We start from the raw sequence: 121896 nt of genomic DNA on the forward strand, positions 1-121896 counted from the left end.
ACATTAAACTTCAGCACAAGGTGTGCCATTGACCAACGTTACCGCTAGAGACCTGGCATCTTTCCTGGGAGTTTGTATTTCTGAGTCAGCACAGGTGTCTCTAATGAATCCAGCCTGCAGCCAGAGACGTGGGCAGTCACTGAGACCTGCATCCCTGCGATGGGCAGCAGAATCTGGTCTGAGGAGCCAAGCGCCCAGATCAAGATTTAGATAAGAAGGTGTCTACAGCAGCAAGAGGCAAAGCAGGGCAGCCTCCTGTCTCTCCCCCTGCCCTGCCCCAGCACCGATATCCAGGTCAGCTGAGCTCCGTAGTGCAGACCCCTCTGCCTTCCCCACAACCCCGTCTCCCCTGCAAAACAGCCTTTGGCGCCCCACTCCTTGTGTGAAGCACATGGCAGCTGCTCCTGGAATAGCATAATTTACTGCTATTACTATGGCTATTTTATGTGTTTTTCCTTTGTACAGGGTTTGTACCAGGCCAGGGCCCCAGGCACTATACAAACACAGAGCACACTGAACTCCCTCCCCAAAGAACTCAGAGCCCAAAATCATTCATAATACAAAGTAACAAACTCCGGTAGCTGTGAGGTGATGCAGGTGGCCTGGCCCAGCCTGAATCACATCTGACATTCTCTGTACACTTAAGCCTTACTGGACAGAATGCATCTCTCTCTCGCAATAACTAAGATCAGCTAATTACAGCTCCTTACCTTAAAAGGGTGTTTGGATAGTCTGAGTATTGATTTTGAAACTGCATTTTCGCTTTGTATATTAAAGAAATAAAGAGACTCCCAATGGCTGGGAAAGTTCCCAACTCTTTAAAACCATTTCAGTTTGAATCGCACTCCATGGTGCATTTGAAGAAAAAAAAATTCACATCTTTGTGCATCCTGGTGTCTCTCTGGGCCTTGGCAAGAAGGATTATGCAAAGGATCTTTCTCAGCAAACTGGAGTATTTATACTGCAGGAAACTCATTAAAACATATTTCCAATATCAAAGGGCCATTCTTAATCACTCTGTGGCAACCTGCTGCTTCAAACAGCTTCTCCAGCTATCTCAGCAGCTCCCTTTGCTCCTGGGAGGGCAGCCTTTCCCCTCCCTTCTCCTGGGGCACTGTATCATTTACATCCTGATTTAAAAAAACAATGTCAGACCTTGATGTTCATTAACAGGCTATTTATCAGTGAAACAGAACCGGGGCGGGGGTCTGGGTGCTGCTGTTACACACGCTGGCTGGAGTAGAACAGCTATATGATTTGCGGATCAGACTCCTGCACTGTTAGTTCCAATTTTCAGTACAAACCATTGGCGCTTGGATGTTTATATGCCTTTAACTAACTCTCCTCTTTGCCCATTTGGAATGATAAATGGGACTTAGATCTCGCCAGCCGAGCCGAGATCAGTCAATGGTACTCGCCTCTGTGCCCCTGTTAGAAGCAAGAAGCAAGAAGATTTGGGGCTCCCCAGGTGCAGAAGCCAGAGATAGTGTCACCTGAATCTCACCCTGTGTGGAGACGAGATCAAATGTAACGTGATCCTGCACACACAAACCAGCAGTCCTGTGACAAAATGTAAAGGGGACCTATCCCCTGGCTCATCTGCAAGGAGCTAGACAAGGAAAGGGAAAGCTGGCATCGAGGAGGGTGTGATAGGAGACAGCTGTGTCCATACAGGGCTGCTGGTAGTTTGAGTTAATTTGTTCTGGTTTGGAGTTGGTGTTTTTAGAAATGAAGCCAGCCCTAAACAAAGGGATGGGAAGTGACCAGTAGCTGGGAGCTTGTTTCCTAATCCTGCCTGGGTGTGAGGGAATGCATTATATGACCCCTCAAGGTCCCTTCTCCTTGCCTGGATGGTGAGTCTGTCCACTAGCTCACAAATCCTTGTGTACCTTGTGACAAAGCTCTGTCCTTGCCTCCGTAGGTCCCGTGTTTCCTGGCGGATTTCACTAGCCTCAGAGGCTCACCGTGACCCTGCATGTAACCCTTCTCTCTCTAGAGACAAGGGTCACAGTCTACTGAGCCATTTTCATCATAAGCCAGTGAGGGTGGTGAGGAGAAGTTATCCTTCCTTGCACAGTCTCTGTTGTCTCCCAGTCTCAGTGATTAATCAGGGGGCAAAGGTGTTGGGGGGGGGGGAGCCCGGGCCCACCCTCTACTCCAGGCTCCAGCCCAGAGACCCTAATAGTATCAGCTGTGGTAGCTGACCTTTTAGAAATATGATATGTACAATTCCCTGGGCTACTTCCCCCACAGCAGCCCTCACTTCCTCAAGCTCCACTTCACCCTTACCTCAGGGCCTCCTTCCTTGTGCCTGATATGGTGTGTACTACTCAGCCTCTCCAACAGCGCAACTTCCTCCCACAGCTCCTGACATGCGCACCCATCTGACTGACTGGGAGGCTTTTAACTAGTTTCAGCCAGCCCCTGATTGGCTTCAGGTGTCCCAATCAACCTAGCCTTCTCCCTGCCTTCTGGAAAGTTCTTAATTGGCCCCAGGTGTCTTAATTGACCTGGAGCAGCTTCCATTTCACTTAACCTGGTACCAGGGATTTGTTTAGCCTGGAGCTAATATATCTATCTCCCACTGCTTTTCTATAGCCATCTGGCCTTGCCCCGTCACAACCTGCACATGCTAGAGCTCGGAGATGGCTCCCAGCTGGAGACCCAAACCCACGAGAATGCATGTGCTTTTGTATCCATGTATCACCCACATTTCTAAAGCAATGTGCCTATGGCCCAAGACACGGGGAAGGCGGGCTTCAGGAAAAGCCCATAACTCCCCACCAGTCCCCTGGATGCTCTCCAGACGTGACTATAAACCAGCCCTCCACCAATTGTAGGCAATAGGAACTCTGAAATGGATCCATTTATTGGAAAGTTTCTTCTTTTCCAGGCCCACGATAACGGTGACATTCCAGTGAGCAGCAGGGCATCACACTGCTCCTGCCTTTGTCCCAGCTGGAGCTGGGACCCTGCACACAGCACTGTAGGAGAAGGCTGGCTTGGACACGTGACTGCTCTGTCCAGCTGTCTCTCTCTCTGTTGCTGTGGGATTCTGCCTTGGCCTACAAACCCTGTCCCACTTGAGTGTGAGACTCGTTGTGCAGGGGAAGCACAACCTAATCCCAACCAGAACGTTTCTGAGTTTGGGGTGATTGAAATCCTGGCCCAAGCCATGTAGTTTCACTCCATTCCTCCTGCACGTGGCCAGGAAGAGACAATGGCAAAGGGGGATTTTTGGAGGCAACGATCACTTCCAGGAGAACCTGAATCACATTTCTGGAGCTGCTGTAATTAGCATTAGGAGATTAAAAGAGAAAACCCATCAAAGGAAAATTTAACCCAAGAAGGTGAACCAAGCCTACAGACCATGACATTAGATATTGCAGCTGCCTTTGGATTGCTTCCTACCCAGAACGAAAGAGAACAGCCTGCAGTGTCAGTGCAATTGTAACAAAGCTCTGAACACTTGTGGAGCAAGAGGTTTACCCGGGATGGATGCTGGTAGCTTCCCCCGAGCAGGAGTCCTGCGGTATTTCACCTGCCATCACGGGGAGGGGATGGGGGACTCCTGAGCTTCAGTGAAATCACGTCAACCTCAGCAGGGCTTTCTGCTGTGTTTATACATCAATTGATTGGCCTGGATGAGGAATCAGACTGCCAGAAATAGGAACAGAGAGTGTTTAATAGACATGAATGTGAGAGTACTGCAGCCTTGCTGAACCATGCCAGATTGGCAGCCTGGAAAACTGGCGCTCTTTCCTTCCTCCATTGTAATGCAGAATATTATTCAACTCCCAAGGGAGCTAGCATATAATGGCAGGGCTACCAATGAGCCGAATTTGGAGGCACGCATTAGGCATTGGATTCTGAACTCAGACCAAACTTGTTTGCAGTTGCCACACTCCCTGGAGGGCTGTATCTGTTCATGAACTCAGGTTTGAATTCAGTTTGGAACATGTGACTTGGATCTGCAGCCACGAGTACGGACCGGAGTTTGCTTTAGCATCTGTTTCAGGACTTCCCAAACTGTTTGGACATCAAGGACTTTTTTAGTTTGTCATTGATTTACTTCTCCCATGACTCCGATACTGAGACCTCAAAAAGACACCCCCACTTCTAATAACAGTGTCTGAACTACTTGTTGCTTCAAGAAATGCCTTCGTTACTCTAAATGAGCTTTTGGAAGAGGCTGTTGTTATTTATAGATTTTTATCCACCCATCAAGATGCTTATTGGCTCCCCCTCACTGTAGTACCTGCATGCCTGACTGGACTTTACACAGAGTGACAGATATGATGGAAGTGTCGCAGGGCTGATACTTTGCCCCGAAAGCTAGATAGAAATGGAAATCACTATACGTCACTGACCACCAAACTGCAGCTACTTCTGGGGTGGGTTATTATTGCACTTTGATTTTCATAGTTACTGACCACCAGACTAAAATGAAGACAATAATTAATTCAGTCAGTTTGAGGGAATTAATTAGCATGGCAGTGATTATGCTGGCAATGACTAACTGCTCATATCTGCTGGGATGACATGGAAAGATGTTTCTTCCGGTTCCCTTTGGAGGTTAGGCCTAAATACCTAACTCAGGTGCCTGGTGTTGGTCCCCTGCGGCTCCCACTGACTTCCGAGGGCAGCTGTGCCGCTGAGTCCCAGAACTGGCCTTGGTATTTAAAACACCGAGACCGCTGCTGAGCACTACAGGGTATGAGGTTATGGAGATGGCAAGGTCACCCTGGCACCTCCCCGGCCCTATCAGCAAGGTTTTGCCCAAGTTCATCAGCAGCCGGCTGTATTTCATCCAGGTGCTGCTGGGTGTTGGGGCTGTTTGAGATGCAGAGCTGGGTGTCATCCACTTATTGCCCCATGATTGCCCCATGATTGTCCCTGCTGGCTCGCTGTGAATGCTGACTAGGACAAGGGAGAGGATGGAGCCTGTGGCAGCCTGGATTTCTGTTTGGGGTTCCTGGACTTGGGTTGCGTGAATGGGCTGAGTTTTGGGATGTAGGAGAGGGTGCCATGTGTTTGGAGCTGTTTCTCGCCTGAGGTGGTTTATCCGCCCCATGAAATAGGCTGTTAGTTACTCCTGGTGCTGGGTGTCGGGCTGGGCAGGGGCAGGCCAGGTTTGTAAAGTGATTTGCTGTTTTAAGGATTCTGGAGGGACAGGACTTGGTGATTGTTTGCTGTGGCCTTTCTTGGCATGTGCATGGCTGGAATTCCTCATCTGTATCACATAGCAAACTTCCCACTGGAAATCTTGCCAGTACCTAGCAGTGCCAACATGTGACCAGGAGCCACGTGTGTTCAGTGGTGATTTTCCCATTCGCCTGGGCAGTCAGTGCAGGCCACAGGTTTGGGTGGGGTTTGATTTGCCTGTGTTGATTGTCTCTGTCGATCAGAGAGGTACAAGCAGTTATAAGGTTAATTGCAGATGATTGACTCCACCATATTGTGATGTTTGATTTCATTTGGCTTTCAAATGATTTCCACTTATTGATTTTCAATACTCTGCTTTTAGCACTGCAGCCAAATGTCATTTAAAGAAAGGGTCAGCACGGCTGGAAATATTCACCGCAGACACAAGGATTCCCATCCATAGCGATCACGAGTCTCCTGGACAAAGCCTGACGTAGCTCCAACGCAGCCAGGAAACACATACACCCTTGTGCCACTGCAGTGTGTTAGACGCTGACCTTGGGTGAAATTCCCCCCTGTGCACAGGGCCAGACCAAGGCTGAGGCTGCCCACTTAACCCCAAAATGTGGCTGACATGGGACTCAATGGTGCACAGACCCCTCCAAGGGAAGGACTAGCTACCATGTCCCAGCGAGTTCTTCTGCTGAGCGACCAGCTGAGTTCTGCTTCTCCTGCTGAGCGACCAGCGGGGATGGTCCCATTGGTGTTATTGGTGGTGATGTTACTGTTTGTGTCTGAAATTAAAACTTCTTGATAAAAATCAAACTGTGAAATTGTTGGATGCGAAGAGACGTTTAACCCGCCAGTTTCCCCTCCTGGCTGCAGATTATCCCCTCTCCCAGGGCAGGCTCCGCAGGCCTGTGGCATAAACAGAATAATAAGGTTGTATTTGCATCCGCTGGAAGAGGCTGAGGATTTGGAGACTGCAGGAAAATTGCACTTGTGTGATTTCATAGGGAGCTTCCTCCGAAAAAATGTCAATGAGGTATTAACGTCCTTCCTTGCCAAGGGCTGCTACGCGCACACGCTCCCAGCCCGAGGAGGGTTCCAAGAGCACAGAGAATGGCTCCAGATAAAGAAGGCAGGGGGGTGAAATAATAATAATAAATACACCCTCGTGCTCCTACCGCACTCTCTGGCCCTGGGTCAAAGCCCCTGAGTCCAGGGAAAGATTTCCATTCACTCAAAGGGCTCTGGATCAGGCCCTGCATCTTCAGAGTCTTGCACAAACAGTCACAAATTAGCTGCACCCTGCATTTGCTTATCCGTTTTATTAGATTTTAGTCACAAGTTTCCCCAGATGCCACCAGCTTGCTGACCTCTCCCCCTGCAGCAGGAGCCCCACCTTCCCCTTTAACGGACTCCTCCCCATGTGGCAGGAGCCCCGCCCTCCCCTCTAACTGACCACCTTGTCCTGGGGCACAGGACTCACAGCCCCATCCTCCTGTTGTGGATTGACATGGCTCTGAGAGCTGGCTGGAGAGGAGATGGAGAATGGAGAGCTGCCTCTGCAGGCCCAGACAGCAAGGAGAAGATCCCTGGTTGGACTGGGCCTGGACTGCAGTGAAGCAGGACCACGAGGGTAGGTGACCTTCACCTCTTGCCCCTAGACAGCTGGGCCCAGCAATGTTACAGAAAAGGCAAGGCTAAAATATTCAAGCAGCAGTTTGTTCCAGCATTGCTGCGCTGTCTGTTCCTTGCCCATTTCCCAGCCAGTCCCCGGGGCAGAGGGAGTTACCAAAACACATCCATTTCCTAACATAATTCTAGACTCAAAGGCAGGAAGTACCCATTACATCACCCGTCCTTCTCCCAGGGGACAAGGGCAGAACTGCCTCTACTGGGGGTTACTGGTGTTCTGGCCAGTCTAACTTTGAAAGTCCCAAGCGATAGAGCTTCCAGAAGGGAAGACTATTCCATATATAATAGTGTGGCATTTCCTGTGTCATCAGGGAGGAGCTGTGTCTTCATGAAGAGACACTCTCCTCTGTGACCCTCTGTGGTGGGGACAGGACAGATGGACTAGACCTCTGGCAGTCTTGAAAGGGTAAGGGAAAAGTTGGATCTCCAGGGTTCTTCATTGCCTTGTTGAGTGGAATATGGTGCCCTTTATACCCCTAAAGGCCAGGCTGTTAAAACAATATAATACTGACATTTAAGCACTTGGAAGTGAGCATTTCTCATTGTAGATTGTTCTATGTGTTTAAATGTGGAGAGAAAAAAAATCACCAAGAATTTGCCCCTCCCCCTCCCTGCCTGCTTTACATTGATACACAGGGAATACGCACAGCACCAAGAGTAGCTTGGATGAACGTTTCTGCAGGGAGATGAGTACAAAAGCACATCAGCTGTGAGGGAGTGGGCGTGACAGAGGCGCAGAGCAGCTGGAATACAGGCAAGGCGCTGGTTTCTCTTTTCATGGCTCCTGTCTGCTCCCACCTCTTTTTCTCTTATTTTTCAGGAACTATTTTTGCCTTCACATTGTGGTCCTGTGCTGAATACTGATGAGATACAATGTACACAGGCCAAAGCAGGCCTGTTCTGGTAATACATACACACACACACACACTTTTATGTATGTTACAAAAAAATCAAACCAAGCTTACATCTGGTTTGCCTGGAGTATTTTGTAACCAGACTTGGGTACCAGGATGGGAATGCCAGTCGCAACTCCCTACTTAACATGCATGGTGCTACATATCTCTCCAGCTTGTGAAGTCCTGGATACCCGATGTTGGGAAGTACCTTAACTTTTGCAGAGTGCACAACATCAATGAGAAACTACCTGTTGGTGTCTGCTTAATATTACACAGTCATTTTGGGAATGGAAGGTCTTCAAACTTACCAGATTGTGTCCATAAAAGTTTCAGCTGCTTTTTCTGATGTATCCTAACCAGACCCTGAGTCAGTCTCTGTACAGGGAATTTGTCTAGGATGAAGTTCTGGAGTATGAAAATTTATGATCTGATTACATATATGTCTTTTGGCTTCTTGCTTGGACATACAGAGAGAAAGTGGTATTTCTATCCATAAATCCAGAGAATTTCCGTTAGGCAGGGTGTTCTCTTTGGAGAGAATATGGTTGACCACATTTATAGCAACTAGAGTTATTTGAATTCTATTTATCATATGCATTATCTGATTATTTTTTCCACATTTTGTTGAATAATTTATTTACTAGACTATTTCCAATAGCAAATCACTGTTGCATTCTTATGAGCAATTATTTATCTTTCTTGGTTATGTTCAATTACATGCCTGTAGCAGCTGGTGATGACATTCCGGTCTTTGAAACAATATTCTAAGACCATTCAAGAATGTTCTAGGATGTCTGCAGGCAAACCAGATTACATGAGGACAGGTGCATTATTCTGAAACCTCACCTGAAATTGTTTGCACATATTTTCATACCAAGGGAGTCTGCACAAATCCATAAAGGTCAAAGCTGTTAACCAAATGCCTTGAGTGAGCAAAGCTGCAGATCTCCCGACATTTATAACTGTCCAGATAGATACGGCCACAGTCCTTCCTGCCCTTGTTTCAACATGTATTTCCCCTCTCTAGTGACTTCAATTTAAGCACCTATAAAATATAACAAGACGTTTGTGTGGACAGAAGCACATTCTGAGCCATCTGAAGCCATCCAATCCAGTCCCGATGAACACCCCACTATGTTGTATTGTCTCCTTGTTTCCTTGTACTCTCAGTCTGTATCCATCTGCTCTCTTTTCGGGACAGGGATCATCTTTTTGTTCTGTGTTTGCACAGTGCCTGGCACCATGGGGTCTTGGTCCATGACAGGGCTCCTAGGCACTGTGGTAACACAAATAGTAAATGAAAAAGAGCAATAATTTGCAGTTGACTTGAGACTCTCTGGATGCCAAGTTATGCTGATCTGCATCATGTAGCAGCCCTTTCAAGTCAAAACCAATTGGACAGTGGAGGCAGATGCTGTCCATTGGGAAGAGATGTGTTGGTGGCAGTGGGGGGTTGTGAACTCTTTTGCCTACATGTACGATACCTCGTTTGCTGTTCTAACTGCTCCCTATCGACGGGTAACCCACTGCAGCCAAGAGGGAGTGCTGAACATTCAGCAACAAGCATATTCTTGTGATGCAGCACACAGAACTGGAAAGAGTAACATGCATCTCAAGACATCTCAGAGCACTAAAACAACAGAAATCTCTCAACATGTCAATTATATTGTTATCAGGAAGGGGACTGTGAAGATGCATCATTAATAGATCTTGTATTGGCTGCTCTCGGATAATGCATATGGGAAATGACACATCTTCCTTCAAGAGAACTCAGCACTGTTAGTAATTTATTCTTCCGAGGCATTTTACCTTCCTCTTGACTGCTCTGAATTTCACCGGGAGCAGACCTTTCACCTGGCTTCATTAGGAGCCTCTGAACTTCCGCAGTCTTCTCTCGTCTTGACTAATGTAAATAATTTTGTGTCATCTGCACATTTTGCCACTAGCCCGTTCTCCCAGCTTTTCCTGGTCATCCATGTGTATATTAAACAACAGCTGTTCCCACAGGGAGACTTGTGGGAACCTCACTAATAACCTTTTGTCATGTTAAAAATGGATCAGTTGTTTCTACTGTTTGTTTTCTACCTCTCCGTTTGTGATGCAGCCTAGAACTGTAAGAGCTGCATGCAATGACTAATACACTCCCCTGCCTGTGGCATTTCTGAGATGTTGTGACCTAAACCAAATCTCCACCTAAACCAAAGCGGATCCAGACTGCTGGCACTTAACATTAAAAACGTTGCACAGCAGTATTTAAACTAAGAGATGGGGCAATTGCTGCAAAGGCGCACGTGGATTGGACAGACACTTCTCTTAGAGGAGAGTCTATTGTTAGAAATTTTCTAGGTTTTAGTCAGGAGGAGAGGATGGAAGAGGATAAAGTATGGGCCAGATCAGACAAGAAACATTCATATAAAAAAGAATCTGACACATCAGAAAAGGGCAGACACATAAACAATGACAAGTTTTTAAAGTGCTTGTACACAAATGCTAGAAGTCTAAATAATAAGATGGGTGAACTGGAGTGCCTCGTGTTAAAGGAGGATATTGATATAATAGGCATCACAGAAACCTGGTGGACTGAGGACAATCAATGGGACACAATCATTCTGGGGTACAAAATATATCGGAAGGACAGAACAGGTCGTGTGGGCTTTCACTATATGTGAAAGAAAACGTAGAATCAAATGAAATAAAAGTCTTAAATGAACCCATATGCTCCATAGAATCTCTATGGATAGTAATTCCAAGCTCTAATAAGAATATAACAGTAGGGAATCTATTATCGACCACCTGACCAGGACAGTGATAGTGATGATGAAATGTTCAGGGAAATTAGAGAGGCTATCAAAATAAAGAACTCAATAATAGTGGGGGATTTCAATTATCCCCATATTGACTGGGTACATGTCACTTCAGGATGAAATGCAGAGACAAAATCTCTGGATACTTTAAATGACTGCTTCTTGGAGCAGCTGGTACAGGAACCCACAAGGGGAGAGGCAACTCTCGATCTAGTCCTGAGTGCAGAAACTGGTTCAAGAGGTAACTATAACAGGACCGCTTGGAAATAGTGACCATAATATAACAACATTTAACATTCCTGTGGTGGGAAGAACACCTCAACAGCCCAACACTGTGGCATTTAATTTCAGAAAGGGGAACTATGCAAAAATGAGGAGGTTAGTTAAACAGAAATTAAAAGGTACAGTGACTAGAGTAAAATCCCTGCAAGCTGCATGGACCCTTTTCAAAGACACTGTAATAGAGACTCAACTTAAATGTATAACCCAAATTAAAAAACACAATAAAAGAACTAAAAAAGAGACACCGTGGCTTAATAACCATGTAAAAGAAGCAGTGAGAGATAAAAAGACATCTTTTAAAAAGTGGAAGTCAAATCCTAGTGAGGTAAATAGAAAGGAGCATAAACACTGACAAATTAAATGTAAAAATGTAATAAGAAAAGCCAAAAAGGAGTTTGAAGAACAGCTAGCCAAAAACTCAAAAGGTAATACAAAATGTTTTTTAAGGACATCAGAAGCAGGAAGCCTGCTAAACAACCAGTGGCGCCCCTGGACAATCGAGATACAAAAGGAGCACTTAAACACGATAAAGTCATTGCAGAGAAACTAAATGAATTCTTTGCTTCAGTCTTCACAGCTGAAGGTGTTAGGGAGATTCCCAAACATGAGCCGTCTTTTGTAGGTGACAAATCTGAGGAATTGTCACAGATTGAAGTGTCACTAGAGGAGGTTTTGGAATTAATTGAGAAACTTAACAGGAACAAGTCACCGGGACCAGATGGCATTCACCCAAGAGTTCTGAAAGAACTCAAATGTGAAATTGCAGAACTATTAACTATGGTTTGTAACCTGTCCTTTAAATCAGCTACTATACCCAATGACTGGAAGATAGCTAATGTAAGGCCAATATTTAAGAAGGGCTCTAGAGGTGATCCCGGCAATTACAGACAGGTAAGTCTAACGTCAGTACCGGGCAAATTAGTTGAAACAATAGTAAAGAATAAAATTGTCAGACACATAGAGGAACATAAATTGTTGCGCAAAAGTCAACATGGTTTCTGTAAAGGGAGATCACGTCTTACTAATCTATTAGAGTTCTTTGAGGGGGTCAACAGACATGTGGACAAGGGGGATACAGTGGACATAGTGTACTTAGATTTCCAGAAAGCCTTTGACAAGGTCCCTCACCAAAGGCTCTTATGTAAATTAAGTTGTCATAGGATAAGAGGGAAGATCCTTTCATGGATTGATAACTGATTAAAAGACAGGGAACAAAGGGTAGGAATAAATGGTAAATTTTCAGAATGGAGAGGGGTAACTAGTGGTGTTCCCCAAGGGTCAGTCCTAGGACCAATCCTATTCAACTTATTCATAAATGATCTGGAGAAAGGGATAAACAGTGAGGTGGCAAAGTTTGCAGATGATACTGAACTGCTCAGTATAGTTAAGAGCAAAGCAGACTGTGAAGAACTTTAAAAAGATCTCACAAAACTAAGTGATTGGGCAACAAAATGGCAAATGAAATTTAATGTGGATAAATGTAAAGTAATGCACATTGGAAAAAATACCCCTAACTATACATACAATATGATGGGGGCTAATTTAGCTACAACTAATCAGGAGAAAGATCTTGGAGTCATCGTGGATAGTTCTCTGAAGACAGCCACAGTCAAAAAAGCAAAGGGGATGTTAGGAATCATTAAAAAAGGGATAGAGAATAAGACGGAGAATATCTTATTGCCCTTATATAAATCCATGGTACGCCCACATTTTGAATACTGCGTACAGATGTGGTCCCCTCATCTCAGAAAAGATATACTGGCATTAGAAAAGGTTCAGAAAAGGGTAACTAAAATGATTAGGGGTTTGGAACGAGTCCCATCTGCGGAGAGATTAAAGAGGCTAGGACTTTTCAGCTGGGAAAAGAGGCGATTAAGGGGGGATAGGTTAGAGGTCTATAAAATCATGAGTGGTGTGGAGAAAGTGAATAAGGAAAAGTTATTTACTTGTTCCCATAATATAAGAACTATGGGCCACCAAATGAAATTAATGGGTAGCAGGTTTAAAACAAATAAAGGGAAGTTCTTCTTCACTCAGCGCACAGTCAACCTGTGGAACTCCTTGCCTGAGGAGGTTCTGAAGGCTAGGACTATAACAGGGTTTAAAAGAGAACTGGATAAATTCATGGAGGTTAAGTCCATTAATGGCTATTATCCAGGATGGGTAAGGAATGGTATCCCTAGCCTCTGTTTGTCAGAGGGTGGAGATGGATGGCAGGAGAGAGATCACTAGATCATTACCTGTTAGGTTCACTCCCTCTGTGGCACCTGGCATTGGCCACTGTTGGCAGACAGGATACTGGGCTGGATGGACCTTTGGTCTGACCCAGTATGGCTGTTCTTTTGTTCTTATTGCCAACAGCTCCTCTGTCTGAGCCACCCCAACAGAGAAAAATCCCAAAGTGTGACAGACAGCAGACGAACAAGGCAAAGTTGGATGCTGACTTACATCTCTAAGAAGGTAACCGACTACATGAATAGCAGCTGGCATCTACTGACCAACCACCAGGCTTGGTCCAAGACCATGGACTATGTGCATAATCTTAGCACTGAGACTGATGGCTACTAAATTACTCAGAACACATCATTCTTTGAGAGACCTTTGCCCTGCCCCATAGCGGCTGTTCTTGTGCTTGTGCTGTGGTCAGACAGCACCTGGCTGCCATGTGACCACAGACAATGGTCTGCCTACTGGAATCTCAGAGGGGGACTCACCCTTGGTGAACAGTCTGGACTCCGGAGAGATTAGCTGAAGAAGCTTGAGAGACTAGAGCATCATGGCTGCCCTTCATGGATTTTAAGGCCAGAAGGGCCCGTTATGATCCTTTAGTCTGGCCTCCTGCGTAGCACAGGCCAGAGAATTTCACCAAGTGGTTCCTGTGTCCAGCCATGATTTGTGGCTGAGTTAGAGCAGATCTCTTGGAAAGATGGCTAATACTGACTTCAAGTGGTAGAGAATCCACACCATCCCTTCCTGCTCTTCCAACGCTGCCAAGTGGGAGGGCGATCCGCACTGGGCAGGAGGGCAGTCTGGGAATGGCAAAGGTTGAGAACCACAGGTGGAGTGGACTTGAAATGGTTTTGTCCACATTTGTGATCTTTTCTTCTATGTGTCTGTGAGGTGAACTTTGAAGAGCAGATAAAGTCCCACAGTGCAGTTGGTGCAGACACTCCCGTAATATGCAAATATACGTTAGAAGTAATTCTGTGCAAAAAAGTGGAGTGACATGGTGTTTGTGAAAGGGTTAATGAATGGTGGTAGGGCTCAATTTTTAAAATGTAGGTGCACGTCTTGGCACACACCTCAGTTACATATTTGTGGGTGACTTGGGTACTTGAATGCACACGTGGCACATTAGGAGTCTAATTGGCTAGCTGCATGCACAAATACACTGTTCATGGATGCTCAATAGGTAGCTGTACACATAACTTGTGCAGATGCACTTATATACATGCAATTGATTACACTTGCTTAAATCTGAAAAGTATGTTGTGTGTCTTCAGGAGAGCTCTGATCCTGGGTCATCATGTGACCTGCAATCACCGTTTCAGGAGGCCTTTCCTCCTGGGAAATCACACATGTGCAAGCTTCAAGTTTCCCAGATACATCTTTATGTGATTAATATGTAATATTCAGCATGTGGTTGCTGAAAGGGGGAAACCCCTGCAAAGGCACTGGTGACCTCTATTTCCACCCAGGGAGTCAGCAGTGGGGGTTTATGCACCATTTCTACGCTCACTGAGTGAGAGTTTTCCCTTCCTGAGCTGTTAATGGAAGTAACTAATCCTGACTATTTCTCTGCTGTGTCTAATTGGCACTTTCAACTGAAAGTAAAGTGATCTACTAATCAGTTTGATCTCAGTTCAGTTCTTTGATCTCGCTGTTGTTCTCAGGTGGATATAGTGACAGCACCATTCATTAATTGCTAGTTTATAATCATGCAGCCATAGCTTTCTCTGTTTCACTCCTGGAATTTTACTCTCTTCACAGTTCCAAGGGTGCGTGGTTAATACCAATCAATAATAACTACCAGGAATCCCATCCCCATGCACTTGACAGAGCAGTTGCCCCATGAGCCCATGGCACAGCCTAGTGACTAGTCACAGCTTCCTGCCGGGGTTCCCAATGACAGATGTATGGCTCTGCTGAGACACTAGGCGCCCCAATGCGGGGCAGCAGAGCCAGCTGTGGATCAGTATTTCCCAGAGCTATTCCATTATGAATTTCTTAAGTGCCAACTCTACGCTCTGCGCTGTACCAGGCACATGGTAAAGCTCACAGTGAAAGACAGACGCAGAGATGAGAGGCTGCTTTGGGAGAATGCTTGGTGGAAAAGCCAAGAACAGCCAGAACTAGGACTATCCTGAGTTAGAATAGTTAATGATTATGGAAGGGCCACTGAACCTCCTGTGTCAGGGCCTGAGCTGGTCTCTAGCTCTTGGTGAGCAGGACAAGACCCAGTGTGGGAGGAAGATTATCCCACATCTGCTGCTGCAGGGTCTATACACCTTCCTCCGAACCATCTGGCACTGGCCACTCTATCAGGCGCCCACACTGCTTCTGACTCTGCAGCTTGTCGATTTCAGCAAGTTTTACAAAAAAGCTCCAAAGTTCCACAGTTTAGTGTGTAAAGTGGCCTGGAGGCAAGAGGAATTTACTGCATGAAAAGTAAAGTCTTCAGTCAAGATCCAGCCCATGACAGGATGAGTGAGCAAGGTGACTGGTGAGGGAGGGGATTGGCAGTACATGGGAAGAGATAGGCCACCATATAGGAAATGACAAGGAGCTATGGGAATTAATTGCCAACGATGTGAACAGACCAGCAACCATGGAAGGAAGGGACTGCCTAGTGTCCAGAGACAAAGAACTAGTACATGCTCTGTCTTTGGAGGGCTGATGGGGCAAAGTGAGGTGGAAAGAGGAGAACACTGAGGCTTCCTTAGTAATAAAATAAGGGGCTAGCTCCCACTGAGGCTAGAGGGGAGAGTAATTGGGTTAATTGTGGTGGAGTCCTGGCACAGGAGCTAAGAGGCCTTTCTCCTAGAGCATGTCCCCAGCTGGACCAGAGTTGATCACAAGCTTGTTTCTAAGCTGGTTTGGGGAGTGTTTCCCAGTATCCCATGACACATTCAGACAGACAGAGAGGAGATGCCCACACCAAGCACTGCCTGCTCCCCTCAGCTCAATAAACAGAGCAAATGACCTAGGACAGGCCAGCGATGAAGGGTGCAACCCCAGGACCAGGGACTTAGAAAGGGTAGAGCTTTTGCAGGGCCCAGAGAAATGGCATTTCAGACTGGACCCAAATCCACTCGGTGCCAGTTCTGCTGCCTGAGCTCGCATTGCGCAGAGCGTACAGCCACACTGGCTGCAGTAGATTCAGGGTGACTGTTTGCAGGGAAAGGTGCCACCACGTGGACCTCCTATACAACACAGGCCATAGAACTTCCCCACCGTAACTCCTAGGGCAGATCTGTTAGAAGAATTCTAATCTTGATCGAAAAATCGTCAGTGATGGAGAATCCACCACAACCCTTGGTATATTGTTCCAAGGCTTAACACCCTCAAGTCAATAATTAACACCTTATTTCCAGTCTGAATTTGTCTAGCTTCAACTTGTGGCCATTGGCTCACGCTATTCCTTTCTCTGCTAGAGTGAAGAGCCTATTATTAAATATTCAGTAAATTCCCATGTAGGTACTTACAGACTGGGATCAAGTCACCCCTTAATTTTACTTTGTGAAGCTAAGTTGATTGAGCTCTGTGAGTCTGTCACTACGAGGCAGGTTTTCTAATCCTTTAATCATTCTCGTGGCTCTTCTCTGAGCCCTCTCCAATTTATCAACATCCTTCTTGATCTGTGGGCACCAGAACTGAACACAGGACTCCAGCAGCGGTTGCACCAGTGTCAGATACCGAGGTATCCTACTTGAGATTCCCCTGTTCGTGCCTCCCAGGATTGCATGGGCCCCTTAGGCCACTGCCTCACAGTGGGTGCTTTGAAGGGGCACCCAAGAATGTGGGGCTCAACGGAGCGAGTCACAATCCCTTGGACTCTATATTCCAGCATGACATCGTTGAGCGGTGACAGGCTCATTCTGTGTGAGCTGTCAGGTCTGCTTGCCTCAAGTGTCAATGGACAAAAGCTTCTTACCTAAATATGTTGCCTCACTTTGTACAAGAAAAATATTTTAGTATCGGTTTGAAGGGAATTTGCATTTTTATGGATAAATTCAAGAAAAAAGATACCACACAATCCCAATTTGCATCCCTTATTTCCATAGAAACTACAGGAGCCTTGATTGCTTTTATGTGCTTTTGATGAAAATTGAGTGGGTATCTTCATCCTGCCATAAGGTGGGAAGAAAAATTGGCATTCATAATAATTTCTAATGATTCAAAGGCGCCTGCTGCAAAATAGCTTGTCTGCATTTTATTTACTAACTCTTGTGTTTAAAAAAAACCCACAGCCACCTTTATAGAAAACTTGTTGCAAGCCTCTGTGAACCCACTGCAGATTAACATCTGTTTGTGTTGAACAAGGCCTGTTTGCTAGTACATGACTGATGCTTGTGAAATTGAGGTCACTCAGCCCCTAATCAAAGTTCAGACACTAGCAGAGGGCAATAAAGAATTTATATATCGTCATCTAGACACGTGCTTTTAAACCGCGGAAGGAGCACAGTGAATTGCGTAGTGCTGCAGCAGACAGCTTCACTGTTGGGTGCAGATACTAAGAGAATTAGGGAATTCAGTCCCTCATCACAGCTCCCGATGATTAATGTAAGAGTGTCAAAGCCAATCGTACGGATTCTGAATTCTAAGATGGCACGTGAGACAGAAGCTGGTCGAGAGGGTGATTCATTAGGGCGGATGCTGAAGTTCCCACCGCTGAATTTAGCTGCTACCGTAATTCTCAGCTGGATACACCCTGGAGATTTGCAGCGGGAGGGTAGCGCCATGCGGAGCACTCCCCCTGTGGCACGCCCCTGTGCTGCCACCGTTACAGGGAGAGAGACGGAGGGGGAGGAGATAGCTTTTACTGGACCAATGGCTGCTGGTGAGAGAGACAAGCTTTTGAACTACACACAGATCTTCTTGTGGTTTTCTCCTCTCACGCAGCTACGACAACACGGCACGCTGTTATAATGGGCAGGGTTTGCTTTGCTAATCTCTTATGCACAGGCCTCATTGTTAATAATTAAAGGCCCCTTGCTAGCATGTGAGAGCGTGCACCGTGTGTGCGAGCAGTATGTCTGTGCAGTGTGCGCCGTGTGTGTGTTAGCAGTACACCTGTGCAGTGTGCGCCGTGTGTGTGTTAGCAGTATGTCTGTGCAGCGTGCGCCGTGTGTGTGTTAGCAGTACACCTGTGCAGTGTCGGGCTGCTTAGGGAACAGCGCTCAGCTGCTACTTTTTGGTCACAGGCTCAAAGCACTGTCAAAAACATACAGGCCTGCTCGTCTTTTATGAGACAGAGATAGAAAGGAGAGAGAGAGGAAAGGGAAGAAATAATGTGGGAAGAGAAAAGGACACTGAGGTGTGTGTGTTTGTGTGTGTGTGACAAAAATCCCAGGTGGTGTTTCAGATTTAGCTGGAGCCATTGGAGGTGGTGATGTCATCTGGGTCCCTCTGTCCGGCCAGGTGTTGTCAGGACATCTCTCAGGATCAGGATGAGGACAGCCCGGGGTCCCAGGAGATGGGCGGGAGGGCGGGGGGGAACCATGAAACTTGCTCCAGTCGTCAATTTTTCTACTAAAGTCTCTTTTTAAGGACCCCAAAAACGGAGTGGCGGGTGGAATAGCCTGTCATCTCATTATGTCTGCTGCCCCAGACACCCCTCTCCTGGGACGGCTGCCCCGACCACTCCAGGCCCAGCTCTGCTGCCCTGGTCACCCCAACCAGCCCCAGCAGTGCTGATGCGGCGTGTCTCCTTGCCCAGCGGCCCCTGCGAGGGCACCAGGGCTGTGCTGTGCTTCTCTCTGGTTGTTCTCCTGCCGAGTGGCCCATCTGCGGTTTACGGTAATGTTCACAGATTCCTTGGCTGCTCCTCTCGCAGACCGTCAGAGCCAACGACTGCACTTTCTGTCTCCCTAGCATCAGCTCTGTCAGCACCAGCCTCCGCTGCTGCATGGCGCTTCACCAACCCAGATGGGCACGGGAGGCAATCTGCCTCTGGAGATGGCTCCTGGAGCGTCCTGCAGGTCCCTTCACAGGGGCGCAGCTTACTCCCTTCTGGTGCCTAGCAGGGGTGTGGGCAAAGCTGGAGTCCTGCTTCCCTGGCCCCTCTGGAGCGTGCTGGGGGGAAGGGAGTGATAGCCGCTCTGCTCCTAGAGCGCAGGAGCTGCTGTTTTGCCTGGGCTTGAATGTACAAGGGAAGGAGGGTTCCCACAGCGCCTGGCCCCACTGCATTGCACTGCACACCCACCCACCCCGCACAGGGTGAGACAGACGCTGGCTGAGAGAGGGAGCATGCTTTTCATCCCAGGGGGTGCCCTGCAGTCCTCCAAGGAGCAGTGAGCATCTCCAGAGCCTGCCCAGCTAGTAGAGGTCTGTGCAGCTCTTAGCTACTCTGTGCAGCTCTGTGCTACTGCCCAGAGGGGAGCCATGAAAGTGCCCGGTAACCACGGCCCTCTATCCCGCTCTTGACCTCTAATAAGCAGCTTCCCTTGCCCATGAGAGCCAGTGAACACCCCAGAGCATGTGTTACATGAGTCACACAGCTCAGCCAGTCCCTAATAATCGAGCCTGGGTCCTGCCACTCTGCCCAGCAGCTGCCATTCGCTTTGCTAGCAGTGAACTCAGAAATCACGTCCTGCTATGAAGCATCGAACTGACACAGTCTCGTTATTGTCACGTTATGGTGAGCTGGTAATTCGGCCTTTCTGGGGTAAAGACAATCTCTAGCAAGTCTCCTTTACGATGCATCTGGACTAATTTTGTCCATTGTGTGTAAATACTGATTGGGCTTTAAAAACAACTTTGCGTCTTTTCTGTGCGAATGCAAAAGACACAGACCAGTAAACCTCAGGCCAGAGACTTTCAAACGCTGCAGTTAATTCAGGGCCCAGGGATGAGGAGGGCTGGTTGCTGGGGCGGTGACAATGACCCTGAGCAGTGTGTGGAGGGGAGAGGATGCAGGGGGGCTGGAATTACCTACACTTGGTTCAGTGGGCCTAGGCTGTCCTGCTGGGACCCTGCCTGGAAGGGTTCTGACGTGGGATTTCATTCAAGTGGTGAGAGGCTCCTCTGCAGCGTCTCTCTCTCTCTCGTAGCAAATTAGGGCTTGCTGTGCCTGCGCGGATCGGCGCACCGCAAGGCGGTTACATGGGATGGGGCTTGGCTGAATTATGCACACTAGCCACTGAAGAGAATTTTAGTGATCATAGAATCATTGAATCATAGAATATCAGGGTTGGAAGGGACCTCAGGAGGTCATCTAGTCCAACCCCCTGCTCAAAGCAGGACCAATCCCCAACTAAATCATCCCAGCCAGGGCTTTGTCAAGCAGGGCCTTAAAAACCTGATGGGTTTTTGTTTTCTCTCTATAGATTTCAGCCTTTGAATTTAGCCTCAATTTGTTCTTGCTGCTAACGGGGCTACAGAGAATATTCCAGTCACAGCTGCTCTGCCCAGTGGAGTTAACAAGTAAACGGTAATCGCCCACCGTCACAGCCATTCCTTGCTCTCTTCACCTGAGACCACACAGCAAAGAATGACTGCCACCACACAAGAGGAGCTGGGCAGGCACTTGTTAAGGGGCTTATTCCTTCACCCTCTCATTTCCCTGGTCCTTCTCGCATGAACAGAGAGCAATAATACCCAAAGTTCAAACGTGCAAACAATTCAATGTTTATTGGGGTGACCTTCCAGCAAGCTTAAATTCAAGTTCCTTTTTCCTTATTTTTGAATCCCAACTTACCTTTACAAACAGGCCTAAATATTGATATCCTAACAGCATTATTCAAGGGAGAATGTTCCAGGCAATGGAGACAATAATTGGCTGTGTGGGTGATTAAGGCTGGAATGAACAGCAGGCCCCAGTGTCACAAACTGTATCCCTGCTACACAGCCAGGTGGGAGAAAACCCAACAACCCGTGGGAGCGGGCAGCAGGGCTGGTTCCTCCACCTCACTGCCACCATCTACCCTGCCATTCCCTCCAGTGATGTCATACGGTGGTGGGGGCTGAGCTGCGTGAGCACAGGACAGGGGCACTGCAAGTGGATAGCTGTGTCCATCAGAGAACCGATTGCTGATGGAGGGTTGTGGCTGGCCGCCCAGTGGGACCGGCTTCCCCATGTCACAAGAGAGAGGAAACGTCTTGATTTTTCGTGGCTGAAATGTCCTCCATGGGCCAAAATCTCTGAACTCTGGTATGTCCAAAGACTAGATGAGTCTTTGGCACCTCTTACTAGTGTTATTACCGGTAACACTCGTGGGAGGTTTCCCCATCCCTGAAGCTCCCAGTTCAGGGCACCAGTCCTGTCTCCCCTAGGTGTGAACGAGTACCGTGAAATAGAATATAGGGCTCCAGCACTATTTTAGGGGAAGAGAAAATGACAGGGTCAAGCTGTCCTGTGTGGCTTAGGAGCGAGAATACCAACCTCAGGGCAGACTGTTACAAACCGGGGCATCAACCCCAAACTGGCTGTGAGTTCTATACTTAGATTTCACCAACCAACTACCAAGTGTAAACCCCTCAGGCACTAAATGGCCTTAACATGGAGTCACAGACAGTCCCCTTGGGCACTCCAGTCTGTCTCACCACCCAGGTAAGGCTAGCTTTGAGATAGCTGGGTCCTTACACTAAGAATCACAGCAATATTCAGGTTCCTGCCAGTCCCAAAGGAACAGTCACTTACCCCAGGTCAGTTGCACTTTAGATGCCACACCAAAGACAGCACTTGTAGCCAATCCTATAATAAACTATCTACAGATTTATTGTGTAGGAAAAGGAAACGAGAGTTATTTACAAGGTTAAAAAGGTAAACATAGATACACACAAACGAGTTATAGTCTTAAGTTTCAAAAGGTAATAGACGCTTCTATAATAAGCAAGCTCTAAATGTCCTTTAGGGCTAACCTAGCCGAGGCAGCTGGAGATCCCTTGTTTATGCCTCGAAACCTTGCCCTGCAGAGCCCAGGCAGCACAGAGATACAGATCCTTCTCATCAGGAGTTTTTATTCCCTTCCCCCCATGTGCCCTGAGCTGCGAACTCAGCTGAAGGGAGGAATCCACTTGCAAGACTCCTCTTCATGCGGGTGGGGTGGAAGCAGAACTACAAAGTCTTTTGTTCTCTTTAATGTTCCACAATAGTCTGTCTGAGTCGATGGGCCTCCCTTGTTGGCCAGGACATAACACCTGCGCCTGGAGACCAGCACTTTACACTAGCTAATGTCTCTCTCCGGTCTGGTGATTTACAGTCACAGAGGGTCACAGTATGAATGCTTAAATATAACCTGACAGTGTGGGATACAAATGCTGCATGTGAGATTAATGCCGGCAGCAACTCACAGGCATTCAATAAGGTCTAAGCACTAAACTTGTCCTTATATAATCCTAAGATCTGTTTTAACAATATTAACACACATGAGCCAGCCTGATTCCAGCTGTGTAGCTGTCAGTGTCCAACTGAGACTTGGGGACCCTGGCAGGAGCTGGCCCATGGCCTGTCCGTATCACAGACCATGTTCGTTAATGCACTAGCTGTGGGGTACGCAAACACTTACAGGTGTTAGCCCACCTTGCAAAGTGGCTGACATGTAGCCCCTCTAGGGAGAAGAACGACTCTCTGATCACCCCCACAATCAGCCAGCAGTAAAAAGAAAATGTCCTCATGCAACAACAGCAACCCCATCCCCTAGCAAACGGATTTATTTAGCCTGGTGGACCTGTCAGGCCAGCCCCACTCCTGAGAGTTAGTCGTGTTATTAACTAGAGGAAATTCTGGAGTGTAAGTATTAGACTTGTACTATATAGAATTTGTAAGTGGTTCATTAATTTACAGTTCTACTTTTTATTAAATTAATTTGCATTTTAATGAAAATGAGAAGTAGATCCACTTCCCTTCCTGGTGAGCCAATATCACGCAGCCCCTGTGTGAACGGATGCGGCTGGGCAGTGAGTGAGCCAGCGCTGGGCTCCAGGAGCTCTGGAGTTTGTGTCCTGGGGGAAGGGCTACGTGTAGTGCTTTCCGAGCGCAGTGAGAGAGCGTGCGCTGGGGGACCCAACCGGCCCTGTTCTGGTCTCACTTCTGTGCTCTCTCCTCAATCTGCAGGCGCGGGAACGAGGTGTGTGCAGGGACGTCACACAGCAGAGTGATCAGGCCACCTCAAAGCATCAACAGCCGAGGACTTTCCCCTTGGGGCTGGGCTTGGGAGCCTAGGAGAAAGCAGGAGAGAGCAGGAACCATTAGCACCCCACAGACAAGGGCTGCAATGCACCACCCCCCTTTGGGCGAGGAGCCTGCGAGTGCACCAAAACAACGACAATTCAACACTATGCCGCAAAGCCCCGCCCACTGGCGCACAGCCAGGCACGGCGGCCCCTTCTGCTTCCGCACACACGGACTCTGTCCACACCCTCCTGCTCCACTGTGGGGCCGCTGCCCCAAGCAGCACCCAGAAGGTATTTGCACATGCGTGTCTCAAAGAAGGTGGTTCTTTGTTCAAATAGGGAGTGGCTGGACCCTCAAAGGCCCTGCCCCCTCCAGCGTCGGCGACGCTGCGGTCTCCTGGCATCTCAGGTGGAGTCACCTCTGCATGGCATCCTGAGCTGAGCTGGGGGTTGATTTGTCATTCGCACAATCCTGAGAACAACCCAGAATGGGGCCTTTCACCTGCACAACGCTGGAAAAGGTAAATCAGTCCCTGCCAGAGTCCCATTCCAGCAGCGACGTCACCAGCTCCCATGCCAGCTGCCTCCTCCTTCTGCGTCCAACTCTTTGAACAGGCCATTTGCAGTGATGGCCTTGCCTCTTATTGTCTATTTCCAGGCAGGCTTCCACCCTGAGTGCTCTGCTGGAATTGCTCTCACCACAGTCTCTAGCTAGCTCTCCATTGCTAGGCCCTGTCCTTACACCCTTCGCCTTTCCACAGCTTTTGATATCAATGACCATTTCTTTCTGCTTTGGCTCGCATTGCCGAATGCTGTCTGGCTGCTCTTTCAGGCCGCTCTGCCTTCAGGTCTCCCAGGGACAGCACGGGGCCTGGCACAGGTTTGGCCCAACAGTGTTACGGATCCAGGCTGGGAGTCCCTGTTGCTGTCTAGGTCACGTTTTGTAAAGCACCAACCACGTGCTGGCATGTGCTGATGATAATGTTAGTTGCTGATTACAATGTGCCAAACCACTGCCGCTCTGCAGCTCACACCTACCCCAGCACTTGGTTGCCCTTTACATCCAAACTGGCCCAGGATCACAGTGGCAGCATTTCAAGGGGACAGATGGCAGATTCCAGCCATGGGACACTCTCAGCTCCCAGACTTCTCTTATCAGAGACCAGCCCGGTGAAGAAGGGGACATGAAAGTGCCCCAGTGTGCTGCTCAGCACGGTTTCTCTCCTTGTGTGTTCCCGGAGAGGGATCCTGTCACAGCGTCTCTTGCCAACAGCGACTGCTGTTTGTGTGTCAATCAGGTCTCACCATTCAGGGTTTGGATTGGAGAGCGATTGAAATAAAATGAGGAGAGAAGTCACCTGAGCTGCAGACCTGCTCAGCATTCCCTCGACTCTACGCCATTGCATCAGTAGTTCTCCAGTGTAACTGCACCAATCCTGTTACAACCCCGCTCTTTTCCTTTGCGTTAGTTGTTGTTGGTCCCACAGAGAATGCGTGGTATCCATGCTGACTAATTATGCCACACCTCAGAGAGTGAGCACCTGAGAAACCTGCCCTGCTTTGCTACTCGGGGAATATGAATGTTACAGTCATTGTCCCATTCCCCAGAATCCCCCTCTCTGTGTCCACATAGTCACCACCTGATGAGAAGAAATGCAGCAGCACCAGCTCTGTGCAAGAAACTGTTTATTTTTAACAATACTGATGGGTTGGAGACTTGGAAATTGACGCTGAGAACATAATGATTGCTACTGCTGGGAGAAAATCAATATTAACAAGTCTATTGTGAAGAAGCAGGACTTTTCTGGCTCTTGTATTGTGAAGCTGGTACAGAGGAGTCCATCCAACCACCTCACAGCCGGGAAATATCTGCTGGGAAAGCAATACAGCGGTGCACAGACAATCCAGGAAGTTTTTGGAAAGGGTAGGGGACAATTTCCTGGTGCAAGTGCTGGAGGAACCGGCTAGGGGCAGAGCTCTTCTTGACCTGCTGCTCACAAACCGGGAAGAATTAGTAGGGGAAGCTAACGTGGATGGGAACCTGGGAGGCAGTGACCATGAGATGGTCAAGTTCAGGATCCTGACACAGGGAAGAAAGGAGAGCAGCAGAATATGGACCGTGGACTTCAGAAAAGCAGACTTTGACTCCCTCAGGGAACTGATGGGCAGGATCCCCTGGGAGAATAACATGAGGGGGAAAGGAGTCCAGGAGAGCTGGCTGTATTTTAAAGAATCCTTATTGAGGTTACAGGGACAAACCATCCTGATGTGTAGCAAGAATAGTAAATATGGCAGGCGACCAGCTTGGCTTAACAGTGAAATCCTTGCTGATCTTAAACACAAAAAAGAAGCTTATAAGAAGTGGAAGATTGGACAAATGACCAGGGAAGAGTATAAAAATATTGCTCGGGCATACAGGAGTGAAATCAGGAAGGCCAAATCACACTTGAATTTGCAGCTAGCAAGAAATGTTAAGAGTAACAAGAAGGGTTTCTTCAGGTACGTCAGCAACAAGAAGAAAGTCCAGGAAAGTGTGGGCCCCTTACTGAATGACGGAGGCAACCTAGTGACAGAGGATGTGGAAAAAGCTAATGTACTCAACGCTTTTTTTGCCCCTGTCTTCACGAACAAGGTCAGCTCCCAGACTGCTGCACTGGGCAGCACAGCATGGGAAGGAGGTGACCAGCCCTCTGTGGAGAAAGAAGTGGTTCGGGACTATTTAGAAAAGCTGGACGAGCACAAGTCCATGGGGCCGGAGGCACTGCATCCGAGAGCGCTAAAGGAGTTGGCGGATGTGATTGCAGAGCCATTGGCCATTATCTCTGAAAACTCATGGCGATCCGGGGAAGTCCTGGATGACTGGAAAAAGGCTAATGTAGTGCCCATCTTTAAAAAAGGGAAGAAGGAGGATCCAGGGAACTACAGGCCAGTCAGCCTCACCTCAGTCCCTGGAAATATCATAGAGCAGGTCCTCAAGGAATCAATTCTGAAGCACTTAGAGGAGAGGAAAGTGATCAGGAACAGTCAGCATGGATTCACCAAGGGCAAGTCATGCCTGACTAATCTAATTGCTTTCTGTGACGAGATAACTGGCTCTGTGGATGAGGGGAAAGCAGTGGACGTGTTGTTCCTTGACTTTAGCAAAGCTTTTGACACGGTCTCCCACAGTATTCTTGCCAGTAAGTTAAAGAAGTATGGGCTGGATGAATGGACTATAAGGTGGATAGAAAGCTGGCTAGATTGTTGGGCTCAACGGGTTGTGATCAATGGCTCCATGTCTAGTTGGCAGCCGGTATCAAGTGGAGTGCCCCAGGGGTCGGTCCTAGGGCCGGTTTTGTTCAATATCTTCATTAATGATCTGGAGGATGGCATGGACTGCACCCTCAGCAAGTTTGCAGATGACACTAAACTGGGAGGAGAGGTAGATACGCTGGAGGGTAGGGCTAGGATAGAGAGGGCCCTAGACAAATTAGAGGTTTGGGCCAAAAGAAATCTGATGAGGTTCAACAAGGACAAGTGCAGAGTCCTGCACTTAGGACGGAAGAATCCTATGCACCGCTACAGACTAGGGACCGAATGGCTCGGCAGCAGTTCTGCAGAAAAGGACCTAGGGGTTACAGTGGACAAGAAGCTGGATATGAGTCAACAGTGTGCCCTTGTTGCCAAGAAGGCCAATGGCATTTTGGGATGTATAAATAGGGGCATTGCCAGCAGATGGAGAGACGTGAGCGTTCCCCTCTATTCGACATTGGTGAGGCCTCATCTGGAGTACTGTGTCCAGTTTTGGGCCCCACACTACAAGAAGGATGTGGAAAAATTGGAAAACGTCCAGTGGAGGGCAACAAAAATTATTAGGGGCTGGAACACATGACTTATGAGGAGAGGCTGAAGGAACTGGGATTGTTTAGTCTGCGGAAGAGAAGAATGAGGGGGGATTTGATAGCTGCTTTCAACTACCTGAAAGGGGGTTCCAAAGAGGATGGCTCTAGACTGTTCTCAGTGGTAGCAGATGACAGAACGAGGAGTAATGGTCTCAAGTTGCAGTGGGGGAGGTTTAGGTTGGATATTAGGAAAAACTTTTTCACTAGGAGGGTGGTGAAACACTGGAATGGGTTACCTAGGGAGGTGGTGGAATCTCCTTCCTTAGAAGTTTTTAAGGTCAGGCTTGACAAAGCCCTGTCTGGGATGATTTAGTTGGGGATTGGTCCTGCTTTGAGCAGGGGGTTGGACTAGATGACCTCCTGAGGTCCCTTCCAACCCTGATATTCTAGGATTCTATGATTCTATGAAATGCTACCACTCCATATCGTTTGGTTCTGTAGTCCCAAAAGGGTCCAGGCACCCCTTCTAAATCGATCTTGTAGCAATATTTCCCCTCACTTGCATTCTAAATGCTCTGCCTGGACTGCTCCTGCACTGACGCCTGTCAGCCAGTGGGCCCTTCAGAAATGCCCCGGGACAGGCAGGCATCTTCACCTAATTGGGGACTGTAGCTCTTCAGGGAAATCTGCACTATGACATTTCTTAACTGACAGGTGTCAGTTCTGGAGCCAGGCAAAGCATCTTTGTATAATGTAAACAGTAGAGATCATTCTGAAGTCAATCCTGTGGAGCTACTTGGCTAGTACTTAGGGCAGTGGTAGTCAATAGGTGGACCACGGGCCAAATCTAGACTGCCAGATGCTTTTGAATGGACCCTGAAATCTTTTTACTTACTTATTATCATTATTGTTATTATTATTATTTATTATTTTCTCTGGAGAGTGGCCCTTGACTCTACCTGGACCAAGAAATTTGGACCTTGACAAAAAATAATTGACTACCCCTGACTTAGGGAATTAAAATGGCAGCATTCTTACCTCCCGGTATCTTGTTTCTTCAGATATCGTGAAAACCAGCCTGAATAACTTGGAGGTAGCATACTCCTCCAACCAGTAAGCAACAGATCTGGCACCTCCTTACGCTCTAGTGCCATAAGGACACCTCCCTCAAGTGCTTTCTGCAGTGCAACAGAGTAATAATTTAACAACTTTATTCTTTGGAGATTTACTAATCTAAGTTGACTGAAAAGGAGATGCTTCCCCTCCCCCCGCAAACCATCCTTCCTTCCATCTCTTGTATCATTAGATTTGCAGTTAATCTCACACGCAGCAATCCCATGATTTCTCTTTTTCCTTTTACACAGGTTAATTAAACATGTCTTTTAAACTATTTTTTCCCCAGTTGCATCCAAATGTCTGCTAAGGGAGCTTAGACTCTAATACCCCCACGACATGTATCTTGGGAGGATTTCAGTATTTGTAAGCCACAAATATGGATCTTATTCTAACCTATGCACCCACTAGATGACAGCTGCTTCTAAATTCCAGGAATATACAAACTTTAGCTCCTTACAACGTTAGCTGAGGAATACCAGGGCTTTCATGTGTTTTTTTGTAAAGAAAATTGAGCAATAAACATCCAGAGAAATGAGACATTTAAACATTCAAAGTAATTGATACCAGGAAAAAAATATGATAGGATGAAATCTATTCCTGCAATAAACTGCCCATTAGCTGGGCCATCAGCATAACCCTAATCTAAAGTTATGAGGATCCATTACAGATATAATCAAATACAATTTTCTATATTCCATGAATCAAAAGCACCATATGTATTAAGAGCCTAGTTTGTCTTTTTGTTCCTGCCTTCTCCTAAAATTGTATAGATCTGATTTCTTGTGTTATATTGCTCTGATGTCTGCTAAGGGCACCATGCCCTAGGAATTCACAGCGAGTGAGCACTAGAAATGAAAAAAGTGAAATACTATCTAGACAGCTGGAAGTAAAAATATGAAAAGTGTTGCACTTACAGGAGGAAAAAAGCCTATTTTTATTACTTGAATAGACAGTTTGGTATAAAGAGAAATTCCTCATCCAAGATCACACACACAGTGGAGCTGCAGCAGACAGGCTGAAATGCTGAATCCACTCTGTGCCAGGGAACTCTATGGATCTTGACTTCAATGAGCGGCCGTGGGATTTCAATACGGAGAAGGAAGTGCTGTAGCTATAGCACGCCAATGGGACGGTGAGTTCAGTCTTGGTTTGCCCTGTTCGGCCTTATTGTCCCCTCCACCCGGATTTGCCCCTCCCCTTCTTTCTTCCACCTCGACACTCACCTGCTTTCCTGTCCTTCTCTCCCATCCCCTTGCCACCCTTGACATCACCTGGCTCCTTCAGACCCCCCTTAGTCCTGACCCCCACGCAGACCTCTGCTCAGCTTTGCAGCATGTGCTGGAGTCCATCCCTGTTCAGCAAAGCTCCTGCTTAGGTATGCTTTATTGGATCAGGACCACTGAAGAAGAATGAGGGGGGATTTGATAGCTGCTTTCAGCTACCAGAAGGGGGGTTCCAAAGAGGATGGATCTAGACTGTTCTCAGTGGTAGCTGATGACAGAACGAGGAGTAATGGTCTCAAGTTGCAGTGGGGAAGGTTTAGGTTGGATATTAGGAAAAACTTTTTCACTAGGAGGGTGGTGAAACACTGGAATGCGTTACCTAGGGAGGTGGTGGAATCTCCTTCCTTAGAAGTTTTTAAGGTCAGGCTTGACAAAGCCCTGGCTGGGATGATTTGACTGGGGATTGGTCCTGCTTTGAGCAGGGGGTTGGACTAGATGACCTCCTGAGGTCCCTTCCAACCCTGATATTCTAGGATTCTATGATTGTCAGCAACTCCACTTGTTCTGAACTCCCCAGCTCTCTGCTGCCATCCCCTGGCCATGGTTTTCTCGGCTCACTCCCACGTGTCTGCCTGAATTCCTCCAACTACATGTTTCAAAGACACAACTGCTCCACTGTGGCTACCACGAGCTTCCTCCATCCCTGTGCCACCAGGTCCCTCCTGGAGTGCTTTGCATTCCCCTTGACCCTGAACCCTCTCCTTCCTCCTCTCGCTGAGCCTGGGGCATGGCTGGCCCTGAGTAAATCATGCTCGATGCTGACAGCATGTTACCCTTGCGCTCTGTCGCTTGTCCTGGCTGCCTCTTAATCTCCAGGCAGACATTAGCAGTTTGGTTTGATCTAAAAAACCCTCAGTGACTTGGGACAGGCCTTTCTGGGAGACCTGAGCATGTTGCTGCAGTTGTGACCAGCAAAGGGCTTGAGCAAACAGCAGAGCAGGTCTGGGGCCAGGTGTTCCCCAAGGGGGCCCTCAGCGCAGAAGAGGCCCCCGGGTACAGGTGTGCAGAGCACACTGCAAGGCCACTGTCACAGCCACGGCCGAGCTCCCCTGGGACACGTACCAGACTCTGTGCTTGGACCCACATGCCAGGCCCAGGTGCTTTAAGCGCCCCGGGTCTGAGTGGGCTCCAGGTGCTGCTGCTTTCTTTGGCTGCCAGGCTGATTCCTTGGGCCCAGACTCCTCCAGCTCAGGCTTTTCCTCCAGATCATGGAGACTCCCTCTGACTCCTGCAGCCAGTCCCTTCTGCTTTGGCTGGTCCAGCAGCCAAACGGTTCCCTCTCACGCAGGGAGCAGCCCCCTTGGGTATTTCTCTTCCTCTCAGCAGCTCAGTTTTTAACACCTGGGGGTGTTTGTTCTCTTTCGGGGGGATTTCCACTTCTCCCCCTTCTCCCCTGCAGACAACCTGGAATAACTGGATTCTTCCTGCTCAGCTGCCCTCTGTGGGAGAAAACAAGTCCTCACTCCGCGTTTGTCAACAACAAATCAGAGACGCTTTATTATGAGCAATTGCAAGGGAAGACTGCGGTCGGACAGGGAGTCCCCCGTCCTTAGGCAGATCTTCGCCAGATAAACAATTAGGGCCAGCATTTATACCTTTTGTTGCATACAATAATGATCAACAGCTGCGCCTTGTTTATACGTGTTCCTTCCTGATATCTCACTTTTCTCAGCAGTTCCTGCTACAGTCTGTGTTCCATTCTTGTCTAACAAAAGGTCAAAACAGCAGCTCTTATAGTTATTCTCACTCGCTTCCCACTCGCCCAGGCCCTGCCTTAAAGTCTTGCGTTATTAGAGTTAGGGTTAGCCTGACTCTTGCTCTATTCCTAAGAAAACAAAGATGTCTGCGTCCAAATTCCCTTTATCCCTTTTTTTACTTCCACACCTCCTTAGCATACTCATTGTCCTGCCTGGCACAGTCAGTAAACGTGAACCCTTCCTTGGTTTGTTCTGCAGCTTCTCCCCGACAGGCTTGAGCGACACATGACAGGCCCTGGTCTGCCCGGGGCTGGTTTGCAACACACTGAGGGTGTGAGTTAGTGCGTTCGACGTCCCAGTGCATCGGTTGTACCCAGACCGGTCCCCGTGGATTGTGAGGACCGTTGAGAGCTGCAGGGAGGGGCTTGTGTCTCAGCTGGTTCCTTCCATATATTTTGTGGGAGGGGCTTGTCATCTTGCTTTTGGACTGGCGGCTATGTAGGCTGAAACCGTCATAGCAGGGCCTGGGGCTGATGGCAGGGGCAGTCTAATCAGTCTGCCCCAGCTGAGCCCATCACCCACCCTGACTATCCCAATTCTCTCCTCTGGGGCCTCCTCGCCCCCCTGCTCTCCAGACTCCAGCCCGGGCAGACAGGCCCTGCCCCTTTCACACACACGGCGGGGAACGTGAACACGTCAGCCTCGCCCATCTCCACTTACTGCCCATTCATCAGCACATCCTGTTTAAGGGTCGCCCTGGGAACTGCTCCCTCCTCTTCCTCGGCCTTCTCCCTCCTGCATCGCTCCCCGCTCCCTCTGTCCATCTCGCACTGGCCTCCATGCTGCTCCTTCTGGACGGAGCCAGAAGCTGTCTTTGCTGCACCTCCTGCCGTCTGGAGCAGCCTCCCTCTTTCTCCCAACCACATCGACTCCCCATCTGTTTTCAGATTTCAGCTGGAAAAAATCTCTCTCTTTCCCCAGCTTGTCCCATTGATTTATCTCTGCCTGAGTTCTTCTCCATTGGCTCCTGTCTTCAGGAGCGGATGCTTTAATTTATTTATCATACAATACTTTTATGCCTTTCTCTCTGTCATTTATACCCTGTTCTGTCTGCTGACCCGTATTATTTAACACTGTAGTGCCTTTGAGGCTGTTACTGCCAGTGCTCAGTACAGTTTGTAAGGCCCCGTGGGCGCCGCTGGGATGAAAGACTCCAGCGAAAGGCAGAACGTTAGCATTGCTCCAGGAAGAAATGTCGCAGCTTGACACAAGCCAGACGCTTGTTTTGCCATTTGTGAAGTTTCGCAGGGCTCAGGATTGCGCGTGTCCCGGAGCTTTCCCGGGGGACGAGTGCTGTTTGTGCTATGAAACGGCAGGTCCTCTCCAGCAGGGACTTTGTCATGAAACCTGAAAGAAATCAGCTGTTTTCCTGAGCAAAGCAGAGGCCTCGATGAGCCCTTAGCATCCGCATGGAGTTCGGCCTCCCCGGCCTGTTGCAGACTTGCCAATAAATCCCAGGGAGAGGAACAAAAGGTGCTAAATTACAGTACTGACACCCGTAATTTAGATACCAAGTGAGGCTCTGCAATCAGACTAAATCAGTGAATGCCCATGAGTCTGGGTGAGCACCACGCCCGCTGCAGGGTGTGAAAGTGACCGCGTGCGAGGGCCAGGCGGTGGCGGCAGAGCAAGACGGATCCTGCACCTGGCCAGTGGCTGCTCTCAGACGCTGAGGAGAGGGAGGAGAAAACATAAATTGAAGCTAAAACTGCATTTTCAAGTTTCTTGTCCTGCGAGATGGAACCAGCTGGAGAAGGAGCTGGTGACATCAGTGCGCCAGGCAGGTGCTGAGCCTCACACAGGGATCGGCTGTTTCGCTGCTCGTTCGTGATACTGACATATTAGCTCTTCGCGCTTCGGCCGTGGCCATTCAGAGCGATGGCAGCGGCACGGTCTTTGAATGCCTTGCCTGGGAGAGAGGAAGGTTCACGCCTTCATCCCTCGTGGGTCCACGCATGCAGGTGACCCCAGCAATCCCTGGTCCACGCATGCAGGTGACCCCAGCAATTCCTGCTTGTTTATGTAAGAGCAGAATAAAGGCCCTGCATCTGCTGTACTAGGGACTACCAAAATTAATTTTCTGTAGCTAAGATTCAAGCATATAACCATGTGGTCGAGGTTTAGTGAGTTAAAGCTGTGTACCTGTCTGTGCTCTGGCTCCAGGCACGTTGTTTACAATGGGGAGAGAAAAGCAACAAGTAGCTGCCGGTGTAACTGAGCATCTTCTTACATGTACAATATAATCCTAATTAATAGGCAGGCTGAGCTGGAGCTACCATGTCTGTTATCAATTTGTGGCTGTGGTTGGATTGTCTGTCTCCCAGGACAGTAATATTCCTCCAGCTTATTGCAAACTGCTCATGGCATCACTCTATTACACAGACTTAATGCTTCCAAAATAGAGATTTAATACTCCACCTTATCAACATAAGTGAGGGTCAAAGCAATTCATATCCATGATCCCACAGAGCTCCCTGACAGTGGGTTTTATGGCAAATAGAGTGCTGACTGGTGAACCTGGGGAGCCCTGGCCCTCTGCAGAGAATCTGCCCACTTTGTCAGACAACAGAAGGAATCTCATTGTTAAAGTATTTGAGACAGTCTGAGAGATCCCAAAGACCCAGGGCAGAGCAAGGGATAGTGAATGTGGGCTTCTCTTCCCATCTCTGCCAGTGCACCTCAATTCTCTTGATGTGGGGCAGCCCCATAATTCCAGTCCTCCACCTCTCCGCACAGCTCAGCCTCTCTGCACTGCAGCACCCCCTGCCCTTGTAGCTAGATGACTTTCCATTTCCAGATGAGAATGAGACCAGAGAGTATAGTTCCTCTTGTGATTGACAGCACACAAGTCTCCAGGGAGCTAGCTAGTCCCCAAGTACTTACTATTTTAAGCCCTTTTTAATAAGCTGTTTGTAAATATAGTTGCATGTGAGTTTGGATTGTTTCCTGGGAACTGTGCTTGCCATACCAGCTGCTGGGCGGAAATCCCAGGGAATAGCACATCAGATGGTTCTGTGTTTATTTGTGTCCTGAAATATACATTTGAAAAGACATCCATACCTGATGTGTGTGAGACACTGCATCCTGCTGTCTTCCCTGCAGGAAAGGCCATGGCTCCAGGGAAAATGTTTATATTACCAGGGCACGTTGCTTCAGCATTTGCTTTTGTGTGCAAGCCAGGGCATAGGTTCTACCTGCAAATCATGAGGAAATATCTGAGCACGTAAAGGAAGTGGGAGGTTTCGGTGCAGGGGGATTTATTTGCAGAAATTAAACATATGTTAGGAGAACTATCCCTTTGCTTCCCACAAAAACAACATAACAGCTATAATTCTCCAGGCATGAGCTGAGCAGACATGGATCTGTCTCCTCCCCCAAAACTGCCAGAAAGTACTAGGCTGCTAACAGTTCCACTGGCTGGATCTCATGGCTATGTGCCATGGCTTTCGCTGAGGCCCACAGGCAGGAGAACCTGCCTTAATGAAACAAAAGAGGCTGGTCTCTGTGTCTGAGGCTGCAGGTTTTATCAACCATGGCAGGGGATCCAGATGTACTGAGCCAAGTCAGACAACAACCCAGGGCCTGGGGCTAATTCCCAGCTGCGTGTGCGAGGCAGCCCTGGGAGGCACTGCCAGCTGGGAGCTCAGCAAGTGTAGCCAAGTCTAGACGCACTATCCTGAAAGCAGGGGGCAAGGCAGTGGGTGGTGCTGACTGCCCGCTGGGGCAGGGAACGTGAGGGGAGCCGAGGAGGTGGCCAGGGGGGTTGTGTTTTCCTGTTTGCTGCCTGGCAGAAACATGCAACTGGAGACATTTGCTGACTTGCTGTCAGTTTGGGTTAAACCAGTGCCCCTGAGAGAACCCCCAGCCCCGCAGGGCGAGCGGTGTTCTAACTGCAGCCTGCAGTGCCTGTTCTCACTGGGTGCTATGCTGCAGCCCCACTACAGTCAGCCACGAGAAAGGGCCTTCAACGAAAACTCAGATCCAATGGCCTGGGAACTACACACAGTAGTCCCACAAACCAGCGTGCCGGGTCTCCTGTGCTGGTCCCCCACAAACCGGCTATTTTGTGGCTGCCTCCGGCTGAGGGCTAGTTTGAACCCACGTATGGTTCAACAGGTGTTTCCCAAAGTTCAGACAGTTCCAGCTCCCACAGGGAACGGCTTGTATCTAGCACTGGGAAATGGGCAGAAACTGGGCCCTTCCTATAGGTGTGTGTCACGTCACCTGTATGGCAGATGCCAGAGCTGCTGCGCCCAGGTTGGTGGGTCTCTCACTAGGGATGAGGACAAAATATTGCTTGGCCCAGCCCAGGCTGAAGCAGCAGGTGGGTTCGGGTCCCATCGGAGAACCTGGGTGTGAGGGGCGAAGGCTCCCAGACAGTGCACTTCCAGCCGCTCCATTTAGTAAACAGGCAAATCCTGAGCTTCTAACAAACTGACATGGACAAAAGTTTATGTGGCGACTAGGGCTGGGGCTGTCCATCTGCACTGAGTTAAACCTCCCCTTCTCCCTGGAAAGAGCCCACAACGTACAGCAGCGCGCTGCAGACACTGGCTCACTACAGGGCTTGCAACCAGACCAAGATTTACCACTCTACTGCAGGTACAACACGGCGTGAACCAGTTCTTCGACCCCTGTGGAACCGTAATGACTTATCCTGCCATGAAGAGTAACACCCGCTTATTACAGTAAATGTGCCAGGCTGCAGGAATACCTGGCATTAGTGTCATTATCGCAATTAGACACATTAAAGCAGAACTCACGGTTAGTGTCTGCAAAACTGCTACAATGTTCAGCATTATCATTACAACATTATCATTACAAAAATTACAGACTGCAAAGAGGATTATTTCCTAGGTTGCAGAATTCCTGGAATGCAACTTTTGATTGCAATGAATCAGTGAAGACCTGTTTGGCTCTGCCCACATGTTGGGAAGCCTTAAAATATGCCATAATTAAGGCAGAAAGGAGTAGCAATGAAGAGTGAGCACAGTCCCCTGGTTAGGGAAACTGAGTCATTAGCAGCAGGTTACTTTAGTAAGGGTTCGGGAATTATACCCCAAGCAGTCAATGTTTCCAAGAAGGGAATCAGGGACATAGAATGCCGCCTGGTGGGAAATGATCAATTGTTAATTGAACAGGAGGATCTGACAAAAGGAACGAGCATCTCAGCCCCGGCAGTCGAGAGGGATTTGGGAAAGCGTCGTTTCTCACAGTGTGTTCCCCTAATGTCACGTCACAGAACCTCTGCTGTAATGTGCTAGCAAATTACTGCATGATACAGGTAGCAATTTATAAGAATTGATAACTGTATTTTCCTGAGGGTACATCAGTCATGCGCATACCCAGAGACAGGAGATAGAGAGATGCATTTCTCACCCTACCACGTGAGTACACACACACACACACACACACAAACGTAGACATACAAACCCAGAGCTGCACATGCTCTCCCCTCCGCAGCACCCACCCCCAGCCATTCTCTCCATTCACACAGTCCCCAGCATGAGCCATTTCCCTCCATGGCGGGTGCTCTGGATTTTCCACCCCCTGCTTAGATTCATTTTCTTTTTCTTTTCTTTTTTCGTACCTAAATCTCTGCAATTTTACCAAACGAGAGGCTGAAAAGCCTGTTGAGCTCTGGAGGCCCAGAGTATGGCCCCCTTCCCCTGCATCTATTGCTAAGTCTGTGGTGTTGTTCATAAGGGTTTTCTTGAGCAGCCAAAGATTTCTTATCCACAACAACCAAAAATCTACATGAGAAGAATGCCCAGAGAGCCTCCAGTGTTGGCTCCAGGAGAGAGCCCGTCCCTGAGAAAAATGAGAGATGGGCTGGCTGCTTTTATAAGAGTCCTTCTGAACGATAGAGAACTCAGAAACCTGCCACATTGTGCATGTCGAATCCAAACTGTAAACCCTATTTATAATGGAAACCAGGTCGAGCCAGGGGGTGCAGCCCCCCCCCCCCCCCCAGCACCCCTAGTTCCAGCACCGATGTCCACAGAGCTGTGACCAGTTGTGATTGGTTCCCATCTCCAGTGAGGCTGAGCCAGCCCCTCACTCAGCACGGCTTGTGTCCTTATGTAGCCTTCCCAGGGCACAGCAAATTGTTCACCAGGGGAACCAGCTGGGGCCAGAGGGAAACAGAAGGTTTGTAGCAGGAAGTGAGAGTGACCCAGGAGAGCTAATGGACAGGATGCCGGGCAGATGGGGCATCACGGCTGGGCAGGTGCCAACTCAGAGGGGGGGCAGGCGGCAGAATACTGCTTGAAACCCATGTGCTCACTCCAGCTTTCCAGCTGTGCTAAGGAGAGCAGATTTTGCCCTTTGTGTTTGTTAGTTGCAATGTCTGTTGGGAACTGTTCTGTAGGTAGCTATGGACTCTGGTAAATTCTCTGGTAAAACCCCTCCTGAAGCAGTTCACTATACCGAAGAATTCATTTTGCACAACTTACCATAGGTTTTAAAATGTGCCTAGTTCCCAGAACTTACTTGATGAGGTTTCTTTGTAAAACTTCTGTAGAGACTGGAACAAACATTGCCTTCCAGTAGACCTTTGTGTAGGACCAATTACCACAAATTAACTATGGTAAAAGGTCCATCTGTATGGAGCTCATCCACCACAGAACCCTTTCACTGGGGCGGGGGGACAGCAAGCCATTTTACAATGGGGTAGGTACCTAGATATAAAGTGGAACCGGGGGCTAGAGCCTTAAACATGTACACCCCAAGTTAGCACCATCCCCTACTTGTGTGTAGGTACCTGAAGGGGCTTCTGGAGGCAGCTCCTGCTGCTGGAACACGAGCTGACCCTACACGCGGAGGAACTCTGAAAAGAGCCCCCCCCGGATAATTCAGAACTACCCCACTGTCTGGCTGCTGAGCATCATTTCCCCTCGCTGAGTGTTTTCCTTTCCATTCTTTAGGCCACTGTCCTAGGCATTCTAGCCATAGTGCTGCGTCGCGTCAGGGGAAGCGCCGTGGCTAGTGACTGCGTGGCAGACAGCAAAATATACCACAACTGTGAAAGGTTAGAAAACTGCTCAGCAATATGATGAACTCACCCACGCTGACAGATCCAATGGGCAGAGAGGAGTCTGGGAGCATTAGATCAAACCCTTTTGGGGATGAAGGGAAGGTTGCAATTTGCAGCCTGGAGGATGAAGAAGCTGCAGGATCCAGGGATCAGCAATCCTGCCCTCCCCACAACCCCAGGAAAGTTCCGTGAAGTACCAGCCTGGGGTAATGCAAGCCCAAGGCTTTGGCCGGGAAAGGCCTGGCATGGAGTGTCCCACGCAGAGCAGTGTGTGCGAGCAAGGCAGAGGAGCCCCAACCACGGCCTGTTGACTCAAAGAAGCCGCCAGCTGATCGACAGCTCAACGGAGGGGTTGTGTGACTCTTGCACATACACACAGCGCTGCACACCTGTCTTAAAGGGCCAACGCTCGCTTCCTGCATGCCCAGCCGCGAACACATGGAGCAAGCTGGAGCCCGGCTTGGGTATGAAACGGGGGGTGGGGGGCGGCAGCGCTGGTACTGGCCAGCTGGATACTGGGCTGGACAGAGCCCTGATCTGAACATAGGAATGGCCCTACTGGGTCAGACCAAAGGTCCATCTAGCCCAGTATCCTGTCTTCCCACAGTGGCCAATGCCGGGTGCCCCAGAGGGAATGAACAGAACAGGGAATCATCCAGTGATCCATCCCCTGTCGCCCATTCCCAGCTTCTGACAAACAGAGGCTAGGGACACCATTCCTGCCCATCGTGGCTAATAGCCATTGATGGACCTATCCTCCATGAATTTATCTAGTTCTTTTTTAAACCCTTGGTCTTGGCCTTCACAACATCCTCTAGCAAAGAGTTCCACAGACTGACTGTGTGTTGTGTGAAGAAATACTTCCTTTTGTTTGTTTTAAACCTGCTGCCTGTTAATTTCATTTGGTGACCCCCAGTTCTTGTGTTATAAGAAGTAGTAAATAACACTTCCTTATCTTCTTTCTCTACACTGGTCATGATTTTATAGACCTCAATCATATCTCCCCTTAGCCATCTATTTTCCAAGCTGAAAAGTCCCAGTCTTATTAATCTCTCCTCATACAGAAGCCGTTCCATACCCCTTATAATTTTTGTTGCCCTTTTCTGAACCTTTTCGAATTCCAATATATCTTTTTTGAGATGGGGTGACCACATCTGCACACAGTATTCAAGATGTAGGAGTACTATGGATTTATATAGGCAACATGATATTTTCTGTCCTATTATCGATCCCTTTCTTAATGATTCCCAGCATTCTGTTTGCTTTTTTGACTGCTGCTGCAAATTGAGTGGAACTATCCACAGTGACTCCAAGATCTCTTTCTTGAGTGGTAACAGCCAAGTTAGACCCCATCATTTTATATGTAGAGTTAGGATTATGCTTTCCAATGTGCATTACTTTGCATTTATCAACATTAAATTTCATCTGCCATTTTGTTGCCCAATCACCCAGTTTTGAGAGATCCTTTTGTAGCTCTTCGCAGTCTGCCTGGGTCTTAACTATCTTGAGTAATTTTATATCATCTGCAAATTTTGCCACCTCACTATTTACCCCTTTTTCCAGATCATTTATGAATATGTTGAATAGGACTGGTCCCAGAACAGACCTGTGGGGGACACCACTCTCTATTTACCTCTCTCCATTCTGAAAACTGACCATTTATATCTACCCTTTGTTTCCTATCTTTTAACCAGTTACCATTCCATAAGAGCACCTTCCCTCTTATCCCAAGACAGCTTACTTTGCGTAAGAGCCTTTGGTGAGGGACCTTGTCAAAGGCTTTCTGAAAATCTAAGTACACTGTATCCACTGGATCTCCCTTGTCCACATGCTTGTTGACCCCCTCAAAGAATTCTAGTAGATTGGTGAGGCATGACTTCCCTTTATTAAAACCATGTTGACTCTTCCTCAGATGTTCATCTATATGTCTGACAATATTGTTCTTTATTATAGTTTCAACCATTTTGCCCTGTACTGAAGTCAGGCTTACCGGCCTCTAATTGCCAGGATCACCTCTGGAGCCCTTTTTAACAATTGGCGTCACATTAGCTATTCTCCAGTCCTCTGGTGCAGAAGCTGATTCAAATGAGAGGTTACAGTCTTATCCTGACTGGTGGCATATTTGTTGTCTGTGAATAGTGTTAACCAAATTGCAGTCACTAGAACATGTGCAGGGACTGGGTCCTGCTCACAGGAATCCTGCCATTTCTCAGGATGAAATACTGGGGGTGAATTATTTGTTCAGCTCGTCTTTCTTTACAGAGGGCCCATGGCTGCCTGTTGGTCCAGCACCTCGCCCTTCCTGCTAATGAATCTTCTGCTAATTTCAGCTGCATAGCCTCCTTCACACACTGAGGGCCTTCAGGACTCCCTTGCTGGTGTCTATGAATGGACCGCTCTCGTGTGTTCCCATGAAACTTCCACACACCGTACTGTTAGATCACTGGGCTCTAGGGTGACCAGATGTCCCGATTTTATAGGGAGAGTCCCAAATTTGGGGGCTTTTTATTATATAGGCACCTATTACCGCACACCTCCTGTCCCAATTTTTCACACTTGCTGTCTGGTCATCCTACTGGGCCCCAACGTACAGTGGCTGCTTCTCTGCAGCTGCAAAGGCTCCATTGGACATGTGCATGGACCCTCTGCCTCCCCAACTCACCGGCCTTCCATTGGCCTCTTCACTTCCTGCAGCGTGGACGTTCATGCACTCTGCTGCCTGTCTGTCTGGGTGTGATCCGTGCATGCATTCCTGCCATGGCTAATTGATAGGACTGTAATTGCAACTGGAGGGTCATCATTGCGCGGGTGTGTTTCTAATTGGGTCTCGTAGGGATTGGGTCTTGGCCCTACACTATGTAAAGTTTTTACCAATGAAAAGGAAGAAAATATAAATCCTTGCTGATAACGTGTGCAGGCAACACAAGGACGGCGGAAGTGGTAAATAATGAAGAGGACAGGTCTGAGTTGGGGAATCTGTCTGTACAATTTATGAATTCTCTGTATGTAGCTTTACCAAGCTGCAAACTCCATTTTGAATGTGCGGTCCCTTTTATCCGTTTGCCTCCATGTCAGACTGAAATCCCAGCAACAGAGGTCGTTTAACTTAAGTACTTGACTATTTAAATGTAATTGCTCTAGACAATAGCTGAAGCTCAACAAATTCGGACTAAATAAAGAGCAAATGTTTCCCAGTGATAATGATTAATCATTGGAACAACTTGCCAAGGGTGGTGCTTTCTCCATCACTTGAAATCTTTAAATCAGAATTGGAGGTTTTGGGAAAAGATCTGCTCTGGATCAGCCAGGATTCACCTCAGGGAAGTCCTGTGGCCTGCGCTAAGTAGGAGGTCAGACTAGAAGATGATCGCAATGAGCCTTGTAGCATTATAGTCCCTGACTGCGGGTCTGCCGGTCTGGGTTCTGGGCGTGCAGGGAGGCAGGATGATGGGTTTGTGATTAAAGTGCGGGGGCGTGGAGTCTGTTTGCAGCTCTGACACGGACTCGCTGCCTCACCTAACCTCTGTGCACTGGTTTCCTTTTCTGCGCAAAGCTCACCTGACAGGAGCTTGGGAGGCTGAAATCATTCATGCTTCACAAGTGCATGGAGCTCTGTGGCCAGAGGGTGCTGTAGAACTGCAAAGTATCATTAGAGTGTTACTGTTTCTTGAGACACCGGTTTGGTATGCCTTCTGCTTGGTGCACCTGGGCAGCATCTGCGCGTGCATTACTGTTACCTACCCAGGGGGGTGAACCCAGTCTCCAAGAGGTGTCAGGTCAGCCTTGTCTAAAGACTTGCATTTTATTTTAGTGCCCAAAGTAATTTTATTAGTGGCAAAATTATAGGGCTCATGCAGCCCACTTAGGCATATTTACAGCACCTTGATGTCAGCAGCCAGTTTCGAGGTCTCTGTTTATTTCTGGCTGGGAATGCAACCCTGGAAAACCCTATCCAGCTGTACAGCTTGCACACTCCAGTACTGTGTCTGTGTGTGCATTCCCCCTGCCTAATGTGCACCTTGCTGTCCCCTGCCCCTTCCTTTCTTTCTGAGGTCTGGGGGATTAGTGTATTTTACATATAACCAGCCCTGCAGCTGCTCCTTTTCTTCACTGGCTCTGGGAGCGTCCAGCACTGCCCTCACGTCCAGCCCAAATGAGACACGACTGCTTATTTGGGGAGAATAAAAGAGTTGGAGGAATCTGTGGAATTTGCAGGAGAACGTTCTTTCCTTCTCAAGTAAATAAAACATCGCCCCCAGGTCCCGGCAGCAGCTCACTCCTTTCTGCACAAATTGGGGCCACTGCAATTTCCTGCCAAGAAGCCTTCACCTCCAGCCAAGCTTCCAGGCAGGCAGCAAACCCCAGGGGTGGGCTACCTGCGCTGACATGGAAGCAGGAGCCGTGCAGGGGAAAGGAGGCACCTGCACACCTGCTGGTTTAGTGCGAGAGGTGGGGAGGAGATTGATGATGGGGGTGGATTTGGATGGTTTGGTCTAAAGAGCATCTGAGCGTGTGGACGCTCATTCTTTTCTAGGAGCGTGGGTATGTGTGTGCGTGCACTCTGTGCACGTGTGTATGTGTGTAAGTGTGCATGCATGTGCGCACACAAGCTTTCTTTATGTATAGAAACACATGCAGCCGTACTTGCGTACAGACACCTGCCTGCCTGCGTGTGTTTGTAGGTGAGTGTGCGGGGGCGTTTGGAAAGCAGAGTCCCCATGCATTAGTTCCTCAATAGCACGTTTGATTAACTGTCTGCCTCCCCTCCGGAGCCATGTAGCTCTGCTCCACACAGTAGAGATGTGTCCAATTAATCAGATGGGTAAAACCAGTTAATGCACCTTAGAGAAGCATAATTTAATTGGAAACAATTATTACATGCCGCTCCTATGTAAAATGTCTAAGAATCGGCACTAATGACCCTATTATGAACATAGCTTTTAATTGCTGTGTGGTTCTGTGTGCTAAGTGTCTCTCTGGGCATCCTTTTGTTTCCCAGGAATTAAAGGTGGGCTGCTGATTACGCTGGCACACTGGAGATGGCCCGTTTGTGAGAGCAGCCTTCTCAGAGGGAGCTGGAAGTGCTGACTTCCCAAGGGTCCTGGGGCGTAACCCAGCTCAGCTGCTGGTTTCCCTGGGAACTGTACTCGGTCTCATGGCACTTCCAAGCTCTGCCTGCAGGACTATTGCCAGAGCACTTAGTGCGAGCCCTGCTAGCCGAAGTCTGCTGAGCCGGCTCACTGGCGCAGGCTGTGTGGACAGAGCTAGGGACCCCAGAGGTGCCGCTGCACCATTGTTTCCACTGAGCACCTTTCCCAGCCAGCGCTGCAGTGTTTTGCTGGGCCGCGTATCTGAGCAGAAAGATCCTTCCGCATTTTTGGCCTCCATCCCACTGGGCACCCTCTCGGCAGGGAGAGGAACTGGGAAAGGAATCATTCCCCACTTTCGTAGGTGCCTTGGGTCTCCCTTCCCTCACCACACAGTGAGTGACCTAGGATGATTTTGCCCCAGATTTTACATATGGAGCTTGAAGGCTTTTTGTAACCTCCACCTCACTGCCCAATGCACCCCGTGGCCTGGACTCCACCTCTGTGCTAATCTCACCCAGGCCTTCCCCCCCTTGCCCGCTATGTCTCCACATGCCAGCTCGCCTGGCCTGAGTGCACATAATGCAGACAGACAATGTTCCATTCTCAGCCGTCTCCCAAGGCTCCCCATTCAGTTCAGGGTCCAGCTCAAAACTGGCCTCCTTGCTTTGAACAGGGATTTGGCCCAGCTGACCTCAGAGACCTTGCTTCTCCCTCAATCCCCCTCTCCATGCTCGTGAGTCATTAGTGTGGTCAGCTGGCCAGCTGGTCACCCCACACAAACCGGCTGCTGTTGGTGCCAGACCCTCCTCCTCTCCAGCACCTGCCATACGGATCAGCTTCCCTCAGTCCTTTCCCAATTCCATCTGACGAACATTCCTCTCTCCCTCTGGAACCCCGGGTGTGTATTCACACTAGCTCTGGCCAGCATCCTGGGACACGCTGTACACAATTAAACTGTATCACGCTGCATGTCTCCTGTATCACGTTCTCTGTTGCTCCTGCACGGGACATGGCTGTAGTGAGATTAAAGCCTAGGAAACCTGAGAGCCAGCAATGCTGTTTTCAGGACATGGTCCCCAGGCACTAGTGTGTAACTGCCCAGCCAGATGATGTGCTACCGTATCTGTGTGGCTCGTGAGGAAGGGGGCCAACTGAAGAAGGAAAACCTTCCACTCCCACTTAGCTCACAAATAAGGCCAGTAAATGGGCAGCTCTCTATGGCTTTTGTGTCCCCGCCATCTGATTCTGCTGCAAGCCCATAGCCAGCTTCTCTACGTACAAAGGAAAAGGCTCTTTTGTTCAGGCCCCGTGAATACATTTTGGCTCCTTGAAGCAGGATGGGGGTAGCCAGGTATTGCCTGCCATCAGCACAGATACATTCACGCGCACTATCCTGGGAAGCACCATTTTCAGTACAAATTGGCCCGGCTAGCTAGGGATGATAAAGCCTAATCAAAAAGAAAAATGGACTATGGAGATAGTCCTGAGCCAGGTTAACCCCTCACAGCTCGGACTGGCTGTGGTGTGCTGTGGCTCTCCAGGCAGCATCAGTGTGGCTGCAGCCAGAGAGGGGCTGGCTGATCAGTTCTGCTTGTCCAGCCTGTGGGATGGGGAGATTGCACGTGGGGGCCAGGCTGCCGGCCGCGCTGCAAGCCTGGAAGAGGGTCCATCTTTATGAATTTGCCAAGAGGCCAGTTAGATTTTAAAGTTGAAATCCAGCAAACTAGGTTTGCCAGTGGATAAGTGTTCTAGCCACTAAAGAATGGAACCTAATAGTGAGTCCAGGGAGCATTAGTGAACTAATATAGAGCTTGGTTCTTTTCAGGTCAACTTGTAACTTGAACAGGATTTCTCAGATCAGGACACTTACTTGTCTTAACCAACCACCATTTATTAATTCATCCAGAACCACATTAGTACACACTGAGCAGTATACAACCACCCCTCAAGTGCAGACGCAACCAGTGTTCCATGTGTGTACTACACACACGCTTTCTTGCACACAATGCAGTCTTGGACACATGCAAGAGCTGAGGCTCCACAGTTGCACCAAGGAACAATGCAAATTACCAAGATTTCTTATTACGTTGGCCTGTGATTGTCAACTCTGAATTCTTAAGTACCTAGCGCATTTCTCTCACTTGCAAGGATGCCCTGGACTTTACGGCACTTGACGAGTGTGGTTACTGTGGTTTGAATGGATTAGTCCAAAAGGGACAAGTTTAGAATGTCAAAAGCTACATCTTATTTTCAGTCTCTCTTGTAGGCCAATTTGCTTGGATTTATAAAGGAGTTAAAATCCAAAATATGGTTTCTTGGTATCTCACTAGAGAGTGTAGATGTACCAAGGTAGCCTGCTGTTATGGATATTAAAGAATGGAAGAAGCAATGCAGTCTTTGAATTGCAATCTCACCACTTCTTCTAATCCTTTTAACCCTGGGATGGGGGAAAGTCCTTTCCACACAGCTGGTCTGGGCATTGGTCACACTTAGGATTCTGCACCTTCTTGTTGGGTTCAGTCAACTCTTTACTTCCACGTGCTGACTTCCATTTTATATATCCTAATTTTAGGGATAGTTGGAAGGGGCTCTGATTTCTACTGGACACATGCCAAGTGAATGCTCAGATGTCAGCTCTCTCTGGATATGTATACCTGCAGCTGGCCCGTGCCAGTTGACTTGGGCTTGTGGGGCTGTTTAATTGTGGTATAGATGTTTGGGCTTGGGTTGCAGCCTGAGCTCTGGGACTCTCCCATCTTGCGGATCCTAGAGCCCAAATGTCTACACTGGCACAGGCCAGCTGCAGGTTTTTAATTGCAATATAGACAAACCCTCTGTTTCTCTATCGGTACCCAATAGATGATGTTTTTATTTAACAGGTTTCTTCAATCCTTTTCTTATCAGAGGCTTTGTATATTTGATTAATTTCAAGGATTACGTTTCATTATTAGCCCCTACTATCAGTTGGGATCCCCCCTTATAAGCAATTTCTCTTAATATTCCAGAATTATACCCTTGTTTATATCTTTCAACATTCCTTTTTCTGTCTGTCAGACAATGCCTATTATTTCTAGAATACAACGATTATGTACAAGGAAAACTAACAAAAACTTCTGTAATCTCCTAATGTAAGGCCTAAATAATGTGAAATGCTTATGTACAGTCAAAGAATGTATGGAGTATGCCTTCCAATTTTAGAAGAAGACATATTATTGACATATCAAAGAATGTAGATCTCACTCACTAGGCAAACAAATCTGCCCCTTCTAATTTGGGGTGAAAGACACATTATCCATGGCATGTTTGATTTACCAGGAAAACAATGTACAGTTATCATCTGGGATGTAAACCTGTGACTTGGATTTCTTGGGATAACAGGCGGTTTGCCCAATTTGGCTGTCAATCTTACAGCCAGTCATTTCTAGTTTGCTTAACTTGCAGATTCCTCACCCATCTCCTGAGCCACTCGCAGTGTGCAATGGGCCATTTTGCACAGGAGAACAGGGGGTCACCGTCACCCTTGCTGGTTTCTTGGGATTCTTTCTAGCTCAGTTGGGAGGGAGAAAGAGGTTTTATCCACATAGAAATTATGAGAGATTCTTGCCTAGGTGACTGACAATAATCTCCTGTAACCATTTTAGTTTCTGTTCTTGGGGAGGGGAACTCTGGGCCTTGGCTTATCTGTGGATCCTTAGACAACATGTCTCACATGAGGTGAACTATTTTCTGGCTGTCTTTGCCTCCTAGGTGGATCCTATTTGGGGATAAACAGAAGTGGAGAGCTTTTCTAATTGTTTAGGGCCAGAAGGGACAAGCAGTTATTGATCATTCAAAGCAGATGTGTTCTTTCCATTCCTTACAGCACTGCTGGGGGCGGTTCATGTTCTGCAAACAAAATGCTTCCGGGCAGCCATGGCTTCCAGAAATGCGAACCTGTAGGCTGCAGAATGGGAGCTGCGGGCTGAGCAGGCATGAGAACAGTCTGGGAGAAGCCCTGACAGCTCGCTGGGAGGGGGAGAGACTTGGGTGTGTTTATGTAAATACAGTTTGCTCCTACTTCACTTACATATTTAGCAGATACGGCAGTGTCAAAGTGATCAACTTTGGCTGGGGTTGGGTACAAATCACCTTAGTACTAAATGCAGGCGTAGTAAAATATGGTTACCGATGTTGTAATTATTATGGGAATACAGAAAAGCAGGACTGGGCTTAACCTGGTCCAAAGGAGAGAGTCACCATCACTTGAAAAATCCTCGGTAAGCCAAATGCTTGAATGTCAGAGCCCTGTGAAAGTAAGAGGGGGGGAGAAACTTTCTAGCCAGGAGGCTGCAGGTGTGCCACAAGGATTCTCTCTAAGACTGGTTCAGCCTGTTCCTCCCCATTGTTTAAAAGCTAGAGCTAAATTGCTTCATGAGGAGCCTCTCTTGTTATTTTAAATTGCTGCAACGACCTGTGGCAGGATTGTGTCTCTGCCCAGCGCTAAAATGACTGGGAGACGGACGTGTAGAGGTCACAGCAGAGAGGCGGGGGCAGCAGAAGGTGACTGACAGGCAGCTGGTGAACGAGTGGCTGGAGAGGTGCAACAAGCGGCCAGCCGGGTGGTGGCAGAGAGGCGTGATGGGCGGCCAGCCGGGTGGCTGGTGGAGAGGCCTGGTAAGGGCAGGGATCAGGGGGCTGGCAGGAGTGACTGGCGAGTGGCCCGCAGGGCGGCGGCAGAGAGGCGTGACGGGCGGCCAGCCGGGCGGTGGCAGAGAGGCGTGATGGGCAGCTAGCCGGGCGGCCGGTGGAGAGGCCTGGTAAGGGCAGGGGTCAGGGGGCTGGCAGGAGTGACTGGTGAGTGGCCAGCCGGGCGGTGGCAGAGAGGCGTGATGGGCGGCCAGCCGGGCGGTGGCAGAGAGGCGTGATGGGCAGCTAGCCGGGCGGCCGGTGGAGAGGCCTGGTAAGGGCAGGGATCAGGGGGCTGGCAGGAGTGACTGGTGAGTGGCCCGCAGGGCGGTGGCAGAGAGGTGTGATGGGCGGCCAGCCGGGCGGTGGCAGAGAGGCGTGATGGGCAGCTAGCCGGGCGGCCGGTGGAGAGGCCTGGTAAGGGCAGGGGTCAGGGGGCTGGCAGGAGTGACTGGCGAGTGGCCCGCAGGGCGGCGGCAGAGAGGCGTGACGGGCGGCCAGCCGGGCGGTGGCAGAGAGGCGTGATGGGCAGCTAGCCGGGCGGCCGGTGGAGAGGCCTGGTAAGGGCAGGGGTCAGGGGGCTGGCAGGAGTGACTGGTGAGTGGCCAGCCGGGCGGTGGCAGAGAGGCGTGATGGGCAGCTAGCCGGGCGGCCGGTGGAGAGGCCTGGTAAGGGCAGGGGTCAGGGGGCTGGCAGGAGTGACTGGTGAGTGGCCAGCAGGGCGGTGGCAGAGAGGCGTGATGGGCGGCCAGCCGGGCGGCCGGTGGAGAGGCCTGGTAAGGGCAGCGATCAGGTGGCTGGCAGGAGCGACTGGCGAGTGGCCAGCAGGGCGGCAGCAGAGAGGGGCGGTGAGCGAGTGCCCGAGCAGTGGAGCAAGTTAGGTGCCTCATCACCCCCCCTCCACCCAGGGGGAAGGTGATCTTTGCAGGTGCACCTCTGAACTCTGGGTCTGCACTGACCAAGAACAGCAACTGTGAGTGGGGTGCAGAGAAGGGTCGGGCGTGTGAAGGGGACTTTTGGGTTTCTGGGCTTAAGAATGTGAGGGGAAAAGGACACGGCCCAACCTAGTTGGGGGTGGGTCTCTTACTCATGGTTTATGTTTATGAACCCTGTTTGCGGTGTTTTCCCAAAATAATGCTGAGTTACTTCTCTCCTTTTATTAAAAGTTTCTTTTCTACTTTTAGACTCTGTGCTTGCAAGTGGGGAAGTATTGCCTCTCAGAGGCGCCCAGGGTGATGTGTAAATTTCCCAGGTTACTGGGTGGGGTCTCGAGCTGGTTCTGTGTTGTATCAATGGAAAGGAACCCCTAGATATTGAACCTGATCCTGGTTGCTGCTGGCTCCACCTGGAAGAAGGGTTACATGTACAATGGGGTAACCACATCAAATGCCTCAAGGCATTAATGCCTCACTTGGTGGGACAGCAGGGAATTCCCACCTGGCTACAGAACTGCACAAGTGCCTAGAGCTTTGCGATAGTTTTCACTTTCCCCTGAACACCAGGTGTTGCTGCTGTCAGAGGCAGGGTGCTGGGCTGGATGACTGGTATAGTCCTAGTCAGGGTGACAGAACCTATGTTCTGCATAAGCTATGACACTCTTAAAAGTGTTCAGAGACCAGTGCGGAGCACAGCATAGGTTTGTGGGCAGAAGGGTCCAGATGGACTCAGATGCTAATGACACCCTGATACAATGGCATGTAGCTGGAATGAAGTGGGAGCCATCAGTCATTTCCAGTGATGGACAGAAGCAGGCATTCCAGACTCAGCCCTGAGTCTAAAACCCTGTAGTTTCAGTTTTATAAATGTCTTGTTTCAAATAAATAAATCTTTCCTTCTGCTAGATGCAAATTATTTCAGTGCCAAGCAGGGTATCTAATTAATATATCCATAGTGCATTTAAACATATCCACAGATACAAGAGATGTTTCTATCATATTCATCTATTCTTCAAGCATCGTGCTGAGGTGAACAGGAAAATATCTTCCCCTGCAAGCGCAGATCTGATTCTAGGCAGCAATTGTTTGGAAGATGTGACATTTTGGCAGAGGAGCACAGGGAACAGGGAATAAATGAGTGAAAAGTAACATTCTGTTTTCATTTTTAAGATGTTTGTTGTTTACTATCAACAAGTGTCTGAAATCTGTAAAGTGAGGATTGAAGTGGAGAGCTATTCCCCATGGTTCTGCTCAGGTCACATTCAGTTTGCAGAGTCCCCACTTCCCCTCCTTCTTCCAACTCTGCTCTTCCCCACCCCATCTTCCCCTGCCCTGCCTCCCCTCATCTCCCTCCTCTAGCTCACCTTACCTGATCACTCTCGTTACAGTGTGTATGGTAACACCCATTGTTTCATGTTCTCTATGTATATAAATCTCCCCACTGTATTTTCCACTGAATGCATCCGATGAAGTGAGCTGTAGCTCACGAAAGCTTATGCTCAAATAAATTTGTTAGTCTCTAAGGTGCCACAAGTACTCCTTTTCTTTCTCCTCTAGTGAGAATTCCTTGTTGCCCAGATCAGTGAAGCACTGAACTGGACCTACTGGCTCTGGCCGCAAGGCAGAAGGGGGCACACAGAATCCAGCAGAGCACCCAGCGGTTCAGCCACACCACAGGGAGATACAATCGGAGTTATCCAGTAGAGGTGTAACCACCGCCAGGATGGTAGACAGTGCTCCCATGCACACCAGTCAGCACTGCCTAACTAGCGTCACCCACTCGCTGGCTGCCACTTGGCTGTTGGGATTAGACAGGATTCCTGGACCGACAGTTCTGCATGATGAAATGTGGAGATGGAGCCTGCTGCATGTGCTGCCTGCTACTACGCGGGACTCCAAGGCCAACCGTGATGGCGCCCTGAGGCCAGGCAGCTGGACTTCCTCCACCATGGGCTGCTTCATTACAAAGAACTGCAAGGGACTCCGTGACATTTGGAGCCTTGCTTTAACAACGTGACGTCTAGGCTGGGTCTTAGAGCGAGTCCCTCTCAGACCTCAGTGCCTTGGATGGGTGGTCTTTGCAGCTGAGGGTGTGCCCTGGCTTGTGTGGTTTTTAGTGAGAGCCTATGGCACATTTTGTGCAAAACTCTTGTAATGAGAAAGGAATGACCCGCTGCAGAGTTAGTCAAGACGCCTGCCCAGAGTGACTAGTGCTAGTGTTTGTTATCTAACAGCTTGTTAAGCTGGGCACAGTTTACGTTACACCAACGGCAGGGACTGGCTGTTCCTGCAGCATGCTGCTGAGGTCAGATCATTGGAGACCAAATTAACATCTGCTGCTAAAACAAACAAAGGGCAGAGCATTAGCTAGGCTGGGCACATTTTCTTTTCCCTCTGATGCTGTGAATCACTACAGGACAAATTCATCAGGCATATTGGAGTAGGGGAAGGGAAACTGCTCAGCCAGTACCATGGCAAATACTGTTCAGCTCTCTGGCTTCCCTAGATCTGAGCTGCCTTGCTCTGCCTGGCTGTCGAGTACAGAACATGTGGCCATGGCTCACCTAGAGTTCTGGGCCCTTCTCCACACCCATTACCAACATTTCACATTTTGAAATCATTCCAGGGCTCACCAGAAGTCTGCAGACCCAGCCCATCATTCACTGAACCAAAGGTCCATGCAGATGAAACTACCACTTTAAACTAACATCAGATGCAACCCCCACTGTCTCCCCCATGTACTTCGGGGAGGGATGTCCCCATCCAATAGACTAATGCTTTCAGGGTATAAGCACATGTTGTAATTCATCTTCCTGGCCTGGATTCAGTATCAACCGTCCTTTCATTTGCAATGCAGCTGAATTCTGCCGCTGGTGGTGCTCTGCAATTTGTGTTTAAAGCCAGCCTTCCTCCCTCCACATTGTCTGCTCCAGCGAGGTCATTAATATTGCTCAAGCATGCAGGAGTGAAATCAGGAATGCCAAATCACACTTGGAGTTGCAGCTAGCAAGAGATGTTAAGAGTAACAAGAAGGGTTTCTTCAGGTATGTTAGCAACAAGAAGAAAGTCCAGGAAAGTGTGGGCCCCTTACTGAATGAGGGAGGCAACCTAGTGACAGAGGATGTGGAAAAAGCTAATGTACTCAATGCTTTTTTTGCCTCTGTCTTCACAAACAAGGTCAGCTCCCAGACTACTGCACTGAGCAGCACAGCATGGGGAGGAGGTGACCAGCCCTCTGTGGAGAAAGAAGTGGTTCGGGACTATTTAGAAAAGCTGGACGAGCACAAGCGCTGCATGCGAGAGTGCTAAAGGAGTTGGCGGATGTGATTGCAGAGCCATTGGCCATTATCTTTGAAAACTCATGGCGATCGGGGGAGGTCCCGGATGACTGGAAAAAGGCTAATGTAGTGCCCATCTTTAAAAAAGGGAAGGAGGAGGATCCTGGGAACTACAGGCCAGTCAGCCTCACCTCAGTCCCTGGAAAAATCATGGAGCAGGTCCTCCAGGAATCAATTCTGAAGCACTTAGAGGAGAGGAAAGTGATCAGGAACAGTCAGCATGGATTCACCAAGGGCAAGTTGTGCCTGACAAACCTGATTGCCTTCTGTGATGAGATAACTGGCTCTGTGGATGAGGGGAAAGCAGTGGACATGTTGTTCCTTGACTTTAGCAAAGCTTTTGACACGGTCTCCCACAGTATTCTTGCCAGCAAGTTAAAGAAGTATGGGCTGGATGAATGGATGATAAGGTGGATAGAAAGCTGGCTACATTGTCGGGCTCAACGGGTTGTGATCAATGGCTCCATGTCTAGTTGGCAGCCAGTATCAAGTGGAGTGCCCTAAGGGTCAGTCCTGGGGCCAGTTTTGTTCAATATCTTCATTAATGATCTGGAGGATGGTGTGGATTGCACCCTCAGCAAGTTTGCAGATGACACTAAACTGGGAGGAGAGGTAGATACGCTGGAGGGTAGGGATAGGATATAGAGAGACCTAGACAAATTAGAGGATTGGGCCAAAAGAAATCTGATGAGGTTCAACAAGGACAAGCGCAGAGTCCTGCATTTAGGACGGAAGAATCCCATGCACCGCTACAGACTAGGGACCGAATGGCTAGGCAGCAGTTCTGCAGAAAAAGACCTTGGGGTTACAGTGGACGAGAAGCTGGCTATGAGTCAACAGTGTGCCCTTGTTGCCAAGAAGGCCAATGGCATTTTGGGATGTATAAATAGGGGCATTGCCAGCAGGTGGAGGGACGTGAGCGTTCCCCTCTATTCGACATTGGTGAGGCCTCATCTGGAGTCCTGTGTCCCGTTTTGGGCCCCACACTACAAGAAGGATGTGGAAAAATTGGAAAGCGTCCAGCGGAGGGCAACAAAAATGATTAGGGGGCTGGAACACATGACTTATGAGGAGAGGCTGAGGGAACTGGGATTGTTTAGTCTGCAGAAGAGAAGAGTGAGGGGGGATTTGATAGCTGCTTTCAACTACCTGAAAGGGGGTTCCAAAGAGGATGGATCTAGACTGTTCTCAGTGGTAGCAGATGACAGAACGAGGAGTAATGGTCTCAAGTTGCAGTGGGGGAGGTTTAGGTTGGATATTAGGAAAAACTTTTTCCCTAGGAGGATGGTGAAGCACTGGAATGGGTTACCTAGGGAGGTGGTAGAATCTCCTTCCTTAGAGGTTTTTAAGGTCAGGCTTGACAAAGCCCTGTCTGGGATGATTTAGTTGGGGATTGGTCCTGCTTTGAGCAGGGGCTTGGACTAGATACCTCCTGAGGTCCCTTCCAACCCTGATATTCTAGGATTCTGTGATTTCTGACATGACAAGCCTTTCTCTGGGGAGCACCTGTGATGCCCTAAGTCTAGGAGTCAGGGTTCTCTGGGGGATGAGCACTGGGGTCGTTGCCTTCCTTATGCACACACCAGGCTCTTAAACACACTGTGGAGACCTGCAAAGTCACAGAATGACCAGGGCCTCCCGATGCACTGTGCTTTCATCACACCATGTCATATTTGATAAATGAAGGGTGGAGGGAGCTCCCTTTTATGGACACCCAGCCAGCCAGTAGCTATCAAATCCCTCTTGGTAGTTGTTCTCTACTTGCTGTACCTGTGAAGGGTTACAAGGCTCACTGCGATGCACGGGGAAAAGGAAGGGAGTGGGCACCTGGCCAGAAGAGCCAACGGGACGGCTAGAACTTTTTAAAATTGAGGCCCTGGTGCTCTGAGCCGCCAGGCCCAGAGGCGCCGGGGCTCAGCCCTGGTACAAATTAAGCACAGCTCTGACTCCCTTTTCCCCACGAAGAGGCACTCCTGCGGCTCCCTGCTCCGCTTGTGCTCTGCTCTCTGCATTGCTGGAGCCGAGCAGATCCTCGTGCCAATCTGGTATGTGGAGCTTCGAGAGCCCCTTGCAGCATGGACTGAGTCCTACGCATATAATTGCCTGGCTGCATTGAGCGGGGATTTCACTGCAGGGTTTGGGTTTAGCTGTAACAGCTTCCATGTCTCAGCACGGGGTCCCGGGCATGGTGCACAGAGAAGATACTGCCATGCACAGTGAGGACTTCCCCTTTTCTCTCCTTGTGAGTTTTTCTCCTTGTTTCTGTCTCGTGGTGGGACAAGGAAGAGTTAAATCCATTTCCTGAACCAGAGGGTGAGAAGGGATTGCATGTCCCCGCGGGCTCGGCGTGGGGGGCAGGTTTGTCATGCCGTGACCTGCATGTGATCGGTTTTACCTATTTATCCATCTGGCTCATTTCTTTCAAACAAAACATATTCAGAAATGTGCCTGGCGGCAGCACTGTCCCAAGCAACTATTTCTGACCAACGGGGATCTCGGGGAGATTTCCACATGGGTCAGGTGGTCATCATAGAGCAACCAAGAAATGCAGATTGAAGAGCTAAACTTGGAAGTGGAAGGCCTCTGGAGGATAAATGAGTGCGAGGTGTATCTATAAAACACGATTAGCGCTATACGCAGCGAACAGGGAGGGTCATGACAGCAAGGCAGAGACACTTCGAGGAGGCAGAGGAGGGCACAGTGGGTCACTGAAGAGCAGAGGCAGCAAGAAGAGTGGAGGACTAAAGAAGCTAATCAAGTAGACGTGCTCAGGACCATCTATTTCAGAGTTTGGCCAGCTCTGGAGCGTGTTACAGGAGGTGGGAGAGGAGTGAATATTTCAGAACAAATCAGGGAGCGAAGCGAGACAGCCGGTAATAGGGGGTTTGGGGGACACAGGGGCTAATGCAGCAGGGTGCGGGGAGCACTAAAGAGGGAGGTTGGTTGATAATGTGGCTTCTCGTGGTGGTGGGGGGGAATGATGGGGTGTGAGGACAGAAGGGGACCCTGAGAACCATACACATGTAGGCTGCTGCTTTTGCCATGGGACCCTGGACCCCGTTCCCTTAAGACCCAGCACTTAAGCAGACCGATGAGATGATAAAGAAAAGCCCCCACCTATTGTGAACTGAATGTACGTGTGTCTGGGTGAGTTAGTCTCGCTCTCTCAGTGTCTCTGCATTGCCCTGTATTGCCCGGCAGCTAAGAGCTGGTGGTGGTTGTTATAAGACTTTCCTGTCGGTGTAGCTATAGAACATGGTTAGTGCACAGGGTGCCCACTGGCATGTCAATGAAATAAAGGCACCGGCTGAGAGAGAGAGGGGAGGGGGGGAAAGCTGATTTTAAGGGACAATGTTTATTGGGGGTAGTAGATAAAGCATTTGCGTCACAGGACATGATCCCCTGCCCGAATATTGCTGCAACTGGGGACCCAGTGGTCCTCTGCTGGCTTGACACAAGATATAGGATTCTGAACACTAAATACGGGACAGATGGTCACCCAGAGTAAATTGGTAAATGTATGCAGCACATTACAAGCACCCAGATGACAGCACATTCCCTGCCCCACGGAGATCCGAGCCTGCTCGCTAGAGAGAGCACGCAGAGCATGTGGGAGAAGTTTGTGACTTTGGCTCCCTGCTGGTTCCCGTGTGGGGTTAACTGGGACGCACGTTATGTACGTGGCAACTCATGGTTCTGCTCCTGTTTGTCCCCATTAGAGCTCTCCAGGTGCAGAACCAAAATGACACAGCACAACCCTTCCGAGGACTTTTAACCAAAGATACAGTCAGAGCTGTGATGGGCACCAAGGCCCCTGCTCAGGCCTCGCACACTCCTTTTCCTTTCCCGACGTGTCTGGTGTAAATGCAGACGCCCAGTGGGCAGGCTGGAGCCCAGAGGAGCTGGTTCACCAGAGCTCAGACCAGGCCAGCAGGGACTGACTTCTGCCTACACAGGCCAGAGAATTTCACTCACTTGTACTAAGCTCAGCCACTTGTGGCTAACTAAAGCACGGCTTTCAGAAAGGCAGCCAGCCAGCCTTGCTGTGAGGATGTCAGGCGGGGGGAATCCACCCCTGCCCTTGGTCGTTCTTGCCACTAGTTAATTACCTCAATGCTAAACATGTGAGCTTCATTTCTCATTTGAATTTGTCCGGCTTTAATTTCCAGCTTATGCGCAAATAAATTGGTTAGTCTTTAAGGTGCCACAAGTCCTCCTTTTCTTTTTCCAGCTATTGTTTCCTGTTCTGCCTTTCTCGGGTAGATTACAGAGGCCTTCAGCACCTGGTGTTTTCTCTGGCTTACGGTGCTGTTGCTGCCTGCTGTCTGTGTGTTAGGGGCAGAAGAGTTTGATGTTTAGCTGGAAGGGATAAAAGTAAGCGCCGTTCTGGTAAAAACTGCAGGAACTGTTTTCTGTGTGTGCCTTTCGAATGTGTAATTAGGAGCATTTTATAAATAACAGTGGAACGTGTGCAGTGAGGGGCAGGGGCTTTAGGGGCCCCTGATGGGGAGAGGGGGTCACAGGGGCTGACAGCAGGCAGAGCAGAACGTGGTGGCGGGGGGCACCAGAGCTCCCCTCATGGGGAGTGGCTCTTTCTACTTGCTCCTGTCTCACAGATTGCCCGAGATTACCCAGCCCTTTGTGCCCAAAGACTGGTGACTCTGGGTGCACTCTGCACGGGGCTCCCCTCAAAGGGCCCTCAGACGCTTCCCCCCGGCATGTGTTGTCCCTCTGCTCATAGGGACCCCCAGTTCCTCGTGGGGTGAGTGCTCTGCCCCCCTCATTCCTGCTCTGAGCTCCTTGCTGCTTTGCTGGCTGTCACTCTCTCCAGCTTGTTCATAAACAGAAACTATTAATGAAGAACAGCTAAAAATACCTCCCCGCCCAACATCCCCCTCCCACCGGCTTCAAGTCTCTGTGCCTTCACAATGCATCCTCTCGCCTGCAGGCTGGCTCTGGGCTGCAGGGCTGGCTGCTCCTGCTGCAGTCAATGGCTGGCTTTCCTGCCCACCTGGTCACAGTCCCCTGGCTGGGCACTATCAGCAGTGGCAGGAACTGTGCGGCACTGGCCCCTTCTCTGCCCTGGGCCCTCTGCGCGATGAATCTTGTCACCCATCCTGCCATGGGGCGTCAGATGTTCTGCTCACCTGGCCAGCACTGGACTCTCTCTCACTCCCTGGGCTGGCAGGGGCTGCATGGATGCCCAGGAGCTGTGCAGATTGTGTCACACCTTTTACCTCCTCAGCCTTTCACTGCCCTCACCCCGAAGACTGCATGCACCTGGGGCTTGTCCGCTCGCCTAAGGTTAGCCATGTGGGAGAGCCTTCCGGCTGGACTCGCCCTGCATGCGGAAAGCAGGACTGACATGCACGGGCAGAGGGGTGGTCAATCAGGCTGCGATGGGGGTGGGCTGACGGAGCAGGAGGAGCTGTGAGAAGGCTCCATAGCACCTGATGCAGTGTGGGTATCGCAGGCTCGTGCTGCTGTTCTCTCACTTTCATAAACTGAAATCCATTCACCACTGGAAAGGGAAAAGAAAAGCTCTCGTTTAATAGTGAACAGGCATCACTGACAGAACTGTGACACAGCTCTAGACAGGTCTGCTTAAAAAGCACTTCAACATTTAGTTTATTCAGCCTTTAGGGTCAATTCAATTCTCTCCAATAAAATCCCATTTTAACCAACGCTTTAAATTAAGCAAACTTGCCTTCCCCTGCAGGGCTGGAACCCAGCGCTGCCAAGGCTTCTATTTGTTGACGAAGGCTGGAGTTGTTCGGTGGCCATGCAACCTGCTGTTATTCAGATTCCAGGCGGTAGCTCTGAGTTTACTTGTAGGATGAACTCCGCTGTCCTACTGTGCTGTTCAAACTCAGATCCATCTTCCCAAGGAAGGCAGTTTGCTTCTACAGTGTTGAAAGTGTTTTGTGTTATCGCCTAAGTACACTCAGATGTTCCATTTTAATTGATTTCAAATTGTTAAAACAGCACGCTAGGGAGTGGAACTTGTGGATTGCTATTAGCATGATCTCCATGAGCAGCAGAACCCAAACCCATTCCCAAGCCAGAGACACTAAAGCTGAGAAGATTCTCTAGCAAGAATTGTTGTAATGGCCCAAGTCAGAAACATGTGAGTTAGGAACAAACACTGAAAAGAAGCTTAGGCTGGATGGCGAAGGGAAACAGGAGGAGGAATACAAAATACCTGAGAGGACATCCAAAACCAGGACACTTGGAGACTAATAAATGCACCAACTCCCCAGAGTGTGGGAAACCAGCAAAGGCATCTGAGGGAGGAAGCGGGAGGAACGTGCGGGCAATAAGTCTGTCTGGAGGCTTCCTTCTTTGTGCACCAGCATCCTCAGTGCAGCAAGGAAAGCCCAAAGAGCAGGCTCTTTTCTGCAATGCAGCTGCAGGCTCCGTGGTCCTTATGCAGAATACTGTGCTCTGCAGTAGGGACACACAGCGCTGCAGCACCATGATTGCGACTGGCTCGGTAAAGCGGTGAGGGCCCATGCAGAGAGGTGATTTCAGGCTGTGATGTCTCAGACCATTGCTGTCATATGTTTCATACCGGGGAGCAGGCCCATTTCTTAGATTGTAAGCTCCTAGGGGCAGGGACTGTCTTGTTCTATGTTTGTTTGGCACCTAGCACAATGGGGTCCTGGGCCATGCCTAGGGCTCCTAGTTGCTGCACTAATACTCATAATAAATAATTATAATAATAGTCAGTATTCTGGGAGCTCCCAGAGTCAGTAGCCCCTGTGACTGTTTTCAGTTCCTTGCCTGGTTTGAGGGTAACTTATCTGCTCAGACTCAGAGCTCCCTTCCCCAGGTTCTGACAGAGTTAGGGGAGCTCAGTCCTTGGCTAGCGTCCCAACAATTAATCTCTTCCTCTTTGTTTGGGACGCGGTAATGATCTCTGTATCTGCTCACACACGCCTTTAGACAATCAGTGAGGTAAGACGAGTTGGAGAGTAATTGGAGCTGAGTGCCATGAACACCTGCCTGCGTCACTCTAGGAACGCAGGAGCAGCGGGAGCGGAAGAGAGATAAGTTTGATTAGGGAATATAAATGGGATTTTTCATAACAGGGCCTGTCATAGCACAAAGGCAGAGCAATGACGTGCCTGCAATGAATATTCACATGGCTACCTGCAGACACTCTGGCCACAGGGGATGCACCAGTCTTGCTCGCTGCTCTGCCCGCACCCCCCCAGGTTGCACCTGTCTGCAGCAGTGAGCCTCAGCTCCTGAGCAGTGGCATGGGGCTGTGCGTCTAGGGCACTACACGCAGCCATGTGGCTGGGAACCCCGAGGAACCGGAAAGCCTCTCCCTCTGCTCCATGTGGTGAAGAGGCCTGTTGTCTTCAGGCTACAGAAAGGGCCTGGAGAAACCTTGAGGCAATGGGCAGGGCTCGTGGACAAGGGAGGGGAGGCACAGTGGCACATTCCCAGACTACAACAAAACACAGAGCGAGGCTCAGTGACTGGCTGCTGCAGGGCCTGGGGACAGGGCAGTGACATCCCCAGTTTTGCTCGGCTCCCCCTGTGAGGAGTGGAGATGGGGCCCCTCCCGGCCTGGCTGTCCTGTGGGAGATGAGCCGGCTCCAGGGGGGTGGAGAGAGAAGCGAGGCCCGCACTAGAACTGGGAACGGAAAGTGGGGGGAGGAGGGGGCAGGAGCAGGGGAGACCCAGGGAAAGGCGAGGGGCCAAAGAGCAGAATGTGGGAGGGAAGGGCAGGAGAGATGGACATGGGGAATGTCAGAAAAAATCATCTTCTTTCGTGTGGCAACTTGAAAAGCAACAGTAGGTCAACATCCAAGCTTGTCATCCACTCTGTGGCCGCCGGTGCCATGGAGTGAACGCAGGCTGTCTCTCCAGAGTAGGATCGTACAGGGCAGCGGGTCACTAGATGGGCCATGCTTCGCATATCGGGCTGTCCTTCATTTCTCATCTGTGTCGTAGGGAATGACAGGGCCTGGGTGAGGTTCTGCTGCAGTTCCCCAGGATCCAAAGCTTACGTGGCATGGTGAAGCCAGGCGGTTGGTCTGCAGGACGGCTGATCAGGTCTTGATTCTTGACCCTGCTGTTTTCTGTCTTTTGGTGACAGTCCCAAGGTTTTGAGCATTTTAATTGCTGACCAGAAGGGGCTTCTGAGATACTCTGAGAAATCCTCATGCCTGAGCTTGCTGTTGCAGAAGGTGACATTCAGGCACCTCTTTGCATGGTGCTTGCTCAGGTGGAATGCGGAGACAGCTGTCTCTGGACACTATGCTCTTAAAAAAAGCAGGGCGAAGGGTCGTTCCACAACCCAGGAGGTGCAGGATGAGGAGGGGAAAGACAAACAGTAGCTAAGAAGGGCGAAGGGGGAGTGGGGAGAGATTCAAATTGCTGACTTTGAGCCCTGGCCCTTCCAATAGTGTTTTCAGGAATTGCTTAGCCCTCATGAAATGACTTTATTCCAGCAGAGGAAGCTGGTAACACAGGCAGCTGTTGGGACCGATACAGCGGCTCAAATACCCAGCGGGTGGATGTGTAAGTACTCCACTGCCCCCTTCACCATCAGCCCTGGATCCGGGATGGTACCTGGGCGGAGAGGGGTTTCGCTGGTTATTTGTCTGGATCTTTTCAGAATCAGGGAATATGAGCTTTCGTCCCATGTTTTCACACACAGAGATGTCAAGACCAATCCCATGTGCGAGCAGGAGGGCCAAGTCCGGCAGCTGGAGTGAAGGCGCATGAACCTACAGAGACAGCGGAGAAAGTGCTGGGGGAAGGGAAATTCTACCAACCAGCACTGGGCAAGAGAACGGCAGACAGATAGCGAGAGATGAGCTGCATTGGGGGAAGCTACAGGAAGGCTCTAGAGATGGTCTGGGAGCTCCAGACTGCCATGTCACAGGACAGAGGCTGCTTCACCTATCAATAGGCATGCTGAAGCTAAGGGTTGGTTTTTTATCTCTTTTTTTAAAAGATTATATGACTTAAGCACTACTGCAGTGATGGAGCTAGGTATATGGAGCAAGGTAGCTAGCAGGATAGAACTGGAGAGCAAGAACTGAGCACGAATGTCTGGAGGAGTACCTCTCTTTTTGCATACACAAGCCATAGAGCATGGATGGTCTGGCACTGGAGGAGCGAGAAGATTCTTGACACAGAGACCAAGAAAATGAACTGAGGAAACTCTTGAGAAGCGGAACGCCATGGCTGTGTTGTGTCCTGACTTAGCTTCAGGACCTTTCTCTGAAATGATTATTGGAATCGCACAGGTACAGCCAGAGGGGTTTATAATGCCCGCACAAGGCCTAGTGGTGACCATGGTCAACTCTCCTGATCTGGAGCTCTCACTTTAAAGGGTTACCGTGATGTCCCAGGGGTTAGAGTGTAAGCAAAAGGTACAGTGCTTGGGGAGAGCACTGGCTTTAATTAGAAGACATGTAGCGCTATTGGAAACGGAAATCCTAAACTCATAAGAAATAGGCGTCGGCTGGTTACACTTGGACATTTTGTACAAGATTCAGGAAGCAGCTGGCAGGTAAACGTTGTGAGCAATCTGGGCTTGAAATAGAGAGAAACTCTCTGCCAGGAAGATGAGCTCTACCTAGAAAGTAAATTTAGTTTCAAAAAGGAGGGGAAAAATACTCTCCACTCCTAATGGAATCCAGGAAACTCCCTGACATAGAAATCAGCCTGAGATAGGGAATTCTCCCTCCGGAGAATCTCTCAGCTCAGTTTGCACTATTGCAGCGAAGTAAAAAGGTTGATCTGGTCGAGTACGGATCGGCATACTGTTGTGCTTATATTTTTTGAGTCACTGATCAGATCTAAAATTTCATCAGGGAATCAAAATTGGAATGGGAGGCCAGCCTGGAGCATGGCTCTAGGAATCTCATTGCACCAAGACTTTCTGGTTAGATGGGGGAGGTAAACTGAAGCTCTCTGGTATGAAGATGTGGTGGCCAGTGACCCATCGAACTAACAAGCAGAATAATTAACTTATTTATCTTACCATTTGAGCCATTACAAAGGGGAAATCTTAAAACTTCTATTTCAACTATAATTCTTACTTTCCCTTGCAAGTTCCAGTGATTTCCGCTTTGGGCCATGCCTGCAATGCTACCAAAGGAACCTTCCTGTAGTGGGGCGGGACTCACCCCTGCGGCGCCTCCTGCTGGTCATCCTGGGAATTAGCGTTTCCAGCCTCAAAGGAGGGCGCCCTCTGCAGGCCGGTGTCCCGCTTGCCACTGGGCCCCGAGTCCCTCCCGGTCCCTGGTGCCCCTTTCACGCCGGGGCAGGATCTCCACAGATCTGGGTCTCCTCACCCGGGGGAACCCCCACCCCCTATCCCCACCTTGCGTCAGTCTTTGGCTACTGCCAGTCAACATCTAGCCCCCACTCCCTGGGGCGGACTGCAGTATAATTAACACGCATCATCGGGAAGGAGAGTCTGGACCTGCTGCTTCTGCCTACCCTTGGGCTGCCCTCTGCAACCCCAGTACCCTTTTCCTAGGCCTTCATCAAGGCTTGCAGCCTGGGGGTTTCCCCGGCCGGAGCTCCCCAGCTCTCGCTGGCCTTTCCCCAGCCCTGCTCCGCTTTAGGTACCCTGCTCAGCTCCCAGCAGTCAGGCCCCTCCCTCTTAACATCTAGAGAGAGACTGTGTCCTCCTGGCCCACGGCCCTCTTCTAAAGGCCAGCGGGGCCCTGACTGGGGCATGGCCGCAGCTGTGGCTGTTTCCCCAGTCAGCCGAGGCTTGCTGCTTTCCCTAGCAGCAGCCCTCAGCTGATTTCAAGCCCTTCAGGGCAGGAGCCGGTGACCACCCCGCTACACTTCTCCTTTGTGTTGCTGTATTTTTGCTTCCTGCCTGGATTGAAATACGGAATGGATGATAAATGTGAAAATTAAACAAGCAAGCTAACGAACCATCACCACTACTGGGACTTAATTTTAGCTCCACAGGTATAACCCTTCAGGTGTTGTGCTTTTTACCAGCTATCCATGCTGATAACTTCTGAGGACACCCTACCTCTAGGGGAAAGCCACAGTCCCTTAAATCTTACTGGTGGTGGCAAAAAATTCAAATACATTTGGACTGTAGTTCTGGTTTGTATGCTGCAGCACGCAAATCCCCAGCTTACCAACCAAAACAGAGAAACTGAAAGCCCAGTCCTGGCAGCCAGCAGAGCCTGCTTTGTGCATTTATTCTGCTCGTTTCCAACAGGAGGTGGAAACACATTTCAGTCTCCAGGCTGGAGATGTGGCATCGATCTTTCTCCCATGGGACCATGTGCAAAGAGAGACAGAATGGAAGCAAGAAGTTGCCGAGCGTGTTTTCATTCTGTCCTCGCCGACACTGGGATAAAGACAGACAGGCCAGACTATCCCAGCAGAGTGGACTTTACACAGGGATGCAGTTAATTGCATCTCAGTGTTTGGCTTTTTCTCAGTAGGTGCCCAGAGACTTCTAGCCATGGTCACGCTGACAACAGAGAATTCATTTTTAAATCTGTCTCAGGAACTTGTGCAAAGGGAATTGTAAAGAAGCCTCACCCTGCGCGATGTGTGTCAGAGAGATTTGTACCACTTATCGCAGGTAAAGGGCAGCCACTTTGCAGCCTTGGAGAGGCAGCTGCAGCCTGGTTTGGAATTGATATTGGTAAACCACATTGGAGGAGAATCCTGGTGCCACATCCCCACTCTGCCCTGTTCACGCGTGATGCACAGGGCTCCTGGGGCTGCTCTCTAGAGTATACTTGCAAACTACAGTGGTTTCATAAATAGCAGCAGTGTTTCCTCAGATCACGTGCTGAGCTGGATCCAGAAATCATTTGTACTGACATCAATTTTTAATGCAGTTTATGCCAAATGTTGTTTAAAAAAAGAGCCATTAACATGACATTAATTCAATCACTGGAAATACGGTACGTGTTCCTAAATGAAAACATGTTATTAGTCAATTAGATTTACTGGATGTAACTCGCTTCCAAATGCAAAGTATTATGGTCTCTACATTGTTAATTACAGTGTGCAAATTACATGGCAATGAATGTTAGTACCGGACCCGCAATTAATATGTAAGCCCAGAAAAAACAGCTTGCAATTCATAATTTATGGTTGTTGATAAAAGTTGAAAACTTTGAAGAATGTAGAAAAAACGAGAATTCTGCAAACCTGAAAACAATCTGGCATTACAGAACACACCCACACCAAAAGTCGAATGGACACCAGGGTAGCTCCTAAAGAGACATGAGGCTGTGCTCTGGGGTCACAGATACTCTTGGTTCTTTGTAAAAGTTCACATTATTGGCTTTAAAAGGGTATTTTAATTTTAAGCAGACAAACTCTCCCTCTCGGCAGGGATCACTTCACCCACACACAAAGGATGGCTTCACTACCTACATGCCTGTTTGTGTTTTAGGATGGATCTGTGCCCACTCGCAAGGAGCTGTGCCAGACTTTGGCTCCAAAGATGCGCATTGCGCCTGACAACAGTGCAGCATGCAACAGACACTACAAGCCTGATCCCAACATATGTGCCACCATAAACATTTCTGGGGCCTGGAGGGAGGAGGAGATCAGCTCGGGATGCTGCTGATTATTTATGGTTGTATGTTGCACTCAGAAGGCTCTGAATGGGAGGGCGTGGAAACTTCCCTCGGAACATGGCCGCAGGCACCTGACGCAGGCGCGTTGCACTAACCTGACTGGGTGGTGTCGCTGAACCACCAACGCTCAGTTTGGGTTGGAAAACCTCCTGCAGGTGTGGCCGGTTACCTGAACTGTCCAAACTTCTCAAGCCCCAGGAACTGGGCACAAGATGTCACAGGGACTGACTTTGGCATTAGCTCCCAGGACTTCCTGCTTCGAGTCCGGCTGGGACTACCACGGCAGCAGGCAGCGTCACAGAGACGGCACGGCCAGAGCGATACAACCCTGAGCTCTTATCTAGTGATCGCCCCAGATCCCAAAGCACCAAGGGCAGGGGACTAGCACTGACCTCATTTAGCAAAGAAGTGAAAGGACTTGCCTGAAGTCACTCAGCGGGGGAACTCTGGGGACCCAAATGCTCCCTGGAGCTGGGCCTTGGGGAGGAGGGAGGAGGCCTGAAAACTCTGTGGTGTGTTGAAATCCTGGTGGGGAGAATGGTGGGGCCTGGGAGCTCCATGGCGCTGTGGGGGCTGGTGGGGGGGGTTGGGCCTGGGAGCTCCATGGCGCTGTGGGGGCTGGCGGGGGGGGGGGGGGGGTTGGTCATGGGAGCTCCATGGCGCTGTGGGGGCTGGTGGGGGGGCGTTGGGCATGGGAGCTCCATGGCGCTGTGGGGGCTGGCGGGGGGGGGTTGGGCCTGGGTGCTCCATGGCGCTGTGGGGGCTGGTGGGGGGGGTTGGGCCTGGGAGCTCCATGGCGCTGTGGGGGCTGACGGGGGGGCGTTGGGCATGGGAGGTCCATGGCGCTGTGGGGGCTGGCGGCGGGGGGTTGGGCCTGGGTGCTCCATGGCGCTGTGGGGGCTGGCGGGGGGGCGTTGGGCCTGGGAGCTCCATGGCGCTGTGGGGGCTGGCGGCGGGGGGTTGGGCCTGGGTGCTCCATGGCGCTGTGGGGGCTGGCAGGGGGGCGTTGGGCCTGGGAGCTCCATGGCGCTGTGGGGGCTGGCGGGGGGGCGTTGGGCCTGGGAGCTCCATGGCGCTGTGGGGGCTGGCGGCGGGGGGTTGGGCCTGGGAGCTCCATGGCGCTGTGGGGGCTGGTGGGGGGGCGTTGGGCCTGGGAGCTCCATGGCGCTGTGGGGGCTGGCGGGGGGGCGTTGGGCCTGGGAGCTCCATGGCGCTGTGGGGGCTGGCAGGGGGGCGTTGGGCCTGGGAGCTCCATGGCGCTGTGGGGGCTGGCGGGGGGGCATTGGGCCTGGGAGCTCCATGGCGCTGTGGGGGCTGGCGGCAGGGGGAGGGGGGGCTCCACACAGCTTCAGTTCCTTTTACTGACTCTAGCCAAAAAAACCTCCCAAAACCAGTGTTTAAATATCCTGTCCTTCAACGTGAGACTAGAAAGAAGTGACAACGCACTGCACTTGGCACCAGATAAATGAGTCAAAATGTCAGCAGCACTCGGGAAAAGAGTTACTGAAGTTACAGATACTGATTTAACCTTTACACTCATTCTTCAGAGCTTCTAGGCAGACGTGCAAGATCCTGCCATGAAGCGGAAGGACAGTCCTTGCACAAGGCCGGGGCAGTGTGGCTCGTGCAAGGGGGATACCATAGGTGCTAGCTCGGACAGAGGGGACACTCTGGTTTCTAGTGGGCAGTTGTTCACATCACTCGTTGGCACTACAGAGCCCTGTTACAGACCCTCTCTGCAGTGGCTAAGGACTGCAAAGCTCTCATGCGTCTTACCCTAAGAAGCAACCCCTCCTGGCCAGGCTCGGGACATTCTGGTGACATGATATGCGGGGGGATTGGGGGGGGGCAGCTACTGGCCGTGCTGCACTATACCCCCTATGTGATTAAAGTGAGGACTTCTGTCTCCAGGGCTAACAGTCTTGCTCGTTGGAGCAGGGGCCACGCATGTGGAGCTATTTGTATTTAGGGTGTGTGCAGTACCTACCTGAATGAGGCATCAATCCAGATCAGACGCTCTGGGTGCTAGAGTACTGTAAACATGAAACAAGAATCTTTCCCTATTGCAAAAATCCAATAAATAAATAGTAGAAAGTAACTTGTGGGACACTGGAAATGCGTTAGTATTTCCTTTATTGCAATCATTAGCACAGTCCATGGAAACATAGCTCTTTTCTCTGATGATATCTAGTCAATAATCTCAACAACTCAACAAACTGGCCCTATGCATCTCACAGAGATGGGGGAACAGTAGAAAAGCAAAGTGCACACAGGATACACCTTGTTCAGACGTTATTGGTTCTGCATAAAATACAGCAACCCCAGCTGAGCTCTGGCTTAGGAAGGAACTAATATACGTACATGTGTGTGAGAGACACACACACACAGATACCAACAAAGAGAGTAAGAAAGAGAAGTAAAATAAAAGGTGCAGCTGGAGTGGAACAATGAGCAACAGATCACAAGAGACAGATGCAGCCACAATATTTGCTCGAGCCGAGGAGTCGGCCCTAATTTAACGTATGTTGTTGTTTCATAAATGAAATTGTTTAGCAAACCCACGGAGGAAGAGAGCGAAGAACCAGGAGAGCCAGATAGCGAGGAGAGAGACATAATGGGCACAGTGTCTGCACCATTTGTGCCAGTGGCAGGAGAGTGGTCTTGCATCATGCTGGTGACCTACAGACAGGGATGGATAATACAAAGGGATGGGATCACACTGGAGATGGGTGAGAGAGAAACTCCCTCCCTTTTCACAAGGGCACATTTCATTTCTATGCAAATATTCATCAGCCTACATAGCTCAAACGGCCTACAATTCTAGGAGCTCAAGTGCCTTTCTACCTCCTGTCCAAGTGCAAACAACAGTGAAACACGCAACTTGGTGCTCAGATCTGACTCTCCCCTCTCCCCCTCTTTCACCCACCTCATTCCCCAGAGACACAGGGCTTGAATTCACACTGCAGTGCCACAGTGCCCAGCCACAGATATCAACCATGGTTCTTAACAATGACAGCTGTCAAATGTGTTCGCAAGGCCCCAGAGCTTCCCAGGTGCTTCCCAGCCAGGGATGATCGGCTGGACCCCTCAGGTGTGCCCTGCTGTCTCTCTGATCCCTTTGGGGTTGGGACACTCTGAGAGCAGACTCAGGAGTTTTCCACACTTTCTTGGTTTCAGTCTGGTACCTGAGATCAACATATATTTAGGAGTGTCTCTTCCTGGGCCCGGGGAGCTGCAGCGGAGAGAATAACAACATAATACAAAACAAGGCAAACTCCTCTGAGCCTCCATAAGCTTTGGGTTGTGTGTGAGTTTGGGACAGTTCCCATTACACCTGCACCAGTGCCCCTGTGCCCAGTGATGAGGAAGGCCTAGTATCCGTCTGAGGTCAGCCTGGCATTTGGAGAATCTTCCTGCACCGCCTGGAACTGCATCGGCAGCAGTTTGTTAAGTGAACGGAGGTGAGCAGTGAAATCACTTCCTGACTTAGGCAGGGTAAAGACAGTGGGGAGGAGCGAACCACCCTGCAGAGAATGGGACCAGCCTGACCCTGCACCCAGAACTCAGAGCAGGACCTTTTGGGCTTCGCCCCTCACTGTGCATTGCAGACCCAGTGGGGAGAAGGGGCTGAGGGCAGAGTAGTAACATTGCAGCCCTATATTATGCCATTTCTTCTCCTGTGGATTAAATATCTCCACACACCTCAAATTTATAACAGTTTGTAACTGATCTATGGGAACTGGCTCGTCTCACCTCAGCCAAGGCACCGCCATGCAGGGAGCCATGTCCTTCTTGAGCCCCCTCAGGGGGCTGGAGCCAGGCCTTTGCTACGGGAAGTTTAGCTGTGACAGGAGTAAGATTTGATTTGATATAGCAGTGGGCATGGTTGGGCAGGGGTGAAAGTAAGTTAGAGGACTTACCGAGTCCTGAGCAGGGGGCGTGGCCTCAACCGGAAGAGGCAGGTCCTTAAATCCCCGGGCGTTTTAAATTTTGATTTAAAGGGCCTGGGGCTCCAGCTGCGGTAGTGGCGGCTGGGAGTCCGGGGCCCTTTAAATCACCCCCGAGCTACCAGCTGCAGAGGCGATTGGGAGCTCCGGGGCTCGGCGGCGATTTAAACGGCCCAGGCTCCAGCTGCCACTATCACCCCGGCCCTTTAAATCCCCTCCGGAGCCCAGCCGCTGCTACCCCAGGGCTTCAGCTAGCAGGGCTCCGGTGGGGATTTAAAGGTCTGGGGCGGTAGCGGGGTCTGGAGCTCTGGGGCCCTTTAAATCCCTGCCAGAGCCCTGCCACCGCTACCCCAGGGCTTTAAATTGCCGTCTGGGAAAGCCGGTCCCAGTACGGCGCACCCACTCTTACCGGTATGCTGTACCGGGGCGTACTGGCTTACTTTCACTTCTGTGGTTGGGGATCTCAATTGTGCCACGCAATGTCGTATAACTTATTGGTTTCACAGGGGATGGAGAGCAATCTGAGCAACCTCTGTACTCTGCGGCCCAGACACACATCACTGCACTGTTGAGTTAACAGCAGCCACTGACGGAGAGAATGGATGGAGCCCATGGAGATATTCCTGTCTCATCTGTCTCGTGTAAATCAGGGCAAGGCTAGAAACATCCGAGGAGCCAAAATGCAAAAGCAATAAACCATTCCACCAAAGGAAAACTCTCGACTCAGATTTGAGCCAGGAGTTAGTCTGACGTGACCGCTAGCAAGTAAGAGATTTCACAGGATCGGGGAGGGATTTTGAGCTGAGGAATTGTTGATTATTTAGTGACTGCTTAAGGGGTTTGGAAAAAATCAAAGCTGCTGCTGTTCACAGGTTGATGACAGGACTGCAGCTGCCCCCATCCCCGCCCTTAGTTACCATCAGGCTTTACCTGTGTGGGGAAGAATAAGCAAAGATTTCTAACTGCTTGCTCAGAAATGAAAGGCAGCTGAGAATCAATCATTTGTTTACATTGTATAACTTGTTGAAAATCAATTGGCTCCACATGTTGCAGATCCGATTGCATTTTGTTAGCAGTCACAGGAAATGGTTTCCCCTGACATCCCTGTATTCGGCATTTGTTTAGTGCATCACTTGTATCAGGCTTTTAGAATAATTGAGACTGAGCAACCATCCCCTTTATAAATATTAATTTTGATATGCTTGGGAAACTTTGTCTCTCCTAGATGAATTTTTAACTAGCTTTTTAATCTATTGCTTCTTGACAGAAAAGCAGGATCATTTCTCTGCATCGGTTTTTGTCCCTTGCAGCCCGGGAAAGCTGGCTCTGTCAATCTGTTACTTCACTTCAGCAGGTGGGTATTGTAGTTGTAAGAAGGCTTGATAGAGATCGTGTAGGTATTTGTCTCTGTCGGAGGGGTTGGAGCAAATGCAGTTGTATCGTAGAGCTTGGCTGTAGACAATGGATCGTGTGGTGTGGTCAGGGTGAAAGCTGGAGGCATGTAGGTAGGAATAGCGGTCAGTAGGTTTCCGGTATAGGGTGAAGAAACAGATTGACAGAGCCAGAAGAGTACCCAGAAGTCACCTGCTATAGGACAGGCCCAACAAAGAAAATAACAGAACGCCACTAGCCGTCACCTCCAGCCCCTAACTAAAAACCTCTCCAACGCATCATCAAGGATCTACACCCTATCCTGAAGGACGACCCATCACTCTCACAGATCTTGGGAGACAGGCCAGTCCTTGCTTACAGACAGCCCCCCAACCTGAAGCAAATACTCACCAGCAACCACACACCACACAACAGAACCACTAACCCAGGAACCTATCCTTGCAACAAAGCCCATTGCCAACTGTGTCCACATATCTATTCAGGGGACACCATCACAGGGCCTAATCACAGCAGCCACACTATCAGAGGCTCGTTCACCTGCACATCTACCAATGTGATATATGCCATCATGTGCCAGCAATGCCCCTCTGCCATGTACATTGGCCAAACCAGACAGTCTCTACGCAAAAGAATAAATGGACACAAATCTGACATCAGGAATTATAGTATTAAAAAAACCAGTAGGAGAACACTTCAGCCTCTCTGGCCACTCAGTAAAAGATTTAAGGGTGGCAATTTTGCAACAGAAAAGCTTCAGAAACAGACTCCAATGAGAAACTGCTGAGCTTGAATTAATATGCAAACTAGATACCATTAACTTGGGTTTGAATAGAGACTGGGAGTGGCCGGGTCATTACACATATTGAATCTATCTCCCCATGTTAAGTATCCTCACACCTTCTTGTCAACTGCTGGAAATGGCCCACCTTGATTATCACAACAAAAGTTTTTTTTTTCCTCCTGCTGATAATAGCTCGTCTTAACTAGTTAGCCTCTCACAGTTTGTATGGGAACTTCCAACTTATCTGTATGTATGTAAATATCTTCTTACTATATGTTCCATTCTATGCATCCGATGAAGTGAGCTGTAGCCCACAAAAGCTTATGCTCAAATACATTCGTTAGTCTCTAAGGTGCCACAAGTCCTCCTGTTCTTTTTGTGGATACAGACTATCATGGCTGCTCCTCTGAAACCAGTCTTAGGGAAAACAATCTATATCCTCGTCAGAAGCTAGGGAGAAATAAATCTATGGTGTGTTCTTGTCTCTTGCCCAAACAGCTCTGGTGCTTCTGTGTCTCGTGCTTTCTCTTCAGAACTAATGTATGAGGCTGGAACTCAAACATCCCCTCACCTTCCAGAGGAAAATGCTTGCAGCACAGAGAGTACCAGCTTTGCCCAGAAAATGGTGAGCCCCTGTGTTAACTTCTACATGGGGGTGAAAGTCACAGTCTTCTCCAAAGGGGAAATCAATGTTCCCCCAGTGTTTGACCCCCAACAGAGAAAACTCCTGCCAACTCTTGTGCACAACGTTTCTGAAATCGTCTCCTCTCCGCCAGGGCGTGGTTATCTCACGCTTCGACGATGGCATGCTCCTTAGCACTGGCCTTCTAGGCTGTGCCAGCACCAATGCCAGCTCTAGCTGGCAGTCTGAGTCGCGGCTGCAGGCAGGGTATCCCAGGCAGGCCCTAGGGCTCTTGTGGACTGTACCCCGAGCTCTCACCCAGGGAACTGCCGAGGGGATCTGAGTAGATGGGATGCGCCTTGAACCAGCGCAGTTGGCCCCTGTAATTGACCTCTCCCACCCTTTGCAGCCAGATATTGTGTGCCACCCACACTGCACTGGGACCCGTGCCGACGGCGATGCTGGTGGAGGAGACTGTGCTAGGTCTGTTCTTTGGTGCTGGTGGAAGGGCAGGTGACAGAGATATGGCTGGGGCTCAAGTCCGGAGCTAGGTTTTCCCCTGGGCTGCTGGCAGTGCCAGACTGCCAGTCCTGTGTGCGTGGCAGGGGAGGCGCGAGCAGCCGCGCTGGCTCAGGGGTGGGTGTTGCTGCTGCCGGGCGTCCCGTTGATGCAGCCTCTCCTGGTGCATTCTGTGTGTTTGGAGTGCAGTTCTGAGAGCATGCTGGCACCCGGGATGAGAAACACACGCCCCTCTCCTGTGTCTGTGCCCCAGACTCCCAGTCACAAAGGCAGTACAAGGTGCTGAACTGAATGAGCTGACAGACGGTACGCTGGCACTGCCTTTCCCCCGGGGAAAATTCCTATGGAAAGTCTTTAATGTAGTAACAGAAAACCAAGCTCCACAACCCGTCCCTGTACTGTGGGTTTAGGCTACCTTAACCACCTTGCCGCACTGTTAAACCAGGCTGCTCCAGCGTCATGGAAATGGGAGAGGCAAAAAACCTATTGGAATCTCTAGCCCATCCCTCTCCCTGGCTGTGGTACCATTGCAGGATTTCTCCCGGCACTCAAATCTCTCCAGTGCTCTGTCCAAGCTCTGTCCAATTTAAATGGCTCCAGCTTAATTTAGGGCTCCCACCAGTTCCCGTGGTGAGCTGCTGTGTGTAAGATTCTTTACCAGTGGATGTCAGACAACTGCAGGTGTAAGTGGGGATGGAGGCGTGGAGGAATAAAGCTTGTGCAGAAAGGAGGACGATCATGAGATGAAGGAGAAGCTGCCAACCACTGTCAGCGTCTAGAGCTTTAAGACACTCCGTGGGCACAGCCACGCACTCCGAGTCATGCTCTGTTATTTGGGGAGTTCCTGCTCTGTGACAGTGAAACCTTTTCAGCCTCTGGGTGAGGCCGAGAATGGGCATTTGATGCTGCGTTTCCGCCCGGTTGGACGGTGGTAATGCTCCTTGCACCACTGCCAGCCTATTTCATTTCTGGTTGGAGAGTTTAGCTGCATGGAGAGGATTAGCGAACCCAACAGGCCCAGGTAACTTGTTAACCAGATCTGCACTCCCGCCGCCTGCGGCTGCTTCACACCCCGCTCTGCTAGAGTGCACCGTAAAGCGATGACATGCAGCAGAACGTCCCATCGCGGCCCTGTCGGTGAATGCTACCCATTCATCTGCAGCTCACAGACAGTGCTTAAAAGGAAGGAAAACAGAGATGGCTTGCTTTTTGTGTTTAAAAAATGAGGGACTTTCCTTAGCAATTTCCTATCTCATAGCAGCACTGACGCATAAAGGCAACATACGTGAATAGTGAGGATATTAAAATACCTGCACATTACCTTATTTTTCTCTCTGAGAGCTGTTTGTGAAAGGCAATGTGACTTCAAGCTTCCAGGCCCATGTGTCATGGACGACAGTCATAAAGGGATGGTGTTCACTGCTGGGATAGTTTGCACTGGAGATTTAAAACAAGACACTTTCTTCCAAATGTGGGTAAAATCTTTGTTACGAAAAGCACACGGTACATGAGAAATGTACATCAGCCAACCTTCTCTTTCCTCGATCCCCTACAGGGAGGGCTGGGCCTTTGAGGGAAGATACAGGTCCACACTGTTCCTGGTTGCCCAGAGAACAAGGCTTTCTGGGGTGGAAGTTCCATGGGCACATGAGAACCGTAGGCCTTGCAGCAAAGACAGGCAGGGCTGTAAAGCCGCTGTCTCTTGTTAGTGTGCTGAGAGATGGAGTGTTGGTGGGCTGATGAGGCTTGGAGGGAGAAAGGCTGCCACTGGGTCTCTCCAGTGAGATGATCCAAGCGGGGGGCGAGGAGTCCCCCCCCCACCCCCCCACAACCCCATACTAGATTGAAAACTCTTAAGGTCAGGCTTGACAAAGCCCTGGCTGGGATGATTTAGTTGGGGTTGGTCCTGCTTTGAGCAGGGGGTTGGACTAGATACCTCCTGAGGTCCCTCCCAACCCTGATATTCTATGAGTCTATGAATCTTCGCCTGAAACTCGACTGGGCCAGACGTCAGCAGGGTGAGAGCTGTCTGGAGTTGGCTGGCAAAGCAGCATGCAGCTATCTCCCTTGGCGGGTCACCAATCCGGAGACAGAGCAAGCTGAGAGAGAGAATAGGATAAACAGCCCGAACACTCCCTCTTCTCCAGCCTGCCTTGCCAGCGCTCAGAAACAGCCCTCCCTGGAACGAAGTTCTCGTCCAGATGCAGCCACCTCGTGTGGCTGGTGCCAGCAGGAGCTGAGTCGGGCTCCTGCTGAGCTGAGGCTGGGTGAAACTAGCCCAGTTACTTCATTTGAGTCTCAGGAGAATCTACGACTAGCGAACTTCACCGGGGCCCTGCCTCAGCGGCTGGAGAGCACCTCGTCCTCATCCCATCTGGCTGCAACCCACAGGCCCGCTTTCTGTCCTGGCCTCCTCCCACATGCAGGGAATAGTTAAGCCAGAACAGTCCGGGGCTGCCTCTCGAGTTGCAGGGAGTTCTTCACACTAGATGCAACCTACAGTTCAGTGCCTCTGAATGGGGAGTCACTCAGCCATCCGGGAGCCAGGTAAGGTACTTTCCTGTTTGTCCACTGTACTTCCTAGAGCATCAACGTGCTTGGATGTTCAGGAAGTGGCTCTGTCCCCTGGCCCAGGGCACCCCTCAGCTGAGAACCGAGCAGGTGACGAGCACGTCAGACAGATGTGATGATCTGTCATTATGAGGACAACTCTTCAGAGAATCTCCTGCTCTCTGCCGGCAGGCGACACCGGACAGCTGATTGTTTTATCAGCGCAGTTTGTTAGGTTTCTCTGGTCTCTAGTCTGGGTTTGCTGGGGAGAAGTTTTCATAGAAGCTGCACGAGCCTCCCCAGTCCAGCCTTTTGTGTGGGATACTTGGCGATGGATTCCTGCTCGCGCAGCACCGGCAGCTCCCGGCTCTTCACCGCTGTGGGGTCAAAGACGGTGCTAATGCTTCCACCACACGCCCGCAAGGTTCTTCCTCGGCTGCCCTCTTGGGAAAGGGAAGGGTTCGGAGGAATGCAGCTTTCCAGCAATGTAGCCGTGCCCTCTGCACTGGCCCAGGATTAACAAGAACTACCCAGGAAAGCAGAGCACCTGGGCTCGGGCCATCCCCCCCTTTCAGCATGTTCTGCTTCTCTTAATCTTGTTATATTGTTTTTTCTGCAGAAGAACATCGCCCTTTTGAATCATCATATGTTCCTATTTCCCGGCTGACATTAGCAGACAACTGAGCCACTGTTGCTTAGTGATCAGCTACCTTTGGAAACAGAGCTAAATGTGCAGCAAAGCATCAGTAACCCACTCGCCCGCTGGGCAGGAGTTGCCAGGCACTTAGACAGCTCGATGCCCTAAGTTCATCTGCGAATTGTGACGGAGGCCACATCCTAGCCATGACGACTTGTGCCTACAAACTGTAGATGCAACAAGGGAGGTCTGTTTTTACAGCTCTGGGGCCTGATTCTCCTCTGACAATGGTGCAAATCAGGAGTGACCCTCTGAAGTTACTGGAGTTACACTGGTATAAAAGAGGGTGTAGGTCCCTGTAGTGCCACTTCCCTCCCTCAGAGCCAGTTGCAAATTCACTAGGCCCCGTTCCTTGTCTGGATTAACCAGGCAAAGACCCTGCAACATTCATGGCTGCTTGCCACCGCTGCTAGATCCCGGCTTGCTGTTTGGGAAGCCTCTGGGGCAGGAGAGTCCTTGCACAGATCACTGGAATGGCTTACTGGCCTCAGCAATGCCACTGTGCGGTTCCCCAAGATGCTCTTTCATAGACAACACCCCGGGGCCCTGAAGTGTCCAGCTGCCACAGAGAGAGAGGATGGATGCCTGGGCCTGTCCCGCAGCTGTGTTTTATGATGAAGTACAAGCTCCTGAGAAGACTGCAGAGATGCTCCCACAAAGGAGCACACCCCCGCAGCTGACCCTGCTTTTCAGGGTTTCCCAGGCTCGGGATTGCAGACTAATTTCTGACAGCAGTGGAATGGGGAGACAGGACGTAGCCGATGTACAGGACACACCTAGCGCTGGGCACCTCATTACAAGTTTGGTAAATGGCTCCTCCTAACTGGGTACGCAAGGGAATTACCAATCCCTTGCATCACGGCTGCCCTGGAGCAGAGTCGCCTCTTCCCAGCCAGGCCTTTCTCGTCAGCAGGTGCCTGCTCTTGCCCTCTGTCTGGTTCCCACTAAGGCCCTGTCTTCGCTAGGGACATTTCCTTGAAAAGTTCCCTCCCGGCTCTACCCTGTTCAGCTGCAGCAGTGTTAGCAGCATCGGGAGCCCTAGTGTAGACGGACACCCCCCCACTTCCCCACACCCCTCACAAACACACTAGTGAGCGCTGTGCTGAGGAGCCCCAGGCTGGCAAAGGAGAGGTCACCTCACTCGCCAAGGATCAGCTCATTTCAGGTTTTAGAGGTTAAAATCAACCCCGTAGAGCCCCACCCAAAACAAAGCGAAAGCCAGTGCCAAGCCCACAGGGCAGGGGTAGCGCCCCCGGTGAGACACAGCCCTTAACAAAACAGGCTGTCACATGCTGCATCAGCTGGTTTCAAAGCCTGGGCAGCCAGAGGGATGTTTGTGTAAAAGATTTAAACAAGGAGGGATTACAATGGACTTGGACCAAGCTGTAAAAGGTTCAGGCAGTAAAAATCATCCCTGGCTACAGTCATGCTGGAGGGGGCAGAAAGACAGCCGCATTTTGATACACTTGTCAGTGCAGCCTTTTCTGTCTGAGGCATCTTCTCCTGTCTGATGCTTTCTCTGTGGGAAAGCTGTGAAGACAGGCTGACAGTGCATGAAAAAGAGACTGGTGTTTGGTGTGTCTTGGCTGGCGAGTTTTTCCCGCCTATAATGAATTTCATTGCACGGGCTCCATCTGATCTAATCGTCTCCATTTAGGTCCGTGTGCTGCCCCCGTCACTGGGGTGGCTGGGTGCCTCTGAAGTACTGAAAACCAGAAATAACAATACCAGCCCCTCTGGGGCTCTGCTGACAATATCCAGCCATGGGACGACCGGGGGGGAATTTCTTGAGCGCACAAGAGGCCTTCAGGATCTACAGTCATGGGGATCATCTAAGGAGCCTGGAAGAACAGAGGCATTGGGGGTGCAAGTGGGAGGGTCTCAGAGGCTTCACAAATGCACCTTGGGGATTCTGGCTCTTTCCCGAGCAACAGCTGTACCTGTGTAAGTCCCAATGCATTCCTACCTGGGAAATGATTCTTTCAAGCTGCTGCAGCCACACACTGCCTCTGATGCCGGAGCACCCCACGGTACTGCTCTGGCACATGGTATTAGCAGCACTGTGTGAAATACCCATTCCTGGGTGTTACCCGGGGTTCTTTCAACCCAAAGCTCTTGGTAACTTGTACTCTGTGCGAGGTGGTGCCAGGAAATAAATCAGGGGAGACACGGCCGTCCGACCGATCGATGGCTGTCACAAACAGGTTAGTAAAACACCCCCAACCCTTGATAATTACCGAAGCTGAGTGTGGCTCTCGAGTGGCACAGCGGCAGCCCGTCTGCTAGTGGGGAACACAAGATGCATCCAGAGGGAGAGTCCAGTCCTGAAGAGTCCCCCTACCTCAAACTTTTCCCTCTTATTTATACATTAGTAATAGAATGACATGTCCCTTAAAGCAAACTTGTTAAGTAAGCAGTTTCAATGGTGAAGCGAGAGGTTCCTTCTGATTATCGATTAACCAGGTGTGGGTTTTTCCAGAGTTTGCAGCCTTGAGGCCCCCAATAGACATTCCTGGGGCACATCCTGCTCTTGGAAAATGCATGTATCAGCCACTTCAACACAATTCTTATCAGGAAGGAGCGGGGTCAAGCTGCCCTCTCCATGGCACCCAAAACTCTCCCCCCCGCCAGCCTTGGTCAAACTGAGAGTGCTGAATGGCCAATTTACAGCCTGCTGTCTTGGCTGCTTTTAGCAATAAGCCATAGCGGTTTCAGGCACTTTACTGGTTTGCCAAAGTCTCCCCGTACACTGGGCACCTGTCTGTATTTCCAGGTTAAATTAATGCCTGTTTTTTTTTTAAACAAACCCACACGCTGTGAATGTTATTAAAATGTTCTGTTGATCAGATGCAACTCAGCTTAATCGGAACAGTGTGTAGGAATTTAAATACAAGAGTTGCATTTAACTTCCTTGCAGGCAGCACTGGGCAAAGAGTGTGGCTGCTCAGTGGAGAGAATCTCTAGCAATTTCCCACCGCACCATCCATTCTGCCTCTGCCTCCTGACTGCTGGGACATGCACACCTGTGTACAGACACGCTGGGTGATGGCCAATGCAGTGGCAGCTGGTAGATGCTGGCTGAAAAGCATTAGTGCTGAGTGTCCCTGACCTCTGCCCCAAAATTACCCCTTTCCCCAGCCCCTGTGATGGCTTCAGTGACAGAACAGTCCATTCTGTAGCACGCAGGGGATGATTTCAGGTAAGGCAGGGGCAGAGGGAATGAGAACGACACCCAAACACCAGCCACTGAACACGGCAGCAGAAGGGGAGCCGGTGTTTATCGGAAGGTAGCATGGCCGTGTGATGGCACCCCGCGGGCTGACATGCCCTGCCCTGTACCCTGTGTAGGGGTGAGTGGGGGCTCACGGCCCTGCCCAGGCACTCTGGGTGACTCTCCCTTGAGGAGTTGGCAGCTGGACTCCATGAGAGGGTGATGGAAATGCCTGAGACCTGCCTTGCTCGCGCCTGAGCACCATCGCTGTAGCTGGCTACGCAGTTCTGGTGGGAAGCCTGCCTCAGGAAGGATGGAAGAATTTGGCTCTATGACAGTAGGATCTGCAAAGCAGGGCTTCCCACGGAGGCAGCTGTTCTATGAACCTGACAGTGCGGTGCAGCGTGGGCCCCAAATGCTGCAGCTCGCCGGCATGATACCACCTCTCTCAGGGCAGCTTGGCTCAGAGAACGATGTGGGCAGGGTGGGTCTCTCAAAGCCCCCGGCTGAGCTCCTACAGCCACAAGTGTCCTGTCTCAAGGGTGCCCTGGGAGAGGCCCCGCTGAGCCCCACAGTGCAGTGGGGTGGTGGGGAAAGAGGCACGTCCTGTTAGGAGAAATCAGGTGTGCTGAGCTGCGTTAGCCGAGACCCTTACAAAGGGGACGGGCTGCTTTCAGTGGGGAGACAAGGGATAGAGCCAGCACAGGAACTGCCCTGCTTGTACCCGATCATGGCTCTCGCTGATACTGCTGGGGGGTGAAGGAACTGAATATTTGCAAATTGGATACAATTAACTTAGGCTTGAATAGAGACTGGGAGTGGCTAAGTCATTATGCAAGGTAACCTATTTCCCCTTGTTTTTTCCTACCCCCCCCCCCAGACGTTCTTGTTAAACCCTGGATTTGTGCTGGAAATGGCCCACCTTGATTATCATACACATTGTAAGGAGAGTGATCACTTTAGATAAGCTATTACCAGCAGGAGAGTGGGGTGGGGGGAGAGAAAACCTTTTGCAGTGACAAACACCCATTTTTTCATGGTTTGTGTGTATAAAAACAAACATCTGCTGTATTTTCCACAGTATGCATCCGATGAAGTGAGCTGTAGCTCACGAAAGCTTATGCTCAGATAAATTGGTTAGTCTCTAAGGTGCCACAAGTACTCCTTTTCTTTTTGCAAATACAGACTAACACGGCTGTTACTCTGAAACCTGAATGGAATGTGACCAGAGAGTACAATGGGGTGTGTGTGTGTGTGTGTGTGTGAGAGAGAGAGAGATGGGGTGTTCACTGCACACCCGCCCCGGAGGGGTTAAGGTGGCCCAGAGGAGGCCAGGTGACTTTTGCAGTTGCCCCTGAAGGGAGGCCCAGGGAGTTACAAATACTAAGTGCTGATGAAGCCCAGCTGGGGGGATGCTGGTCAGGAACATGGAGAGAGGAAGTTGGCAGGAGCAGTGGGGGAGTCTGCAGTCGCTCTCTAGGAGCAGAGAGGTGGTAGTAGCCCACTGGGGGCCCCAGGCAGGAATATTTTGGGGGCATCCCCCCACAACACATAATTAACAGCAAACAGGGGCCCCCTGGAGTTGCTCGGGGCCCTAAGCAATTGCCTAATCTGATTCTGCCTAGTGCAGACTCTGGGAGGAGGAGGAGGAAACCTGGCAGAGAACAAGCTCTGAGCCCTGGAAGCAGGGTCCACCCCAGAGGAGTTGGGGAAAGAAAGATGGAGAAAGATGGTAGGAAGAAGCCCAGGGAAACAACAGCAAGGAGGGGCACTGGGCAGGCCCTGGATGCTGGTTACAGGATCCCTGGGCTGGAACCCAGGGTAGTGGGAGGGCCTGGGGTCCCCTCCCAGCCACGGGGAAGTGGCATGGGCTGTTGGAGGCATCACCCAGGCAGCTGGTCTGGCAAGACTGATACCGCAAGGGGGGGCTCTACAGTGCCATCACCGGAGGGCTGAGTCGCGAAGAGGAAGAACTGTGGATTATGGGAAGAGAGACCAGCGCAGTGCCAGTGACCCACGGCAGGGGCTCCACCTGGGAAGAACGCTGCCCTGCCATGCCTGGCCAGGAGGAGGCGCTCTTGCAGTGAGTGAACCCCTGTTGCAGCGTGAGTGAGTGAATACATTAACTTGAAGCGCCAGAGAGAGCGTTTTGCCTAGGCTGGGCCTCCTGCACCGTCTCTCTCCAGCAGCCGCAGGCGGGTCAGCCTCACTGGCTGGGCCAGCGGGAGGAGGGCTATTGACTCAGAGATTGGCTTCTTCAGCTGCGTTAGCGTGTCAGATACACTGGTGGCGAGAGTGGTGCCATGCAGGAGACTCTGTACCATCTGTCTGAGCATCACTTGGCAGCCAGTCCCAGCCTCCCGACCAATTATTTCGCAGAAGCAATTAGCGAAAAGGACTTATCTTTTTCCTTTTGTGCAGAAAACTTCAGAGCTATTTTTATTCTGGGAGAAGGATGTGGAGATGAGGAGGGAAAAAGCAGTTTCTGATTAAATGAAAAATTAACAGTTTGTCTGTGCCATTTTCTAGCACAGTGCAGTCTGGGCGGGGGAGTTACTCTCTCTCTGTTGCATAAGCCAGTCTTTTCCATATTTTAACATTCAGGGAAAGCCAGTTATTTCCTGGCTATTTCAGATGGTTGCAGAATTTAGTGGAAGCGCTAAACCAAACAGACTGTAGAGTGTCACATTTTGTTAGTGCTACATGGAGAGAGGCTGTCAAGCTGGCAAACAAGACATGGGAGAAGTCTGAAATCAACACAAACACTGATGTTTCTTTCCATTGAAAGTTCTGGGTTGTGACAGGATGTCAGTGTGGGGACTACAGCACCTTTTGCTTATTGCCAAATATAATGTTAAAGGCTGGAGCAGTAACTAAAGCTGATGGAAGTGTGTTTATTTAAACTGTCAGGATAAATTAACTTTTAAAGCCACGATGAAAAAGTCTTAAAAGGCTGAGACACGAATCAGGGACATGAATATTCAGGCACATGGACTCATTGAATTAGTATGTTGCGAACACATTGGAGGCAGCTGTTCATTTAATAATCAGGGATAATCACAGAAATACACGACCAGTTACTTCATGTAATCTGCATAGTTAAAATGATGATTTTATAACGATCTCAGCAGTTAGGTTTAAAACCTAAAAAATCCAGTGAAACACAGTTCGGGGGATGCTCTTCATTTAGTGTAGGAAAGCCTAGGTCAGAACTGGGGCTGCTGTCATGTGTCAACAGCATCAGTAGCAGCTTCCTGACTCCTTATTTATTTCTGACTCAAACCCACAGCTCAGAGGTGAAGTTCTCTGAATTATGAAATCACACGAGGATCATGCAATCTAACCCCAATACTGGTTCAGTCAGGGGTTATTTTTTTGGCATTTCCTGTCTTCATTACAATATTTGCCCCAAGAATAGATTAATTTCTTTCATTCTTCTTGCCTTTACAGCATTTTGTCATGGGAACGGGTTTCACAAAGCCGTAATGTCTCATACTTGCTGTGAGTTATGTCTGTACCATATGCTGTCAAAGTTTGACTCTCAGTTCTCTACATTTTGATTCCACCCCTGCAGGCTATAAACAACCCAAATTACCTCTTTCTTTAGCTTCCAAGAGGCCTAATCCCTTGTCTAGTGCTTTATCAGTCAGTTGAGAAAGAGTTAGGCTGACCTGCCAATCCAAACAGAATATATTGAACAAATCATATTTCTACAATACAGAGCCTTGCTAGAATTCACCAAACAGTTTACCCGGTAAAATTCTAATACTGCACCTGATTCTTCTACTGTAATGAGAATAGAACTTGCTGCAACATCAATCCATTCTTTTTACAGTGTTAAGATTCTCCTAAAATACTGCACAGAACTCCAGCTCTTGGGAAATCCTGTGCAAAGTGATTAACAATTACGGAACCACCTGCCAGGATTGGGCTGGGTTTGAAGCGGCCCATCACTGAGGGGTGTGAAATCCTGCCTTTTGACGGCTCAGAAGGCTGAGCACTATCTTGCTGTGAGACGCCGAGGTGACAAGGGATTTTATTTACTCGGCTTTGTTTCCACAAATCCCCCATGCCTCCACTAATTACAGCCCGCTGACCAGAAAGCATAGTGTCTAACAGAGCAAAAATCTTAATGAATCAGACTGTACCATAGAATCTCTCTGGACAGAAATTCCACGCTTGAATAGTAAGAGTACAGCAGCAGGAATATACTACTGACCACCTGACCAGGAAGGTGATGGTGACTGTGAAATGCTCTGGGAGATTAGAGAGGCTATAAGAATAGATAACTCAATAACAATGGGGGATTTCAACTAGCCCCATATTGGCTGGGTCCGTGTCATGTCTGAACGGGATGTTGAGATAAAGTTTCTAGACACCATTAATGTCTAGAAATGTCTTCTTGGCACAGCTAATCCTGGAACCCACAAGAGGAAAGACAATTCTTGATTTAATCCTAAATGGAGCACAGATCTGGTCCAAGAGGTGAATATAGCTGAACCGCTCAGTGATGGTGACCATAATGTAATTAAATTTAACATCATTGTGGGAGGGAAAATCCCAGGGAAGCCCATCACAGTAGCATTTAACTTAAGAAAGGGGAACTACACAAAAACAAGGAAGCTTGTTAAATGGAAATTAACAGGTACAGTGACAAGAGTGAAATGCCTGCAAGGTGCATGAAAACTTCTTAAAAATACCACAATAGAGGCTCAAATTAAATGTATATCCCAAATCTAGACCAGGAAGGTCTAACATCATCCAATGGCTAGAAGCTGAAGCTAGACAATTTCAGACTGAAAATAAAGTATACATATTTCACAGTGAGGGTAATTAACCATTGGAACAACTAACCAAGGGTCGTGATGGATTCTCCATCACTGACAATTTTTCAAACAGGACTGGATGTTTTCCTAAAAACTCTGCTCTAGGAATGATTTGGAGGCAGGTCTCTGGCCTGTGCTATACAGGAAGTCAGACTTGATGATCACAAGGATCCCTTCTAGCCTTGGAATCTATGAATTATGAGTGTGCTACTTCATAGACCGGCTCAGCTTGCCCTCTTCCTGGGCTTGATTAGCTGGCAGAGAGTTGCAGGTGGCATGGCAGAGGGAGGGATATGAGGAGAACAGGCTTTGTGGATCTCTTGGGAGAAGCCATTCTATGCATAAGGTGAGGTATGGAAGAAAGTTTGAAAGTGCCAGAGGCCTCCTCCTAAATCTTCTCTCTCCTCGGCAAACCGTGTCAGATTTAATTGTGGGGGTTTTGTTTGTTTTACAAAGAAGATAATAATGATACAACACATTATTCCATTACAGGCTTAGTTTGCTGAATGCCTGTCCTCTTCCAGTGCCTCCAGACACTCCTCTTCCCATTAGATTTCCTTATTGTTAAATGAGACCAGACAATATTTCTTGGTCAACATCATGTTCAGAACGAGACCATTGTTCCAAGTCACTTTTCAGTGCTAACTCTAAGGCTACAATTTTGGCACAGAAATTTTTAGTAAATTTGAGGGAAGAGGGGTGGGGTGAAAAATGATACATCAGGGAAAGGGGGAGGAGATGGAGAGCCAGCTCACCCTGAGGCAGTGGCTCCTGTCCTCTCGGGCTGGGGCCAGCTCCCTGCTCAGGCTGTTGCGACCTGGCACGTGGGTTGCAAGCCCCTCCGGTTTGGCCTGTCCATTCCTGCATGGATTGAGACAGAGCAGCAGACTGGCTAAACCTGAGGAGTGTGGACAGGTGTGGTGGGTCGCAATGCCACTTGGTTTGGGGGTCTAATCAAATGTGTTTTTACAGCTGTTTTCAAGATTTCACAGACTTTATCCAAGTTCATGAAGTTCAGAGCCTCCGCCCTAACCGAAAATAGATGCCAGGTCCTAAAGATCTGTCTTTCTGCTGTGGCCATCCTACCCTGTGTAGTGCCCCCATATCGAGTCTTAGCCTTCTGTACCCCACTCCACATACAGGCACAGCTCCCTGTCCCCAGGCTGTTGGGTATGAGGTAGCATCCACTGCGCACACCACATCACTGCATATCCCCTTTCAGCAGACAGACCATCCCCTTGTATTCACTCCTTGCCCACGGTGGTGGTAATCTTTGTACAAAGGATGCCTTGTGAGGTATCATTTGAAAACTCATAGTTTGCTGGTCATTACTGCCCTGGTAAAATATGTGTGGCAACGCTGTGTGTAAAGTTATAAGATTCCACTTCCTAAAACATGTTCCAGGTCTGGGGAGTGACCAAACCAGTTCCTCAGAGACAAACGGAAAGCCAATGCCTCAGCCAGGTGTAAACAAGGTCAGTGGGCCCTTACCTGCTAAGTGGATATTCATTGGCAGGAAAAGGGGCCTGGGCAGAAAATCTGCATCTTAGCAAAGAAACAGTCCTACTGTTCGCACCCACACAGTCTGCCTGCTGCCATGCTCCCAGCTGGAAATGCTTTGTAACAGGAGGACAGGACTATAAAAAGAAGTGTACCCTGTGACGTTGGACCCCGTAATGCTTTATGGAAATGTGCTTATGAAAGTAAATATGACATAACTGGAATATGTTTTATGCTAGATATGCCATGTAACATATTTCTGCAAAGGTTATGATCTGCTGGATATATTCATCCTATTTGTATGTATGTATCATTTTTGTATTCGAAGTCATGAATATTTGCTGTGTACTTGTTTGAGTTTAAATAGCCTTAGTAAAGCATTTGGTCAGCTTCTTGAGAAAGGAATGTGCAAATTAAGTGCCCAGTCAAGAAACACGTAACTTACAATGGATCTTGGAAGACTCCAATCTACATAAGAAGTCTTCCTGGAGATATTCAAGATAGCATGTGGGGAATGGCTGCTGCCTGTAAAAACTGAGTCATGCATGGACATGTGACTTGCCCATGTGACTCCAAAACTCCATCTTGGAGCTGGATTTTGCATAGGAGAGAGGAGGGGGTCTCCACCCACAAGAGAAAGTCTATTTAAGCCCCTGGGAGACCCCTCCATTTTGTCTTCAGCTGGCTCAAGAGATAGCCTCTCCACCCCCAAAGGATACCTAAAAGAAACTGGAACAAAGGACAGTAACCACACGGGTGTGAGTGATTGCTGAACCCAGACTAGAAGGAGCCTAGTCTGTAAAAGAAGCTTACTGTAACATCTTTGAGGGGGAGATTTCATCTGTAATCACTTTCTTACTGTATTAGGCATAGACTTACGTGTTTTATTTTATTTTGCTTGGTAATTCACTTTGTTCTGTCTGTTATTACTTGGAACCACTTAAATCCTATTTTTGTATTTAATAAAATCACTTTTTACTTATTAATTAACCCAGAGTGTGTATTAATACCTGGGGGAAGGGCAGGCAAACAGCTGTGCATATCTCTCTATCAGTGTTATAGAGGGCAAACAATTTATGAGTTTACCCTGTATATGCTTTATACAGGGTAAAACGGATTTATTTGGAGTTTGGACCCCATTGGGAGCTGGGCATCTGAGTGTTGGAGACAGGAGCACTTCTTAATCTGTTTTCAGTTAAGCCCCCTGTTGGGGGACGTGGTTCAGACCCGGGTCTGGGTTTGTAACAGGCTAGCGTGTCTGGCTCAAACTGGCAAGGTTTTGGAGTCCCAAGTTGGCAGGGAAAACGGGTTAGAAGTTGTCTCAGCACATCAGTTGGCAGTTCCCAAGGGGGTTTCTGTGATCAAACCCATCACATACCCCTCCTCCTCTCTCTCTGTCCATCAATTCACCACACAAGAAAGAACAAAGGAAGAAGCCATTACACAGAAGAGGGGGTCCAGGCCTAAGGAGTTTGGCTAGTAAGACTGTGGTGAGAAAAACTTTACTTTGAGTTTAACATGGTTTGTTAAGTTAGGCACTAGTTGTGTTTAATCTTTATTTTTCTTGTAATCATTTCTGACTTTTATGCATCATTACTTGGACTCACTTAAAATCTCTCTTTGTAGTTTAATAAACTTGTTTTATTGTTTTATCTAAACAAGTGTGTTTGAATTGAAGGCGTTTGGGAAACTACATTTGCGATAACAAGATTGGTGCATATCACTTCTATTCATAAAGTGATGGACTTTATATGAGCTTGTGTTGCCCAGGAGAGGGCTGAGCGGTGCAAGACATACATGGCTGGGGAAAAAGCTGGGAGTGGAGTGTGCTGGGGTCACCCTGCAGTATCATTCATGCTAGTAGGAGCCACGGTTTGGCTGGCTGGCTGCAGCTCACACACAGACGTAGCTGAGAGTGACTTACATGCCGGAGGCTGCTTGTGAGCAGTCCGGACTGGAGGCCACAGCAGAAAGCAGTGTAAAGGGCACCCCAGGTTACAGGGCTGGGGTGACACAACTAATCACTGGTCTGGATTATGCCTTGGGCATGTCATAGCCACCTCGCTCCTTGAAATGCAGCTCAGTATCTATTGGACCATAACTACTGCACATGCATTCAACACAAGCCTGTTAAGTCAAAGCAAGGCGAGCTTTGTATGCGTGGCAGGCCTGATGTTCTCGTCCTGAAGGAGCGTTTTATTTTTCCACATCCTCAGATACTGTATGAAGAAAACAAACTGTCACCATGCAGCATCTGCAGCAGCCCCACTAAAATCCTGCAGTGAGTGGAGTCATTAATCACGGGAGGCCTGAAGGGTCGCTGCTCCTCAGCGTGTGTGTGTGTGTGCGTGTGGCGAGGGGATTGCAATGGGGTGGGCAGATTTCCATTCCATCTGTGACAGGAAGGGCAAGCTGCTGCCTCTGCCAGGCGACAGGGCTTCCGTTGGAGGGGAAAGCTAGAACTAATCAAGTTCTGGAAGCCCATAAAGGTGTATTCCAGCCAAGGGCTAAAAGCTCATCAGCTCCATTAAAACTGCTCCCTTCTCAGGCACCTGTGGAAGTGCAGGTTGCTTCAAGCTTTAACGCTTTATTAGAAAATGATAAGGTCAGAACATGTTCCAGAGGGGGAAGGAAATTTATTGATGTCCTGGCCTTGCAGCAAAGCAGAACTCAAATAACCCAGGTGTTGGGAGAGCGATAAATCCCCCAGTAGAAATCAAGCTGGAAAGAGGACATTAGCAACTGCAGACTTGGGCCAGTTCATATTTCTCATATCTTGGAGAGAAAGTAACAATATTAAAATGAAAACTCTGCTGAACAATGCAGCAAACCAAGGGGAAGTGTCACACTCAGGGTATGTCTACACAACATCTTAGTGTGTGCTTTCCAGCATGGGTAGACAGACGTGCACTCTCTCTGCTTGAGTCAGCCTGCTAAAAACAGCAGTACAGTTGGGGTTACCATGGGTGGTGGCTTGGGCTAGCTGCCTGCGTGCAAACCTGCCTGGACCTCCTGGGTACACACTCTTAGAGACACTCTCTCCAGCTCTCAGATGAATTCTCTGCCACAGAGGAAGATAGACACAAGCCAAATGGAGATTGCACGAGGACTCCCTTGCATGTCATGACAGTGGTCGCCCTACTGGGGTCTCTCTTCCCTTACACATCTCCTTGCTCTGATGACAGGGGATTGCTTCACCAGCTTCTCCTGGGGATTGTCACAGCACTGGATGGCATGGAGTAGATGGAGATATCTTCACTGCTGCCCCAGGGGCTCTCTTCCCTCATTAATCAATTAATCAATTTTCCGCCCTTCCATCCATTTCATCAGGGGAGATTTTTTTAAAGTTCTGAGTTTTGTTTCTTTTGGCCCCCCATGTTTGACATCATCCTGAAAGATCCTTCGTAGCTGCTCTCTGGAACACCATGACAACCATTTATGTGTTGTACACATTTCCAGGATTTATTGTCCTTCTTTCTGGATCTTTGGTAAAAATTCATCAGTTCCCGCAATCTACGGGCCAGTGGACGTGCGGGTGCTCTGGGAGGGGCCTGTGGAGCTCACCGACATCACCAAACAGCCTATAACTGCACAGGAAGCATCCCACGGCATGTAAATAGGAGCGGTTAAGAAAGCTGACATTGCAGGGGCAGAAAACACAAGCTGCTGAGGACGTGCACAGAGAGGGAGTTTGGCTTTCTGAGCTGACCTGTAAAATAACTATCCATTGACCTTACAAATTATGGCAGGTCAGGGTGTCAAAGATGGCTCCACGGGGCCCTGCTACCCTTGGCATTTCTGCCCATCCATCTGCTCAAAGGAGAATTCAGAGTGCGCTGTAGACCTCTCTGTCATTAGCCAGTTGTCCAACACTCGACTCCAATCTAATACCATGATAAGGATTTATGGTCATATGGCCCAACTGCATTATCTCGGGGGGAAATCGAGACCTTGCCAGAGGATAATCTGACCATAACTAAAATGGCCATTAATATTACCGTTTTACCACTCAGTGGCACTCAGACAAATGCTATTAATGTTACCACCACCCCGTACAGGGCTAGTGGTTCATGAAAAACAACTATACTCAGGGCCCAGAGAAACCATTCACTGTAGTAGGGTGTAGCCCATTGAAACAACTGCTGGATAACCTGAAATATTGTCACAGACCTGGATTTTTCACCCTGCCAGGATAACCCCATTGACTCCAACAGTGGCATAAAGCTGGTGCGACAGAGCTAAGGCGCAGTCCTGTGGCAGCCAGCCGTGTGACATTGCAGGTGATTCTCTGCCCTCCAGAGCTCACAGTGAAACCGGTTTCGTACAAATGAACTTTTTATTCTGCTTCTCCAAATGCACTCTATAAACCTGTTGAATAAATAGGGTCGGTTTGTGTTCTCATTCTTACAACGGGCGCTGATCTCCACACACTTAGGCTCTAGGATTTTTCCATTTAAAATGTAGATATAATTTTCTTTCCTCTTGCTCAGCTCCCTCCAAGCCAATTTGCTCAGGTATGACTGCATATTTAATCAACACCCCAATTTTTCCCAAGTACGGGACATACACTAACAAGGTTAGTGGTCAGTAGGAACACAGGGCATGTGCGAGATATTTGGAACTTCATGAAGCAGTTGGTTATCTCATAAAATCTATTTGAAAAATTAGCTGATTCTAGATTCAAAGCTACTCAATGGTGAATAAACAAAAGGGGGAAATAAACAGCAATGAATTGAGGCGGGAAACACTGTCTGTGATCAGAAGCCATTTTATCCAGCTTCTTCATTAATGACTGGGAAGGAGGAGAAGCGAATCCCACGTGACCAGTCAGCTCTCTGGCAATCACTAGCAAGTGCTCTGCAGACCAGTCTGTTGACCTCTGCTGTCCCGAGTCAGCAGGATTCCACCTGCAAATGGATGAGGAGGCCTGCAAAGATCCAGCTGTAAGGCCTGTCAGAAGGTGCTAGTGTCCTGAAGATGCCGAGTTGCCCTTTGCAAAAATACTGTAGTGCCTAGGGAGGGAGCTGGGTGTGTGCGCGGGACAGAATGCCACAGAGGCAGAGCCTTGCACAAGAGAAGACACTGCTTGAGACGACTGGAGAAAGGACTTGGTGTGAATAAGCTGACCCATGACACTAGCCAAATGACTCTCCCTGGTGCCTTTCCAGAGGGGATTCTCCCAGACCTATGGCCTTGGCTTTCTGACATGGTATGGCTGGATTCCTGAGAGTGCTGGGAGAAAGTTCTGAACCCAAACTCCTTGCCTGACAAAACAATGCACTGCTAAGGAAATCTGGCCAGTCACAGTGCTATGGCTAAGGTAAATCGTTGCCACTTTTTCCAAGTGCATACCCAGAAATGCATGACGAATCAACACGATGTTCCATTGCTGGAATTCCTCAGGGCAAACAGCAAAAGGGTCAGAGTGAGATGCTGAAATAGAATGAAAGCCACAGTTAAAATCCCACATGAATAAAATGCTTCATGCATCCCACAGGAGGGAGGAACAGAGGGAAATTATTTCAGGTTTACTACAGCTCCAAAAATGTCAAAACATTTAGTCACATAGAACGACTGGGCTGAAAAACCAGCTCAGTGGAAACGTGGTAGGATGCAGGCAGTGGCTCCACTCACAGCCAGCAAAGGAACAGGACTTTCCCAATGGGACCACAGTGGCCTGTGAGGAGCTGTGCAAAGAGCCACTCCAGGGCTCCTGGAGAAATGCTGAATAGCCCTGAGAGGGCTGGGAGAAGGCAGTGACTGAGCGCCTGGAGGGCGGGCATTTGATACATTTTCAGAGATGCTCCCCCTTCCCCTCTGGCTCGTCCTCTGCTTCAGCTGGGCTGTTTTAGTTCTGTTCTAACTTCATGGGTGTCTCCTATCTCGTGTTTGCCCCCCTCCTTCTCGTCTCCTTCCCCAGTTAGTTCAAGATTAATTTCAGAGACTTCCAGTTTGAATCTGAAGTGTCTTGAACCTGAACCTCAGCAGGGTTTAGATTCTGTCTCCAGCCCTCTTGGGAAGTGCTGCTGAGGATTCAGGCAGCCCCAGCACTGAGAGAGAGAATATCACAGAGACCGATTAATAAATTGGCCCCTGTCTGGACAGCCCTTTTCTTCTGAGATTTCTTTTCACAAAAGCCAGGGAAATGTTAAACTAACCCGGCTGCTTCCTTTCCAGGTGGAAATGTAGCTAGAAAAGCACATTTTGTAAGATGAACATTAGACAGGAGAGAAGAGACAGCATCACTCTTTCCTCTCCTGGCCTTTGCTTTGTAGACAGTCCCTGGAGATTACTGGCTTTCACACTAACAAGTAGCTCTGTTAGGCAGCAATTTGGGTTTTGATGCATTTTAATCCTTCTCACCATGAATGAATTCATAGACTATTGCAGAATTATACAAGCGTGATTCCTGCCTCGTTAAGACGGGTCCTTGGGAGTCTGGCCTCCTGAATATTGTGCAGTCGTGCTCTTACCACCCAGGCAATCATAACTGGAGTTGGGAGCCATGCTCCAGTGCTTTCCGAGCTGAGAAATTGCTCTAACGAGGATCAATAGCATAGGGCGGAGGCCGTGTTACAGAAATTAAAGGAAAAGCAGGCCAGCTGCTAGCTCTGGGAGTCTCAGGTCTGCCCCTGGTGATAGACGCAGGTTTGGATGCACAACTCTCCCACAGAGCTGGGGGCTGGCGTCCTGGTGGGAACCAGCAAAGTCACAGCCCAGATGCTGTGCGACAAGTAGAATGAATCAGCAGGCTGAGATCACATTGCATGCGATTACTTCCCCTGGCCTGCACTTCCGCCCACTCCTCCGCTGTAGGACAGGCCAGAGGTCAGTCCCTCCAGGATACCGATTTAATGTTATACAGCCTTACGCTTCTGAGACAGAGAGAAAGTTAATTTTAAAAAAGAGAATAAGTATAAACTATCTACCGGCAATATTTGCCTTGGTTGTGACTATTTCTCACAACCCCCTGTTTTGTGTTTGGTGTTCGTCACCCACACCTTCATGTGCTGCTATTGCAAAACACTGACAAAACGACCTCCCTGTACCTAGAGAGACAACGGGGGTGAGGCCGTACCTCTTACTGGACCAGCTCTGTTGGTGAGAGAGACCAGCTTTCAGACCACACCGAGCTCTTCCTCAGAAAGGAACTCTGAGCATCACAGCTAAATACGAGATCAAACAGATAGTTTAGCATAAGTAGTTAGACACTAGGTTTATGGCTTATTACAACGATCCGTAACCCGCTAGCCCCCTGTTTTTGTCCAAAGACTGTTAACGGGTCTCTCTACCTTGAATGGTCCCTTACAGCATGTGCTAACTGCCTATGAAGAAAAGGAGGACTTGTGGCACCTTAGAGACTAACCAATTTATTTGAGCATAAGCTTTCGTGAGCTACAGCTCACTTCATCGGAGCTGTAGCTCACGAAAGCTTATGCTCATATAAATTGGTTAGTCTCTAAGGTGCCACAAGTCCTCCTTTTCTTTTTGCGAATACAGACTAACACGGCTGTTACTCTGATAACTGCCTATGCTAAACACTCTGTCCAACTTTGCATTTAGCTATGATACTGGGATGTCCTTTCCCAGACCTGAAGAAGAGCTCAGTGGGGCTGGAAAGCTTCTCTCTCACCACCAGAAGCTGGTCCAATAAAAGATCATCCCTACCCCACCATCTCTTCAGCAACAACAGTCTTAAGCTCTCACACCCAGCAGTAATTCCAGTCTGTTCTCTGGTTCCAGTGACAGGGAGTGTGCCATCTGATCTACATGGAGGGGCACAGTCCCTAGCCACCCACCTCACGCCCGACACCTCTTATCCCTGCCTGCTTCAGCTGCCCAGTTCCTGCAGGCTGTTTCCAACTTCCCTTATTCATAGCCTCCTCCTCACTGAGCTCCCATTTGCTCAGCTTTCAGACAGTGACTCTGGGTGCATCCTGACAGGCGGTTTGCTTCCTATAGAGCTTCTAAATGGCTACTGAGTGGATGTTTAGTGATGCCAGACCCCAGAGTCTGGCTGCATCTAGCTCTTCCAGCAGAGTCACTCCACCCCGTGCCAGCGAGTCTGCAGGCAGAGTCCCCGAAACCGACACAGTATCCTCCAGACTGTATCTTCCCTGATTTACACCCTGAATGCTGCTGTGCAGGCGTATGGGTTATGGAGGCCCATGCCTTGTCCCTAGGGCAAGCAGCCACTCACTTGCCCAGTACAGGTTGACAGCTGGCCCTGGATCCCGGCAGAAGCCCGGAGTGCTGCTGGAGTGGTACAATACCTGCTGTGGTTGTGGCTGCTGGCCATGAGGGTCACGGTGTTTTTCTGGTTATTGGTCCAGGCCCGATGCTTAGCAGGCTTTGCACTGGGAAGGCCCAACACACCAGGTCACAGCGCCCGGGTTGGCTACGTTATTTCAGTGCCATGATGTCAATTGTCAGTGGATTTGCACCCTCCAACCCCCCCCCAAAGCTTGCAGGAGCTTGTGTGCTCCTCTGGCATCTCCATCCCACCTCCTTCCTCTTGTTGTGGTGTTTGCTCATGTTTCCTCTTTGCACTGGTAAAACGACTGTGAGACAAACACATGGTAATAAACTCATTTCCACCAGCACCTGCCCTAGAAAAGCAATTTTATCTGGGTAAAAGGAAAGGAGCCTTTCCACTTGGCACTCGGGGCAGACTCCGGTGACTCACGAGATTGAATCCTTAAACTCCAATCTACAATTTAAAATGTGATCAACCTGGCCTGCCTTTGTAAATGCACTTAGCTTGCATGCACTTGGCTTTGCAGACAGGGAATTTGCAAGGCACAATATTACACAGAGCTTTTAAAATCTTGCTGTAATTTCTGCCTGGCTAAATGAGCCGGCATAACAACCAGAGTGCAATGGCTGGGGAGAGTGACTTCCCGCGGACACCAGAGCTATGCAGCTGTGCCCCTGGAATGGCCCAGGCAGAAACCACTGGGATCAGCCAAGGCTGGGTTAATGCCATCCAGGGCCCATGTGGCTCTGCCCCTGAATTTAGCCCTGTCCACAGCGTGGCCAGTGGGAGGAGTACCACCCTCTGGTCCCAGAGAGGCACCGGCACCAGCATGGGGTCACTTTTGTCCCCAGGAGATGTAGCAGGGCCCCATCCACACAGGACTGGTGGGGAGCCATCGGGGGTCCCAGTATTTACTCCAGCAGCCAGGGCGTATCTGTCTGGGGAATGGGCTGGGCTTCCGGCACCCTTCCCCTCCTGCTGTAATTGTGAGGCGTATGTGTTAACACCACATAAGGGGTTCTGAATCCTCAACATTATGTTTAAAGTCTGTGACCCAAACAGAGAGAGAAAGAGGCTCTCCCAGACCGACTGGAACGTCACAGCTCTCTGTCCATCTACCTGTCTCCAAAGAAATCAAGTGAGGAGTGACCAAAAACAATGGAAGCTGCATTGCACAGAAATCAGCAGGAGGTGGGAGGTCCACAGGAAGAGAAGACCAGCATGAGCTCATCCTGCCCCTTGGAAACAAGGTCAATGACCTTGGAGAGGTGTGCTTTTCAAAGTGTTACTGGACTCAAAAGGGAGGGGCAGAGAGCCCCTAAGTTATCCAGCACTAGACAGACACAAGGGGACAGAGTTCTTGCAGCGTGAGAAAGGTGGGTCCTTCGACCAAGGGGGCTGAAGTGTCTGGGAACTGAGTACAGGTGAGAACCCTACTTAGGCAAGATTGTAATTCGCTGAAATGAAGTTTTAGTTTAGAAGCATATTTTTACTATTGTTTGTTTGTAATCCCACATTTATACCTTGACTTGGTGTCACTCAAACCTCGGACTTTTTGTTTAATAAATCTGTTTTACTTTTACTCTAATCCAGTTCAGTGCTTTAATAAAAACAGAGTGTGTGTTAACCCCAGGTAAGGTACTAAGCTGCTGGGAACTGTCTCTTTAAGGGAGTTTAATAACTTCTGTAAGTGCTCAGCGAGAGGGCTGGATACTCCAGGGCAGACTGTTTGGGGGAATTCAGGACTGGGAGCGTATTGGGGGTCATGCTGCGGGGCCGTGGAAGCCAGGGTGTGAGCTGCATGCTGATTTGTGAGCTGTGAGTGTCAGGGCTTTGAGCCACAGCAGCACACCATTGAACGCACCCAGAGTTGCAGGACAGGGAGTGACACCCCCCCTTCCTGGGCTGGGTTGACCCCAAAGCATTACAGACAGGGACAATATATAGACCTTTAATGGAAGTTCAACTGCAACCTGTACTGCTGACTCACATCTGCCCCTCCGTGACCACTGCACACCCACTGCATGCCCGCCCCTCCATGCCAAATGCACAGCCCTTGCATGTCCACCCATATCAACTGCACATGCACTGCATGCCTGCCCGCAGCCACGGCACATGCACTGCATGCCTGCCCACAGCCACGGCACACCCACAGCATGCCCGCCCCTCCACGACCACTGCACACCCATTGCGTGCCCGCCCGCATCCACGGCTTGCCTGCCCGCAGCTATGGGACACCCACAGCATGCCCGTGCACTGCCACTGCAAACCCACTGTAGGCCCTCCCACAGCCACTGCACACCCACTGCATGCCCGCCCCTCCATGCCAAATGCACAGCCCTTGCATGTCCACCCATATCCACTGCACACGCACTGCATGCCTGCCCCTCCATGACCACCGCACACCCACTGCGTGCCCGCCCGCATCCACGGCACATCCACTGCATGCCTGCCAATATGCACTGCACACCCACTGCATGCCCGCCCACAGCCACAGCACACCCACTGCATGCCTGCCTCTCCATGACTACTGCACACCCACTGCATGCCCACCCACAGCCATGGCACATCCACTGCCAGGATTTTTAAGCCCCATTCCACATTCAGCAGCACTCCCATGGGCTGCAGTGGGGCGACTGCAGTACTGGGCCCAAACCGTGGGACTGACTCCGTGGGAGTCAGTTTGTGAGTGTGAAGCACAGAAGATGCATTGCTCCAGAATCAAGCAGGGAACAGAATTAAAACTTACAAGCCATTTAAGAAGCTGAATCCAGGTAGCTCCAGTCTTGTTAAATCACATTTTGCATGACTTTGACTAACCTGCTTTTTCTTTAATAAGAAAGGAAGCGTGCCTGGAACTATCCTTCATAAATGCATTTTAACAACAAGAGAACAATATAAATAAATGCTCCAACACATTTCAGTGTCACTTTAATTTACATTTTCAGTGACCTGCTATTGAATGGGCTAATGTTAAAGTGCATTATGCTAAGTAATTCATAGCAAACACTGTAGTAGTCTCGGTGATATATGTAAATAGGGAGAGCCCTTATTTGTTAACTTATATTCCATTTTCCTTCATGAATTTTAAGAGAAAAATCGCATTTTCTAGCAGAGACTCTAGCAGGGTTTCCTCTCGTCTGACAGCACATGCTGGGCAGCCAGCCCCGCTCAGGACTGACTGCTGACCAGGGTAATCTGGTCACAGACGTATTAATAGATTACATATTTTATGAAGTCCGGGGCTCTGTCTGGTTTGTTACTTACCCCAACAGGGTTTCCTCCTGCCCAGCCCTGGTGCTGTAATTTCTTTCACTGAAATACACCCACTCGGAAAAGGGCTGGTCTCAGCATGATTAGTGGCCCTGCTTGCAGGGGGCCTGGCACACTGTGTACAGTGCGGGGGCTGAGAGCCATTGAACCAAACTGTAAACTCTGAATACGACGGAAACCACTTCACACCACGGGGCGCAGAGCCCCCCCCGCTCTCCTAGCTCCAGCACCTCTGCCTCTTGGAAGGAACAGAATCCCGGAGGGCCTCTGCCAAACTACAGACTCCCAGGGAGAGCGCAGGAGGCTCCCACAGTGCTCTGCTCCCAGCTCCTGGCTGCCAATCGAAGAGCATCATTGCCATGGCTTCCAAAGGCCCGTCCACACGTATCATAGGGTAACCGCACCATGGTCATTGCCCGAGAAGCTTTTCTTCTCGACAGCCACAGTGGGACATCCAGATTTTTACAGCACGCAGCGGGGATTCTCACGGGAAATATGCTGCTAATTACACATAAATCTGAATCATATGTTTGTACTCACCCCAAATTGCTCTCCCTGTGTTCATCCTAAACTGCTCGCTCACCCAGATATCACGATGAGAGACTGACGGGGTTCAGACTATTTCATCAAAGAGAACGTGAAGACGTGACTCACTCCCAGCTTACAGGATCTACACAGGGAGAGGCGCTCTCAGACCAGAAGACCAAGGTGCAGCAAGATCCAATGGCTGGAAGTTGAAGTTAGCAAAGTTCAAGCAGAAAATAAAGTGCATGCTTCTAACAGTGAAGGTAGCGAGTGACTGGAACCACTTCCAAGGGGGGTGGGGAATTCTCCACCACACAGAGTCTTTCTCAAGGCTACATTTTAGTTCAATCACAAGTTGTTGGGCTTGACGCTGGAATCTCTGGGGGCAGTTCTCTGGCCCATGGTATTAGGTCAGACTAGCTGATCCCAGCGTTCCCGTCTGTGCTGACAGTCTATGGCTGTCAGAATAGAAGAGCATCTTGTCAGTGACCATGAAAGGGTTAACACTAGAACTGGTCTAACATTTTCCATCTCAACTTTTAAAAATGAAAACTGGATTGTTCCCCAAAATGTTTAGCTTTGTTTGAAATTTTCCAATTTTTCAGTTAAAAAAAATAAATTGGTAAAATTCTTTTTTCTTTCTTTCTTTCTTTCTTTCTTGTAAAAGAAATCGATATTTTCAATAAAAACATTTTTAAGAAATGAAATTTTTTCATTTCTTTCAAAGTGTTTCTTGGAACATCCCATCTACACACTAGCTGTCTCCTTCTGGCCCACTTGTGGTATGTTGGTAAGGCAGACCTTTAACTTGCAATGTCCAGGCTTTGTAAGATCTGTATTATTTGAGAAAACTGCAGTGTTCTGAGGAGTTTTGGATCTAGTCCACTTAACTCCAGGCAACAAACACTCTTGCCTGGGAATTAGCTCAGGCATTAAAAGATGTTTAGGAATCGTGCCTGTGACAAGAGTCAGTCCAGGGCTTGGGGGTTCTGGGATACTTTGCAAGCTGTACAAGACTGGGGCAATATTCCTCCAGTACGACCTCCCACCTCCACATGGCGCATCCGCCCCTCCCTCGTATGTCTTCTTCTTACTGTCCCTCCTCCACTACTTCCAGACTGTTCTTCTGCACCCCAGGCGTTCTCCCTTTCTGTAATTTCCCTATCATGGACTGCCACGTGAGCCAGGCATTAATCAGACTGACGCACGTAACGGGTGCTGGTGTTATCAAACTGACGTGTGTATCAAGACATAATCCCTGTAAAAGTTATACATACAGTCATGCACCCTGTATTTCAAGCTGTACTTCTATGCCCTAAACATATGCGAGTGCTGCACAGTAACCAAGTTATTTGATGTGGAGATACATAGTTTGTATATGTCCATATTGTTGTATTCTCATGGTGTCACCTTTAAATGTCTCCATAATTCTTACATGCCAGTCCCCAGAAACTGCAGTATTCACTGCCACTCGCTGGGGTCTCGGAGAAGTGAGGTTGGACATCTGTGTCGTGAAACTTCTCTTAAAATTTGATTCTCACAAAGCCCAGGGAGGAGATTCTCAGCCATGGGAGCCTCTGCACCTGCTCTGGGTCTCTGTGGGTCCTACATTCTGTGCGGTGTTTAGCCAGAAAACATTGCACTCAGCCAGAGCCAGGCAAAAGGTAACTAGATCCAAGGAGGACAGTGTTTGGATTTCAGCAGCATTTTGCCAGCCCTGCAGGCCTGGTCTGCACCTGAACTGAATTCCAATGCTCCTCTGTCTGACTGCACTTTGCCCCAGGGAGGCTTTTCTCTGCAACGTGCTTTGTCTCCCTCATGCAAACACTCGGCAAGGTTAACGTGGCACCAGGATCATCTCCGCAGTTAATTGTGATGCGAGATTTCTGGATAAGAAAAATAGTCTGATAAACAAGAATGTCCTGTGTGCAGAAGCGGGGTCCGCACCATCTCATTTACTTGGATCCTGCAGCATAATCAAAATGTGCTGGCCCAGGGCACCTGCGTGATTGCTGGACTTTTTACACTGGGCTGTTGGCAGGATGCAGACCCTAAAGCCCCAGGCCTGCTAGCTGTTGCAGGTACTGCCAGTTCCTAGTAAGGAGGGACAGCTGGCAGGAGGGTGGATCCAGGCCTTTCCCCCGCCAATGCGCAGAGAAGGGTCCAGTCGGGTCACAGACAGATTTGTGGAAACTGGTAAAAAAACGAGTTTAAAGAAATCTGTTCCCAGACAGGAATATGAGGCACTGTGAAGGAGGCAGACGGATGAAATTGTTGCTAGTCCAGTTGGCAGGACCCCATAGTACTGCTTCCTCTGGAGTGTGAATCTTTGCCAGCTGCGTTCGTCTGCCTGCACTCCTCTTGGAATTCAGAACGTTCAGATTGTTCCAACTTCAATAAACCAGCTTTGTTTCCAATGTATAAGAGAAGATTTCAAACCAGGCTTGAATTGGAGCTAGAAAGTGGTTCACAACCTGGCTGCCAAAGACCTGAAGAAGAGCTCTGTGTAGCTTGAAAGCTTGTCTCTCCCCAACAGAAGTTGGCCCAATAAAAGATATCACCTCCCGCAGCCTGTCTCTCACAGATAAACCTTGCAGAGAGGGTGTGGAGGGCAGCAGTTCTCCAGTCGCTCTGTAATCTGGTCAGGGATTCACCTTTGTGTGAGCTCCAGCTGCTGAAACGCTCTTGTGTCTGGGCCTTTGTACAGCTATCCCCAGTGGGAGTTTTACAGCATGAAACCCAGAGCTGTGTGACCAGAGGAATTCGCTGGGAATTAGTTTTACCTCCCAACATCAATATCTGTGTTGGGCTGCACCGGCCATGGCCCAGGCCTGGCTCAATGTGACTGGAATAAGCTGCACAATATACTATTCTCCATGGTCATGGGTCTTTCCTTCCTGGGGTCAGCTTGTTTCTCTTTCTGAGGCATAGGATTCTGGAGTGCCCAGTGCTTTGAGCTCTCAGATTGTAGAATAAAGCTCGTGCCAATGCCCCTGGGGTTCTGGCAGCTGATTAGGTCAGAAATGCAGAGGTATAAAACATGCCCGTTGAAAGGAGAAGTAGGGTCACCTGCTGCAGCCTGTGAGAGCCCCAGCGCTGCACCCATCTCCATGGCTAATGAGAACGGAGGGCTGAAATGCTGCAGCACTGCCCCACACAAGCGAGGAATCCAACCTGCCCAGGCAGGGGCCAGACTCTGATGCACCCAGGGAAAGGCAGCATTCAGTACGGCACAGATTCTAGAGAAAGCAATTTCAGGCTCCTTTCCAAGCAGCTCTTGGACTGGGAAGCAATCTGCACGCTTCAAAACAACTAGAGGGCACAGCTGTCCACCCCTCTCCCTCCACAACCTATATCCACACCGCCTCCCCAAGAAACAGACCCAGGCCTACATTAAGGACAGGGAGCGGATGCAGCCAGAGCGGGATTGCGTGGCCTCCCCTTACTCTTCTCATGGGATACTCACAACGGGGGGCCAGGAAATGAAAGACTAAAAGCAGGTTAGGAATGAACAGAACGGGAGCTATTTCCCCTTCCCCGTCCAAGGAGCATTCGAATCGTCCGTCTGTATTTGGCACGGTAGCTCCCAGCACATGCTGGGCACTCACAAGTCTGAAGGACCCTGCCCCAGAGACCCCTGTAGTCTAAGAAGCCAGGGCAGGGGGCACAGCAGGGCTGGCCACGCCTTGGTCAGACGGGGTTTGCATAAGACGTACAGGTGCAGCAGCTGGGCCTCGTGAGCAGACACATTTCGTTCTCCCCTCTCCTAGCTGGTGAAGCCAGAGGGCCAAATCCTTGACTGGGGTAAATTGGTATCGCTCCATCTACCTCCAGATGAGGGTCCTGGCCCAACAGGTGCAAGTTACAGCTATCCATTCCTAAGTCAGCTCAGGCCAGATTGAGCCAGTAGCATCCATCATACAAGCATAGGAACTGCCAGACTGGGTCAGAACCAAGGTCCATCCAGTCCAGTGGCCAGCACCAGATACTGCGGGGGAGGGTTGGAGTGGGAGAGTCTGCCCGCATGAAGATCCTGGGCTCCACTAGTTACAGGTGGGCGTCAGCCGTGAAGCAGGAGTTTTGATGACTTTAGATTCGAAATGTGCTTCTGCAGCAGCCACGCTCTGTAGTTGACCTAGGACAGGGATTCTCAAACTTCACTGCACCGCGACCCCTTTCTGACCCCAAAAATTACTGCATGACCCCAGGAGGGGGAAACCGAAGCCTGAGCCCACCTTGGGCAGGGTGGGCCTGTAACCCTGAGCCCCACCACCAACAGCTGAAGTCCTCAGGCTTGGGCTTTGGCCCCGGGACCCAGCAAGTCTAACACCTGCCCTGACACCCCCATTAAAATGGGCTCACTATGCACTTTGGGGTCCTGACCCACAGTTTGAGAACCACTGCCCTAGGAAATTGGGGGGAAGGGCTGGATGACAATGCTGAGGCCCTGGGTCCCTGCATGCATGGCCCTTGCATTTGGCAGATCCCAAAGGCTCTCAGGAGATGTGGGGCAGAGGGGACGAGCCCCTGGTTTCATCCATGGGGTGAGGGAGGGACACAACCCCTTGGCAGCAGAATTCCAGGGAACCCTTTTGAGCTGGAACTCTGCAGAAATAGCTCCTGCCGGGAGCACCTGGGGCAGGGCCTGGCCCTGTGCGTCTGTACAGAGCCAGGGACTCCTGAGGCACCCTGTACATGGTCACTGTACCCATGGAGACACGTGAGCCGCCCCTCACACCCGGGTCCCGCATGCGCCGAGCGCTCGTGACTTGTGTCCCTGGCCCCTTCATCCAGCTCTGCTCGCAGCCAGGCAGGGGTACATGCCACAGGCGCTACCCTGCTTTCAGACTGGTGTAAACGAGAAGGGATTCGGTTTCACCACCAGAGAGCTGGATTCAGAGCCCAGCAAGTCCCAGGTGAGAAGCAGCCCCCTCCCAGCTCCTCCCAGACCTTGATCTAAATCAGAGACGCTCACCCAACCAGACCTCACCCTCCTCTAACACCAGATACAGGGAGAACGTGGGGGGCTTTACTAGCCTCACCAACTCAGTGAGGCAGGGCAATGTTATCCCACTCGGGGGGTGGGGGTAAACTGAGGCACAGAGCAATTTGTCCAAAGTAACACAGTATATCAGTGCTGGGGTGGGAGCAGATGGCAGATCTCCTGAGTCCTCACTGTGTGCTTTAGTCACCAGACCGGCTTCCTTTCAGTGAAGGGCGTTGGGATTCTCACCAGCGTTGCTGACTAGAGACCCGGGACTGGACTAGCGGAGGAGATGGCAGAGGGGACTGAGTGGGGCATTGGCAGAGCTGGGGGTGGGGGAGGGAGTGCAGGGGGGTTGGCTGCAGGTCAGGATTGAGGGGCCTCAGCACAGTGCTTGGTGGGGGCCGGGGGTGGAGTTGGAACCCAGCCCTGGTAGGGCTGGGGGAGAAAACCCAGCACTGGGATTTGTTTTTTCTTTCCTTGGCCTTTTCCAGGCCTGCGGAAGCCGTTGCTGGGGCCCAGATTACAGCCGGTCAGGGACGTGTACGCTCTTCCGGAGGGGAGGGGCTGAAACAGCCCGAGGAGACCAGCTCACACATCACTGGGATCCTCTAAGGCCTCCCCGAGTCCTTAAAAACCCGTCCCCAGCAGGGCAAATCTCAAGGCAAGCAGCTGAGGCCCATGTCCACCTCCTGGCCAGGCTGCCTGCGGGGGCCGGCGGGGGGGGGGTGGGGGGGGTCTGTGCTCCTCGTTAGGGGCTTTTACCTGGAAAGTGTTTTACAGACCAGGTCACTGGGGAGGAGTTTTCTGAGGGGCTTTGGGACCTTGGCTGTGCTGAGCAGGGATTTGCTGGCCTGATTGGGAGAGGGGTGAAGCTTGCTGCCAATTAGGTTAATTGGGAACCAGGCTGGGCTCTGTGGGAGCAGGTTCTCTTGGGATCTCAGTTTATAAAAGGGGGAGAGAGAGCTGCCTCTGGGCAGTCCCCAGGGGCTCTTAGTGCTCAGAGGCTGGGCTGGGCTGGGCTGAGGCGAGGCTGGGCTGGGCTGGGCAGGGCAGGGCAGGGCAGGGCAAACCGCTCAATAGACGAGTCAGGTCTGAGCTCGCGCAGGGCTGGTGCGCTCTAGGGTATCAGGGGCTTTGAGGTGGCAGACAGAGGGTGACAGCAGGGTGTCTGTAGAGCCATTCCCCCGCTCCAGTGAGGGGATTAATCCCTCGTCAAGAGGGGGCAGAAGGGATGGTTCAAGGGCTCCCCACTGAAATCCTGACCCTGCCTTTCGAAGGACTGGGAAGGTCACTAGCGCGTGGGGAAGTCGGCAGCGGCTGCCCAGAGGAGCAGCCCTGCAGGGGAGCTCTGGCGAAGGCTTGCCCTGAAGGGGGGCGGAGGAGGAGGGGGATGTGAACAGGAGAGGCAGGCCCAGCCCAACCTGGCTGCATTTCCCTAGGGCTAGGGGGATGCAGGGAGCGCTGGGCTGGCCTGGGCCAGTGGAACCTGGTGCGGAGCCGAGCTGACTGTGTTCCTAGCTGGCACTTTCATCTCCAGGAAATACCTGTGAGAACACAGTCAGGCCCAACAAAACCTGCTGGTGGCATGAAGGTGGGAAATGTCTGACTGGAGCCCAGCTGGCCCCAAGTAGAGTTGCCAAGCCTCCAGAATTGTCCTGGAGTCTCCAGGAATTAAAGATTACTCTTTAATTAAAGATTATGTCATGGGCTGGAACCTCCAGGAATATGTGCAACCAAAATTGGCAACCCTAGCCCCAAGGCCCCACTGCACTTTCTTTCCAAGGCCTAGCGGCTGGATTCTCCCCTCTCGGAGATTGTAACACAGGGCTAGTGCAGTCTGCGTGACCTCCCCCAGCGGCACCGCCCCTTTCCAGTCCACGTGCACTTCGTACGGAGGCTGAGGGGCGCTGCCCTTCCCCCTCCGCTCGGCGTGAACCGTGCACGGGGCCCGTCTGTCTGGCCATCACCAGTGTGAGGCGGCCACGCTGCTCACTTAACTCATTCCAAAGCAAGCCACAAATCAATAGCACGCGCAGGTGTCACCAAGTCACACTTTGCCATCCCCAAGTGAAGAGCCCATCCGTGAGAGTCAGTGGTGCTTGGGCTGCTTCGCCGAGAGGGGCAACGCTGGGAAACGGCCCCTAGAATAACGCAGCAAGTCTCTCTCGCCTCTGGCAGCGAGGGGTAGTTACCACAGGGGGACGCTTCTGGTTTTTTACCATACATGTAAATATTGCTGGTGCGGAGGCAGGGGCTTAGCCCTAATCCACGCTTAGCGGGGCTATTAAAGAGCAAGTTTAACTTGCCAGAAGTGAATGGATTACGATATTTATACCCCTTACCCCCCCCAGCCCCAAATAAAGGAAACGGAAACCCAGCAGATGCAACAACCCTTCCACAAAGGCCCCAACATGTTATAAAATGTTTCAAACTCCTTTTGAGTTTTCGAGTTCAGTTGATAATGGCATTGGCGTTCTCTCTACATCAATTTCCCTGCAAGATCAGATAGATGCCTCTGGAAACATTGATAGTGACAGGAAAAGCCTGAAGTTTTCAAGAATTGGCAACTCTGCTTTTGCTGCTACCGTGCAACCCTTCTCCTGCCAGACACGCCAAGTTTGCCTCGTATGAAAATCCTACCCCCATAACCACTACCTGAGCTCCCCACAAACCCTTGTAGGGGATCTGAGCTGCGGACTCAGGAATGGCACCAGACTAACCCTCTAGAAGCTGCAGCTCAGGAATGTGAGTCATTCACACAGCAAGGCCTGGTTTATGGAGTTCACCCCGAGCAGGAATAGCAGCTGTGACAGACTGATATCCCCCTTCCTCTTCCTTCCCCTCCTCCACGGGCAGTGCTGTGTGCCTGGGGTGCAGATGGAGTGGATGAAGGCAGTTTCATTCATCCCTCACAAGCACGGCCCAGAGAGTGATGATGGGCGATGGCTCCCCTGCCCCCGAGCCCTGCAGAGGAGCTGCACAGGGATTAATGCCCTGCCCAGACCTCCCGCAGGAGTGAGACACACCACAGGCTCCACTGACCGTCTCTGCTGATTCCCCCCGCAGCACTACCGCCCCATCAGCAGATGCCCTCAAATCCCACCCCAGACACGTCCCAGAGCCTGCCCGAGAGTGGCCGCAGGATGAAGTGTAGATGGTTCAAACCAAGCCCAGGCAAGTCTCCCGTGACGCTGACACAAAGCGAGACCCCTCCCGGAGCACCCGGGCACTCGAGTCGCTCTGCCACACCTTTCCATTGTTCAGGAGGCGCAAAGCCCCAGGTCCAAGTGCTCTGCACCGGTGCAGCCAGAAGCAGGGGTTGGGGGCTGGCCGGCCAGCCAGCGCTGCGTCCCAGCCTTGGTAACACCCACCTCTCAGATGCACTTTACGGGCAGGACTGTGGTGCCAATGGCAGGGGGTTGGGCAGTCAGACTGGAATGAAGGAGCAAAATTTTCCCAGCAAGGAGGATTAGCCATTGGAGCAGCTTCCCGAGGGAACGCAGCACGGTCTCTGTCACTCGGTCTTTAAATCAAGGCAGAGGGTGTTTCTAAAAGTTCTGCTCTTGCTCAGCCACACACTGCGCAGGAGTCAGAGGGTGGGTTCTCCGGCCCGCCTTGAACAGGGCAGGTAGATAATCCCAATGGTCCGTTCTGGCCTTGACCTCGGAGTCAGCATCATGAGTCATTGCCACAGGTTGGACTCTCACTGCTCACATGACATAGGAACGTCCACACTGGGTCAGACCAAAGGTCCATCCAGCTCGGTATCCTGTCTTCCAACAGCGGCCAATGCCAGGTGCCCCGGAGGAAATGAACAGAACAGGGAGTCATCAAGTGATCCCTCCCCTGTCGCCCATTTCCCAGCTTCTGGCAAAACAGAGGCTAGGGATACCATTCCTGCCCATCCTGGCTAATAGCCATTGATGGACCTATCCTCCATGAACTTAGCTAGTTCTTTTTTGAACCCTGTTATAATCTTGGCCTTCACAACATCCCCTGGCAAGGAGTTCCACAGGTTGACTGTGCATTGTGTGAAGAAATACTTCCTTTTTTTATTTTAAACCTGCTGCCTGTTAATTTCATTTGCTGACCCCTAGTTTTTGTGTTATGAGGAGTAGATAACACTTCCTTATTTACTTTCTCCACACCAGTTGTGATTTTATATACCTCTATCATATCCCCACCTTAGTCGTCTCTTTTCCAGGCTGAAAAGTCCCGATCTTATTAATCTCTCCTCATGTGGCAGCCATTCCATACCCCTAATAATTTGTGTCGCCATTTTCTGAACTTTTTCCAAATCCGATATATCTTTTTTGAGATGGGTGGCCACATCTGCACACTGTATTCAAGATGCAGGGGTACCATTAATTTATATAGAGGCAACATGATATTTTCTGTCTTATTATCTATCATTTTCTAATGATTCCCAACATTCTGGTCGCTTTTTTGACTGCTGCTGCACATTGAGTGGATGTTTTCAGAGAACTAACCACAATGACTCCAGATCTCTCTCTTGAGTGGTAACAGCTAATTTAGATCCCATCATTTTATATGTTTGTTTGGGATTGTTTTCCAATGTGCATTACTTTGCATTGATCAACATTGAATTTCATCTGCCATTTTCTTTCCCAGTCACCCAGTTTTGTGCAATCCCATTATAGCTCTTCACAGTCTGCTTTGGATTTAACTATCCTGAGTAGTTTTGTATCATCTCAGAATTTTGCCACCTCACTGTTTACCCCTTTTTCCAGATCATTTATTAATACATTGAGTAGTAGTAGTCCCAGTACAGACCTCTGGGGGACACCGCTATTTACCTCTCTCCATTCTGAAAACTGACCATTTATTCCTACCCTTTGTTTCCTGTCTTTTAACCAGTCATCAATCCATGAGAGGACCTTCCCTCTTATCCAGTGTCAGCTTACTTTGCTTAAGAGCCTTTGGTGAGGGACCTTGTCAAAGACTTTATGAAAATCTAAGTATGCAATATCCACTGAATCACCCTTGTCCACATGTTTGTTGACCCCCTCAAAAAATTCTCATTGATTGGTGAGGCATGATTTAACCTTTACAAAAGCCATGGTGATCCTTCCCCAACAAATCGTGTTCATTTATGTGTCTGATAATTCTGTTCTTTACAAGAGTTTCAACCAGTTTGCCCAGTACTGAAGTCAGGCTTACTGGCCTGTAATTGCTGGGATTGCCCCAGAGCCTTTTTAAAAAATTGATGTCATATTAGTTATCCTCCTGTTGTCTGGCACAGAAGCTGATTTAAGCAATAGTTTACATACCACAGTTAGTAGTTCTGCAATTTCACATTTGAGTTCCTTCAGGGCTCTTGGGTGAATATCTTCTGGTCCTGGTGACTTATTACTGGTTAATTTATCAGTTTGTTCCAAAACCTCCTGAACTGACACCTCAATCTAGGACAGTTCCTCAGATTTGTCACCTAAAAAGAATGGCTCAGGTTTTGGAATCTTCCTTACATCCTCTCCAATGAAGACCAATGCAAAGAATTAATTTAGTTTCTCCACAATGGCCTTGTCATCCATGTAATACACGCAGTAACAAGTACATGTTTTAAACGGTGCAAATGGCTGTTACAAATAAAATCCTCCTGGAGCAAAGAAGGTGACTGGGGGAGAGGGACAGCACTCAGGCAGCCCCTCAGCGGCTGCATTAACAGTGGGGGTGGGCCAGAGGCTAAGGTTGTGGGTGAATGTGGGGGTGGCCTGGTGTTCAGATGGGTGTGTGAATGGTGTGGGATGGCTTTTTATATATATATATATATATATATATATATATATATATATATATATATATATATATATATATTGAGGCTACTGACATCATAAGGCTCCCCGACTGGAGCCACCTGAGACAGACCCTGGGGAAGAGGGACTGGTATTCTTACCCGCGCACAATTCTCTGTCACTTGCACACTCTAGGGCACCCACCTTTACCTAGTTCCTAGGGCTCAAGGCATAACCTGGTTAATTTAGGCATCCCCCCATCCTTTCCCAGTTCGTAGGGCTCCAGGTGAAATGCCCCTCACTTTACCCCTCCGTGGGCTCCGGGTAAACACCCTTTCCCTGTGGACTCAGGGCTTAATCCTTTGTGGGGTCTCCTTCTTAACAGCCTGATATGACAGTGTTTTAATGTAATTTAGATGGAATGTGAGGATGTGACGTCCTGCTTCTTAGCTCATGGCTGCTGCTCTCCTAATCTGGCTGCAGACAAAGGCCTTATCCTTACAGTGTCTCCAGCAGCCCACGCTGAGGTTATTATCCAAACCCTGCCCCCCTTCCTGGGTCACTGGGAACAGAGCTCCACCAAGCAGCTACATACACTATCCCAGCTGGCCAGAGATTTGTAGCCAGTTTCCATTGGGCCCTTCCATCCTTCTCCCATTGACATCAAGGACGTTTCTGCTGTTGTCCTCAGCGGCAACCGGGTCAAAGCTCTTTGGAGTGGAGGAGAGAGCCGGGAACGATGCTGGGCTCTGTGTCCTGAGCAGAGGTACTGAGCTGGGGGTGGAGCTGGGCTTTTCCCAGGACTCTGCAGAGATCTTCATGCACTTCTTCAAGCAGGGAGATGCAGGCAAAGATGCAGACCCTAAATGGGATGAAGAAGTGATATTTCAAAGCTGCGCTGGGTGAGCCAGCACCTGTGCAGGGCTATGAGGCTGCTCTGCTGACTGAGGGTCTGAGTTAGGGGAAAAGGTGTCTGATAAAGGCACCCACGCAACATTCTGAGGTTTTGTAAATTTCCTAGTGACTGGCTGAGTCAGAAAAGCAGCGCTGAGCAGCAGTTTATATTCTGCCAGAGACATTAACTGCAGAAAAACTGAGGTCAAGGCAGAGTCATATAATTTCATGGTTGAAGGCTCTAGGTCTTAGCGAGAACCTCGCCGATCAGGTTTTCCTTGCTGAAGGGAAAATGTCCTCAGAGGAATTCTGAGTGCAGTTGGGACAAAGCTCCGAAGACTCTTATTCGTGTCCTGAGTCTTGGATTTGGTGGAGTGGGCTGGTAGCACTTTCCAATGTGCTGGGGGAGTGCTCGACCCCTGGCTCTGTCCCAGGCCCCACCCCTGCTCCGCCTCTTCCCACCCCCACCTCACCCTTTCTCCCAAGCCCCTGCCCCCACTCCACCCCCAGCCCTGCCTCTTCCCGCCCCATTCCGCCCCCTCCCCCAAGCGCCCCACGCCCTCGCTCCTCCCCCCCCGAGCCTCCTGCACGCCGTGAAACAGCTGATTGAGGCGGGCGGGAGGTGCAGGGAGAGAGGGGGAAGAGCTGATCAGTGGGGCCGCTGGTGGGCAGGAGGCACTTGGGGGAAGAGGGGAGCAGATAAGGGGGTTGCCGGTGAGTTCTCAGCACCCCCCACTTTTTCCCCATGGGTGCTTCAGCCTCGAAGTCAGTGCCTATGACAGCGGGGGTTGAACCTCCAGGTATTCCAGAGATTCAGTTTGGATGAATACCAATGTGTGTCCAAACTGTCTGTACCTGGAGGTCTGGGATCCCGGTGAGGGAAGGTTTTCCTGCCAGATACCCAGTCCCCTGCCTTCCTGTCAGGCCAGAAATGCCCCAAGAATGGCCTCTGAGGTCACTTCAACTCTTCTGCTTCCAGTCCCAGGCAGAACAAGGAGACACAGAAGAATCATGAAACCTTTTCAAACTTCTGGCATGGCCCCTTATGAGCCATGGGCCCAAGTTTGGAGGGAAGTGTCAATAGAAAAGAGCCCATTTTATGAACTTGCTGAGGTGCCAGTTAGATTTTAAAGCTGAAATCTAGATTTGCCGGTTTCATAGAATCATAGAATATCAGGGGTAGAAGGGACCTCAGGAGGTCATCTAGTCCAACCCCCTGCTCAAAGCAGGACCAACCCCAACTAAATCATCGCAGCCAGGGCTTGGTCAAGCCTGACCTTAAAAACCTCTTAAGTTTGCTAAATGCAGTAGCCAATACTGTGATGGAATTTAATGAGTATATCCGCTTTTAAATGAGTCCAGGGAGTGTTACCTTAATAACTGAACAGTAGGTTCTTCTCAGGTCAACCTTTCCTTTGGCTGGGATTTCTCAGATCGGGACACTTAGTTATTCTGAGCAATCAAAAAGTTTATTAATTCACCCAGAATGACATAAGTAAACAATCAACAGTTCATCCGTCAAGTGCAGATAGAACCCATGTTCTCTGCACGTACTGAACACAAAATACCCAGGCAGTCTTGTAAGTGATTAACCATGGCCAGTGTGGGGATCCTGCAGTTATGCCAAGGAACAATACCAATTGTCAAGATTTCTTCTTACATTTACTGATAATCATCAAGCGTGTGGTCCCTGCAACTCAAATTATTTGGTATAAGGGACAAGTTTTAAAATATCAAAAGCAATTGCTTCAAGTTATTAAGTCTTTCTTAGGTCACTTTGGTCGGGTTTACAAAGAACACACGTAGCATTAGTTAAATGCCAAAATATGGTTACTTGACGTCTCGCTAGAAAGTGTAGGCTCAACAAGATAATGTGTTATTTATATTAAAGAACAGAAAGAGAAACAGAATTTATTAAATGAAATCTCCGCACTTCTTAGTCCTATAACCCCGGGGGAGGGCTGTTCACTGGGCCAGTCTCAGGGTCCGATAGCACTTCTGGATTCTGCAGCTTCTTTGTGGGTTCAGCAACTCCTCTTCTTTGTCCTTTACCTCTGGAGGAGAGGGAAGGCTGTCCTGTCTTCAGGGCTTCACAAACTCTGGTCTCCACATGGTGGCCTCGGGTTTATGTACTCTGTCTCCGGGTCCCTTGGAGGAAGGCCATTCTCTTATTTTCTATTGGCACTGGCCAATCTGGGCACTCAAGGTTTCAGCTTAGTTTTCTTTGCTGCTTCTAATAGGATCCAGCAGATGGTGTCGGCGTATTCAGTCCTTTTCTTATCAGAGGCTTCTTATGTTTGATTCTTTCTAAGGGTTGTCCTTCTGGTTTAGACACAAAGAATTCTGCATCTTGGCAGTGGGGTAGACTAGATGACCCTTGTGGTCCCTTCTAGCCCTATGGTTCTGTGATTCTGTATTCCTATTAATTCAAATCCCCCTTTTTAAGCAATTTCTCCTGATACTCCAAAATGACACCCTGGTTGGGTGATTGTATCTTTCAATACTCAATGACCCAGGAGGTCCCTTCCAGTTCTGTGTCCCAAGTAACATTCCAACTCTTTCTGTGCCATGCGAGTCATGCGACTTCTGTAGTGCAATAATAATTTAGGAAGAAAACCAACAAAATCCAGATATAGTTTTCTAAATGTAGTGGACATAATGAAAGAATGTACAGACTATATCTAATATTTTTCATTTCACAGTTTTCAGGGTTTACCATAAGATATGAGACATTCCAGTGGAGAAGCAAGGCCAATCATTCACATGTAGATGGGTACAGATATGATTCATAAGGCAGACAAATGTGCACTTTCTTTTGAGGCCAAAGATATTTATTGCACTTCCTAGGGTATCAGGAAGTTTAACCCCCAGACCTTTCAGCTTGTTGGGTCATGTAGCTAGCCATTCTGAGCTGGTTTAAATTTACATTTTCCGTTCTCGTCCCTGGCTCTTAATTTGTATAGCCAGACAAAAATTCTCTCCACATGCAGGTCATGAGAAGTTCCTGTCTAAAGGTTTAACAGTAATTTGAAAGTGTCAAGCATCAGAGCTTTCCTTTCCCGGGAACGGTGTAGTTCAACCCTAGCTTAACTGAACCTCCTGAGACAAGATGTCCCCCTGCTGGCTTGGGCGAATTGATTCCCAATGTGTTTAGCTCGAAGAGGAGGCGGAAGTTTGGAATCTGCATGAGAGTGACAGGTGGTAACCTTGGTTATTATGGAGAGGAGAGTAGGGGGAATGATTGCTTCCTGATTAGGGAAGCAGAGGGTGCCCTGTAGTAACCTATTACCAATATACATTCTGGGCATATCTGGCACATATACCTCAAAACTCATATTCTGCCACTGGCTTATTTCCTAAAATTTGTTAAAGAGCTTGGGGGGGCGGGGGGGGGGAGTGATGGAAGGACAGACACATTGTATTAAGAAATCCAAATAAATAACCAAGTGGCATAATGCACGAGTGATCCTGGCTCCAAGGTCTGTTTGTAAAGGCAGTGTATACAGATGTAAAATCACCTCCCTTCTTGTTCCCGCTGCTCCCCTGTTTATACATCCAGGGGTCACATTAGCCCTTTGGCACAGCATTGTGCCTGTCCACTATGACCTCAAGGTCCTTCGAAGAGTCCCTGCTTCTCAGCCTACAGCCCCCCCTTCTGTAGGTACGGCCTGCATGACTTGGACCCAGCTCTGTAACTTTGCATATGTCTGTACTGAACACATTTCATTTGAATGGGCCCAGCTCACCAGGCAATCCAGATTGCTCTGTGTGACTGTTGCACTCACATTATAAACCCCTTTGCCAATCTCTGGGCCATCCATGAGTTTTATCAGGAGTAATTTGTATTTACTTCCAGAACACTACTGGAAATGGTGAATAGTATCCGGCCTACTATTGATCCCTGTGAAACCCCATTAGAAACTCCCCCGTAATGGATGATTCCCCACTGAGAACTAACCATTGAGATCCGTCATTGAGCCAGTTCTTCCTCTGTTTAACATGTGCTCTGTTGATAGTGTATAATGCTCATCTCTCATGGAATGGCGTGTGGTTGAATAGAATGTTGTCAATCAAATGCCTTACAAAAGTCTATTCTTTCTATACAGTGAACTTTTATCAATCTGACTTGTAATCTCCTCAAAGAATAAAATCAGATTTATAGGCCAAGATCTATTTTTCATAAAACCATGTGGACTGGCATTAACTTATATTCCTACCTGTCAATTCTTTATTAATTGAATCCCATATCAGCTTTTCGATTATTTTGCCCAGGTTTGCTGTCAGGCTAATTGTCATTATCTGGGTCATCCCACTTGTTCTTTCTGAATAGTGGCATGATGTGAGCACTCGTCCAGTCTTCTGGAATTTCCCTGGCATTTCAATATTTATTAAAAATAAAAATCAGTGGGCCAGGGATCCCCTCAGCCATCTCATTTAGCACTCCTATGTGCAAGCTACTGGGGCCTGCTGCTTTAAACATATTCACCACTAGTACAAGTTCTTTAACATCCTCCTCGGTAACTAATGGGCTGGAAAGTACTTCATCATCCTCATGTGAAACAAGTACATACTCCCGCTTCTTTCCAGCTACAGAACAAAAGTGTTTGTTGAACACTCCTGCCTTTTCTACATCATTATTAACCATCTCCACCTAGTCATGGGCCTACACCACTGCCAGGATTTCAGTTGTTTCTAGTACACTTAAAAAAACCTCCATCTTATTGTCCTTAGCCCTGCCAACCCCGGATTCTTCCTCTGATGTCTCTTCAGAGAATCATAGACACGTAGGGCTGCCAGGACCTTGACAGCACATCTAGTGCAGCTCCCTGCACTGAGGCAAGACCAACTGACCCTAGACCATCCCTGATGATGTTTGTCTGGCCTGTTCATAAAAACCTCCAATGATGGGATTCCCCAACCTCCCCTGGAGTCTGTTCCAGAGCTTAACTACCCCTGAGAAGTAGAAAGTGTTTCCTAATATCTAACTGAAATGTCCCTTGCTGCAGATTAAGCTGATCAGTTCTTGTCCTACCTTCACTGGCCACGGAAAACAATTGGTCACTGTCCTCTCTATAACAGCCCCTGTCAGGTTTCCATCCCCCTTCCCCCTCCGGCCCTCTTTCCTCAAGGCTAAACATGTCCAGTTTTTTCTTTAACCTTTCCCTTATTGGTCAGGTTTTCCAAGCCTTTTACATTGCTTTTTGTTGCTCTCTTCTGGACTCTTCTGGACTTCTCTTTTGTTGCTCTCTTGTGGACAAATTGTCCACATCCTTCTTAAAGTGTGGCACCCAGAACTGGACAATAGTACTCCAGTTGAGGCTTCACCAGTGCTGAGTAGAGCGGGACTGTTACCTCCTGTGTTTAATATAAAATGCTGCTGTTAATACACCCCAGAATTATATTAGCCTTTTTCACAACAGCATCACATTGTTGATTTATATTCAATTTGTGATCCACTGTAACCCCCAGATCCTTGTCAGCATCCTACCTCCGAGCCAGTTATTCCACATTTTGTAGCTGTACATTTGATTTTCCCCTTCCTAAGAAAGGTACTTTGCTCTTGTCTTTATTGAATTACATCTTGTTGATTTCAGACTAATTCTCCAACTTGTCAAGGTCATCTTGAATTCTAATCCTGTCCTCCAAAGTGCTAGCAACCTCCCTCAGGCTGGTGTTACCCACAAATTTTATAAGGATCTGCTCCACTCCATTATCCAAGTTGTTAATGAAAATACTGAATAGTGCTGGACCGAAGACAAATCCTGTTGGGGTCCCCCTAGATATGTTCCCCAGTTTCTGTAGGGTCTTCTAACCAGTTATGCCCCCACCTTATAGTAATTTCATCTAGACCACATTTCCCTGGTTTGCTTATGAGACTGTCATGTGGGACTGTGTCAAAAGCCTGACTAAAATTGAGATATATCATGTCTACAGCTTCCCCCCTCCACTAAGCCAGTAACCCTGTTATCCTCTAGATGCTTACAAACTGATTGTTTAATAATTTGTTCCAGTATCTTTCCAGGTATTGACGTTAGGCTGACCAGTCTGTAACTCCCTGGGTCCTCTTTCCCCCAGCCATTTAAAGATAGGTACTGTTTGCCCTTCTCTAGGCCTCTGGGATCTCACTCATCCTCCAGGAGTTCTCAAAGATCATTGTTAATGGCTCCAAGATTGTTTCAGCGAGTTCCTTTAGCACCCTAGGTTAGGCACTGTTGAAGCACTGGAAATGTAAAGTATTAACTAAAACTTTCATTTTAACACCATCCCTTGTTCCTTTGCCTTTAGCTGGGGAGAGGTTTTAGAAGGAACCCCTCCCCCCCCTTGTTTGACAGTCTCTTAGGTGGTCTCAAAGATGACAATAACTGTCCTTCTGGGGGACAGACAGGGTAGTTGAGAGGGGCTGGAGCTGAGCGGTTGCTGCTCTTAGTCCGATCTCATTACATCTCAGGTGGTGGGTGGGATTCAGCTGGAGCGGGCAGGGGGGTGACATAATCTGGGTCCCTCTCGCTGGCCGAGTCTGGTCAGGACATCGCTCAGGATCAGGACGATGAAGGCGCAGGGTCCCAGGAGATGGTGGGGGTGGCAGCCATGATGGTAAAGCTCGTTCCACTAGCCTCCGTCTGTTCTTTTCTGCTTTCCCCTCAGTCTCTTTCTTTCAGGACCCACAAAGGGCACGGTGGGGGGATAGCCCAGCCCCTCGTGATTTTTTCCACCAGTTAGACCGAGTTTCCAACACAACAATTTTTGTTCACTGATTTCCAGATCCTCATTTTCTTGTTCACCAGGCAGGATCTTGGGCCTCTTTTTTTTTCTGTCTCCATTTTGTACCTTTCCCATCAACACTTGTTACTGTGACATCTTATGAACTTTCACTTCCTTTCTACAGTTGAGCTCACAATTAGAATAAATTTGTAGGCCCAAGTATCACAACAGAGTGCAACAGCTTCTTACCGCACAGTGCTGGGTGAGGAGCAGTGTAACAGCAGCTCACTTCGCATACACTTAATATGAGATCACTTGGATTCAGAATCAGATTGGTGCAATTGAGGTAGATGCAAGGTCATGACCCCGTGCTCTGATCCTAGGGGCCATATAAGAACCTAGAGAGAGATGCAGGCTAGGGACCGACTGGCTAAGCAGCAGTTCTGCAGAAAAGGACCTGGGGGTGACAGTGGATGAGAAGCTGGATATGAGTCAGCAGCGTGCCCTCTTTGCCAAGAAGGCTAACGGCATATTGGGCTGCAATAGTAGGAGCATTGCCAGCAGATCGAGGGAAGTGATTATTCCCCTCTATTCGGCACTGGGGAGGCCACATCTGGAGTACTACGTCCAGTTTTGGGGCCCCCACTACAGAAGGGATGTGGACAAATTGGAGAGAGTCCAGCGAAGGGCAACGGAAATTATTAGGGGGCTGGAGCACATGACTTACGAGGAGAGGCTGAGGGAACTGGGGTTATTTAGTCTGCAGAAGAGAAGAATGAGGGGGGATTTGATAGCTGCTTTCAACTACCTGAAAGGGGGTTCCAAAGCGGATGGAGCTCGGCTGTTCTCAGTGGTAGCTGATGACAGAACAAGGAGTAATGGTCTCAAGTTGCCGTGGGGGAGGTTTAGGTTGGATATTAGGAAAAACTTTTTCACTAGGAGGGTGGTGAAGCACTGGAATGGGTTACCTAGGGGGTGGTGGAATCTCCTTCCTTTGAGGTTTTTAAGGTCAGGCTTGACAAAGCCCTGTCTGGGGTGATTTAGTTGGGGATTGGTCCTGCTTTGAGCAGGGGGTTGGAGTAGATGACCTCCTGAGGTCCCTTCCAACCCTGATACTCTATGATTCTCTGCCTAGTCAGAGAGTTGCAGGGTTCAATGGGCAGAGTTCTGACGGTGGCAGTGGCCATGGCTGTTGGACATCCCCCCCTCCCATCTAATTTGGGGCTTGCGTCTCCTCTGTGCTCGGAGCAGGGCTCTGCAGAGCTCACATTGGAGGAGGTTCTCCAGAAATGTCCAGAACAGCTAAAATCGCTGACTGGGCTCTGGTGGTTGGTTTTTTTGTACCTCTTTAGATAAATTTCTACTCCCACAACTCAGAGCATCCAGAACAACCCCCTGGGCTCCATGCGGTCTGCTAGCCACAGTGTGCAGGGTTCCCGCAGCTCCCGCCCACCAACACCACCACTCCCAGTCCCCGCTCCTGTAACCCCTTCAGGGCCAGCACCATCCTCGGGAGTCAGCACTGCATCGGCCAGCAGCTCCTGCGGTTAAAGACACGGTGCTAATAGGTGGCCTGAGTGCAATCATTTCATTCTCTCCCTCAGCTCCCTGCACTGCAGCTGAGCTGATTGCTAAGGCGCTCGATCCTGTGCCCACTGGCTCCAGGGGGCAGGGAAAAGCCCTAAGGGAATAGGGGAGGAGGAAAGTTACTCTGTCAGTCCATCAACGCTAACGTTTGTTATCAGTGCCCAGCACTGCAGACACTGGTTGTTGCAGAGCTGTAGGTGTGCAGTGTCCTTTCCAGACCAATGCAAATGGCAGGTCCCTGCCCCAGGATCTGACAGTCCAAGTGAGATTTCACCCCACCACGTGTTATATGTGGGGAAGGATGTCGCCCTCTCCAGCGGCAGGATCAGTTCGTGACACACCCCACCTGGGCTCCGATCCCCTTTGAGGCTCCTGTAGGTTCGCATAATAATTGTACATCTGAAGAGCTGCCCCGTGCCACGCGGTGCAGGGCCCAGCGCAGACAGTTTGCAAAGCGACACCTAATAAATGACCCGCAGACCTCTGAACACGCAGCCAAAGACCTGAAATGGGCGGGGGAGGGGAGTGGTCAGTCAGTCACACTGGAAACCCCACTAAGAGGAGGTTCCCAGATGCGGGGGAGCCCCGTTCACATGATTGGCAGCACGGCAGATTGGCAGAGGGCCCCCCCCGGCCTTTGTTAATAACAGCCATGCCTGCATGGGCTGCTGCGGTGGACCCAGTCCTAGGACAGCTCACGCCTACGTTTCTAGCTCCAGTTTCCGATGGGATGGCAAGAGCCGTATCCTGGAAGTGAGAGAACAGGTCTAGCCTGAAGGAAAGTGCTTTTTGTTCATCTGCAGGTGGCTGTGAAGAGGTCACCCAGGGATTCCCACCCCACCCTTCCCTGGTTATCCCCCAGGGAAGTGCCAGTTTGGAACAGCTCACAATCCCCCTCCCCATGCAGCCAGAAGGAGTTTTCTCCAAATGCCTTAATCATAACCTGCTTTGAGAGCTGCCTGCCATTGAAGCGGCTGCTTCCCACCATAACTCAGATATCACCCAGGCTCACCTAGGTTAGAGGAAGCTAAGAGCACATTGCACAAGCAAAGCACAACAGATTTCAGAGGAGCAGCCGTGTTAGTCTGTATCTGCAAAAAGAAAAGGAGGACTTGTGGCACCTTAGAGACTAACAAATGTATTTGAGCATCAGCTTTCGTGAGCTACTGCTCACTTCATCGGATGCATGCTGTGGAAAATACAGTGGGGAGATTTATATACACAGAGAACATGAAACAGTGGGTGTTACCATACACACTGTAACGGGAGTGATCAGGTGAGCTGAGCTATTACCAGCAGGAGAGGGGTAGGGGGGGTGGGGGGGGAACCTGTTGTAGTGATAATCAAGGTGGGCCATTTCCAGCAGTTGACAAGAACGTCTGAGGAACAGTGGGGGATGGAGGGGGGGGGAAATAAACATGGGGAAATAGTTTTACTCTGTGTAATGACCCATCCACTCCCAGTCTTTATTCAAGCCTAAGTTAATTGTATCCAGTTTGCAAATTAATTCCAATTCAGCAGTCTCCGGTTATAGGACTGTTCAACTTTCTTAACAGCTTTCACTCCATCTGAGACTTTCTCAAAGCTATCCACACTGGATCTTTCAACAGGAAAGTCAGTGGCTTCATTCACAACAGAAAATTTCTGGCTGTTAGGAACTGAAACTTTCTTGATTAAATCACTTTGACACCCTTCAGTTGCAGTAAACTGCTTGCAAAGACTCCATGAGGATTCCTTTCCCTAGGGCTTTTCTATGCAACAATTCACCCCTCACAGAAATTCTGCTCTTACCCTCTTCACCTAGGGCTTGCTCTAGAGGAACACTTTCCTGAGCAACAACAGACTCTTTCTGGGTCTCACTTACATCCAGAATCACCTCTGGCCCATCCGGCAGATTCCTACACAATCCCCTTTCAGGCAAACTGACAGACTTCCTAGATAAAAGGTCAGAAGCATTCTCCTTCCCTTTGCCACACACAAGCTCAGGAATCTTTTCTTTCTTGCTACAGGTTTCCACATCATCAGTAGGTAACACAATCACATCACCTTCATGCTCTCCTTGTGCCCTGGCTAGCATCTCACCCTGATTAGACAGAGTTGCTACACCCTTTCCCAACAACACACTAGCAACAGGAAAAGTACAAGCACCAGAATCGTCTGGTCTCTGGGATTTTACATAGACTCTAACTGGATGCGACCTAGTTACAGGGCCATTCTCCCGAGCAGACACAAACTTAGGACCCTTCCCTTCCTGGGCTTTAGCTGAATCCAGAACCAGCTCTGAGACAACTGCACTACCCTCAACCATCACAGGCTGAAAGGCCCCGTCTGTCTGCTCCACAGACAAAGAAGAGCCAGAGACACATTCTCCTTTACCAGACACCCAGCTTGGGATCTCTTTCCCCTTGTCCCAGCACACAGGGCTGTTCGCAGACAACTGCTTGGAGATCAGGGTAGCTCCCTCCATAGGCAAGTCAATACCCCTGACAGACACAGACACGTTTCCTTCACTGTCACAATTCTCCACCCAGCTAACAGGTAAGGTCCAGGGACACTCCTCTTCCACTCTCCTCGCCTCCCCACACTGCTGACTAGACACAGCCATCAGCTCACAACGCTGCCGAGGCTCATCCAGACTTTCCTTACCAGGCACTTTGCCACTCCCCCAGATAAACTGCTGCTCTCTTCACTACACTGAGCAACTTCCAGCAAATCACAGTTACCTTTTCCAGGTTCACTTTTACAAGCCGTACTAGCCAACAATCCATCCCCCAACAAAAACCCACCCTTTCCTTCCTCAGTTAGGGCTTCCACCTGACCATCCACTTTAAACTGCTCCTGAGAAACATTTTCCTGACCAATGAGTTCTTTCTGCTCTTTATCTAACTCCAGATTCACTTCTGAGACATTAGAGAGACATTCAGAAACTTCATTTACAGACAAACAGCTCTTTTCCTTAGACAAACCTTTGGAGAAACCCTCCCCAGGCAAATCATTGCCCATAATAGACATAGGTTTAAGATCATTCCTTTCCTGTGACTGGTTACCTGGTCTGAACAAAGCTTTAATATTTTCCCCGATCAAAAGATCCTTAGGCAGTAACTTCCTTAGGGGACAGGCCCAACAAAGAAAATAACAGAAAGCCACTAGCCATCACCTTCAGCCCCCAACTCAAACCTCTCCAATGAATCATCAAGGATCTACACCCTATCCTGAAGGACGACCCATCACTCTCACAGCTCTTGGGAGACAGGCCAGTCCTTGCTTACAGACAGCCCCCCAACCTGAAGCAAATACTCACCAGCAACCACACACCACACAACAGAACCACTAACCCAGGAACCTATCCTTGCAACAAAGCCCGTTGCCAACTGTGTCCACATATCTATTCAGGGGACACCATCACAGGGCCTAATCACATCAGCCGCACTATCAGAGGCTCGTTCACCTGCACATCTACCAATGTGATAGATGCCATCATGTGCCAGCAATGCCCCTCTGCCATGTACATTGGGCAAACTGGACAGTCTCTACGTAAAAGAATAAATGGACACAAATCCGATGTCAAGAATTATAACATTCAAAAACCACTCGGAGAACACTTCAATCTCTTTGGTCACTCGATTACAGACCTAGAAGTGGCAATTCTTCAACAAAAAAACTTCAAAACCAGACTCCAAAGAGAGACTGCTGAATTGGAATTAATTTGCAAACTGGATACAATTAACTTAGGCTTGAATAAAGACTGGGAGTGGATGGGCCATTACACAAAGTAAAACTATTTCCCCATGTTTATTCCCCCGCCCACCTTTCACTTTTCCTCAGATGTTCTTGTCAACTGCTGGAAATGGCCCACCTTGATTATCATTACTTTCTCCCTCCCCCCGGCTCTCCTGCTGGTAATATCTCACCTTAAGTGATCACTCTCGTTACAGTGTGTATGGTAACACCCATTGTTTCCTGTTCTCTGTGTATATAAATCTCCCCACTGTATTTTCCACTGCATGCATCCAATGAAGTGAGCTGTAGCTCACGAAAGCTTATGCTCAGATAAATTGGTTAGTCTCTAAGGTGCCACAAGACCTCCTGTTCTGAAAGCACAACAGAGGCACCCTTTGCAGATCTTGTGTATCTCTGATTGCACATAGAAAAATATTGCCATGACTACACACCCGCTGTGGAACTCACACCAGCAACTTCCCCGACACAAACATCTGCAGTTTTGAGGAGCTAGACAAATGCATGGCTGCGGCCCGGAGGCGGGGAACTGGGCTGGATTGTGGGTCTCATCTGGTGCAGCAGTTCTGTGCTCCAGTAAGCGCCACACACTGCAGGTAGGTTCCCTTGGCGAGCTAGGACTGCAGCGAGGAGCCTGATTGCCATCCGAGACTTGTCTTGGGATCCGGGCTGCCAGCCGCCAGCACTCCCAGTCTGTGGGGTGTCTGGGAGTGGAGATGTGGCTTGGCCCAGGACACAGAAGGAAGGGGAGCGGCTTGGAATTCAGATCTGGATCTGGGTTTGGAGTTGGAGCACACGTTGGGGGGCGTTTGGCCCTGGGGCTCATCTCTAATGAACAGTTATCCTGTAATTTCCATGGAAGCCCCCAAGTGCTGCTGCGTAGAGCAGTCAGTACGGGAACGTGAAGAGCACGAAGCAGCTTGGGGCTGGAATTTGCGAGCGGTGGGATCTAGGAGGAGCTGGATGGAGGCGCAGCTCGTTAGATCAGCTGGCTGCGGGAGGGGCGGACGTCCCAGGATGCTGAGTGCCCAGGCAGGGGGATGAAGTCCGCAGGTCCCTGGCTTCACAAATAACTAGGTGCTGGCTTGTGAAGACTCTCTGTGAGCACCAGTTCCCAGTCAGGACAGGGTCAACGCCGCATTCACCACGGAACAGGCTCTGGGAGATGGGGAAGTGGGCAAGCGGAGAGTCCAGCAGGAGCAGCAGGACAATGGGCCCTGAGGTTATTACCAAGGTCTAAGCAGGAGAGTGCAGCGGCCAGTCCCACGCCGAGGGCCAGGCCGGATAAGGGTTGGCTAATAGTTGCCATCCACAGGCTCTAGGACTGG

The 121896-nt window shown here is 49.6% G+C and overlaps 1 long non-coding RNA gene across 1 annotated transcript; it reads right to left on the reverse strand.

Moving 5' to 3' along the window:
* Positions 1-21348: 21348 nt before the first annotated feature.
* LOC119567235 lies at positions 21349-99390 on the reverse strand. Its single transcript, XR_005227161.1, has 3 exons — positions 96923-99390; positions 34202-34335; positions 21349-23209 (listed from the first exon to the last, which is right to left on the reverse strand). It is a non-coding gene; the product is annotated as an uncharacterized LOC119567235 (long non-coding RNA).
* Positions 99391-121896: the final 22506 nt, after the last annotated feature.

This window comes from Chelonia mydas, chromosome 10 (assembly GCF_015237465.2).
Source record: "Chelonia mydas isolate rCheMyd1 chromosome 10, rCheMyd1.pri.v2, whole genome shotgun sequence".
In the NCBI taxonomy this organism is placed as follows: domain Eukaryota; kingdom Metazoa; phylum Chordata; order Testudines; family Cheloniidae; genus Chelonia; species Chelonia mydas.